Below are 140,912 nucleotides of genomic sequence, written 5' to 3'. Positions count from 1 at the left end.
TGACCTGTTTTATAAGTAATACTACAAATAGTAATGGTTACTGAGAATTGAGCATTTCCTGTGTTCCAGGTCCTGTGCTACACATACATTCTTTAATTCACTACTCCTCCAGATCACACGTGATAGATATTGTTAGGAAGAATGTCCAGTTTGCAGATGAGAAAGTTAAGGCACAGACAAGTTATACCATTTGCCCCAAATCACAGAAAGGTGCAGACACAGGTAATACGGCTGATTCCAGAGTATGAGTCCTTAAATGTTAACTGGCCCCAATAGGGTAACTGACCAAAGAAGAAAAGCTGTCCTGTCTGCTATGCTTGAAACAGGTCCCTCCCTGCTTTGCTACCACCCTGGTCCAGCTCCCATCTTCTCTCACCTGAATCATTAAGCAGCTTCTCTGTGGGTCTCTGGACTTACCTTGGGCTCCCTCCAGTCCATTTTGCATCCAGCCGCCAGAGTGATCATTGTAAAACCTAAGTCCAGATCCTGTTCTTCCTCTGCTCAAATCCTCCTGGGCTCCCCACTTTGTGCAGAGTGAAAACCCCAAACCTCCGCTTGGCCCTGTGTTGTCCAACCCCAGCCAATCTGTCCACAATCATTTCTTACACTCTCCCCTCAGCTCTCTCCTCTGCCCCAGAGACTTCTTCTTGCTCTGCTCCTTTCCTATGCCTGGAACACCCACCCCAAGATGTCCACACAACTCCCCCTCACTCTGTTCAGCCCTCTGCCCACGTGCCCACCCCTCACAGAGACTGCCCTGACCGCCTTATCTTGAAGGACTACACTCTCACCCATTTCACTTTTTCCCTAGGGCTTACCAATATCTTGACCCATTATATTTTATACTCTGTTATATTTTTATTAAATATTATGTTTATATTAGGTAACTGACTGGAAAAGCTCAGTTTTCATTCCAATCCCAAAGAAAGGCAATGCCAAAGAATGCTCAAACTACTGGAGAATTGCACTCATCTCACATGCTAGTAAAGTAATGCTCAAAATTCTCCAAGCCAGGCTTCAGCAATATGTGAACTGTGAACTTCCAGATGTTCAAGCTGGTTTTAGAAAAGGTAGAGGAACCAGAGATCAAATTGCCAACATCCTCTGGATCATCGAAAAAGCAAGAGAGTTCCAGAAAAATATCTATTTCTGCTTTATTGACTATGCCAAAGCCTTTGACTGTGTGGATCACAATAAACTGTGGAAAATTCTGAAAGAGATGGGAATACCAGACCACCTGACCTGCCTCTTGAGAAACCTATATGCAGGTCAGGAAGCAACAGTTAGAACTGAACATGGAACAACAGATTGGTTCCAAATAGGAAAAAGAGTACATCAAGGCTTTATATTGTCACCCTGCTTATTTAACTTCTATGCAGAGTACATCATGAGAAACGCTGGGCTGGAAGAAGCACAAGCTGGAATCAAGATTGCTGAGAGAAATATCAATAACCTCAGATATGCAGATGACACCACCTTTATGGCAGAAAGTGAAGAAGAATTAAATAGCCTCTTGATGAAAGTGAAAGAGGAGAGTGAAAAAGTTGGCTTAAAGCTCAACATTCAGAAAATGAAGACCATGGCATCTGGTCCCATCACTTCACGGCAAATAGATGGGGAAACAGTGTCAGACTTTATTTTTCTGGGCTCCAAGATCACTGCAGGTGGTGATTGCAGCCATGAAATTAAAAGACGCTTACTCCTTGGAAGAAAAGTTATGACCAACCTAGATAGCATATTGAAAAGCAGAGACATTACTTTGCCAGCAAAGGTCAGTCTAGTCAAGGCTATGGTTTTTTCAGTAGTCATGTATGGATGTGAGAGTTGGACTGTGAAGAAAGCTGAGCGCTAAAGAATTGATGCTTTTGAACTGTGGTGTTGGAGAAGACTTGAGAGTCCCTTGGACTGCAAGGAGATGCAACCAGTCCATTCTGAAGGAGATCAACCCTGGGATTTCTTTGGAAGGAATGATGCTAAAGCTGAAACTCCAGTACTTTGGCCACCTCATGTGAAGAGTTGACTCACTGGAAAAGACTCTGATGCTGGGAGGGATTGGGGGCAGGAGGAGAAGGGGACGACAGAGGATGAGATGGCTGGATGGCATCACTGATTCGATGGACGTGAGTCTGAGTGAACTCTGGGAGATGGTGATGGACAGGGAGGCCTGGCATGCTGCGATTCATGGGGCCGCAAAGAGTCGGACACGACTGTGACTGAACTGAACTGAACTGATTAAGTAATTTATATTATATTATGTTTGTTTATTGGTTTCTCTTACTAGAGTTTTGAGCTCCAAGAAGGCCAAGACTTTGTCTTGTTCACCACTCTATTTCCAGCACTTAGAGCAGTGCCTGGTAGATCGCTGGTACTCCATGTATTTGTGGAATGAATGATTACAGGTTAAATGCACAGCTGCCATGTCCCTGTGGCTTCAGGGGCCTTCTAGGCCCTCTTACCTTCCTGCCCACTCCCAGACCACTTACTCACTGAACAAACCTCTTTCCACAGGGAATAAAGCTCAGGCTGATGGCATGAACCACTGCCAGTGGTTCTGAATACTTAATGATGGGCCAGTTCTTTGCTAAACCCTTGGTGTATTATCTTGTGAGACCTCAAAACAACCCAAGAGGTGACACAATTATGGTCTGTTTATAAAGGATGAAACTCGGGCACAGAGAGATTGTGTCTTGTCAGGATCACATATATAATGTGGTACAGTCATGATTTGAATTGAGCACATTTGAATCCAGAGTTCATGCTCTTAACCATTATGTGAAGAATAGAGTTTCCCAGAGGGGAAACGCAGAGCCTGGTTTTCACACCAGGGAAGTCACTAATTCATTTCCAAACTTTTCTTGAGTGCAGAGCTTGTGAGGAGGCAGAGGGAGAAATACTGGGGCCTAAACATAGAGGAGGTGTTAGAGGGAGGGCCTTCAATGTCCAGTTTGCCTCCTTCCTTCTTCTCCCTCCTGTTTGGGGTCCCCAGATCCTGACAGCCTGAGAGGAATCCCATGCCAGATCATCTCCCACTAATTGGCTTAACAAACCATGCTTATCTGGGCAAAGCTGGGGCCCAGTGAGTTTAAGATTAGGGAAAGCAGGATTCATGGCTTACTGCTCTGCTGCCCACGGGGTCAGAGTGGACAGGGTTAGGACTTTAATTGGCTTAACAGTGCTGAGTGGCTTAACAGCTCAGAGGGTTGTGCGGGGTGGGGAGGAATGCTGGGCAGAAAAGGATGAATACACAGGTTGGTGTCCAACCCACAGCCAGCTTCGTGTCCGACCAGAGGATCTGTGTGTTCTCTCAGGGATCAATCTGATTCTGTGCTGGGCCATTGCTCTGGAATCTTCTAATGCAGCCAGTGTGATGGTACCGGGGATAGAGCTTGGGCTTGGGAACTGGACAAAGGTAGGTGGACATCTCACCTCTCCCCTACTACCTCGATGGGTAACCTTGGGCAAGTTACTTGACTTCTCCAAGTCTCACTTTCCTGTCTTATAAATGGGTAAATCAACTGCCACCAGGGGGAAGGTTTCAGGGCAAAAAAAGGATCACATTCCTTGAGCACCTCACATGGGGCCTGCTGAGGCATGGAGGGTAAACTGTGTCTGTGAATTCCTTCCTTTCCTCTCCCACCTCAGAGCCCCATTTTGCATTTAAAATAATAATACCCATTGTTTGAGAACAGAAAAACAACGGACTTCAATCAACTGCGAGGAGCTGGCCAGAAGTTACAAGGAGGATGGGGCCCACATTTATTTCATGTAGTTGATATTATTTTTAAAAACCTTAATTAGTAGTTAAATACTGGCAGAATTCAGCTCCCCACCCCCCCAAAAAACACCCCCGGTTTCTGATTTCTCAAGAGAAATCAAGACAACACCTGGTCCATGATTTCACGTGGGACCATGAGCTGGAGCTGGGCAGTAGCTTCATCTTTTCTAGGCTTGCCTCATACTGTCCCCTTGACTGAAACCCATGTACTGACACAGGTCTATGTTATCTAGCTCCTTAAAGTATTCAAATTTTGATTGAGCGTTGTGTCATACAAGCATGAGGAGTTGAAAATTATCTTTAGGTTTCTAAGTAATTTATTTGGATTAATTTATTCAAAATTTCAGGAAGTAAATGACTGACCAATCCCCCAGCTTTGATTCTGCAGGTCACACACACATCTCCTTCCTCATTACCCCAGGTTTCACCCTTGAGAACATCTGCACCAAGTCCCACTGAACAGTGAAGCTGTTCTTTGCGGGAACCTTTCACATGGTAAGCAAACACATTGTGCCCACATTGCTTAGTTTCTAGGAATACCAACCCTGGTGGCTTCTCGTCTGGATTTGCCTCCATTTAGCCATATCCTCAGTCATTTTAGAATCCAAAGCTTTGGGGACAGGGACCCAGAGGCTTCGGCCCTGATAACTAGACCCAGAGTCAGAATTCCAGAAAAGGGAAGGCTCTTAAGGTCATCAAATCTATTATTCTCATTTTACATACTGGGAAACTGAGGCCCAGAGGTGGGAAGAGCCCTCGCCCAAGGTCACCTAGCAAGCTAGTTACAAACCCGCATAAAGTCTCCTGATCCCCACACTACCCCCAATCCAGCACTTTACTGACAATATGCACTGTCTCCCCATCCTTATCCACATAGTTCAACTCCCTCCCCCTCCTTTCCCATTCTTATCTCAGTCTAGCAGAAGCCCTGACTTTCTATCATCCTGGAATCTTGGGATCTCAGACTCATAATTCTTTGAGCTTGGGGGACACTTTAGTGGCAGAATTGCAGGGTAAATAAATTGAACTTGGGTTTTGAAGGCAGAGAGTCTTGAGTCCCAACGCTTCTACTCTCTAGTTGTGTGACCTTGGGCAAGGATGTCCCCTTTCTGAGCCTCCATTCCCTCATCTGTTAAGTAGGAATGATAATACAACCATGTTACAGGATTCCTAGGAGGGATACAGGAGATGAAGCAGGTAAAAAGGCAACCAATAAGCTGGTGCAAAGTGAGTGCTTAATTAAACAATTGTTACAGACCTGTAAATTAGGGGTCTCATGTCCAGATGTGATCAAAGAGAATGGAACTGGACAAACTGAAGCACAAATATCCTGTCTAAATTGTTCCAGGCCTGGAACTGCTCGATGCTTTTTTTTCCCATGGGAGAGTGAGGACTCTAAATTTTTGAAATACTATACAAGCTAGACAAAACACTACTGTAGCCCAGGTTCAATCCAAGAGCTATTAGTTTGTCATCTCTGCAAAATCACCTCATCCCAACCCCCTCACTTTACAAATAGGGTTGAGTAGAAATTGCTAGCCCTTTTATCTAAGAAACCATGGAGTTCAATGGACTCTCAGCCATCTGCGGCCACTCTCCTGAGACCCCACCCCCACCCCGTTGTCATTTTTTGCTCTGTTTGAGGGAAATTCAGTTTTATGTTCAAGAAAAAAAAGTATTCATTCCTTGTAAGTAGATTCTGAGCATAGGGAGAAGGAGGTTTTGAGGTAGCCAGTGAGTCCAAGGGGCAGTTGGCCCACTTTAGGCTGAAGGGAAAGGGGGATGAAGCTTTGGCTACCAAGAATAGGAAGTTACCATTTCAGAATCTAAAAATATCTTTCACCATCTGTCCACTCGGGCACAGAATGATAAATGCAGATTAGTTCCTGGATGTAGACATGAATATTTTTATGTGTCAAGCTAATAATAATAACACCACCTTGTGTGGATAGTGTTCCACCCACCTCTTCCCCCAGGGCAAGCTAAATGGAATACACAGAACATCTAGGCAAAGCATAGATGGGGAAACCAAGGCAGAAAGAGATTTGGCAACATAATAAGGGTGACACAGCAAGTGAGCAGCTGGGACAAACCCTGGGAGTCCTGTTTCCAACCCTCAGCCCAGAATTGAATCTACTGAGTTAAGCAGAATATGTTAACAAGTAGCAGAATAAACTTAACAACGGCAATAATCACCCTTTACTCCCAGTAGCATTGACTTTTTCCATGTTTTCCCCACATCTGTGATAATCATGATAATCTGTTGTATTCCTAAAACATGTTACAGTCTGCAGGGCTTTTACAAAGACCTTTCCTCACCTGACCAACCCAAAGAGGTAACAAAGTGTGATGGTAAGTCAATGAGATGAGAAAAAGAGGGAATCTCCCTCATTTCACAGGTAAGGAAACAGGCTTGGAGGGAGGATGGGTTTGCCTAAGTTCAAATAGTAGGCAAGTTCATTCTGTCAGTACACAGTAGAGCCCAACTTACTAGAGAATTACAGACTCAAGGGAAACCCTAGGTTCAGAATTCCCCCCGTCTCCAATTAATTCAGCTCAGCTCAGCAGGCACCCTCAGTCCTGGCAAAGGAAGAAGCCTAGAATTAGGCTGCTGTACAAAGCCTCAGTTTTGTCTTACTGTCCTGAGATGAAAGAACAGCTAGTGGCTATCTAACCTCAGATTTAAGATCCCATATCCCCATGGCCCTGTTTCTTTTGAGGGTAAGGGTAGAGACACTGAAGAAATCTTAGGAAACAGAAAGAGCTAGACTCATTCTCACCTGGGTCCAGCACACCCTTTCCCCAAAGTCCAAAAAGTTTGGGGAGGATATTCATTTAGTTGCCTCAAATTCTGTTTCTCATGGGAGGTTGGGAATGGACTGCAATTCCAAACTGAGAATCTTTGAGAGCAGGGAAGGACTTCTGAGATCTTTCCTAAGCCCAGGCTCAGACTCAGCACTCAGGTACACTGGAGTAGGACAGGGCTGAATGGAATCCTGGGGCCCTGTTCCAAGCTTCATATTCATCTCCGTTGGCCCTGGGGCCTCATTCACACACCCCTGATGATCTCTTTCTCTTTCTTCTTGCCCCATTCCCTATCTTTAGTAGCCAGATCAGAGAGGACGGAACTGAAGCTGGTCAGAGCTAGAGGGCAGAGGTCAGTGAAGAGCCGGCAGAGAAGGAATCAGAACTGTAATAGGGCGGGGCGGGGCGGAGGTCAAGACATAAGGGGGCGTGGAGGGTCATACAAGGACTGGGGCGGCGGTCAGCCCCTTACCACCCCCACTCCTCCAACTCGGTTCTCTCCACCTGAGCTTCTCCTACCTCCAGACCTGGCCGAGCTGCAGGAGGTGGACGAGGGTCTGCAGCAGCCAGACGCAGAGGCGGCAGCAACGGCGGCGGTAGGTGCTGGCCGAGGAGGGCGCGGGTCGGGAGCCCAGCTCAGGACTGCCTTCTTTGGTCCGGAAGGCGACGGCGCTGTCCTTGGTGCTGATGACCGGCCCGCCGGCACCGCTGTCCTTGGTGCTGACGGCGGGTCCCGGGGCCCCCGCGGGATCCGTATAGTCGTAGACGAACCAGCGAAAGCTGAGCAGTTGCACGACAAGCGAGGGCAGGAGCACAAACAGCAACGTGAGGCCGAAGTAGGTGTGCTGACCCTCCAGGTAATAGGAGGCCGCCAGCCACAGGTCCGTGGCGCCGTCGGAGAAGAACACGAGCAGCGCGCACAGCACCCAGCAGCAGTCCCGCAGCTCGTAGCGCGGCCCCGGGCCCCCCGCCCCCGTCACCCCGGGCCCCTCGGCTATCTCTGCCGCCTCCCCGCGCCCTCCTGCACTGCCCCGGGCTCCTCCGGCAGCCTCCTCCGGCCCCGGGCCGGCCGCGGCCACCGCTCCATCCGACTTCGCGGCCATGTTGGCGGAGCAGGAGGCGGGGAGCGACTTCCGGGCGGCGGAGGGGGTGGGGTGCGGATTGGGGAGGACCCTGTGCAGGCGGCTCCCGCCTCCTCTTCTTCTTCCTCTTCTTCCTCCTCCCTAATACTTCAATTATTCATTCCCCTCGGCGCCGCCCCTGCTTTCCCCAACCCCGCCTGGGCTGTAGCTGGATGGGGGCAAACCTCCGGGGAATGAAGAGGGGGAAGGGTGGGGAGAGCATCCCAGGTCACCCTCTCCTTCCTTCCTCAGAGGCGTGAGGCTCCAGCCACATGCTTTCTGCCTCTCAGCCCTCCTCCCCACTCCACTTCCTTCTTTCCTCTTTTCTTCACCGGTCCTTTCTCCATCCTTTCCTCTTCATCTTCTCTGTTTACCTTTGGTCGTCAGGGTCTGAAGAGGGTAGGGGACCAGGGACTTTGAAAACAAGGGGCTTTTTAGGCGGGGACCCTGATAACCCACTAGTAATCACTCCGTGCTCACACACCATTTCCTAGTTTCCAAAGGGTTCCCATATTGTTCCATCCCTTTCTTTGATCGTGAGAGGTCTCTTTTCTTATTGTCTTTTTCTTATGGCTTTGAAGCTGAGTAAACTGCAGCTCTGAGAGTTGCTGTCTCTTCCCACTCTCCCCTGTCCCTCCCTCAGGGACTGCCTTCATCTGGCCACAGCCTTAGCTGAATAGAGGCTGGGAAGGGGGCAAAATCAGAGGGTAATGGATGGGAGGAAACGCCAGGTGGAGGAAAGAGCAAATGCAAAGGCCTAGAGGCATGAGACTGGAGGGCATGTTTTCAAGGAAGTCTGGATCACAGATCCAAGGAGGTGGAAAGCTAAGAAAGATGGGACTAGAGCGTTCCAAGGGATGCAATCCTAAAAGGCCAGAAGCAATGGGCAACCATTGCAGAATTTGAGCAGGGAAGTAATATGATCAAATCAGTATTTGGAAAAAAACATTTTGCACCCAGAGGAGAGAATTGCTTAGAGGGAAGCAGCCTGGGGATGGAGAGACCGGAGACAGAGAGAGAGAGGTAACAGTAATCCAGGAGAGAAGTAGGGTCCCTTATATGTCCTGGGTATCCCTAGCTCACCACCCCATCTCACCCTGCTTTGCTCAGATTGGATGTACCAAGGTATCTATGATACAAAGACTCATGTAGCAGTTTCTCTTTGCTCAGGACCATTCCAAACACTGTACATTTACTAACTCTTTAACCTTACAATTTGTGAGGCAGTGTCTGTTTTCCTCCCATTTTACAGATGAAGAAACTGACTCACAGAGAAGGTTGTTTGTGTGTGTGGAATCACACAAAGTGCTTACAGTTACACCAAGTCAAATTCAAAGCCATCAACCAGTTCCAGAATAAGAACCTTTCTACCTTCCAAGGGGAGGATAAGAATTAGGTGAGAAGGGGAGAAGAGAGGAGGGGAGGAAAGGAGGTTTGAGGATCACCCTGCTTCAGAGTGGCAAGAAAGGGAAGATGAAGGGAAGACAGCTGCCTTGGGCTGGGAAGCCCCAGCCATCTGCAGCCCTTCAGCCCAGCATCCCTTTCACGTCCAGGGACTGTTTAGGTCCCAGTGATGTTCAGGAGGTTGGAGTGGCAGCTGTTGTCCAAGGCTGAATGTGGAGGAGGAAGAGTTAGGGATTAAGGGAGTTTTCCAAGCTGGATACAAAGCTGACAATCTCCCCATGGGCCTGTGTAGACTGGTGGGAGTTTTGATAGGTTGGGCTGGAGGGGAGTCAGAATCCCAATGTGATTAAACAAGAACGGTGTCTCTTCCTTCCTTTCTCCTCTACGACCCTAGGTAGGGAGATTCATGGGGCGCACAGAACCAAGAGCAGGGGGAAGATCTGACCCCAGACCCACCTGAGGCCCTGGGCCAGTTCTACATGTGTCTGATAGGGCCTGACAGAGTCAGGTTCTTGGCCCCACCCAATGAAGACAGCCCCTCTACCTCCCATGCTTCTCCACATCCCAGGATCAGCCTGTTAAAACAGGCGGTAGAAGACACACTTTTGCATCTGAGACTCTAGAGTCAGGAAACCTTGGTTCCAAACCTTCTCACTCCTTCCTGGTTCTGTGACCTTGGGACAGTCACTCAATTTCTCTTAGCTTCAGAAAAGAAAGTAACATGATAGGCATGGGGGATAACCAATGCCTTCCTCCTAGGGCTGTGGTGAAGATAATTAATGCTAGTCATTAGTTGGGGTGTTGCCTCCCTCTGGAAGCCCTCCTGGATCTCCCACCCACCCTGGTCCCTATCCCTCAGAGAAATATCCCTGACCCTCCCTTGTTATGAGCTTCCATGACACTTTAGTCTTTTCCTTCTTAACATCAGTACACTGGAAATTTATCTTTTTATGTCTGTCTGTTTGGAATTGCCTGGGAGTCCCACCAGAGTTGGAATAATTCATCTATTTTCTTCACTAACAAATCACTGTTCCTGGCATTCAACAGATATTTTGTAAAAATCATTGAATGAAAGAATGAATGATCAGCCCTATGAAACAGGTTCTGCTAGTCTCTCTATTTTATAAACAGAGTAACTGATTCAGAAAAGGGCAGTGGCCTGTGCGACTATAAACCCTTCTGCATGTCAGAAGCTGGGTTAAGAAATCTACCGAAATTACCACGTTATCTTCAGACCATCCATTTTGGAGGGGGTGAGGAAACTGGGAGTCAGGGAGGTCCTGTCATTTACCCAAGACCATTAATTAGGAAGTAGCAGAGTTGGATTCAAGAACTCTAGTTCAGGTACCTGGAGTGGCATAGGGAAAGGAACAGGTGGGGAGCCTAGAGTGTGGGTCAGATGGGAGAGACTCACCTGTCGGTGGCGCTACAGAGAGGACTCTGCCCTGAATGAGTTTGGACCCGTGTGGTCTGAGTGGCCTGAGATCAGAGATCAGGAATTCAACTGAGACCAATAAGGAACTACAGGGGTGGTGTTCCACTGGGGACTGAGGCAGAACAGCTTAGGCAAAGGCTCTGCAATGGGACTGAGCCAGGCTCATTCATGGGCTACAATGAGGCTGGGCCTGGCTGATGTGGAGGCAGAAGGTAGACCAGAGCTCCTCAGAAGTGGGTAGGTCCTTTGACATCTCATCCAGTTTCCTAAGTTCTTTCATTTTACAGGGACACTGTAAACACAGAGAGAAGTACATATAACAAGTGGCAGAAGCAAATTTGAGAACTTTTCCTTTGTGCCCAAGGACATAGACTCTGGGTTTTGTTGGGAATCACTCTTGGGAACAGCTTTTATCACATTTCCTCAATTAGCCAAGAGCTCAGTTCGTGCCAACCACACCCTCCGCTTGGACCAGTTTCTAATACCATTCCTTAGTTCCTGTGCAAATTATGCATGATATAATTGACACAGCATTGTTCATAACAAGAAAAATTGGGAATGACCCACTTGCCCATCAGTAGGTGACTGACTAAATAAATTGTGGACTTCCTGACAACGGAATGGCATATGGCAGTAAAGGGGCTTTTTAAGCACCCTGTCTCCTAGTATAGAGAGGTGTTCATAAGGAAAAGCAATGGACAGAACAGGTGAAAAGTGGGACTAATAATTTATATTTGTAATTGTTTGCATATGCATAAGGAAACTTTGGAAGTCTGCGTAAGGAAATGAGATAACTGGGGAGGGAAACAAGGATGGGAGGGAGACTTTATTATATAACTATTTATAATTTCTTGAATCATGTGAATGTATTTACCTATTAATAAAATGAAATAATAATGGGGACAGCTGCTAGTCAGCTACTGCTGAGTGCTGTCATATGGGAATAGGCGCCCAGTATGGTCACATTTTCCAGTTATTCAAGAGAAGCCAAAAATCCAGATTTTATTGTGAAATCTCTTGATTTTTAAACCTTGGCTCCATTTTTTTCTCAAACACTTTTCAGGCCAAATAAATAGGTCAGTGGGTCAGACACTGCCTGAAAGCCACCAGTTTTTAGCCTCAGCTCTAATGGCTTCCGGCTCCCAGAGCTGGGAGTTCTCAGCACCCGAGGTCCCTGCCCCCACATGGGTAACTAAAGACAGAAACAGGAAAGCGTCTTGTCCTTCCCCTTTTCTGGCACCCTCCAACCTTTGTCCCTTGGGGTTGTGACATTTGGGGCTTTTAACTCAAGATCTGGAAGGCAGAGAGGGGTTATGAAAGCTCAGATAAATCCCTCCCCTGGGGCCCTGCAGGCCTCGAGGCCCAGCTGCCTCCTGCTGCCCACCCATCTGTCCCTGGGAGGTGGGGATAAGAGTGGGACTGGCAGTGATGGGGGCAGGCAGGAGTCTCTTCTCTGAGCCTCAGATCACCGGGCTCTGTCTAGACTCAGCATCCAAGAGATTGCAAGAAAAGAAAAACAGGGGCTTCCCTGCACCTAGTCAGTGTATGCTGAGGTAATTCAACCAAATTACAAAATGTCAGCCCTGGAAAGGCTCTAAGGAGACCATCTCATCCAACCTGCTCATGCAGCTGCAAAGACTGCCTTCTGCTCCCCAACACCCCACCCCAGACTTCTTAGCCTTGTCACCTCTCTCCTGGACACCTGGACCACACCAGCCTTCGCTGGGTACCCCACAGCCCTTCTTCTTCCACCTATTGATCAATTTTCACCATTAGCCAGAGGGGCCTTTTTGTTTTATTTTTTAACAGATGTATACATGTCATTGGAGAAGGAAATGGCAACCCACTCCAGTGTTCTTGCCTGGAGAATCCCTGGGACAGGGGAGCCTGGTGGGCTGCCGTCTATGGGGTCGCACAGAGTCGGACACGACTGAAGCGACTTAGCAGCAGCAGCATACATGTGTGTGTATATATATATATATTTATTTATTTGACTGTGCCGGGTCTTAGTTGTGACAAGCAGGATCTAGTTCCCTGACCAGGGATCAAACTCTAGTCCCTTCCATTGAGAGGGTGGAATCCTAACAACCTGACCATCAGGAAAGTCTCCGGTGAGGGGTGGGGGGAAGGGGGCTTTAGTAAAGGGAAATTTCATCAGACCCCATTCTGCTTAGAACTTTCTGACTACTTCCTACCTCGCTTTGAGTCTGAGTCCTCAGCCCTGCCTACAGCCCTTCTTCGACTCGCCTTCCTGACCTCACCTCTTTCCAAGTTTCCCTCTCACATTCAGTTCCAGCCACACTCTTTGCTATTCCTTTAACATCTACCCTCTCATTCCCACCCAGCTTTTGTTCCTGCTGTACCCCTAGGTGTTCACAAGTCTCTATGTCTCTCTTTCCTAAAATGCTGCCTCTTCAGAGGGGTTTTCCTCATCATTTCCCCCAACACTCTGTCCCCTCGCCTGCCTTATTTTTCATTCACAGCATTTATCACTACACAACACGTATTTGCTTCTTGTCTAGAGTATAAGACCTGTGGAGGCAGCAGTCACACCCGCATTGTTCACCTCTATATCCTCAGCACTTAGCAGAGTTTGGCACATAAATGCTTAGTGATCCTGAACCAGCTGTGACATGAAAGGGCACAGTCTAACAATTCAGGTGACAGCCCATCCTGGTTCTGCCATTACCTGCTTCATGACCTTAAGCAACTCATCGCGCTTCTCTGGGCCTCAGTTTCCGCATTCAGTCACTAAAAGACACCGTCCATTCAACAGTCTGTCCCAACATCACTTTCTCCTCCAAAGGAATCTGGAAGTCCTTTAAACAAATGTAATTGTGTTTATCTATTTATCAAATAGTTAATACATTCACATGACTCAACATCCAAAGGTACAAAGGAATACATGTCTCTTACCTTGTGCTCCAAGGCTCTTCCTGGGTGCACACAAGTTTCCCCTTCTTTCCTTCTTTCCTTGGTCCACCCCCCCCCCACCACCACTTTGTTTATCTTTATATTGTCCTTCACCATTTTGAAGCAAATCATAGCTTAATTATACACAGTTCTGTATTACGCCTTTTTTTCACAAGACAGTAATTTGGGAGGCTGGTTTATTTCAGTGCATAGAGAGCACTCCTGTTCTTGGCATCCCAGTGTTCCATTGCTTTGATGTACCATAATCCACTTCACCAATCCCCTACGTGGTGGGCAATTAGGTTATCACCAGCTTGTAGCCATACGTCAGTGAATGACTTTGTGGACACACCATTTTGGATATCTGTAGAATAAATGGCCTTGCTGATTGAGTGGTAGGTGTGTTTGTAATTTTGATAGATGCCCCCTGTAGGGACTATACCAATTTATCCCACACACATCAGCATTGAGTAAAAGTGCTCATAAAAGGCCTTTTAAAATGGGCTTCAATAAGTCCTCAAGACTCCTTGTAGATGGATAAATTGTTCAGACTTGATAAACCTGTTTCCTCATCAATAAAATGTGGTGGTGAAGATCAATGAGGTAGTGCAGGGAAAGTCCTTAGCACAGCTCTTGGCACATAGTAGGGCCTCTCTGAAAGTTAGCATTCCTCCTCTGCTGGATGCTATCTGCCCCTAGTCTGTGAGCTCTGTGGGAACAAGGGCCTTGTTGGTTTTGTTTGCTGTTATAGCACATCCCTGGCAAATGGAAGCTGTCCAAATAATTATTAATTAAGTGACTAAGTCCAATTTCCAACTTTGCTTTGCCCACTAGGCCCTGTATTATGACCTAGCTCCTGCCTATCTATTCAGACTCATTCCCTATCCCTTTCTCCCCTTACCCTTGGGCTCCATCCACATTGCCTCCTCTAGGTTCCCTCCTGACACAGTGCCTTTGCACTTGCTGTTTCCCCTGCTTCAATTTATCTATCCTGCCCCCCGCCCCACCACAGTCTCTCCGTTTGCTTAGTTTATTTCTACTCATCCTTAGGCCCAGGTCAAATGTCACTTTTTAAAGAAAGCTTCCTCTACCTCTATTCCCTGATTTAGGTTGAGAGACTCTCTATACAATCTCACTGAGCTTTTCATTTGAGTCTCATCACAATTAAGAATGGTACCTGAATGAATGTCAATCTTATCTTTGTGAGTGAAAGTCCATGAGACCCAGGACTAGGCCTGTCCTCTTAAGAGTTGTATCCATAGGGCCTTGCACAGTGTAGGCACTCAAAAACCATGAACTTGAGGGAAACAGTGAGTGCCAACACCCATTTTACAGAGGGGTTGAGCCACGCATCCCCATGCAAGACAGGGGAAGTCTGGATTCCAAGTTCCACTCTCTTTCCAGTGGAAAGAGCCACTTTCATAAGGTTCTGGTTGGTAAAGAAGAGGGAGATTAGACCTTTAATTACCCCCAAAGCATGATTAAATCATGATCTCACTCATTCAGCAGACCTCTCCTGAGGTATCCTCTGAGGATCCTGGCCAGGCGAAGCCCAGAGAGCCCCTAACCTCAGTAAGAAGAGGAGGACCAGAGTCTTTCTAGAAGACCTGAGAGAGAGCCACCCTCCTGTGGCATCAGGTCAGGGATGGGATGGGGTCTTCTAGGAAGAAGGGCCTGAAGAGAAGAGTAAGCCTCAACAAGTGGAGAAAGAAAGCAGAGGATATTCCAGGCAGAAAGCACAGCCTGAGCAAAGGCTGTGGGCAAGTCAGGAAGTATTTGGAAACTTGGGTTCAAGGAGAGTAGAGGAAGATGAGACAGAAATTGAACTCACAGACAAGTTTACCAGGAGATGTGTCTCTGAAGGGTCATTGCAGCCCTTCTTCTTTTTTTTATTTGAAAATGTCTTTAGTTTTTATGCTTTTTTCTAGTTTCCTTTTTCTTTCAATTGAAGGTTAATTGCTTTACAGTATTGTGTTGGTTTCTGCCATACAACAACATGAATCAGCCTTAAGTATACATATGTCCCCTCCCTCTCGAACCTCCCTCCCGCCTCCAACCGCATCCCACCCCTCTAGGTTGTCACAGAGGACCATGTTCAGCTTCCTGGGTTATACCGCAACTTCCCATTTTACATATGGTAATATACACGGTTCAACGCTACTCTCTCAATCTGGCCCACCCTCTCTTGCACCCACTGTGTCCAAATTCTGTTCTCTGTGTCTGTGTCTCTATTACTGCCCTGCAAATAGATTCATCAGTACCATTTTTCCAGATTCCATATATATGTGTTAATATATGGTGTTTTGTTTTTCTCTTTCTGACTTACTTTGCTCTGTATAATAAGCTCTAGGTTCATCCACCTCACTAGAAGTGACTCAAATGTGTTCCTTTTTATGACTAATATTCTATTGTATATATGTACCACACTTCTTTATCCATTCATTTGTTGATGAATGGTTCCATATCTTAGCTATTGTAAAATAGTGCTGTAGTGAATATTGGGGTGCGTGCATGTGCTAAGTCACTTCAGTCGTGTTCGACTCTTTGTGACCCCAGGGACCATAGCCCACCAGATTCCTCTGTCCACGAGATTTCCCAGGCAAGAATACTGGAGTGGGTTGCCATGCCCTCCTCCAGGGCATCTTCTCAACTGAAGGACCGAATCAGTGTCTCCTGCCTCTCCTGCACTGCAGGCAGATTCTTTACTGCTGAGCCACCAGGGAAGCCTGAATAGTGGGGTACATGTGTCTTTGCCAGTTATGGCTTCCTCAGGGTATATGCCCAGTAGCAGGATTGCTGGGTCATGTGGTAGTTTTATGCCTAGTTTTTTTTAAGGAATCTCCATACTGTTCTCCACAGTGGCTGTATCAATTTACATTCCCAGCAACAGTGCATCACTTCTTCTAAACCCCAAAGATGGAAAGCAACTAAGTGCTGATCCAAAAAAGAAAGGCTCAATAAACGTGATACAGCCGCCACACTAGCAAGCCTTAAGAAGTTATTTAGTCCCTAATGTTTGGGAAGGGTGTGCATCACTGGTAAGAGGGTAAATGGGCACAGCTATTCTGGAAGAGAATGTGGCATTGTTTAGGAAAAAGAAGTGTGTGCACGCTCTCCGTCAAGGCAAGAGCACACGAGGGTGTTTGTTGTGGGACTGTGTGGCTGGTGCAGAGGAAAAGGGAACTCAAGCACCCACAGCCAAGGGAGAAGACATATGAAGTGTCATGGAAGAAGTCTGGGGTTCTCAGGAACGACAGATGCACAGAGGATGTGGACAGATGGACGGAACATTGAGATGAGAAAAAAAAAAAGTGGAAAATTAACACAACAGCACAATGATATTATGTGGATTATCTGTGTCTACTATCTATTGAAACTAAACATACCCAGCAACCCAATCCTCGGTATTCATGCCACAGGAATGATACATACGTGCATGTACCCAAAGGCATACACACAACTGTTCATACCTGCACTCTTTGTAACAGCCCCACGCTGCAAACCACTGCAGGTCCGAAAGCAGAATGGTTTAATTGCTATGTAGTAATTAAATTAATGAATTAATGTACACCATACACAACTACACTCAACGACAGAGATAAATCCATGAGCAAAATGGTGAGTGAAAGAAGTCAGGCACAAAAGAGCACATCCAGTGTGATACCATTTGTAGAAAGCCCAAATCCCAGCAAAACCGATGTGCCGTGTTAGAAGTCCAGGTGGCGGTGTTACCTTTGGCGGTGGATGGGAGGGCTTGGAGGATCTCCCTGGGAGGAGGCTGCTGAAGTTCTGTTGCTTGATCTGAGTGCTGGGTACAACGGTGTGTTCAGTTTTTGAACATTCATAAACTATAAAATACTTAAGATTTGTATGCTCCTGTATGGGTTATACCTTAATAAGAATGTTTAAAACACATAAATGTTTAACAAAACTACTGTGTATTTTTCAAGAAATCACAAAGATTTTAGGCCATATATCAAACACAGTAGAGAGGGTGGGCTCAGAATTGAGTGGGGGTGGGGAGGAAAAGAGAAAATTATATAAACAAGACAGGGTCTTTGAAGACTAACTCAGGACCATGTGCTAAGAGCTGAGCGGTGAGATTAAGTCAACCATCTGCGCTTTAGTGTGTGAAAAGTAAATGTAAAATTTAATTTAGAAAACCAGATAAACAAACGAACTCTGGTGCTTATACGCTGTAGAGTACTCTGCAGCTGTCAGGGAATAGGAGAGATCTAAATATACCCATCAAAGATGTCCAAGAGCACACGGGCTGCAGAGTGATCATTTGGGTGTGACGCCCTCCTTCCCACCTTCCTACCCTGCCACGCATGTGATAGTTTTACATATGCTCTCTGGGTTCCTCACTATGTCTTCAAATGAACATCATCACACACCCAAGCTGGGACTCCAGAGGGAACTGAGGTGGCGGGGCCGGGGGATGTCAAGGTCTTCTTTGTCATGTTTTCCTTTTCAATAAAAAGAATCTATTCATGGAATTTTAAATGAATGGATTTCGTATTAAAGGTAGTAGGAAAGACCAGCTCAGGGAGGCCTGGAATGTTCTGGGCTTGTATTCTCTTTGAGGTCATTTAAGATTTTTCAAGTCAAGCCTTGGGACCATCTGTTGCCTGATGAAATCAGGGCGTGTGGATTTAGGACGCAGGTCCCCACCTGGCGTCCCCATCTGGCTGCATGACCTTGGGAGGGTCCCATGCCCTTTTCGGGCCTCAGTGTCCTCAACTGCCCAATGGGAGTCAGATTTCTTCATTCCCTGGGGACATGGGAGGATGGAGTGAGGGCAGGAGGAGAATCACATGAATATAAGGGATTATTCTCTGGGTCAGAGGAGAGGGAGTGGCGGCCTCCCCTCCACCTGCCAAGCCCACAAGGCACAAAGGAAGTGGAGGGAGGAGCTGGGGACCACCCCGAAGAACAAACAACACTTCTGTGGGACAGGGGCACATTGTCAGCAGCTGGGAGGCTGGGCCTGGACCACTCACAGACCAGAGCTTGTGGGCCAACCACCCAGGCTGCCTGAAAAATTGGGATATTGAGCCAACTTCCTGCTGCTCCTAACACCAGTACAGTCACAGCCCAGTCACCTCTCCAAGCCCCATCATTATCCTCCCATGCCCAACACACATACACACACACACACACACACACACACACAGGACCGCACCATACTCACCATTTTAATCCCATCCTATCGCTACAGCCAGAGAGGTTTCACAAAGGAAACCCAATCATGTCCCATGCTTGCTCAAAACCCTCCAGTAGCTTCATACTGATCTGAGAACAAAAGCCAATCCCCTTGCCTTAGTGACAGGCCTGGTGTGACCTGCCGCTCCCATTCCACCACCTCCAGCATAAGGGTTAAGAGCCTGGCCTCAGTGAGAATCTGCCTTGCTTAGAATTCTGGCTCTTTTCCTCATTCATTCATTCAGAAATGTTTATTGAGCACCTACTGTGGGCCAGGTAATGTTCCAGATATTGGGGATCCCTCAGTAGCAAATGAGACAAAGATTCCTGCCCTCACAGAACTTCCTTTCTAACAGAGAGAGATTAACAATAAACATAAGTACATTCAGTAGCATGCTGGAAAGTGACAAATGCTGTGGGGAAAAGAAACAGAGCAGGGGAGGCTGATTGAGAGTACGGGGGGAGGGGGCATTTTCAGATAGAATGTTCAGGATAGGCCTTGTTGAGAAGGTGAAATTTAAGCGTAGACTTACAGGAGCTGAGGGAGGAGATAAGAGGACTCAGAGGGAAAATGCAGAGGGAGCAGCCAATTCACAGGCCCTGAGGTGGGACCGCACATGGCTGGTTTCAGGAGCAGCAAGGTGGGGAGAGAGACGGGAGATGCTCAGAGGGGTAAGGTGGGTCAGGGAGGGCCTGGTGGGCCTCAGGGAGAAGTTTAGCTTTTACTGGTGAGATGGCAGTGCTGAAGGTTCCTACCATAAAGGAGTGGGGGCAGGAGAAGCAGGACAGAGAAGAAGAGGAAGCCTGGGAGGGCTTGTGGACATCCTGTGGGCGGCTGCTTCAGCCTGATCCTAAGGGAGATCTCCGGAGCGTTAAGCTATACCTCAGAGTTATCCATGCCCACTCCTGTCGGCATTCCATGCAAGGAAGGTGGGTTTCCATATTCCTGAAATGATGAGCCACAGCTTAAAGGGAAGGTAAGACCCTCCCAGGAGGCCCCAGCAGCCTGAGAGTGGTCCTCCCACAGGAGAGAAGTGGGTGCTGGTCACTGAACCCTTAGCCAAGACGAGCACACAGAAACAGTAAAAGGTCTCCAAGGGGAAGGAGTGTAGCGTCGTTCTTCTTGCCTCCAAACACCAAAGCCCCAGTTGTTACAGTCTTTTTGGCCTGGAAGGAAGGGCTTGCTAAAGATGAGGCACACCCCACTGTGACCAGGTAGACTTTTCTGGTTAAGAAAGACTTAGGGATCACTCCTACATGAATTGCAGAGGGATTCATGGTCTGTAATATCCTGACCATATGGCAGCCCAGCCTGATACAACTTTCGGCATGGGAAGCTAGTTACAATTGGGTTAGTTCTGTTCACCTTTGGATACTTTGGGTTTTAGAAAGTTCTGCCTCATGTTGAGTCCATGACTGAGTGCATACTGTATGCCAGGCAATATCCTGGGTTCTGGAACCCAGCAGTAAACAAAAGAGACAAGATCCCTGCCACAAGGAGCTCTTAGCTGGGGCGGGAGATAATTACAGAAAAAGATAGTGTCGTAAATAGAGAGAGGGGTATCCCAGGAAGCTCTGGGGCTCAGGGAGAACTCTTGATTTTTAGGAGAAGTTGCCAAGCTGATAAGTGGGGGTTGTGTAGTAGTTATACACTTAGAGGTGTGGGAGAAAATGAATCCAGGTTGATGGAAAAGGAAAGTGAAGTCACTCAGTTGTGTCCGACTCTTTGCGACCCCATGGACTGTAGCCTACCAGGCGCCTCTGTCCATGGGATTTTCCAGGCAATAGTACTGGAGTGGATTGCCATTTCCTTCTCCAGGGGAATCTTCCCGATCCAGGGATCGAACCCAGGTCTCCCTCATTGTGGACAGACGCTTTACCGCCTGAGCCACCAGGGAAGTCAGGGTGTGTGCAAAGGCTGTGAGGATTCTACGAGTGCTATCACTGTGGCTACCCTCTGTCCAGCAACTATCCTCTCCTACGTGGATGACTGTAATGGCCTCTTCATGGGTCTCCCACAGAAGGACAGGAAGCTGGGGTACGCAGCCACTAGCTCTTTTCTCTTCTTGGCTGAGGGCCACTCCTATCTGAACTAACTCACCCACATTCCACGCTCAATCTGTATCCATGAGCAGAGAGAAGCTGGAAGCCACAGGCCCCTGCTGCAGTACCTGCCAGCCACCTCAAGGGAGGGCCTTGCCGTGTGAGCAGGGCACCTATAGCCCCTCCTATGAGAGTGAAAAAGTTGGTTTAAAGCTCAACATTCAGAAAACGAAGACCATGGCATCTGGTCCCATCACTTCATGGGAAATAGATGGGAAAACAGTGGAAACAGTGTCAGACTTTATTTTGGGGGGCTACAAAATCACTGCAGATGGTGACTGCAGCCATGAAATTAAAACGCTTACTCCTTGGAAGAAAAGTTATGACTAACCTAGATAGCATATTCAAAAGCAGAGACATTACTTTGCCAACAAAGGTCCATCTAGTCAAGGCTATGGTTTTTCCAGTGGTCATGTATGGATGTGAGAGTTGGACTGTGAAGAAAGCTGAGTGCCGAAGAATTGATGCTTTTGAACTGTGGTGTTGGAGAAGACTCTTGAGAGTCCCTTGGACTGCAAGGAGATCCAACCAGTCCATTCTGAAGGAGATCAACCCTGGGATTTCTTTGGAAGGAATGATGCTAAAGCTGAAACTCCAGTACTTTGGCCACCTCATGTGAAGAGTTGACTCATTGGAAAAGACTCTGATGCTGGGAGGGATTGGGGGCAGGAGGAGAAGGGGATGACAGAGGATGAGATGGCTGGATGGCATCACTGATTCGATGGACGTGAGTCTGAGTGAACTCTGGGAATTGGTGATGGACAGGGAGGCCTGGTGTGCTGCGTTTCATGGGGTTGCAAAGAGTCGGACATGACTGAGCAACTGAACTGAACTGAACTGATAGCTCCATAGTTTCAACGCCTCCTTCCCCTTATCGTCCTCACTTCCTGTTTTTCCCTCCTTGCTCATTCTGTTCCACCTACACTGGCCTTGCAACTCGCCAAAATGAAGGCTCATCTCTCTGCCTTTGTTCCCCCTGGGTAGAATGCTTGTCCCCTAGATATCTATATGGCTCAGCCTCTCATCTCCTCCACATCTCTGCATAAATGCCACCTTTTCAGAGAAGCCATCCTCTGCCCCTGACCACCTTATCTCAAATCACCCTTCATTCATTTCTCTCTACCTTGACATGGACATGAGTAAGAGCAAACTCCAGGAGTTAGTGAAGGACAGGAAAGTCTGATGTACTGCAGCCCATGGCACAGCATGGGGTTGCAAAGAGTCAGACACAATTTAGCAGCTATAAAACAACCTTGCCCTGTTCTTTTCTCCATAGTGCTTACCACCCATCACCTGACATAAGATGTATTTTATTGTTCATGCATTTATTATGTGTCTCTCCCACTAGACTGAAAGCTTTGGGCAAGGACCAAATCTGGTTTTGCTCATGGTGAATTCTTATAACAGGGCCAAGGCAGTCAATAAATATTTGTGAAATTGATGGTTCTGAAACATAAGTGGTTCTAAAATAGGAGTCCTTCCAGGTATGACTGTCTCAAAGGCTTATGTCCCTCCCTTACAATGCCAGTGGCCAAGGGTGCCCTCTGAGGGCCAGTCACAGCCAATAAGCTGCCAATTTGGGAGTCTCCTTCAACCCTTTCCCATCCAGGCCCATCTGGCAGGGGTCAGGGGTCAGCCTGGCCCAGGCCCCTTTAAGCCCCAAGGTGGAGGGGAGATAATCCTAGGGTCCAGGCCTCAAGGATGCCTGGTGAGCCCTGTTTCTCCTTTGGCAAATGTTCCTCCTTCCTTCACAAGGCCTGTGTCTGCGTTTCTGAACCAGAAGGTATTTACACAAAACATCCTGGGTTTGGCGACAAATTCGCCCTTAATGAGGAATCCTTAATGAATCTCCTTCTTTCCCCATGCCAGGTGGCTGCAGGGAAGACTAACTGCCTCATCAGTTGAAGGAAGCCAAAGGCCAGGCAAAGACAGGGTGCTTCGAGGACTTTTGGGGCCACAACTTGGTGGAGGGCCTTTTTTCTTTCAGGATCCAGAAACAGCTGTGGTCTAGAAGCTTGAGCACTCCTGGACCATGTTTGCTCCTGACTTGCTGTGGGACAAGGAACAAGCCTCAGCATGCAGCTGCGAGATGTGTAATAACCCACCCATACAAAGATGGTTGTGAAATTCAAGGAAGGCAAGGGGTGTGAAAGGGCTTGGTTACAGTGGCCAAAAGGAGAGCAATACAAGCTGGACTCAGGGAGACAAGAGGTCAGAGCTCTAGTACTGGGTCTGCTGTTGACTTTTTAAAACCCTCACCACCCTCTGAACCTTGGCTTTTCCAGCTGTACAGTGAGGGGTTTGGGTGTGAAGATCTCTAGGGAATCTTCTGATTCGGAAGGGCAGCCACTTTCCACCTGCCTACTTCTTCCTGGAAATCTTCCCAGCTCCTACAGCCCACAGTGATTCACTTTCCAGCATTTATACAACTCTTCTGAGCTGGCACTTCATCACTCACCGCCCTTCCTAGGGTCTAGGTCAGCTATTCTTGACACTGGGTCCAACACAGGGGCTCAATGAAAGTAGAGGTCAAACTGAATTTTAAGACTCCTGCCTCCTTCCAATCCTGCGGAAACACAATGAGAAGGATTTTTATTCACTCTCATTTTATAAATCAGAAACTGCTACACTTGCTTCCTTGGTGCTCCTCAGGCAGGGGAAGAATGGCTTGATTTCTCCAAAGCCCTATCACTGCCTCCCATAGTATATAATTATTTGTTTTGTGATTAATTGTTTATGTTACCCACTAGATGAAGTTGCGCGAGGGGCAGGGACTTCGTTTTGTTCACTTCCGCATCCTCAGCGCCTAAGAACTATCCTAAGCGAGGGCGAGGTTAAGAGGTTTGGACCTGCAGGGGGCGCTCCAGCCCCGCCCCCAAGCTAGGCCCCGCCTCTCGCGTCCGCTTTCGCGAGAGCTTTGGAGCCTGCGCGCCTCCGTTCTTCTTTTAACTGCGCATGCGTGCCGGAAGCCCTGTGAGAGCGGCGCGTGCGCGGACGGAGCTGCAGTGCGGCAGAGCCGGAGGTGAGCTCGATAGGATCGCGGCGTAGTGGAGTCGTGACTGGTAGGCATCATGCTGTCGCCCGAGGCGGAGCGGGTGCTGCGGTACCTGGTGGAGGTGGAGGAGCTCGCCGAGGAGGTGCTGGCGGACAAACGGCAGGTAGGAGGCCTGTCCGCGGGGCTGGGGCCCGGGTTTTGCGGTTGGGCCTGCGAGCTCCTAGGGCAGCGCGCAGGGTCCGGAATCCGGCTCCAGCTTGGGCTCGCTGTGAATTGACCTACTCTTGTGGGCCAAGGGCTGTGACGACAGACCGGGCGGTTGTGAGATCATGTGGGCCAAATGTCGAGTGCGTGGCACAGCGCCGCGCTTGACTCCTGTATTTGGCACATATTAAGCCCGTCTGTGCCAGGCCTTTTCTCTCTCGCCATCCTTCCTCTGCCCTTTGCCCAGCTTTCCGGATCCCGACCCATTACCTCTTGGGGCCTTTGGTTTACCTGAACCGCTTTTTCAAAATGCAGTTTCTGGGCCCCCACACTGACCTGGGCTGCACCGCTCCAGTCCAGGCCAGAAGAGGAACAGGAAAGAAGTCTGAGTGGTCTAGTAATCGCGCAGGAATCGGGACGTGGGAGAAGTGTGGGGCCCAGGCCACGGGAGGGCCGTGGAGACCTGCACAGGGAGTTTAAGGGAGCTTGTGGTGGGAAGAGGGAATGATATAATGGATTGAGGCTTTGAAAGATCCCTCTGGCTGCTCTGCAGAGCACAGACTATAAGGGGGGAAGGGGTAAATGAGGGGCCAGGTAGGGGATGGGTTTGGGCCTAGGTGGTGATGATGGGTCATCTCCCTTTGGAGATGGCCTCCATGATGCTGAGGTATAGGGGTGAGGGAGTAGGAGGGATCAAGAATGATTCAGACTCCTCATCTCCAGTTAGAATGATTGGATGCTTGGTCAGCTGGGTATTAAGGGAGAGCCTAGTAAACACTGCATCAAGGTGTGCTGGCTGACAAATAGCAGTTAAAGTTGATTGAGTACTTACTGTGTATCAAGTACTGTGCTGACTTAGTTCCTAGGTTAATAACCTAGGTGGTGGGTCCTCTTCCTGTCCCTGTTTTTCAGAGAGGTGAAGTCACACCGCTCATAGCAAGCTGCAGGATTCAAACCTGGGTGTTCCGCCCCAGAGCCTCCACTGCCAAGCAGTAGTACTGCACTGCCTCCTCACTTTCTTAGTAGCCTTTTTGCTGTGACCACTGTCTCAGTGTCTCAGTGCCTTTCTGATATAATATTGTTGTTTTTCTCAGGATACTCGGTCAGAATCAGCTGGAGGAGCTTGTTCAGGAAGTGGTTTCCACTCCCCTGGTGATTCTGAAATGCCTTGAAGCTTGAGAACTAGTGCTCCCGTGGATGATAGTAAAAATTACCCATTTAGTCATTAGACATTTCCCCAGCTCCTCCTCTGGGGGGAAAGACACGTGGATGAAGCATCGTCTTTAAGGAGCTGGAAGCTGAGTGGGGGAGGAAGTACCTTCACACCTCTGTCCATTTTAGGCAGGATGTTAGAATTAACCGGGAATGATGCCTTGTCGTCTTCGTTAGGTTTTAACAGCCCTGGTCTGTTGAGAGTACAGACCCAGGTAGGAGGTAACTGAGTTCCCTCCTGCCCCTGTGCTTTTCAGATTGTGGACCTGGATACCAAAAGGAATCGGAACCGGGAGGGCCTGAGGGCCCTGCAGAAGGATCTCAGCCTCACTGGTAAGCCTAGCTTCGTTGTTGCAGCCCAGGAGGCCTGTTCAGTTTACCTTCTAATGCCTTTGACTTATTCCTGTTAGAGACCAGGCAGGAGGCCACAGGTGTGTGGCACAGCCCGTGGAGATGGGAGAGATGGCATTGCAGGTCTGACATAGACTGTGACTCAGGATTTCAGTTTCTTACCTCAGTGACAGGTTGTTAGCTGCTAGCTTATCAATTGATGACACTGGGAAAGTGCTGGGGGTATAAAAACAGTGCAGTTCCTGCCCTTGTGCTCTACAGGTGAGTCAACAGCATAAATACAGAACTGAAAATTGTAAGAAAGTTGCAGAAGGAAGTGAACACAGGGTTGGTCTTGGATAATGGGATGGTGGCTCTTTAGATGAGGCTAAGTGGTAGTGATAGAGGAAGCAATAGGGGAGGGGCATGTGATCATGCTAGAGAGATGGGCAGAGGCCAGGCCATGATGAAGGGCCTCAGGAACCAAGCACTTAAAGTGCACTGGAAAGCCTGAACCCTTCCAGTTTCTTGTCTCCCCAGAGTAAAATCCAGAGTCCTGCAGGGCTCCGTGTAATTTCCCTGAACTCTCCCACCTTGTCTCCTCTGCTCTTGCGCTTGCTCATCAGCTGCACCCTCACCATTCTCCTTGCTGTTCCTGACACACCGGCACGTTACTGATCCTTGCTGTTCCTGGTTCCTCTGCCTGGCTCGCTCTTTCCCTAGATGTGTGTCTGCAGGGCTTGCACACTCCTCACTTTTGTCAGGTCTCTGCCAGAATGGCACATAATCTGTAAGACCTTCCAAGACTGCCTGGTATAAATGACAAGCTCCTCTTTTTGGCATTCCCCATCTCTCTTTCCCTGCTTTAGTTTTCTCTAAGATACCTTTCAGGGTCTGATGAATCATATCTTTATTATCTTGACGTTGTTGTATATTCTCTCTCCTCCACTCTAACAAGCTAGGAAGGCAGGAATTTCGCCCTGTTTTGCTGTGTTTTCAACATCTAAAGCAATGCCTGACATCAAAATATTTGTTGAAGGAATGACTGTTTGCCATTTCAGAAGACGTGATGGTTTGCTTTGGGAACATGTTTATCAGGATGCCTCACCCTGAGACAAAGGAAATGATTGAGAAAGGTAAGCCTCCTGGGCAGGGGTCAGGGACAGCACACTGCCCCCATGCCACAGCCTCCCCTGCCCCACCCTGGCTTCTGGCAGCTTGATGAGAGGCGGCTGGTGGCCGTGTGCATTTTAATCTTTGCTGTGCCACTGAGTTGTTTCTTCATCTCTGAAAGGGGATACGTCTACATAGCACAGTTGTTGTAAAGTTCAGATAAAATAATATTTATCTAGCATAGTGCTTGTTTGTCATTGAGGAATGAGTTGGATTACAAATAACAGAAATCTAGCAGTTAGGAGGACTTAGGGAAATACAGTTCTGTTCATCCCATGTAAGAAGTTTTCCAGAGATGGGCAGTCCAGGACTGGCACAGCTGCTTAGCAGAGTCAGTGTATTCTCTTGGTTGTTGTGTCATGATCGCAGGCCTTGTGTCTGAGAGCCAGGCTAGAGGAAAGGTAGGAGGGCTTTCTCCATATATGGCCTTGTCTTCTGGTTTGGAAATAAGACTGTACTCCTCAGGGACTTCTGCTGATACCTCATTGGTCAGATCTAAGGCATGTGCTCATATTTTCACGTCCCCTGTAGTAGCATCAGGGTTGAAGATAGAGGTTTAAGGAGGCTGAAGCTCTCGAGTTTGCCACACTAAGGTACACAACGGATCTCACAACCATGATCCTAGAGGCTCTTTGGAGAAAAGTCATGAAAGCAAAAGGTCAGGCTGCAGATGGGTCCTTGGCTGGGATAAGGGCAGGTTAAGCATGTTTTCTCTTCCTCACCCCTGAAAACATGTGGGCCAAGAGAACCAGCATCACGGTTGCCTCTGCCGCTGAAAACAGGGTAACTCTATCCCTGTTGAAACTGAAATTCTATCAAAGGAAAGTAAGTCAGCTTTGAGGAGAAACTTCTGTGGAAAAACATCCACTAGAGACTTCCTTGGTGGTCCAGTGGTTGAGAGTCTACATTCCAGTGCAGGGGACTCAGGTTTGGTCCCTGGTGGGGACCTAGGGTCCCACATGCCAAAGGACAGCTAAGCTTATGCATTGCAGCTAAGACCTGACGCAGTTAAATAAATAAACATTAAAAAAAAAAAAGAAAAGAAAGTAGAACATACACTATCATCATGGTTATAAAATTGAATTGTCATTGCACTTGCAGAGGGGCTGGAGGCTGCTCAGAGTAAGCTTCCAGAGAGCCTCGCCTGCCTGGGCTGAGGGTCAGGCCCCCGGCTCTCTTGGCCCACGAGTGTGGTATTGTCACTGACCTAGAGGGGTTCCAGTGCAGCATGTCTGTTTCCCAGGGATGGATACAGGCTAAACAAAGGTCATGCGAGATGGTGGTTACTCATTTACAATGAGAACCAGAGCGACTGCCCAGGCCAGAATGCTTAGCTGGTCCTGGGTTACCACCATCAAAAAGAATGAAGGTCTGTAGGAAAGGCAAAAATGTCACTCACGAGTGGGTGAAAACAGCAGATGGAATTGGTTGGGTGTCGTCAGTTGGGTGCACTTCTCACGCTGCATCTGCCTTTGGGCACAGTCCATTCTGTAAGACAGCCTACTCTCCGCTGCCATGACCTTGGCTAAGAGTGAGCATGAGACAGAATGCTGACTGTTCAGCTCACAGTTCCCACAGTCCTGCTGTTGCGAAAACTCCTCACCTGGATGGATGTGGGTTTGTAAACTTCGTCAACCACCTATTTTCCATCCACCTTCGAAGAGCCTGGGTCTGTTTATTCTTAAATCTGAATTTTCCATTATTTCATTGTGAAAGGGTGACTTAAAATCCTGGTATTGCCTTCCCCATCCACTGCCCAGGGTACTTTGCATAATGGAAACAGGTTGATAAACTGCAAGTTGGGAAAAAGTGTGCTCAACCCTGTTCTGGGCTCACTCAGTGGTCAGGGTAGGCCATGTCCGTTCTTTAGCCTTTAGTTTCTTCGTCAGCTGGTCTCCCAAGTCCCATTTTCATCCCCACATGCTCAGACCCCTGCCTTCAGTGGGGCTGGGCAGAGGCTGGTATCCTTGGGTCTGTCTGTAGTGTAACCTCATCTTGTTTGCCTGTCTCTTTTTTTCAGATCAGGAACATCTGGATAAAGAAATAGAAAGACTCCGGAAAGAACTTAAAGTGAAGGTCAATCGCCTCTTTGAGGCCCAAGGTATTGGCCTGGGGACTAAGCGTGGGGCTGGAAACAAGGCGGGGAGACAGTATGAGCACAGACTTTGCAGGCTGGGGTGGGCAGCTGGTAAGTGGCACTAAAGCTGTGGAAAGTGGGCAGGGTTGTCTTGAGCCGACAAGAGATGGAACGGACAGGAAGTTTGTGGGATCTTATTCCCGTTACAAGTTCTTTTCAGGCACAAGAATGGCATGGAGTGTCTCACATTTTATGCCAAGGTGTGACTGTGGGGGCCAAGATACCTCTGACTAAGGGTCAGAAGGCCTCAGTCAGGTGGTCCAGGTTAGAGCTGAATTTCTAGGTAAACCTAACCACTCCAGATTGGCCAGTCTGGCACAAATTAGGAGGGTTCTGCACAGCCGTCATGACTCCGCAGGTTCTTGGTAACTCAGGAGCAGGTGTTGATATTCCTCGCTCTGTGCTTTGCAGAATTTGAGGCCCTTCTCTGTCAGACTTCGAGGCCAAGTTTTTGGCATCATGAATGCAGTGTGAGTCCCTTTGCCAGGCTAGACTCCAGGGCCAGTAGGTTGCACAGCAGGAGCCCTGACTCACTGATGAATTCTTCCCCTAGGCAAACCGGAGCTGAAGGGCTTTAACCTGACCCCCCTCAACCAGGATGAGCTTAAAGCTCTCAAGGTCATCTTGAAAGGATGAAACCTAAGAACCCAGGTGGGGGACCTAAGACCAGCATCCTCCCCTGGGGTCATGGAGGACCCAGAACTCTCCAGCCTTGAAACCTGCAAGGACAGGATCTACCTGCAAGGGGACAGGTGTGAGAAATGCAGCAATAGCCATGTACGAAGCTTCTTTGTCTCTAGCACTTGGCTACTTTTTGACAGCAGGAGGGAACCCTCAGCCTACACCAGTATCTGCCGGCCTGACCACTGGGGCTGGATGGACACAAGGCCCATTGACAGGCCCTGGCAGCCACCAGGAGGTGGGTGGGGGCAGCGCCAGTGGGGGTGTGAGAAGGACTGCAGCAGGCACTTCTCAACAATGGCCCGCTGTTGAAATGGGCCCTGGAGGGAGAAGAGTGGGAGCTTCATTCCAGCATTCCTCTCAGAAAGAGAGACGTATTTTCAAGCAGTGTGTGTAACGGAATTGGAATAAGGCAGGAGGCTTACAGGAGGCTCCTGTGCTGGAGGAAGGACAGAATGTTAGTGCTTTGTGGTTCAGCACAGGCAGACACATAGTCCCCCCGCACTGCCACTGGGGCCCGTTTTCCTGCTCACCTCTGGGATGGAGTCCGGAGTGGGTGCTGCTTATCCTGCCTCGGCTGCTCTGGAGTCAGGAAGGCCTTGCAGAGTCCTGCACCAGCAATGGATGAGGGCCTGCGTCCTGCTGTGTTGTGCAGGATGCGACTCCATGGGCTCTGAAAGCAGAACCCGGGCAGCGCTGCTTAGAGTTCCTGTCTGCCTTCAGGGTCTGCGACCCTAATGTGAACGTGCTGTGAGGGATTTCCTCGGTGTGCCTCAAGGGCTCAATACGTGTTACCTAAATGAATGGATAGTAGCTTCTAGTCTTTACCTCATTTGGTCCTTAATGGAAGGTACGCCACTCCCTTTGGAGTACCGTCTATGAAGGGGCAGTGGTTCCTCCTTGAAATGACGTCAGGGCAGGGTGGAGAGGGCACTCCATTTGGTTCTGGCCAATAGTTAAATGCGGGGACACAGGCTGCCATGGCCAGACCTTGTGTTTTCTTCAAAAACCTAGAAATTCAGATTTTTTAAGTTGAATCCTCTGCTTTTTAAATACTGCTGATTAATTCAGAAAATTTTAAAAAGCTTGAATGTTGGCCAAACAAAACACTTTATATAAGCCACATTTGGCCCAAACCTCTGGTTTTGCATCCTTTTGAGTTTTTTTTTTTTTTTAAGTAGGAATTGCTGCGGTTTCTCCAAGATGGCCCTAGGAAGTAGGGAGGTGGAATCGGAAACTAAATGTCCAGAGTAGATGAAAGGATTTGATAAATCTAAATAGTGGAATATTATACAGCTGTAATCAAGAATAAAGAAGCTGAACACTGATTTGGAACAAGCTTCAAGATACATTAAAGTGAGAAGCAAAGACAGGTGTCTAATAAGCTCATAATTTGTGTGCAAACAGTTATATGGTTCCCTCAGAATAGAAACTGTATGGTTAGGGTGCAAGGGAAGGACATGTTGCTGTTGTATTTTTTAAAATAAAAATGTAAGAAAACGGGGAATTGTGGCATTCACTGGCAGTTTACTGTCTGGATGACTCCTTGGCTCAGAGTTCTCTCTGAATGTTGACCCTGCCTGTCTGGCCAGATGGATGCTAGGCCAAGGAAGAACCAGTCAGATTCTTTCTCCTGGAGACGTGGACCCTGTTCCTAGGGTTGTCTGGGCTTTACCCAGTCACAGGGATGAGGGAGGCCCCCACATTCTGGAGCAGGAGCCCCAGAATGGCCTGGCTTCTGGCCTTCCCAAGGCTGGCTGATCTACTTAGATTTGTCAGTATTTTTCTTTGAAAAGCCCTTCCCTTCCCCCCGCAGTCAGATTCTGCTGTTGGCAGTTAAAAGAACTGTCCTGAAGCAGGCGGAGTGATAGAGGAGCTGCCTGGGGTCCCTTGAAAGGTTGTCCTGAAGCAGTTAGCCACTAGCCCACTCTTGGTTCAACTCCTCTTCAACCAAGAGGCGTTGGAATGTGGAAAATGCAGACATTCTTACTTGTGCCCAACTCCCCAAGCCATCTCTGCCTGACAGCCCAGGGCTTTCTAATCTAAAAAGCTCAGCTCCCAACCTCAAATAGGAAGACCCAGAGAGGCACCTAGGTCACCTAGCTGACTTAATAAGTGCACCTTCGTGGGAACTCTCACTAGCAGCTCTGCCTTCCTGATCCTTGCCTCCTCTACTTGAGGAATGGGGATGCTGTGGCCCACTGGTTTTCAAATGGTCAGGGAGCTCCATTGGTCCCCTGACAGGCAGTCAGGGTATTGTAAGGAGGGCAAGATGTATTTAAGGCTCAGCCCTTACTCAGACCCCCAATAAACACACAATCTTAACAAATGATTGTTTTGCAAACATAACTGAACCCTTGCTCTTGGAGGAGCCTATCAACATATCCCCTGAGAGACATCAAAGGGTCAAAACCAGGAAGATGTGGTTGTGGCAACAGTATTCCCTGAGCCAAGCCTGGAGCCCAAAGACTCTCCAAATAAGGGCCGTAATCCTTTATTAGATGTGATCTCTCTCGGGTATAACTTGCTGCATTTCTCCTCTTCACCAAGCAAACCAATTCACCAAGGTTAAAATCTATCCAGTCCCAGAGATTGGCTCTCTCCTGGTGCAAAGATGTCCAGGGTAGGGTGGGGTACTGTGCCAGCAAAGCAGCTGCCAGGCCGGAAAGAGGGAGGGAGGGTGACTGAGTGCTCTGAGTGCTGCTGTGCTGAAAAACGGGGAGCAGAGAGAGGACCGGTGTGGTACCAGTGGTTCTCCATGCTGGGGATTAGTTGGGAGTTTTCTTCTGTCCTTGAAGGGAGCGGAACAGCTGCCTCAGCTGTTTCTTCCGATCATTGACGCAGCCTGGAAGGGAAGTGGAGAGTTGACTGGGATGGCCTGTCCTTGGCAGAGGGGTCTTAGGGGAGTAGAAGGGGCCAATGCTCCTACTACCTGCAGAAGGAGGGGCCAGCAGAAGCCATGCAACCACAAATGGTTTCCCAGGTGGCGCTAGTGGTAAAGAACCCACCTGCCAATGCAGGAGATGTAAGAGATATGGGTTCGATCCCTGGGTCAGGAAGATTCCCTGGAGGAGGGCAAGGCAACCCACTCCAGTACTCGTGCCTGAAGAATCCCTTGGACAGAGGAGCCTGGTGTGTTATAGTCCATAAGGGTTGCAGAGTTGGGCATGACTGACGCAACCTAGAACGCATCCCTTCCCAATTGCCATGACTATTAGGTCACTTAACTCTTTGAGCATCAGCTTTCTTGTCTGTACATCAGGATACCTGCTTTATGGGGTAAATGCAAGGATCAGGTAATATTCGCAGGGGGCTTACCCCAAATCGGGGGCTACTTCAGGTGAGGATGTAGATTTGACTTGAGCTTTCACAGGAATAATGTGTGCAAGAGAAGAGGAGGCTCAGAGAGGTTGAATAGTTTGCTCCAAATCGCAGTTAGTAGCAGGACTGAGGCTTGAACCCAGGCTGCCTAGCTCCAGAGGCCAAGCTTTTAACCACTTCCCCATACTGCCCTGCCTTCTGGCTTTGCTCCGTGAAAATGCGCTTAAAGCTGGCACAGTGCCTGGTACCTAAATCTCGTGTGTCAGGCACATTCAGCTAAGAGGTGGATCTCCCCCACAGGTGGCTCCTACTCTTGTGGGAGAGTGTCCCAGGCAGTTCAGGCTGACTTCACATCCTCTCTTAGTGCATTCAGTGTTTCCTGTCTTTTGTGCTCAGAGCTAATCCTTGAGGCAACTCCATGGTCATTTAATCTTGTGCCAGGCACACTGATGGCATCTCATAAACAGTGGTTGAATGACTGAATCCCCATGGGCACAACTACTGACCTGGAGGTGTCTGCCATGTTTCTCAGCTCCCCAGAGCCCCACCCCTGCCTCCTAGGCACTCACAGCAATCAACGCTTCCCTGAGCTGAAAGTCCACTAAATGCCAATCCCCGGGGTTTTCCGAAGTGAGTTCTGTGGAACTAGCCTTAACTAAGGTTCATAATTCATTCATAGTTCACAAACCTTCGTGTCCAATGCAAATCTCTTGGCATTCTAGGCTCATCTCTGAGTTATCTGTTGATCTTTTCACCAGATCACCAACACATCCCTAATTCATTTCATCAATACTCTTTTCACCCCCAGCCAGCTCCTCTTATATTCAAAACCACCCACCCACATACTCAATTGGAGAACCACTGTTCTGAGTCTTTGCTGCTTAAATATGGTGCAGGAACCATTGGCACTGATATCTGAGGTGGATTGTTAGCAAAGGTGGCTGTGACAATCCTCTTGGTCCGCTATGGACCTCTCTGCAAAGTAACTGTGCCGCTCCTCCCATCAAGAGGTGGTGTCTATTTCCTTGCCCCCTGAATCTGGGCTGGACAGGCTTTGGCTAATGGACTGTGGCAGAATGACACATGGGATTTCTGAGCCTAGGCCTCAAGAGGCTTCACTGTCTTCTCTCGCCTTCTTGGAACCCTGAGACTACTCTGTGAACGAGTGGCCGCCTGGGAAAAAAGGCAGCTGACAGCCTGTCTCAACCCGCACATGTGAATGAAGGTGTCCTAGGCTACCATGTCTCAGCAAATCTGCTAGGTGCCTGCACCCCTGTGAGAGACCCCCAAGCCACATCTAAAGAATCATAAGCAAATAAGATAGTCGTTTCAAGCTGCAAAGCTTCAAGAGAATTTGTTACACAATAGTTTACTATTCGGGGGCTTTTAGGTGTGCAGACTCTTAGTCCTCTTCTTCCAGACCTACTGAATCAGAACAGCATTTTAACAAGATTCCCAGGTGATTGTTTGTACAGCTTGAAAGCTTTGTATAGTCATCCTCCAACAACGCCATGTGGCAGGCACTAGGGGTCTGCCGTGGGAGAACCATCACGAACCGCCTCTCCTTTGCCTTCCTCAAAGCAAACTACTTAGTACTTGACTTCCCTGGCTTCCTTGCAGCTGAGGTGCCATGTGACCCAGCTCTAGTGGGTGAGATGTCAGCAGAGTTACCTGCTTTCCTTTTGGAATAGCCAAAGCTTGAAGGAAAGGCTTTGGCCCTTGGGCCTGCCTGGGATGAGGACACAGTGTCTGGAGTTGGAGCAGCCATGAGGCAACAAGCCTCAGCATCAGGGCTAACAGGCTGAGTGTGGTAAAGAAAGGAAAGATCTGGGTCCTTGGTGGCACCGTGCAGCTGTCACTATGGCCTGCCCCATGACTTCTGGCGACTCAAGACAAATCAGTTCCTCTCTGGATAACTATTTGTTAGTTGTTTGCACCCCAACCCAATCCTAAATCATACCAAACCCTAAAAGATACTCAAAACTTTTCATCAAAAAAGAAGGAAGAAAAATGCCACAAACAAAAAGGAAAATGACAAACTCATTTTGTTTGAATGGAAATATTCGAACAAAAGGAAAATATTTATAGTAAGTTTGACAGAGGGAAAATATCCTTAATATATTAATATCTAAGGCCTTTACAAATTTGGAAAAATAGGAGCCCACTTGGGGGGTGGGGAATAAGTACGGACAGCTTACAAAAGAACAACTGCAAATTTTAAATCTAAAGCCTCACACATAATCAATGGAATGCACAGAAAACAAGTAAATATTTTTACCTATGAAGTTGGCAAAGGTTTTTTTGTTGTTGCTGCTGCTGTCATTTTAAATTCAGAGCTTGCAAATTTGTGTAATCTTTCTAAGAAAGCAATTTGACTATAATAAGTCTATCTTTTTAACCCAGTAGTTCTATTCCTAACAATCTGTCCTAAAAAAATAGCCAGTTTCAGTTGAACTTTCTTTGAGAGGATGTCCTCACAGCATTATTTATAAAAGTGAAAAACTGGAGTCATGCCAAATGCTCAATTATGTGAGATTGGTTTCATAAATTTGGGGATGTTTTGCAGCTGTATGGTAATTTTGTTTCTAATTTTGCCAAGGGACAAGTGCTAGCAGCCTAGCTTTCGGGTTTTGAAGTTGGACAGATTGGGTTCAAGGCCTCTCTCACCACTTGTGACTGAGACCATTGGCATGTGATCTAACATCTGGAGACTCTTTCCACATCTGTAAAATAATCAAGGCTGCCTAAAAGCGAAATGAGTTAATGTATGTAAAGTAGTCTGGACCTGGCCATAGTGTGTTTCCAAAAGAGAGTGAGTGAAGGTTGCTGTCATGTCTGACTTTAGTCCATGGGGTCTTCAGGCCAGAATACTGGAGTGGGTAGCCTTTCCCTTCTCCAGGGGATCTTCCCAACCGAGGGATCGAACCCAGGTCTCCCACATTGCAGGTGAATTCTTTACCAGCTGAGCCACCAGAGAAGCCCCAAAGAGAGGCTCTTACTAATGTTATTGAATGAGCTGGAAAATGCTATGTGGAAAAATTAGACTCAAAGCTTCAGCCCAATGCCAATTTTGTAAGAAAAAAATATGAATATATGCATTTTTGTAAAATTGGAAGGAAATACACCAGATTGTTAAAGATGGTTATGTTTGGATGATTTTTTTCATTTCTTTCTTTAGTTTTCAAATATTCTACAATGAGTGTGAATGATTTTTATAGTAAGGGAAATTTTTCACTTTTTAAAAGCCAAGTTTAAGGTCAAGCCCTGAAGTCCTTAATTTCTCTTAGCAACATATCGTGTTTTTTGTTTATGTGCCACCTAAGCTTTTTGAAATCTGCCTCATAACAGATTAATAATATCTTTCACCACATGCCGTACAGTATTCTAGGCATATATTGAGATGGAAACTATCGAATCTGTTTTACAGATGAGGAACAGGTTAAGTCCCTTGCTCAAGGTCACACAGCTGGTAAATTTTAGACCAAATTAAAACATTCTGGGCTTCCCTGCTGGCTCAGATGGTAAAGAATCCACCTGCAATGTGGGAAATCTAGGTTCAATCCTTGAGTTGGGACGATCCCCTGGAGGAGGGCATGGCAAGCCACTCCAGTATTCTTGTCTGGAGAATCCCCCTGGACAGAGGAGCCTGGCAGGCTACAGTTCATGGGATCACAAAGAGTTGGACATGACTGAGTGACTAAGCACAGCACAGCACATTAAATCAATAAAAGTGTACACAGAGAAAAAATACAACACAATAGAAATCTAGTAAAACATTCTAATCTCCATGACAAGTTGCCTCTCAGACTACTTGCTACCTCCCATGTACCCACTCCCCACCTGGCCCCACATACCGAGATGTGTGTTGGTCACAAAGTTCCCCATCCCCGATAGGTCAGGACCCCCCTCTTCTCTGCTGACAGGGCCATCGTTCCACATGAGGTCAAAGCCTCCTACTCGCTTCTCCCTTCCTGTGAGCCTGGACAAGCAGGAGATACAAAGGGTTAATGAAGGTTCACCTGGTGGGGCCCTCAAGCCAGGGCCCTGAACCCTCCCAGCACTCCACTGGTGCCCACCCTGTCAGAGTACCTTCTTTTGTCCATCCAAAGTGGGGGATGACCTCGGGGTCATCCCCCATTTGTCCCCAGGCTTTCATACTTGGCCCCAGTAACGTGCTTTCTGGTTTAAAGTCTGCTGTCCTTCCCAGACTAGACTCCAGGAAGGTGGGGATTAGACCTGTCATGTCCTTTATTTACTGTGTTCCCAGTGTTTAGCACAAGGGCTGGCACATAGGAGGGCCTCAAGTGTGTGGTGAAGGAATAAGTGATGGTGGATAAGGGTGGTGGACACCTGAGGTTCTGCCTGCTCAGCATCCATTTCACTTTTTTTAGCCTTTGGATACCTGAGTTTTCCTTTTTGAAAACCAGGCCTCACTCTCTCACTCTCATGGTTCAAGTGGGGTTGACCCCAACCCCTGGGAGTGGGCACAAGACCTAGGCTTGGTCAATCAGAGTCCCAGTGATTGATTCAGGGATGGGCATGTGACTCAATCCCACCAGGGAGCAATGAGAGTCAGCCCTCAATCTTTTGCTGGAATAACTGGGGAGAAACTAACACAGAGAAAAGAGATGAGAGAGGAAAGTGAGAACAGACAAACCAACCCACACTGTCTGAGTCATTCCTGAAGTCAAACCCTGGATCTTTCTATTATATGTACATCATTATATCAATAAATAGCCTCTTACTGAGCACTTACTGTGAGTTAGACATGTTAAAATAAATTACCTTTGTAAATTAACAACCCTGAGAGTTAGATATGAAATCTCCCACTTTACAGATGAGGACACTGAGGTTCAGAAAGGAGAAGTGACTGGGTCAGGGTCCCATAGTCAGGAAAGGCTGAGGAAATCCTGCGGGACTGAATCTCAGAAAGCTGTAGTTGGCCCTGCTCTGCTGGGTCAGGGCTGGGTCCTTAGGCCAGGACCTGATCCTGTGTGAACATCTCAGTTTCCCCACCTGTGAAATGGTGGGGCGGGGGAGGGTGGAGGGGCCAGAGACATCTCTGAGGTCCTCTCAAGTTCCAGGGTTCCAAGTTCTCTCTCCTCGGTGGGAGCCCTGATGGTGAGGTACAGGGGTGTATGAGTGAGGCCGCCCTCTCTCACCTGGCCTCCATGTCCACAATGTGCAGGGTGTCTTCCAGGAGGCAGGTCTTGAGCTCATAGTCCTCCTGGCTGCTGGCTGTCAGTGATGGGGATGCATTGACCTCCAGGAGCCACCTGGGGAAGGAAGGGGATGGAAAATCTTAAGGCTGCCTGGTCCCTGGAATTTCACGAGAGACTAGATGAGGTGCCTGGGCCCCACCCTCAATTCAACCAGCGCTGCTGTCTCTACGTTTCGATCTGAAGAAAGGTTTCAGGGACTAAAACTTCTGAAAACTGTCACACACTTGAAACCCCCACAGGGTCCAGGGGGTAACAAATGAAACAAGCTGGTGGGGGTAAGAACAATTTTATGACCTCGTGACTATTACTCCTTTGGCTTCTTTCGAAAGAGCTGGAGTATGAGAGAAACTTTCCTAGTGAACATTTGTCTATAAATGGTAACCAGGGGACTTCCCTCGTAGTCCAGTGGTTAAGAATCCACCTTCTAATGCAAGGGACATGGGTTCAATCCCTAGTGGGGGAATTAAGATCCCACATGCATTCTTAATACCTTTTTTCAAACACTGATATTTGGACTTTTCAAATTTGGGAATTTTTTTGTCTAGTACTAAAAGTTTAAAAATGTGTATTATCTGTGAAAACTTGATGTTGAAAAATATGTTAAAATGTTACTGGCCAATTAAAAAAAACAAGATCCCACATGCATAGGGGCCACTAGCCCGTATGCTGCAATGAAGCGCAGATGCAGCCAAATAAATCAATAAAAGTATTAAATAAAAGATGGTTTTTAAAAGATGGTAACCAGCCTGCCAAGTCAGGAGGGTCGGGAGTGGCAAGGAGGGGTAGGCCTGTGGTGGCCTGGGAAGAGCGTTCCACCTCTGAAGGGGTGGCTCTGGCAGCTCAAGCAGAGTGTTGCCCTGTGCGCATATGAACCCAGAATTCTAAGACCCTCTGACTCTTCCAAAACATCCCTATGTTTGTGCAAACATCTTCCAGTTTTGGGAGATGGTCGATGAAAATCAACCCAATGAAAAAAAACATTCTGAAGGTCAAACTCAAAGTGTCTGCAGCCCAAGGGGTTCCAGCCTGTGACCTCTGGTTTTCTGCAGCGCTGTTAGTTGACAGACAGGAATCTGGGGCACAGAGGGAGGAGGGCTCACCCAGCAGGTCAGTGAGAGACTGGGGGCCCCTTTTCCTATCTACTGTCTCCTCCTAAGCTCATTTCCCCCATCGGTGTCCACGTTAATGCCTGTAGCACAGCTTGTATCCCAGAAGGCAAAGGAGAGAGACCCACTGGTGCCTGGCCCTGGTTTCTCTTGAACTTGGGCCTGACTTAGGTCTTGCTCTAGGGCTTCTACTCCTGGCTCAGAAAAGCCCCCAAGAGCGATACAGTGACCCTGGGGAGAGGGCTGGGTCCAGGAGCCATAGTGCTGGTGGAAGCTGCTCAGTCCAGGAACATGGACTCTGGGCCCAGCTCAGCCCTGGACTTACTGCATGACCTCAAGCTGCCTGGACAACCCCACTGGGCTTCTGTGCCCTGTTGTATCACCCAAAGGCCATCAGTGTGTTCCCTGACAGCTCAGGTGTGTTCAACCTCCTCGTGAGCACTGTAGGAAGGCACAAAATTCTGGGAATTGACATGGTAACAATTCTGGGAATTGACATGGTAACTCCCTTGCCCAGCCCTTTGTATCCTCAAAGCACCAGGATTCACAGAGGGGAAGTTTCTTGCCTGATGGGAGGGGAGGATCGCTGACTCAGCAGATGCTTGGGGAAAGGCCACAATGTCGAGCATGGGGCTCATTTCTTCCTCATAACATTCCTCTCTGCACAGTGACCATTTTACAGACAGGCAAGCCAAGGCTCAGAGAAGGGAAGCATGCCCAGCTAGGAAGTTGCAGAGCTGAGCTTAAAGCCAGGCAGTCTAGGTGCAGAGTGTGTAAAACATCCCCCCTCCCCCGCAACCCCCACGCTCTCCGGGCCACCAGCCCATCCACTTACGGCTTGAGGTCCTGATCTATGAGGATGTCATAGCCATACAGCTCAAAGCAGTGCTTGTCGCTGATAATCACCTTCTGCACGCTCTGCAGGCTTCTGATGAAGATGTTGTCCATGTCGCTGAAAAGCCTCTCTACTGCCTCAGGCCCGTGCTTGGACGCCAGGTACTGCCGGAAGCGTTGCAGCATCCACTTGCAGCCCTGGGCCCCACCACCAGGTTGAGAGAGGAAACTTTAATCAGCCAAGACCTGGCCAGCCCGGACGGCCATTCACCATTAGCACAGACCTTAGTCTTGGACAAGGGGAGCCAGCCCTGAGTCCTGTGATGAGCAGAACCCTTACAGGGCAGAGAATTTGGACTCCCAAGGAGGTGTGGCCCACCCAGAGCCTGGGCCTCTCTTTCTAGAGCACCGCCTGCTATCCGCCACCCCAGAAGTCTCTGCCCAAATGCCCTGCACTGGCCTCTTCCCTGGGCCTGCCCTTGGAGGACAGATTGCACTGACCACATGGGTACCCCAAGACCCAGGGAGTCACCCACAGCTTGCTGTTTTGGGTGTGTGCATGTTTGCAGGAGGCCCCCACAGGGTGATGGAGAGCTGGGGACCAGCTCCTCCTGTATTCGTCTGTTCTGGCTCTTAACTCTGAGAAGTCTGAGTATGCTAAATATGAACCTGGTCTTCTGGCAGGTTATTAGGTAGGTAGTAGATAGATAGATGATATATCTGTCAAGGTAGGACGACACAACACAAATCGTTAAAGGGTGTACTGGTTTGATGTGTAACTCTTAAACATTTAAACATGGGATCTGTGGGCCTCCATGTATACGCTTACCCTGGGCCCTGAAAACAGGCAGTGACCTGACCTCTCTGGAGAACTCTCCTGGGCTCTCCCTCCTCACCACCCCACCCCACCCCAGTCCCAGAGGCCACATCCGAGGGCAGAAGCCCAGCTTCCTCACCTTCTTCGGGTGGTAGTCGGGAGACGTCTTTTGCACAGCGACATTGGTGAGGTGAACGTCTGGCAGAGGTCAGTGGTCAAGGGCCAGTGTGGATAAGAAGGGCAGCCCCCAGGGACCAAACTGAGACCCTTGCTTGGGAATCTCTGAGGGAAGGCTACCAAACAGCCCAGAGCTCAGGTGTGTGGGTTTTGAAGTCAGATGGACTCAGGTCCAAATCATGCCTGCATCTATCTTTACTGGTTGTGGGCTCCTGAGCAAGCCACTTAACCTCTCTGAGCCTGTTTCCCCCCTTATTAAATGCCGTTGCCTAGTAGTATGTTGACCTCCCAGGGTTATCTGAAGGATCAGATGAGATGCTGTGTACAGTGCTGGCATGGCTGATATTATTAGATTAGTTAGGATTGTCCCACTCTAGAGGAGAGAACCCTTTCTAACAAGTAGAGACACCAAATACAGAACAGCCTTCTTAGGATTCTGAGCTCTCTGTCACTAGAGAGGCTCAGACTGGGTGGCTGCTTTGTGGGAATATTGGAGAAATGACCCAGCTTTGGGATGGGGTCAAGATGGCTGCCTTTGAAGTCCCAAACCTGAGAGTCTGCCTTTTGGTGTCGTCACCATCACCGGTATTGTCACCTCCGGTAACGTCAGCAACATTTCAAAGCTTATAGAGCATATTCACACGCATCATCTCCTTTCCCCAAATCACTCCCATCTCATAGAAAGGCTCAGAGAGACAGCCATTCAGCATACCCCATCCTCCCCCACATAACTAAGTAGGATGGAACCCAAAACCTCACGAAGAGGTAAAACATAACTTTCTCCTGGACTTGGTAAAACAGGCGGGGTCCTAGGACCAGGACCCTTTGCTGCAGTGCTTTCACCTGGACAAACATCTCCTCCTCAAGCAAAAATACAAAGAAACTATAAGGGACTAAAAAGAACTGCGTGCATGTGCAACTGGGGAAAATTATGGACAACAAGACACAAAGAGACCAAAGAGCCCTACTTCCACTTCTGAAGGGTGGGGAGCAAAAGCAGGAAGTCAGGAGCAAAAGCAGAGTACTGCACACAGCACCACCAAAAGGGTGGGCAAACCACCTATGCCAAGCTTCCAGCTTGACCCCTGGACACACCCCTACCCTCACCCCATAGCAATAACCAACTCCTCACACCTCGGTGAGCCCAGCTAGCAAGGGAACCTGTTATTTGTTCTTGTTCCCCTCTGCTGCAGCAGGGACCCCAATAAAACCTTCCTGTGTTTCTTGCCTCTGATCAATTTCTATTGATAGAGGTGGCCGACAACCTTGGTCGGTAACATTGGACCATTCACAGATGGGGAGGTAGAGCCTCCAGGTCACTGATCCAAGTCTGACTCCCCTAACACGTATGTTTCTCCTCGTTTGTGGCACATCCGGCAGGATTGTAGCCTCTCCAGAGGAGGTGGGTATCCCCTCTAGCACCTTCTTTATAACTCTTCAGAGACTTTTTGGTCACACTTGTCTGAGAGTTTTTCTGCCTTAATTTCAAAAGAATAAGCACATAACAAACCACTAAATAAGAAGAGAACCCTTACATTTTTGGTCAATTGATTTTTGAAAAGGGCGCCAAGGCAATTAAGTGAGGGCAAGCATCATCTTGGGCTTCCCTAGTAGCTCAGTTGGTAAAGAATCCTCCTGCATTGCAGGAGACTCCGGTTCGATTCCTGGGTTGGGAAGATCCCCTGGAGAAGGGATAGGCTACCCACTCCAGTATTCTTGGGCTTCCCTTGTGGCTCAGCTGGTAAAGAATCTGCCTGCAATGTGGGAGACCTGGGTTCGGTCCCTGGGTTGGGACAATCCCCTGGAGAAGGAAAAGGCTACCCACTTCAGTATTCTGGCCTGGAAGATTCCATGGACTGTATAGTCCATGGGGTTGCAAAGAGTCAGACATGACTGAGCAACTTTCACTTCACTTCACTTCAACCATCATCTTTCCAACAAATGGGGTGAGGATGCCTGGATATCAGTGTGTGAAAGAATGAAGTTACCATACCACAGGCAAAAATTCACTCCAAACAGACCACAGACCTAAATATAAGAGCCAAAATTATAAAACTCTTAGAATAAAATTTAAGAATAAGTCACTGTGACTTGGGGTTAGGCAGAGCTTCTTAGATGGGACAGCAAAAACACAGATGACAAAAAGTAGATAAATTGGACTTGATCAAAATTAGAAAATTTTATGTTTCAAAGGACACTATAAAGAAAATGAAGAGGAAGTGCACAGAGGATTTTTAGGGCAGTGAAAATACTCTGTATGATACAGTAATGATGGACACATGCCATTATACATTTGTCTAAACCCAAAGAATGTACAACTTTAATATAAACTATGGATATGGGGTCATTGTGATGTGTCAACCCAGGGTCATCAACTGTAGCAAATGTAGCACTCTGGTGAGTGGTGTTGATAATGGGGGAGTCCGTGCACAGGTTGGGGCAGGCGGTCTATGGGGAATCTCTACCTTCCTCTCAATTTTGCTGTGAACCTAAAACTGCTCTAAAAAATAGTCCTTAAAAGAAAAATGACAACCCACAGAATGGGGGAAAATATTTGTAAATCATGTATCTGATAAGGGAGCAGTATTGAAAATACATCTAGAAACTTACACCTCAACAATAACAGAGACAATCCAATGAGAAGCTGCGCAAAGACTCTGAGTAGAAATCTCTGCAAAGATTTGCAAATGGCCCAGAAGCTCTTGAATAACAATTATTAGTCATCAAAGAAATGCACATCAAAACCACTTCACATCCACTAGGGTGGTTGTAATTTAAAAGGACAGATAATAACAAGTGTTGGCGAGGATGTGGAGCAATTGGAACCCTCCTACCATGTTGGTGGGAATGTAAAATTGTGCAATGCTTTGGAAAATAGTCTAATAATTGTTCAAAAGGTTAAATACAGAATTACCATGTGACTAGCAACTCAACACCTAGTATATACGCAAGAGAAATAAAAACATATGTCCAAACAAAAACTTGTGCAGAAATGTTCACAGAAGTATTATTAATAATAGCCAAAAAGTGGAGACAAAAAAGATGAAAAAAGCTACTGCTACATGGTACAACATGATGAACATTGAAAACATTGAGCTTAATACAAGAAGTTAAGAGGACTTCCGTTGAGGTCCAGCAGTTAGGACTCCATGCTTCCACTGCCTGGGGCTCGGTTCGATCCCTGGTCAGGGAAGTAGGATCTCACAAGTCATGCAACACAGCCAAAAAAAAGTAAGATACAAAAGGCCACGTATTTTATGAATCTGTTTACATGAAAGGTCTGAAAAAGACAAATGCGTAGAGATGAACGTGGTTGCATAGGGCTGGGAAGAGGGGTTGTAGGGAAGTGGGAAATGACAGATAATGAGTACTGGGTTTCTTTTGGAGTGAGTGAAAGTCACTCAGTCGTGTCCAACTCTTTGGGATCCATGGCCTGTATAGGACAGAATAATGGAATGGGTAGCCTTTCCCTTCTCCAGGGGATCTTCCCAACCCAGGAATTGAACCCAGGCCTCCCGCATTGCAGGCAGATTCTTTACCAGCTAAGCCACAAGGGAAGCCCAAGAATACTGGACTGGGTAGCCTATCCCTTCTCTAGGGGATCTTCCCAACCCAGGAATCAAACCAGGGTCTCCTTCATTGCAGGCAGATTCTTTACCAGCTGAGCTATCAGGGAAGCCCTAGAAAAGCTGATTTGGGGGATGGTGAAACTGTTCTAAAATCGACAGTGGTGATGCTTGTGTGAAGATGCTAAGAAGTACTGAGTTGTATGATTTAACTGGGTGACCTGTGTGGTATGTGAACATACCGCAATAAAGTTATTATTTAAAAAGTGGAAAAAGAGGATGTTCAGGCAAAGTGAGTTACTGGTTTTAAGGGGTGGGGGGGCGGAATTGCTCTCTTTTGTTGGAAGAAGCACTCACGTTTCTCGGCACACTGCTCCTACCCTCAGGAAGGAGAAACCAGGGACTTTCCTAGTTTCCCAGAGCAGAGGCTACAGGAGGAGTATGGGTCAGCTGATTCCCCAGCCTCCTCTCTCCAATGCACCTGAAACCAGGTTCTAATGAACCAACGAGCTAAATGGTGAAGAGCAAGCAAACAACTGAAGCAATCCATAAAGAAACAGAGCTGAGTGAGTAGCTGTGAAATCTTTCAAGGGGAAGATCTTTTCTTAGCTTAGCAACAATAGAAATCACAGAGGATATCAGTGAATATAGTCAACTATGTGAAACGGAAATCAATCAGACTGAAAAGGCAAAAATCACGGGCAAGCACGGCTAGAGAAAAGATTTGTAACAAAGATGACAGGCTAATGTTTTTCTGCGTGAAAATCACACATAAATTGTTAACAAAAAAATTTTATGACCCTCATAGATAAATAGATAAAGGATATTAAAACAAACAAACAAACAAAAAACTGGTAAAGGGCCATCTGGGAAAGTGCCCAAAGTTTCTAGTAGTAAACGATACACAATTTTAAAGGAATGTAAATGGGGGGAAATGCAAATTGGAAGAGATGCAAATTCTAACGCAAAAATCTGCTTCCCCAGCAAATCAGTTATATTTTTTAAAAAACCTTTTTATTTGGAAAGAAAAACTCAAAACTTACAGAATACTCGCAAGAATGGTATAATGAATGCCCATATACGCTTCACTTAGATGTGACAATTGTTTAGGAAATGTGTTTTGTAATCAGTTTAATTGTCCCCAGTGCTGGGGAGCTGGGGCTAAATGGGCCCTGTCAATGGGAGGGTAAAAATATGAGGAAATCTGGAAAACAATCTGGCTGATTCCCTTGACCCAGTAGTTACACCTCTGTGAGGCCATATAAAGGAAAAAATTTTAATATAGTAAAAGATTTATGAAAAAAAATGTTTCTTTACAGCATTGTCTGTCATTATAGGAAAAAACTGCTGCTGCTGCTGCTAAGTTGCTTCAGTCGTGTCTGACTCTGTGTGACCCCATAGATGGCAGCCCACCAGGCTCCCCTGTCCCTGGGACTCTCCAGGCAAGAACACTAGAGTGGGTTGCCATTCCTTCTCCAATGCATGAAAGTGAAAAGTGAAAGTGAAGTCACTCAGTCGTGTCCAATTTAGCGACCCCATGGACTGCAGCCTACCAGGCTCCTCCGTCCGTGGGATTTTCCAGGCAAGAGTACTGGAGTGGGTTGCCATTGCCTTCTCTGGTAAGAAACTGACAATTTCCCAAATGTCTGCAGCAAGTACAATAGGATTAGTAAACCAGTGAGTCTACTCAGTGGAATATTTTGTAACTAATAAAAAATGTCTATAAGGAAAATACTTAAATAATGTTCAATGAAAAAAAGGTTATACTTATCTAGTGGGATTGTTGCAGGAAGGAGGACCCCTTCCAGGGCCCAACACTGAGCTCTTGTCTAACACTTGGAAATGAATTGTCCAAGGAGACACGTGCTAACAAGGCAAGAGATTTTATTGGGAAAGGGCACCGGGGAAGAGAGCAGTAGGGTAAGGGAACCCAGGAGAACTGCTCTGCCACGTGGCTCCCAGTCTCGGGTTTTATGGTGATGGGTCGTCTTTAGCCAATCATTCTGACTCAGAGTCCTTCCTGGTGGTGAACACCTTGTTCAGCTAAGATGGGTGCCAGTGAGGATTCGGGGAGGTGGTTGGACATGTGGGGTCTCCTTGTGATCTTTCCTGAACTCTTCCGGTTGGGTGTGGCTTATAAGTTCTGTGTTCCTCACCAGGACCTCCAAATGGTTACTATAGCGCCAAGCCAGGGTGGGTGGTTTCAGTCAGTGACCTTCCCCTTACAGGATCAGTCATATATAAAAGGGTAAGCAACAACAAAAATTTCAGAGGTGATACATCAAAAAGGTTATTTCTAGTGTGACTAGAAAAGGTTTCTCTTCCTCCCTCCTCCTTTTTGTACATTTCTCCTGGATTTTCTGATTTGTCTTCAAAGAGCTATACTTTTATTATGAAGACTATATCCTTTAAATGTTTTATTATCTTTATTATTAAATTAATGCATATCAGTTGCAAGAATAGTTCATAATATAAAGAAATGTTAAAGTTAAAAATACATGTTTCTTGACCTGAATCCCAGGGACGGGGGAGCCTGGTGGGCTGCCGTCTATGGGGTCACACAGAGTCGGACACGACTGAAGTGACTTAGCAGCAGCAGCAGCAGCAGCAGACCTGATTTTAATCTTCTAAATTTTTTAAAGTTAATAGATTTGCGAACCTCCTTTCATATTTTCTTCTAAATGGAAAAGTAAAAGCAAAAAATGGGATTGTAAACAGAGCCCAGTTCTACACGCACATGTTGTTTCCACCTCACATTCTATCATAGACACCTTTTTTTTTTCACCTGGCCTCACTGCATGGCTTGTGGGATGCTTGTGGGATATTAGTTCCCCTATCAGGGATCGAACTCCGGTCATCAGCAGTGAAAGCACTGAGTCTTAAACACTGGACCACTAGGGAATTCCTGTAGTTACCTTTCCATAATATTTCAGTCACCTCACTGTATTCAGCAGCTACACAGGATCATGGAAATGCTTTATCATTCATTTCACCATCCCTCTATGGTGGATTAAGCTGTTTCTGCTTGTTTACTATTAGTGTTGAGGTGAATATTTTTTCATTTTGAGTATGTGTAACTGATTTATGTATTTGAATAATTGTGTGTAAGTTATATATATAAAATATGTATATTTATTTACAGTCAGCTAAATAATTTTATATATTAATATTATTATTTTGCAATCCATAGTTGCTTTATTATTTTAAAAGTTGGTGTGTAATATCTGAAGCAAATAAGGTAAAATATTAATAACTGCTAAATCTGGATGGTAGATGCATAGATTTCTGTTACAGCCTTTCCTGCAGTTTTCTATGTAATTTAAATATTTCAATATTTAAAAATTAAAAACAATCAAACAAAGGGATGAAAATTATGTGTATTCACTCACTGTGAAAACAGCAAAGGCTTGTTAAACAGAAACTAGCCGTGGGAGAGTCCTCAATTTAATAAGGCTCTATGGTGCCTAAAGATAAACATTTTAAAATGAGGGCAGGAGGACCAATAATGTGTACTGAGTAGTCACTCTGGGTTAGGCACTGTCTAAATGCTTTACATGTATCGTTTAACTTTATTCATTTTTAGGTTATTTTTCCTTGGCCACATGGCATGTGCGATCTTAGTTCCCTGGAATCAAACCTGCGCCCTCCACAGTGGAAGCATGGAGTCTTAACCACTGGATGACCCAGGGAAGTCCCTCATCTAACCTTCGTAAGAAATGAGGTGGCAAAAAAAGAAACTAAAATAAATGCAATGAGTTGCATATGACAAATTCTTGTTAGAATCACAAAATAAGACCTACTGGAAATGCTGAAGTTGGCTAAACAGAAAGAAACAAATTGTAGATAATACTCAGGGAGGCCTAAGCCCTTCTGACATTCAGGGAATGCAAATGTATTACCTTGGACAGACACTTAATTGAATGATGAGATTAAGGCAGAGCAATGTGAATTGGCTAAAAGCATTAGCTGGATCGCCCAAGCCAGAAGCTTGGCAGCATCACTTGCTACTTCCACCTCTCCCACATGAAGGTAATCTAGTTCTGCTGGTTTATCTCCTAAATATTTATTTCTAGATCATTTACCCCTTTTCCTCTGATGCTCATGTCTAAAAACAATGTTTGCTCTTTTTATTTTGACCAGATAATACACTCACATAGTTCAAAAGTCAAAAGTATAGTATATAAGGAATATCTCCTTCCCCTAACCCCAAACCTGTCCCCTCCCATTCATTTTTCCTCCAAGTCAAATTCTGTTTCTAGTTTCTTGTCTATCCTTCCAGAGATGTCTATGCACAGATAAATATATATACAGAGATATACGTTTTAACATGAATGGGAGCATCCTTTCCACAGAGTTCTACACTTAGTTTTTTTCCAATGAATAATACATCTTGGAGATTATTTCATCAGTACCTAAGGCACCTCCCCCGGTTCCTTTTTACTAGCTGGATAGTATTCTGTTGTGTAAATGAGCCATTCATTCAGTTATTTCCTATTATTATTTTTTGCTCTCACAACAAGGCTATGCCGTGGAAAATGTTTAAAGCTCTCTTTTCCTGTCCTATATAGTGAGTGTACCTGGAGGATAAACTCCCAGAAGGGAATTGCTGGGTCTGTGCATTTGTTTTTGATCGAGATTTGCCAGATTGCAGCCTAAGCAGTTGTACAGTTGACACTCCACCAGCAATGCAAATACTCCCCTAGCCTCGCCAATACAGCATGTTATCAAACTTTTCGTATCTGCCAATTTGGTGGAAAAGGCACTGTATTCAAGCGAATGAGTGAGTTAGTGACTAGGCACATAAAGGGATGTGAACATTTTCCAAAGGGGCTCAACAAGTCCAATCCTATGAATCAAATCAATGTGAAATGACGATCAAGCAAGGATGCTTGGGGTGAGTTGCTATGAGCATAGCAGGACTGTTTCCCTCAGGTCACTGGGGGATCCCCCACCCCCTCAAGACTGTAAGTTCCCTGAGGGAAGGGACCAGGGCTGTTTTGTTCACTGCTGTGAACAAAATGCCCTGATTGGAGTTTGACATCTATGGAATGAATAAGTTATCTCAGGACCAGCCAGAAGACGGGAAGGGCAGGGTGCCTGGAGGATGCTGGGGGCGGGTCGGGGAATCCTAGGATACACTGGTCATCAATGCTGTTCAGTGTGAAGCGGGTGTTGGAGAATCGGGCGAAGCCATCCCGGTACAGCCAGGCCCGCAGTGGGATGTACTATGGGGGAGGTGGGAATGGAGAGAGAGAAAAGGGAAGGAGGATCAGTTCCAGCACTTTCACACCTCCTGGCTTTTGCATCTGCTGTTTCCTCCACCTGAAATGCTCTGCCCATCCTGCAAGAATCTGCTCAAACATCAGCCTTCTCTGATTCGATCCCTGCCTTCCTGGGGGTAAGAGTGGGTATGGAGAGATGCAGAAGGGAACAAAATTAATGGGCCTTTCCTCTGCTCCACCACCACATGTGACACCCACCAGACGGTGAGCTCCAGGAGGGCAGGTCCAGGCTGAGCCTGTCTTAGACACTCTGATATCCTGTGCCCAGCATATTGTACCATGAAGGTTTAAGTGTTTGTTGAGTGCATGGCTGGAAGGAGTACAGCAGCTGTTTGGTTAAGAGAGTCGGTTGTCAGGATCCGAATCCCTGCTCTGCCACTCACAGCTGTGTGACCTTGAGCAAGTTGCTCAACCTGTCTGATCTATCTCCTTATCTGTAAAATGAAGCAAACAAAAGAACCTACCTCCCTGGTTAATTAGAAGGACTGAAAGAAAGAAAATCTGCTAAATACTGGGCCTGGTACTTAGTAGGTGTTCAATAAATGTTGGCTGTGGTTACCACGGATGACTGAATGAACAGAGAAGGAAGGCAGAGATGATCCAGATCCTGGGACCTCTGAGATGGCGAAGCTCGGATCTGTTGACCAGCCCCTGGGGTCTCCCAGGCAGGTAAAACCAGACAGCTCACATGGATGCCCCCAGAATGGCTGCTCTGTCCCCTGGGCCAGCTGCCCTGCCCCTACCCCTGGAGGAGAGCACCTGTCTTGGTCACTCACCGACATCACCAGCACGTAGACACGCAGGTCAAACTTGCGGCCTGTCAAGCAAGGGGAGAATTAATTGGCATAACAAATACCGATGGTGTATCCAGCACTGAGCTAGGTTTGGGGGAGATGGCAGTGGACAGGCCGATGTGAATCCCCTTAAAACCACAGGAGGTGCCACGTGCCTGCCTAGCCCAGAGTGGGCCGGGCCTTCAGGCAGGAGGCGCTGCCTGAACAGAGTTTCAGAGGGGACAAAGGGGGCTTGGTCCAAGGGCAGAGTGCCATGAGATGAGGTCAATGAGGTCAGCAGGGCCCAGGTCATGTGCAGTTTTGGGGTCTTGTTCCAGCAACCATGGGAAGCCACTGAGGGGTGTCTGACCCCTCTGGTGACTGTTTGGAACAGAGCAAAGGGGACCAGAGCCGTGGGCATCAGTAAGGAAGGAGAGGTCAGCGGCCAGAACTGGGTTTGGACTTGGCCAGCCAGGTTCAAGAGCTGCATGGAGGCTTGATGAAGAACCAGATGTGGGAAGAGAAGAGAGGGATGTTTCCAGAATAGTCTCCACCTTCTGGCTTGGTCGGGGGAGGACAGTTCTGTCCCCAGGTAGGGAGGCTGAGGGGTGAGCCAGATGGTAAGGGGAGGACAAGGCTGGATTTTAGTCTTGTTGGGTTCGAGCTGCAGAGAGATGTTTGCAAGGGGATGTCACAGACTGTGGGACATCAGGGTCTGTGGTGTGGGGCAAGGTCTTAGCTGGAGACAGAAATCTGGGAGTCACGGGATCTGGGTGGTGATTAAAGTCATGAAGAGGATGGGGGTCACTGGGGGAGGGAGGGGCAGAGGAGAGACCCACAGAAGTCCCCAAGGAAGGACAATGCCTGAGGAAGTGAGAGGAGGCAAGTGATATTAATGCTATTCCATGGGGCCCCTTCAGAGCACTGGCCCCTCTTGGTCAAGACCCTGCAGGATGGGGCTCCATCTTTGCATCCCATCATGCCTGGCGGCAAGCTGAGCCCATGACTGGCTGCTGATCCAGGCTTGTTGACTGACTAATTGACCAACCATCCTGTAGAAGGGCAGGGAGCAGAGACGGCCATCTCACCTCCTATCAAGTAGGGATTTTCGATGTAACGCTGAGCTACATAGTTCTCCACAGGAATTTCATCTTTCTGGTCTTCAGAACTTCTTGTGTCCTAGTTGTAACAATAATTGTTATTAACATTTTTTGGGGGGAGCATTTCCTGTGTAAGAGGCATTGTGTTAGGCACTCTACTTTGGGTATATTGTCTGATCCTTAAATCAACCCTGTCAGGAAAGTACTAATGTTATCACCATTTTACAGATGAGAAACTGAAGCACAGAGGGGGGAGTGACTTGCCCAAGGTCACACAGCTGATGGGTGGTACAGCTGGGAAGTGGTCTCACACAGGCTGGGCCCAGAGCCTGGGCATTTAACATCCAAATCTGTGCTGTCCAATAAAGCAGCTACCAGTCACATGTGGCTATGTACACTTATATTTAAATTGATTAAAAGGAAATGATATTACATGTGACAGTATGGATGAAACTTGGAGGCATCATGCTAAGTGAAATAAGCCAGACCTAAAAGGACAAATCTTGTCTGATTCCACTTATACGAGGTGAGAGTAGTGAAATTCTTAGAGATAGAAAGTAAGAAGGTGGCTCTCAGGGGTTGGGGGCGGTGGTGCAGAAGGGAGTTAGTGTTTAATGGGTACAAGTTTCAGCTGGGGGAAGATGAAAAAGTTCCAGAAATGGAACACAGTTTGCACAAACCTATGAATGAACTTAATGCCATTGAATTGCACACTTAAATAAGGTTAAACTGAAAACTTTTATGTGTATTTTACCATAGTCAAAGAGGAAACAAGTTAAAAGTCCAGCCTTTCAAGTTGCCCTAGCCTCATTTCCATTGTCTGGATATTAACATGTCACTAGTGGTCAGGACATCAGAGAGCACAAGTGTGCACCATTACCCCCCCTGGAGAAAGTCCCATTGATGGTGCTGCTGGAATACCACCCGGGCCTCCAAGGACACTCCTCTCCCTTCTCTTCCTGCTGATTCTTTGCAGCCAACCCAATTCAGGCCTTTTTACCTCACCATCTACAAAGCCCTTTCCCATCCATCGTCTCCCCATCACTGTAACCTTGTGAAAAAACCGAGGCCCCAGGGCAAATGTCACATGCTTGGTGAGGTCATCTGGGCCCAAGGGCAGAATTGTCTACACCTACCATTACCCCCACCCTGAAGATTTGCTTCTCCATCAAAGCAGCCAGTTCTCTTTCTGGGGTCCTGGGCCACCCCCACCTATACTCACATGGCTGCCAGAGGGGTTGACAGTGTTTCGGGCCGGCTGGGCCTCCAGGCTGGTGAGCTTCTTCCCAGCGGTGCCCTGACAGTTTCATGAGAGGAACAGGGACACACAGTGAGGAGAGGCAATTCATTTATTGTGCCCCTGCTGCGAGCCTGCCGGCACAGTAGATGCGGGTTGTGACCTCCTGCTCCTGTCACCCAGCCTGCACCATTACCATCTTTCAGGTTCAGAGGGGTTCAGCACTTTCCCCAAGACCACAGAGCTGCTGAACGCTGGAGACAGGGTTGGGGCCAGCATTTCTATTATACAGATTCCTGCACCAAGACAGGCTTGGGTTGGGGGGCAGGGAGAGGGCTGCTTCAGGTTTAGTCCAGGAGCCGGAGGAAGAATTAGCCAAGCTCCCCCAGCCAGGTGAGTCAGAGGCCCAGGAAAAGAGCATACTGTTCTCTTAGACACACTAACTCATCGTATCTTCAGCGGGTACTATTACTATCCTGATTTACTGGGGGCACCAAGAAGTGAAATAATTTGCCCAAGCTCACACAGCTAGGAAGTGGTAAGGTCAGGATTTGAACCCAGGCAATTTGGCTCCAGAGACCCTGCACCTATGGGCAGGCCTGTGGGCAGAGCTCCTTTGCCAGCCTTCTGAGCATTGAGGGTGAGGAGGAGGGGCCCCTGATCCCTGCAGGGGGGAAAAGGAGGGTGTGGGGAGGAAGAGGGAGAGGCAAGCTCACCTTCTTCCAGTCCATGATGTCCTTCAGCCTCCGGAAGAGGAAGATGCCCTTCCCCTGTGACCGGGCTACCTGAGGTGGGGGGTGAGGGCAGAAAGATTGGCTCTTAGCTCCATGTGGTTCCCTGTGGGCCCCTGGACCTGGGGCCCTTCCCCAGCACTTCTCTGTCTTCAACTCCCTTGTGGGCCTCCCAGCTGTCCCCAAAGATTGGCCCAGCGCAGCCTTGAAGGGGTTGGGACAGAGAAGGTGTTAAGCCTGGCGGGAGGGAGGGAGGAAAGTAGGGAGGAAAGTGAGAGACTTGGTTCACAAAGGCACACACTTGCATGAATAATACAAAGGAGCAGACAATTAAAAAGCCATTTCTAACAGTCCTGGGAACATATCATCCAATTCTTTTTTTGGAAATCAATTTGCCTTCCTAATTAGATTTTGCTTCAGCTAATACTGAAGTCAGTCTGCCTTTACTGAATCCCAGCATAGATAATTCAAAGCTTCAGAGTCTCAGGGTTGGGAGCATCTTTAATATCATGCAGAGCAGGAGGCACCAAAGACATTGCCCTCTCTGTGACATCCCTCCACAGGTCACCTGCCGGACCTTGCACATTCACAAGGCCAGGGAGCTCACTACCCTCCCCCACCCCTAGATAGCCCATTCCATGGCAGGATAGCTCTATTAAGCAGTCATCCAAAAGGTACGGACTGGGTGTGCTTGGCTTTATGCTATAGCCATAACCTAGACCTCATGGACTTTCACAGCTTAATTTGTGTTGGGCTAAAGTCTGTCTGCCTGGTACTGGCCTCAAGGGCCTCCTAGAACAAATCTGACTCCTAGACCCCAGAACAGCCCCTTTTAATTATTTGCAGCCACTGAGCAGGTGACCCAGAGTCATTTTTCTCCAGCATAAATGCACCCAGCCTGTGCAGATTCTCATTTCGCTCTCATCTTCTTGGAGCATGGCCCAGCTGGTTGAAGAGAAGCTCTTTATACAATGTGAGATGGACAGAGCTGTCACTGACATGCCTATTCCAGAAGATGTCCTCCTAAGGGAAGAATCCTAAAGAGTGGAGAATAAACTTCCTGCATGGTGATTTATCAGGGTGGTTGAGACTGGAAATCATCTAATATCTAGCCTGCCGGACTGTCATTTTCAAAAGCAATCATGATATTCCCAGTCCCATATGTCTTCCACAACTTTATTACCCTCCACCTTCCGTCAAGAGCAGAAATAGCTGTCCCTTCTCCTTGAATCTCTGTGAGCCTATAGGACTGTTTCAGCTGTTTTTGTGTACAGCAGAAGCAATCCTGTGTGAGTTCCAATACTGGGTCATAAAACGCAGCACAACTTCCACACGCTTTCTCTTGGAGGATGGTCACCCTGGGAACCCAGCCACCATGCTGTGAGGAAGCTCAGGGCAAATGGAGAGGCCCATGTGAAGGGCAACTGAGTCTTCCAGCCCTCAGCCCTGGCTGAGCTCCCGCCCAGCAGCCAGTACCAACTTGCCAGCTGAGTTAGTGAGCCAGCTTGGCAGTAAATTCTCCAGCCCTCAGTAAAGCTGCCTTGATAAATGCTGGAGCAGCCACAAGCCCAGCTTGAAGACTCGTGAGCTACATCAGAGATGACTGTTGTTTCAAGCCTCTGAGTTTTGGAATGAAGCAACGGAAACCGAAATTTAGGGGAACAGTTCCCAACAGTGATAATGTTAGCAGCTAATATTTCTCAGCGATGAAACAGGCACACAGATTTCACACTCATGTCCTCATTAAAGGGTTTCAAAAAACTTGTATGTAGGCAATATCCCCATTTTGCAGCCAAGGAAACCAAGGAACAGAGAGGCCAAGCCCTCTGCTCAAAGTTGCCTAGCTTGTAGGTGACAAATCCAGGCTGGTTAAACCTGTGTTTCACAAGCCTAGGGCTCACTCAGCTCCTGCAAAATGTGAGGGAGTATGCAGAATTCTAGTCAAGGCTATGATTTTCCCTGTGGTCATGTATGGATGTGAGAGTTTGACTGTGAAGAAGGCTGAGTGCCGAAGAATTGATGCTTTTGAACTGTGGTGTTGGAGAAGACTTGAGAGTCCCTTGGACTTAGGGGAGATCCAACCCAGTCCGTTCTGAAGGAGATCAGCCCTGGGATTTCTTTGGAGGGAATGATGCTAAAGCTGAAGCTCCAGTACTTTGGCCACCTCATGCGAAGAGTTGACTCATTGGAAAAGACTCTGATGTTGGGAGAGATTGGGGGCAGGAGGAGAAGGGGACGACCCAGGATGAAATGGCTGGATGGCATCACGGACTCGATGGACGTGAGTCTGGGTGAACTCCGGGAGATGGTGATGGACAGGGAGGCCTGGCATGCTGCGATTCATGGGGTCGCAAAGAGTCAGACACGACTGAGCGACTGAACTGAACTGAACTGATGCAGAATTAGGCGATAAACACGGTGTCACTTCTGGGAGCATCAGTGTTACCTGATGAATTGGGAAGAAAATATTTTTATAGTATTTTTATTTAAATATATGTTATTGATTGGGCTTCCCTTGTGGTTCAGTTCGTAAAAAATCCACCTGCAATGTGGGAGACCTGGGTTCAACCCCTAGGTTGGGAAGATCCCCTGGAGAAGGGAAAGGCTACCCACTCCAGTATTCTGGCCTGGAGAATCCCATGAACTCTACAGTCCATGGGGGTCACAAAGAGTTGGACATGACTGAATGACTTTCACTTTCACTTTCATGTTATTGACTGGAAAACAGTACAAGTGGAATATTAAAATGAACCCAGTTTGATTTTGTATCACCTGCAGCCACTCATAGCCCTTCACCCCCTCCCTCCCCCTGCCATGCCCCTGGGGGCCATTCATCAGGGGTCATATTCAGTGAGTGTTGCAGATGTGGTTGGTGGTCTCCCCAGCAACCATTCTCTTTCCTTGCCAATGGAACCCCATTTGGGTCTCCTCTTCCCTGTGGCCCCGCCCTATGGGGATGTCTGAGCTCTCAGAGTGGTTCTACGCCCCTGCCATGTGATTGCTTCAGATGTGAGCTGGCAGGATGCCAGGGGAAGTCTGCTGTGGTGACTTCTGGGAATTTGTGTCTTCCTCTAAAGGCCTCAAAACCAGGGTATTCCCTTATTCCCGTGGCAGGTGGAGATGTGAGGGGGTGAGTTAGGGCTGCAGCAGCCTTGTTGTGACTGAGAGGAGCAGTCAGCCCACTGAACTGGGAGTAGATGATAACGTAGAACAGCCTAATGAACCACCCCTGGATTCGACCTTCCATCATCAAAGGAAATTCCCTGGGGTGTGTAAATTTGAATGAGGAAAAGGTTTCATCTTTATTTTCATTAACCCATGACCAGATTTTCATGTTACCTTCCGCTATAAATGCAGGCATGAAATCCTAACGGTGTTAGCCAGGCCTGTGACTTGGGTCTCAAAAGAAATCACAGTTATTTTCATATCGCATTACAACCGTCTCCAAATACTGTTTATACTCGTTACAATTTTGAAATTACTGTAACGATTGGGCCTGCTGCTAGACTCTCTTTAATTGTTAATGGACAGCACATAAACTCCTGCAGCATGAGGAATGTGTTAATAGTTTGTGGCTGCCCAGTGAGAAGTGCCTACAGGACTCTGACTGCAGTGCTGTGGTGAAGACCAGCCCTGCTGGCCAGGCCAGCGATGAGGATGCAGGGACACGAAGGCTGGCCCACTCCTGGGACACAGGGGACTTCTGACAACAAATTGGGCTTGAGGCCTCGCTGAGCTCCCCTCAGGCCACCCTTCCTTCACTCTCTCCCTCACTGGGGTCAGACGTGGTGGTGTATCAGCACCCCTAGCCTCTCCTGGCTCCCTCCGCCTTGTCCCACAGGCCACACTCTGGCCTGTTGAATCTTGTCTTGGCGTCTATTTCTCAGAGGACCCAGACTAACACAGTTGGTAGCTGTTTTACAACATAGTTGCTTTCTTTTACAGTCAGACACACACTCTATGCCAGGCTTCTAAAAACCCTGTTCTGTGATGGGGTCCACACATTTCACCAGATGCCAAAGAGACACAAGGCGTGAGAACAGTTCAGAACCCTTGCTTCCTGTCTGAGCTTCTGTGAGTTGGTGTTTTCTGTTACCTGCCATCCCAAACAACCCAACTCTTGGGAGAGTTCAGTGAAAAAGTGTGAGAAGCACTGGCTGGGGTAAACCCACATAAGAAAATGTTAAAACTCGATTTTTACCATCCCGTAGTTTGGACAGAGGCCCCCAAAGCCCAGAAGAGCCCAGTGGTTGCCCCAGATGCTCACAGCCCTTAGTGAAGTGTCAGACCACTAAGGCTCTCTGTGGACACACTGACAGACAGGGCCCTGAGTGCTAGCATCTGCCCTCCCAGCCACACAAGGGAGGCTGAAAGAGCAAGCATGGTTCCCATGAGCTGGGTCCTGTTTATTTCCTTGTTAATCCAGAGGGCCTGGGCTGGTGGGAGAGAGAGAATGCCTAGGTGGAAAAAAGTTTGGATTGAGGTGATTTATACACTAGACTGATGGGATGGGAAGACAGATCCCTGTATGTGTGCACTGAGTCATGCCCAATTCTTTGTGACTCCATGGACTGTAGCCCACCAGCCTCCTTTGTCCATGGGATTCTCCAGGCAAGAATACTGGAGTGGGTTGCCATGCGCTCCTCCAGGGGATCTTCCCGACCCAGGGATCGAACCCACATCTCTTGTGTCTTCTGCATTGGCAGGTGGATGTGGTAGGGTGACATGAAGGGGATGACACTGTCTGCTCCCTTTTGACTCAGTTCAACCTTCTCCTTCCAAGCCTGCGCTGCCCCCACTGAAGAGGAAGATGAAGGCTCGCAGGCCCCAGGGAACCATGCACAGGAGACACTGGAGGGAAAGGCAGGCTGGTCACTGCCCCAACTGGCCTGGCCACAGCAACGATGTGAAAAATCTGGTATATGAGTGGATGACAACTGGCTGGGTCACAAAGGCAGGCCTTGTGAGAATAGAGGGATTCAAGGGGCTTTCTCCCTCTAATTTCCAAATTTAGGGCAGTGTCCTATTTTTTAACATTTCTCCACACCAAAGGGATCCAAACAACAGGATCCCAGAACTAATGATCCGGCCCACTGGTTCTCAGAGTGTGGCACTCAGACCAGTAGCACCCTTGTAACCCAGTGTGATGGTTAATTTCATGTGTCAACTTGGCTGGGCAATGCTGCCCAGTTGTTCGGTCAGACGTTTGTCTAGATGCTGCTAAGAAGACATTTTTTAGATGCGATTAATATCTACAATCAGTAGACTTTAAGTACGGAATATCATTCTGGATTATGTGGGTGAGCTTCACTCATTCAGATGAGAACTTAAGAGCAAAACCCGAGGGTTCTGGAAAAAGAACAATTTTGCTGCAAGACTGTAACAGAGAAATCCTGCCTGAGCTTTCTGTCACCACAGTTTAAACTTACCAGCCCCCACAATATTGCATGAACTAATTCCTTATACACACACACACACACACACACACACACACCCTAATAGTTCTATTTCCTTGGCAAGTCCTAACTGCCCCATTTGGGAATTTGTTAGGAATGCAGATTCTCAGGCCCCACACCAGGCCTAACTGAATCCAGTAGAGTGGGTGCTTCAATCAACTCTCCAGAGGATCCTCACGTGTGAGAATTACTTCTCTACAGTCTCATTACTCAAAGTGTTGTCTGTGAACCAGCCCCAGTGGCATCACCATGAGTGGTTAACAATGCAGATTCTGAAGTCTTATCCAGACCTGCTGAGAGGGGCTCTGCACTTTAACCAGATCCCCAAGGATTTGTGAGCACATCCAAATTTGGGAAGCATGGACCCAATGCTCCCCAGGGGCAGGGGGAAGAAATGGTGTTGCCTGGACCTGTGAAATAGCAATAAAAATGGTTAATCATTGGGCACCTAAGTGTGAAACACTTTATACAGCTTATACAATTCATGTTTACAACCCATGTAACTTCAATGAATTATCTCATAACCCTGTAAGGCAGGTGTGTCCATTAAGGCCATTTTACAGATGAGGAAATGGACTGAGAGGGGTTGGGTCACCTGCTCAGGGTCACACAGCTCGTAAGTGGTAGCTCAGAATTAGAACCCAGGCTTCTAACTAGAAGCACCCACTCTCCACGCCCCACACCCTAGACAGGGAGCCTCAGCGATTCAGGAGAGAGGACACACACACACACACACACACACACACACGCACACACACACAAACATAAGCCAAGATTCCTCCTCTTAATTACAGCTGTCGTTGTGTCTGCTGCTAACAAAGGCCGGGGGCTGGGAAAGGAATCAACTTAATGTGCAGTCGCTTGTTCCCAATTAGCACAAATTACCATGTGTCTGAGAAGATAATATTGGGAACTGGGATCCGCCCCAGTGGGTTGCAGTGTTCTTCTGCTTAACACCCTTCCAAGCCCTTCTCGCTGGCCTTCCCTTCTCCCAGGGAGGGGGATGAGCCTTCCAGCCACATATCAAGAGGCCTGAGTAAATCCTGGCTCAGTTCCCTTTGGGAGCATCCATTGTTTTTTGTCAGTTTCCCCCTCTATTCACGTGTGTGTACCTGTGTCGCTTCAGCCATATCCGGCTCTTTGTGACCCCATAGGCTGTAGCCCTCCAGGCTCCTCTGTCCATGGGATTCTCCAGGCAAGAGTACTGGTGTGAGTTGCCATGCCCTCCTCCAGGGGACCTTCCCAACCCAGGAATGGAACCTGTGTCTCCTGCACTGGCATGCGGGTTCTTTACCACTAGTGCTGTGTACCTGTGATATTAGCTAAATCTGTGTCAGCCAACACTAGCCTGTCCTCAGCCACAAGAAAGACTGCCCCCTCCCTGCCCTACCCCCAGCTCCTTTCCTGGGGCCCAGCATGTTCCCAAATCCAGAAAATATTGAGGGGCTCTGATAATGCCATTCAAGGCTATGGTGGCATCGTTTTGAGAGCCCAGCCCTGGCACGACGAAGGGCTGAAGGGTTGACAGGAGCTCTGGCGCACTTGCCCTCCCCTCAATTTCTTGATTCCCCCAAGGACTCCCTCCAGATGCAAGGCCTTTGTGCTTGCAGTTCCCTCCTCTTGCACTGCTCCTACCGCCGCCCTTCTCCAGGCTGACTCCTCTGTATGCTTCAGATCAAAGCTCAATTCTTTTCCTTTAAATTTGTTTCCTTTTGTTTTTGAATACTAATTCTTACAACAACAACTATCATTCAGTGAGGACCTAAGATATGCTGTAGTTTTGTTAACCCATTTAGTCACACCACAACGTTATGCAATCGATAGGTGCTATAGTGATTCTCACTTTCCAGATGGGGAAACCAGGACACGGAGAAGTTAAGTAATCTGCCTGAGGTCACATAGCTAGCAGGTGGCACAGCTAATATTTGAACTAAAGGGTTTGGCCTCAGAGCCCAATCTCTCACTTCTTCAGAGAAGCCTGCTGAAGGGCTGGAGGCTGGCTCCATTCTCCTGATCAACACTTGCCACAGCTGTAACCACACATGTGTCCTCTACCTGAGAGCTATCTCCCCACCACCCAGTTCTGTGCCTGGTACATAGCAGGTGCTCAAAGAGCATGTGTGGGATGCCTGAATAAACAGATCTCAGGCTCCTCATCTTTAAAACAGGGCAGGTAATACCTCCTCCCAAGGACCATTATGAGAACCCGGACAATGCAAGCAAAGCCCTTCTCATGGCCTGGCCGTTGTTTCCATTCAAATCAGAAGGCGATTTCTCTGGGTTCCCTGCCTTGGGCTCCTAAGGCTCACTTGTTTATCCAGTGAGCATTTGCTGAGCATCTACTATGCATTTACTGAGTGTATACTGTGTACCGGCAGTCACAGGTGCTGAGTCCACAGACTGCAGAGAGGAGATGTAGTCAGCCCTTTAGGGAGAATCAGATGGCGCATCTAAGGCTGAATTCCCAGGCAGAGTCCTGTCCAGACGTGTGCCAATGAAGGAGCCCTGCTCGAGTGCCTAGGATGCCCCGACCCCCAGGCCTCAGCACTGGGCACTCACAGGCTTCATGATCCAGGTGATGCCTGGGTTTTTGCGAAACTCCTCCACAAACAGGTGATACTCGCAGGGCATCTCAAAGGTTTTGGGGAAGAAGTCGCACTTGGCTGCCTCCAGCTTTCCTGCCTCACGCTCCAGTTGTTTCCGGAACCGCTTCAGGTTCTTCACCATGTAGTTCTTGCGGGTGAGCTGGGCAGCAAGATTGGCAAGCAGGTCACTGGCGCTCATGCTCACTGCCCTGTCCACCTCCCAACCCCAGCATCCCACCAACTGCGGCCCTCAGCAGACCCATTCTCTGCAAGGCAAGAAGAACAATAAGAGCAGCTTTGACTGAGAGTCTGCCAGTCTATAATGATCCTGACTAAGCAGTCAGGGAAACTGAAGGTCAGAAAGGCTGGATAGCTCAGAGCTATCCAGATAACAGGCAGCACAGGCAGGGTTTGACCTGCGCCTGACTCCAAAGTTCTTGTTCTAACTGCTAAGCTAAACTAACCTTTTCAAATCTCCCACCTTTGTTCCCCCGCTCCCGCCCATCCTATCTTTGTGGTCTTGTTCCTCCCATTTCTTCCTTCCCATCTCTAGACTCCAAACAGCTCAACATGCCTCATCCTGAAATCACATAATCCCTCAAGCATCCTGCTTGCTCCTCCCTTGCACCGGAGGCCAACTAGCCCATGACCCCAAGCCCCTCCCCAAGGCAGTCTGTTCCTCAGGTGTGAGATCCCTGCTGCCTCACACTAGCTCATCATGGATCGAGTGCACATTCCCCACACCTGGCATGTAGCCCCAATTCCCTTATACTTCTCCATGCTCGTCCCTGTGTCCCCAGCCAGCCGCTGCTCACTGCCATGCCCAGTCTCCAAGCCCACTCGGCTCACCTCGTAGTGGTTCCGGAAGTGACTGATCCGCACGTGCTCGCCCATGTAGGTATGGTCAAAGTTCTCCCGAAGCCAGCTGACATCACACCAGTAGAAATCCCACTCCCCTTCGCTGGAGGCGGGGGTGGGACAGAAGTTAGGACTGAGGACCTCAGCACTGCAGGGGGGTCTGGGGCGGGATCTGGGACCGGTGGAGGCGCAGCTGAGGAGTGAGCTGCTGTGTGCCCTTCGGGAGTCTCAAGGAGGTGGCTTTGGGCCGCCGCTGCCCACCATGTACTTGGTGAGGCCTGTGAAAACTATAGGCCTGTGAGAGTGAAAACTACAGAAATGTTCCTACAAAAATCCAGGCTGCTGGCTTCCTTTGAACAATCAGCAGATCTCAGATCTGGCCATACTGAGCCCAGATGCCTCTCTCCCCCAGCACTCATCACCACAGAGAGGGCACACCCTCTCCAGATCACAGTCCCCACTACGCAACATGGTCCACGACAACCTGACAACTTCACCTGCTCGTGTTAACTGCTGGGGTCCTAGAAGCATCCACATAGCCACCTCTGAATCCACATTACCAAGCAGTGGAATTAGATCACATTTGTAAGCCCTTCCCAGTTCAAAAAGCTTTCCTCTCACTGACTCCTCAAAGCAGCCCCCAGAGTGCTGTGATTATGCCCGGAGCCCTAAGATGGGGACAGCCTTGCTCACTGAGGAAACGGCAGCCTCAGGATTCACACCCAAGCCTGCCTGCCTCCAAATTCTGACTCATTCCTCACCACCATGCCAGAGAGGGGGACAGGAAACTAGACAGAGCTACCGAATTCACATAGCAGAGCGGGGTACACAGAGGAGATGCCTGAAAAACGCATGAGTGACAAGAAATAAAACACCACGGTCACTTTCAACTTTTTTAGTGAAAAACTAGATATAACCAGAGCCCCATGTATATCCCTGCTTGACTGTACCTCTTATTCTCTCAAAGGAAGCCATTAGCCTGAACTTGGAATCAATCTATGAGTGTCTTTATAGTTTTACTATGGATATATGTGTGTATTCATACATGGCACATGGCATTGTTGGCACATGCCATGTATGAATACACAAATATATACACAGTAAATGTATATGTACATATTAGGTTCTGTTATTATGTCCATTTTAAAGATGAAGAAACTGAGGCACAGAGAGGTTAAGAAACTAAGCTATTAAGTGGCAGAGCAGGATTGGAACTCAGGGCATCATGCTCCAGAGTCCAAACTCTGGATAGAACCACTCTTGTCTATTTCCTTTGACAACGTGCTTCCCTTTGTTTCTTACCAATCTTTTGGGTGAATGAATCATGGATGAATGAATAAATAATGCATTATTCATTCATTCATCTAACAGACAAGTGTTGAGGTTGTCTTGGTGTCCGAGACAATGTTGGGTGCAAGGATATAGGGAGAACAAAAACACCTGGCCAGGTGGTGCACACAGTCCTGTGGGGAAGATAAATAAACAAGGAGACAAACACGCAACTCTCTAACGAGGAATTATGAGACATGCCACGAGTAATCCAGTTGGAGGCCATGAGGCAGGGCAGTTGAGGAGCCTATGTTAGGTGGAGGCCACCCTGTGGAGTGGATATGTCAACTTATATCTGAAAAGTAAGGAGGGACAGCCAGATCAAGGGCAGTGGGGAGAGGGTTCCAGGATACAGAAGAGCAGGAACTGAGGTCCTGACGTTGGAAAAGGCTCATTCAAGGATATGAAGAAAAGCCAGAGTGGAGGGACAGAGGTCAGGGATGACACTGCAAGTGGAATAGGGCCTAACAAGCAGGGCCTTGTATACCTTGGTGTGGATTTTAGATCCTTTTCTAATCCTAAAAGTTTGTTCATTTTATACCATCTTCATGTTTATCATAGTCAAGTTGTTCTTCCATTCCCTGGGAAGTCATTAAACTGCTCAACAAGGCCAAGAGGGACTGAGGTTCCTTCTACCTCCCCATTCTACCATCCTCAGCATGTCTTCATGCCCATCATTTCAGGGTCACAGGATGGTTGCTGCTGTTCCCGGCATCCTGGCCACTTTCTCTGTGGGAAGCAAGGGAAGGGACAGTTCTGGCCACATTTGTTCCAAACTCTGACCTAACAGGCTTGTGGTCTGAACTGGGGCCTCATTCTGTCCGGAAATACTAGACTCCAGCTTAGGTCCTAAGGACAAGGCCTCACATTCACTGAGCCATGTCTGGTGTAAACACTCTGGCCTCTGGCCCTTGATTTGAGGACTCTTGAGGCTATTCGGGATCAGCCAGGAAACAACCCGTTTCATGCGCTCACACAGCATCAGCACCAGACAAACCCTCAGACCTTTTCCCACTTGACCATGGAACAAGGCTGAGGAGGAACAGGGGGCAGCCTGAGGTCACATGGAAGGTCAGGACAGTGCCTTTTCCTATACCCTTCCCTTGGCTCATTCTCCACTACATCCAGTCCTTCAGGATCCAGGGAAGGAAAGTTCATTCCAAGATAAGTGTGTTACATGAGAGAACCAAGAAGGAAAATCCACAGCCAGAAAATCCCTGTAGCTGCCATCATCACCACCATCATCACCACCATCACTATTATCACCATCACCAATATCACTATCATGACACCATCATCACCACCATCACCATCATCACTATCATAACCACCATCACCATCATCACCACTATCACCATCATCACCACCATCACCATCATCACCACTATCACCATCATCATCACCATCACCATCATCACCACCATCACTATCATGACACCATCATCACCACCATCACCATCATCACTATCATGACACCATCATCACCACCATCACCACCATCACCACCATCACCACCATCACCACCATCACCATCATCACCATCATCACCACCATCACCATCATCACCATCATCACCACCATCACCATCACCATCATCACCACCATCACTATCATGACACCATCATCACCACCATCACTATTATCACCATCACCAATATCACTATCATGACACCATCATCACCACCATCACCATCATCACTATCATAACCACCATCACCATCATCACCACTATCACCATCATCACCACCATCACCATCATCACCACTATCACCATCATCATCACCATCACCATCATCACCACCATCACTATCATGACACCATCATCACCACCATCACCATCATCACTATCATGACACCATCATCACCACCATCACCATCATCACTATCATGACACCATCATCACCACCATCACCACCATCACCACCATCACCATCATCACCACCATCACCATCATCACCACCATCACCATCATCACCATCATCACCACCATCACCATCACCACCACCATCACCATCATCACCACCATCACTATCAGGACACCATCATCACCATCACCACCACCATCACCATCATCACCACCATCACCATCAGGACACCATCATCACCATCACCACCATCATCACCACCATCACCATCATCACCACCATCACCATCATTACCACCATCACTATCATGACACCATCATCACCATCACCACCATCATCACCACCATCACTACCATCACCATCATCACCATGATCACCGCCATCACTATCTGCCAGAGTCCAGCCCTGGTGGATCCAGGGAATTCGAAGCGTGGACGGCATTGCCGAGGAAAGACTTATTTATTTATTGATATAAGATTAGATTAAGAAACAATAGTGTAGTAGGAAAATTAGGCAGAGAAAGAAGGCTGAATAACTTGGATTACGTGGAAGACCAATAAAATTCCAGACAAGGAACTTGCACCATCTACGTTGGGCCACCGGCACTCGCTTGAATATCTAAGCGTGCCTCACCTTAGGCTCCCTTTCGCGCAGGTCTTAACAGCCAGGGCAAGTAAGTAGACTTGGCGAGCCTCCGCGCCCCAGGTGGGAATTCAGCCTGAAGTTAAAGTAAAGAGGAAAAGGAAAAAGAGAGAGAGAGACATGGGGGAAACCAGTCCAGCAACTGGCTCTGGCCCCTATTGTCTAGAAAGGCCTTTTATACCTTTTTTTGATTGTACATAGAGATCAATGGGTAATACAAAATTATGCAGTGTTAGCAGTCTAGATTCTTATCAAAACCAGGCTTTTCTCTCTGCATACGTAATTGTATACACAAGCCTTAGGTAATTTACATCATCTTCCAGCCAAAAGGGCCAATTAACATTTTACAGCCTTTTTTCTGATAAGGGTTTGTCAACCAGAAGACTTATTTGTGTTGATCTTCCCAAAGTCTGGTGCCAATCTCAGAAAGCACTAAATAAAGTTACATTCTTACATAGCAAGGACACAAGAGGAGTGCAGTGATATATAACAAAGAGAAAAGTAATTAACTCAAAAGTCTAGTGTTGCTAACATCAAAACTACTATATATCTTTTTCCATATCCCATTTACATTGATTAACATCCTCCCAGGTGCCTAAAAGATAAAGAATATGGAGGTCTGGCAGCAATCATTGAGTCAACAGTGAAAACCCTCTACCAATATAATTTTTAACTCTTTAGAAAAGGCTCTGTATCTTTAAGATGCTTTTAAGCTTTGTGCCTCTCGCAGTTGGGGGGCTGTAAGCAATTTACAAGCTGTAAGAGGTCCAGGGAGAACCTGTTAGGTAAGCTAGAGAGTTATCAGAGGGGGTTTAACTGAAACATCCCTTTCAAATGCAGAAGACTAAAGCCCTGAGTTGACTTTTTTCCAGAGAATATCAGAAAAGTGGAAAAGCAGAGTACAAAAGCCGGCAGATTCTTATTTTGGGGGCGGGGGGTGGATGCTCAGGAAATTCCAGGGGGAAAACCTAAGGTCTGATTAGCCTTGCCATCAGAGCTCTTGCCGCATGACCTTGTCAGGGGTGGAATTCCTCACCCTGGCTCCCGGCAACTATCATGACACCATCATCACCATCACCACCATCATCACCACCATCACCATCATCACCATCATCACAATGATCATCACCATCACTATCATCACCACCATCATCACCATCACTCTTATCACCATCATCACCACCATCACCATCATGACACCATCATCACCACCATCACCATCATCACCACCATCACTATCATCACCACCATCACCATCATCACCACCATCACTATCATCACCATCATCACCATGATCACCACCATCACTATCATCATCACCATCACTACTATCACCATCATCACCACCATCACTGTCATCACCATCATCACCATCACCACCACCATCATTATCATCACCACCATCATCACCACCATCACTATTATCACCATCATCACCACCATCACTATTATCATCATCATCACCACTATCACCATCATCACCACTATCACTATCATGACACAATTATCACCACCATCACTATCATCACCACCATCATCACCACCATCACTATCATCACCACGATCACTATCATCACCACCATCACTATCATCACCATCATCACCACCATCACTATCATGACACCATCATCACCACCATCACCATTATCACCACCACCACCATCATCACCACCATCACCATCATCAGCACCATCACCACCATCACCATCATCACCACCATCACCATCATCACCATCATCACCACCATCACCATCATCACCACCATCACCATCATCACCACCATCACCATCATCACCACCATCACCATCATCACCACCACCACCATCATCACCACCATCACCATCATCACCACCATCACCATCATCACCACCATCACCATCATCATCACCATCACCATCATCACCACCACCACCATCATCACCACCATCACCATCATCACCACCATCACCATCATCACCATCATCACCACCATCAACATCATCACCACCATCAACATCATCACCACCATCACCATCATCACCACCATCACCATCATCATCACCATCACCATCATCATCACCATCACCATCATCACCACCATCACTATCATCACCACCATCACCATCATCACCATCACTATCATCACCACCACCACCATCATCACCACCATCACCATCATCACCACCATCACCATCATCACCATCATCACCACCATCAACATCATCACCACCATCACCATCATCACCACCATCACCATCATCAGCACCATCACCATCATCAGCACCATCACCATCATCATCACCATCACCATCATCACCACCATCACTATCATCACCACCATCACCATCATCACCATCACTATCATCACCACCACCACCATCATCACCACCATCACCATCATCACCACCATCACCATCATCATCACCATCACTATCATCACCACCATCACCATCATCATCACCATCACTATCATCACCACCATCACCATCATCACCACCACACCATCATCATCAGCAACACCACCATCACCACCATCACCATCATCAGCACCATCACCATCATCAGCACTATCACCACCATCACTATCATGACACCATCATCACCATCACCACCATCATCACCACCATTACTATAATCACCACCATCACCACCATCACCATCATCACCATCATCACCACCATCAATATCATGACACCATCATCACCACTGTAATATTCACCCAAAGCACCAAAAAGAGGACTCTGCCGTCTTGGATTACCCACACCACAGCTTGCCACCAACAGCCAATTTCTAAATTTTTTGTGGGGTGATTTAGTCAAAATCTGTCTCCCCTACTAGACTCCAGCACCAGGAAGTAGGAACCATAGATTCACCTATTCACTCATTTATTTCTTCATTTAATGAGAGGCTGCTAGAATAGGGAGGATGAACCTGGGATTCTACAGACAGTTAGACTAGATGCAAACCTTAGTTAAAGCCCTTACAAGATGAATGACCTCATGTTTTGGGTTTTTTTTAAAACTCTTTTTGTCCAATTTTTCTCAAGAAAATGGGGATAATAATAGCACCTACTGAAAGATTTGCTGGGATTATTCAAAGAGGTCATGCATGTTAAGTGCTGAAGAGTCCAGCAGGCTTTGCTACTGTTATACAACAAATATTTATTGAGGACCCTGGCAAGGCAGCTGATTGCCCTCAGCCCTCATAGGTATTCTCTCCTTTTCCTGCAGTCATAGGATTCTCAACATTTACCTGGGAAAATGTAAGCTTTCATCTTCCAGATTCCCTTGCAGCTAGTTGTGGCCACATGACTAAGTTCTGGCCAGTGAAATGTGAGAAGCTTCTGAGTTGCATCCTTCAAGAGTAGGACATGACTTTTCTTGTCTCCTTCTTACCTCCTGCTGCTTGGAATGTGCAGGAGCCTCACATCAGACCATGAGGCTGAAGGCCTCATTCAAAGAATAGCAGAGTGGCAAGATGGAAGCAGATGGGTCCCACATTTCCATACCATCTCTGAACCTCCTACATCTGGACTTCAGTGGGAGGGGTAAATAAATTCTAGTCAGTCAAAGTCTCTTTTACATTGTGTCTCTGCTATATGCATCCAAACCTTAACCCTCACTAACATTAGCACCTACTAGAAGAAGACAATGGCATCCTACTCCAGTACTCTTGCCTGGAAGATCCCATGGATGGAGGAGCCTGGTAGGCTGCAGTCCATGGGTTTGCGAAGAGTCGGACACGACTGAGCGACTTCACTTTGACTTTTCACTTTCATGCATTGGAGAAGGAAATGGCAACCCACTCCAGTGTTCTTGCCTGGAGAATCCCGGGGACGGGGGAGCCTGGTGGGCTGCCATCTCTGGGGTCGCACAGAGTCGGACACGACTGAAGCGACTTAGCAGCAGCAGCAGCAGCGGGTGCCAGGGGTTGTATGCTTATTCATCTCAGTATCCAGAGGGCTCCATATAGAAGAAGAAATGTAGGTGTAGGGGTAAAAACACTTGTTCAGGGTCACAGGATTAGTAAGAGGCCAGGACCTGCTATCACGGGAGAATTCACCCTGTGGGTCTATGATGGATGCATAGAGATCAATAGGACACTGGCTGTGGAATAGCCAAATTGCACTGGGTTTGAACCCCACACTGGCACTTACTTTCTGTGTGACCTTAATCAACTAGCTTAATATCTCTGAACATAATCTCTTCTTTCTGGATGGTTATGAGGCTTAAATAAGACAGAGACGGCATCAGTAATGCCCTTGACACACTGTGGATGCTAAATAAATATTGGCCCCTGTCATAGCCAAATTGGAACAAATCCCAGAGGCCACCCAGGGGAACTGGGAGAAAAACAAAGGGAGACAAGGACCTGAGAGACAAAGGGAAGGAGAGATGAGGCTGGTGGAGGGGGACGGAATCTTACTCCTTTACTTCCACCCATCCTGGCCTGTGGCGAAGGACGTCCATGAGAGTATTCATAAGAGTGGTCTTGAACCGGATTGAGGCTCTCTGCTCTCTGCAAGAAAAGGCAACAGAATATTTGCTCAGAATCAACTATTTCCCTAGGATGGGCCAGGGATAGCAAAAATGGAAAAGGAAGAAATGTTAATTCCATACCTGGAAATGCCAAAACAGAATTTCCTAATTCCAGAATCTAGCATCATAGCATGAAACACTTTTAAAAATCAAATTGAGAATTACAGAATCTTTGAATCATTGAAAAATAATAGCAGTCACTTGCTTCAGTGCTTACTATGGTTTGGTGACTTTACATATGCCACTGCTAATTCTTATATTGAATGGTGTGTGCTATGTGCGTGCCCAGTCGCTCAGTCATGTCCGACTCTTTGAGACCCATTGACTGTAGTCCGCCAGGCTCCTCTGTCCATGGAATTCTCCAGGCAAGAATACTGGAGTGGGTGGCCATTTCCTTCTCCAAAGGATCTTCCCAGCGCAGGGACTGAACCAGGCCTCCTATGTCTTTTGCATTGGCAGGCGGGTTCTTTGCCACAGTGGCACCTGGGAAGCATATTAAGTGATAAGTATTTGCAAATCCCCCTTTCTGTTACTCATCTGAGAAGACTCCTTTGTCTCTCAGGTCCTTATCTCCCTTTGTTTTTCTCCCAGTTCCCCTGGGTGGCCTCTGGGATTTGTTCCAATTTGCTCCAATTTCCTTTTCCCTCTTCCTCCTACCAGGAAAACTACAACCCCAGCACATCAGATATAAAACAAACATAAGACGACACTGAAAGGGGCACAGAAGAAGGCAGACTGACTGGCTGAGGATCTCAGGACCCAGAGAATTGCATGTGGTAAACTCCCCAGGCTATCTTTTTGCCTCATAGGTCCCCGATGTGGAGAGGAAGAAGCGGGCAAGTCTGAAACACCAATGGGCACAGACAAAAAAGCTCCAATAAAAGCCCCTCTCTCCAACCAGGAAAGGAAGACTTAGACAGTAACTTCTGTACTCTGGCCAACTCTGTGGCTTAGCAAAAGCTGAATGGGGAATCTAGACTTCCCATCAGGTTGTAACAAGGCATCCAACATCCCCCAAGACACCTGGGTAGGTTGGTGTCAGAGGTCAAAGATGGAGCCAGGACTTTCATCACTAGCAGGTGGTAGTAAGATGCCCACACCTGCTGTGACAGTGGAGACCATGTGCCTGGACTTCTGTCCCCACCTGGCAGTAAGGAGGCACCCCTCTCCCTTGGGCTGACTGTCAACAGAGGCCTGGTAAAGAATCAGGACTTTCACTACCACCCGGTGGTAATGAGGCTGCACCTCCTGTGGTGTTCGAGTAGGTCAGGTGGGGAGCAGGTACATGGTGCTCCCAGCCAGGGTGAAATCAGCAGAGGCCTAGTGGAGCCAGAACTCCCACTCCACCCAGCAGTAAGAAGGAGCCCCCTCTACCCTCAAGTGTCAGTGGAGGCCAAGTGGGGAAACTAGACCACCCTATATGACAATAATGAGGTGGTACCATACCCCCTTCCCTGGCCAGAGCAGGGTCAGAAAATGTCACCTAAGACAGGTTTAAACAAGATCCAGAGTTCTACAGCATAATACCCCAAATGTTCAAGATTCAATTGGAACTCACTTGTCACACCAAGAATCAGGAAAATCTCAATGTGGCTATTACCCATGCCAAAGTGGCAGATGTGTTAGAATTATGTGGCAAGTTTTCTAAAGCAACCATCATAAAAATGTCTCAGTGAGTGACTAAGGACACATTTGAAGAACATATGAGGAACCCAGGAAAAAAATCAAAGATGTGTACTTTCACTAATCTTATTCAACATAGCTCCAGAAGTTCTAGACAGTTCAAGAAGGCAAGAAGTGATGTAGATCAGGAAGGAAGAAAGAAAATTGTCCCTTTTTGCAGATGACTATGTAAAACTTCCCAAGGAATCTAAGAAACAATTCATGAACTAATAGGTGAGATCAGTGAGATCACAGGATATAAAATGAATATTCAAAAATCAGTTATATTTCTATATATTATCAGTGAACACATGAACACTGAAATTAAAAATATAATTTACAAGTTCTTTTTAAAAAGGCATATTTAGGTGCAAATCTAACAAAACATGTGTAGAACTTATGTACTGAAAACTACAAAAGCAAAAATTCAAAGATCTAAATAAACAGAGAACTGTGCTATGTACATGGATTGGAAGACTCAGTAGAGGTGTCAGTTCTTCCCAAATTGGTGTGCAGATTTAATATGATTCCTGGGATCAAAATTCTAGTGAGATTTTTTTGCAGGATAATTCTAAAATATATGTGGAAAGGCAAAGATATTAGAAGGGCTTCCCTGGTGGTTCAATGGTAAGGAATTCGCCTGCCAATGCAGGAGACACAAGACATGCAGGTTCGATCCCTAGGTCAGGAAGACCCTTGGAGAAAGAAATGGCAACCCACTCCAGTATTCCTGTCTGAAAAATTCCATGGACAGAGGGGCCTGGCAGGCTACAGTCCATGGGGTTGCAGAGAGTCAGACATGACTAAGCAACTGAGCACACACAAACACACAAAGATATTAGAACTAGAATATCTAAAACAAATTTGAAAAGAAGAATAAAGTGGGGTCATTTCAGTTCAGTTCAGTTGCTCAGTCGTGTCCAACTCTTTGCGACCGCATGGACTGCAGCACGCCAGGCCTCCCTGTCCATCACCAAGTCCTGGAGCTTGCTCAAACTCATGTCCATCAAGTTGGTTATGCCTTCCAACCATCTCATCCTCTGTCGTCCCCTTCTCCTCATGCTTTCAATCTTTCCAGAATCAGGGTCTTTTCCAGTGAGTCAGTTCTTCTCATCAGGTGGCCAAAGTATTGGAGCTTCAGCTCCAGCATCAGTCCTTCCAGTGAATATTCAGGACTGATTTCCTTTAGGATGGACTGGTTTGATCTCCTTGTAGTCCAAGGGACTCTCAAGAGTCTTCACCAACATCATAGTTCAAAAGCATCAATTCTTTGGCACTCAGCTTTCTTTATAGTCCAACTCTCTCATCCATACATGATTACTGGAAAAACCATAGCCTTGACTAGATGGACCTTTGTCGGCAAAGTAATGTCTCTGCTTTTTAATATGCTGTCTAGGTTGGTCATAGCTTTTCTTCCAAGGAGCAAGCATCTTTTAATTTCATGGCTGCAGTCATCACCTACGGTGATTTTGGAACCCAAGAAAATAAAGTCTGTCACTTTTTCCATTGTTTCCCCATCTATTTGCCATGAAGTGATGGGACCAGATGCCATGATCTTAGTTTTTTGAATGTTGAAATTTAAGCCAGCTTTTTCACTCTGCTCTTTCACTTTCATCAGGAGGCTTTTTAGCTCTAATTCACTTTCCCTCATAAGGGTGGCATCATCTGAGTATCTGAGGTTATTGATATTTCTCCCGGCAATCTTGATTCCAGCTTGTGCTTCATCCAGCCCAGCATTTCGAATGATGTATTCTGCATAGAAATTAAACAAGCAGGGTGATAATACACAGCCTTGATGAACTCCTTTCCCGATTTGGAACCAGTCTGTTGTTCCATGTCTGGTTCTAACTGTTGCTTCCTGACCTGCATACAGGTTTCTCAGGAGACAGATCAGGTGGTCTGGTACTCCCATCTCTTTCAGAATTTCTCATAGTTTGTTGTGATCCACACAGTCAAAGACTCTGGCGTAGTCAATAAAGCAGAAGTAGATGTTTTTCTGGAACTCTCTTGCTTTTTCTATGATCCAACGGATGTTGGCAATTTGATCGCTGGTTCCTCTGCCTTTTCTAAATCCAGCTTGAGCATCTGGAAGTTCTCGCTGCACACACTATTGAAGCCCCGCTTGCAGAATTTTGAGCATTGTTTTGCTAGTGTGTGAGATGAGTGCAATTGTGCGGTAGTTAGAACATTCTTTGGAGTTGCCTTTCTTTGGGACAGGAATGAAAACTGACATTTTCTAGTCCTGTGGCCACTGCTGAGATTTCCAAATTTGCTGGCATATTGAGTGCAGCACTTTAACAACATCATATTTTTAGGATTTGAAATAGCTCAGCTGGAATTCCATCACCTCCACTAGCTTTGTTTGTAGTGATGAAAGGCAACCATTTTGCCTTTTTGCAATTCTTTTTCTTGGTCACGGTCTTGATCACTGCCTCCTGAACAATGTCACAAACCTCCATCCATAGTTCTTCAGGCACTCTATCAAATCTAATCCCTTGAATCTATTTGTCACTTCCACTGTATAATCATAAGGGATTTGATTTAGGTCATACCTGAATGATCTAGTGGTTTCCCTACTTTCTTCAATTTAAGTCTGAATTTTGCAATGAGAAGTTCATAATCTGAGCCACAGTCAGCGCCTGGTCTTGTTTTTGCTGACTGTATAGAGCTTCTCCATCTTCGGCTGCAAAGAATATAATCAATCTGTGGGGTAAATCATTATGTAGCTACAATAATCACAGAAATGTAATTCATTTCTGTGGTATTCACAGAATACTGTGTGATATTCACAGAAAAAGAGATACAGAGACCTAGAGAAAAGAAAAAAGAACAAGGAAATAGACCCACACAAATATGCCCAAATAAATTTTGAGAAATGAAAAAATCAATTTGATGGAGGAAGAATAGCCTTTTCTATAAATGGTGCTGGAGCAATTTGATATGCATATGCAAAATATGAACCTAGACTTAAACCTCATACTTTATTGTGTAAACTAATTTTAAAAGTTAATTTTATTTAATTAATTTATTTATTAATTTTCGGCTGTGCTGGGTCTTTGATGCTGTGTGCAGGCTACTCTTCATTGTGGAGCACAGGTTTCTCCTTTCAGAGGCTTCTTTTGTTGTAAAGCTTTGACTTAGTTGCTCCTTGACATACAGGATATTTCTAGACCAGGGATCGAACCTGTGTCCTCTGCACTGGCAGGCAAATTCTTAGCCACTGGATCACCAGAGAAGTCCCTTAGACCTCAGAGTTTATATAAAACTTAAGTATAGCCCCCCTAGGCTCCTCTGTCCATGGCATTTCCCAGGCAAAAATACAGAAGTGGGTTGCCATTTCCTTCTCCAAAGGATTTTCCTGACCCAGAGATAGCACCTGCATCTCCTGCATTGCAGATGGATTCTCTACTGCTGAGCCACCAGGGAAGCCCAAATTAATAGCACAGGAAACTTAAATGACCAACAAGGCATGCTAAAATATACTCAACCTTATCAATAACCAAGAAATGCAAATTATGATAAAAGGACTTCTGCTTTTAGTTAGGATATAAAAGGATGTGAAAGAGTTTCAATACTATAGTAACAATGAGAAAACAATGCATAAGATAAATGTCCCTGTTCGTGGTGGAGAGCAACGGGCAAAGGAAAACTTGACAAATGAATTCCGGAGAGAATGGAGGAGCAGAGAAGATGCAGCATTTTCCAGGTCTGGGTCTGGGTTGGACAAGTGAGGGAGCAATGGCAGCGGTGGAAGATAGACTTTGCGGTGCCAGGAGAAATTAGCTGAGTTTAGACATGTGGGCTTCCCTGGTAGCTCAGCTGGTAAAGAATCTGCCGGCAATGCAGGAGACCCCAGTTCAATCCCTGGGTTGAGAAAATCCCCTGGAGAAGAGATAGGCTACCCACCCCAGTATTCTTGGGTTTCCCTGGTGGCTCAGACAGAATCCACATGCAATGCAGGAGACCTGGGTTCTATCCCTGGGTCAGGAAGATCCCCCTGGAGGAGGGTATGGCAATGCACTCCAGTATTCTTACCTAGAGAATCCCCGTGGACAGAGGAGACTGGCAGGCTACAGTCCATGGGGGTCGCGTAGAGTCAGCCTGAGTGACTAAGCACAGCACAGCACAGACAACAGGTAGGGTGGATAAAAATCTGGAAGAGTCCTTTCCAAAACCAGATGAAATAAAGACGGATTCTGGCAAATTTGCTTAAGAAAGGAGCACTACTATAGAAAACAGTAAAGCTGAGAGAAAACCCAGACTTCTGCACATGGTGCTTGCATTCCAGCAACCCTGCCAGAGTTGAATCCCAAAGTGGACAAAAACAATCAATCCAACAAACAAACAAACAACTGCAGTCCAATCTCCTCCCAGGTCAGATACTGCTGCTGCTGCTTCTAAGTCGCTTCAGTTGTGTCTGACTCTGTGCAACCCCATTGATGGCAGCCCACCAGGCTTCCCCGTCCCTGGGATTCTCTAGGCAAGAATACTGGAGTGGGTTGCCATTTCCTTTTCCAATGCATGAAAGTGAAAAGTCAAAGTGAAGTCGCTCAGTCGTGTCCGACTCTTCGCGACCCCATGGACTGCAGCCTACCAGGCTCATCCATCCATGGGATTTTCCAGGCAAGAGTACTGGAGTGGGGTGCCATTGCCTTCTCCAATATCAGATACTAACAAGCTCAAAATGGCAGTACAGGAGGCTAGGCTCGAGATGAAGTCAGTGTATTAAAGCTTTGATCCAACCCATGCTCCCAGCGCATATAACAAGTTATGTTTATACTGTAGTCTGTTAAGTGTGCAGTAGCATTGTGTCTCTTTAAAAATGGACATAACTTAATTTAAAAACATTTTATTGCTGGGACTTCCCTGGTGGTCCAGTGGTTAAGAATCTGCCTACCAATGCAGGGTACACGATTTCAACCCCTGGTCTCAGAAGATCCCACATGCCTTGGAGCAACTAAGCCCTTGATTCACAACTACTGAGGCCCACGTGCCTAGAGCCTGTGCTCAGCAGCAAGAGAAGGCTGAGCACCACAGCGAAGGGTGGTCCCCAGTGGCCACAACTAGAGAAAGCCCATGTGCAGCAACGAAGACCTAGCACAACAAACAATAAAATGAATAAATATGTAAATTTAAAAATTTAAAAATACTTAATTTAAAAAAAATGCTGTCCTTTGAGTCCTCAGTGTGGTGTAGTAGTAACATCAAAGATCACTGATCATAGATTCTCATAATAAATATAATAATAATGAAAAATTTGAAATGTTGAGAATTACAAAAGTGTGACACAGACACAAAGGCAGAAAATCCTGCTGGAAAACGGCACAAATAGACTTGGTCAATGCAGGGTTGCCACAAACCTTCAATTTGTGAAAAAAAAAAAAAACACATAGTATCTGTAAAGTGCAACAGACCAAAGTATAATGAAAGGATGTATGCTTGCACACAAACACATGTACACAAATATATGAGGGTGTGGAAGTGGGTGTATGTAATTTTTTTGGTCTTCACTATTTTTTATACACAATGTACAGAATGGAATATAAAATACATAAGACATGCAATAATAAAGCAGAAAAATGTAATGCATAATCAAGAGGAAAAACAGCCAATTGAGAAAAACTCATAAATGACCCAATTATTGGAGTTATAAGATTAAGACTTTACACAGATACTATAAATATGTTAAAGAATTTATATGAAAAGATGGATATAATAAGTAAATATATGAGTCATTGCAGAAAAGATATTGAAAGTCTAAAAAGGAACCAAGATGGAAGAATCTAAAACTGAAAATTACAGTTATCTGAAATTAAAAATTCACAGGATAAATTCAATAGGCGATTGGACATTATCGAAGAAAGGACAGTAATGTTAGTCAAAGGGTACAAATTTCCAGTTATAAGAGAAATGAGTTCTGAGGATCTAGTGTGTAGCATGGTAACTATACTGTATGATATGCTTGAAAGTTGTTAAGAGTGGATCTTAAGTGTTCTCACCATAACAACAACAACAAAATGGTAATTCTGTGAGGTGAAGGATGTGTTGACTAACCTTATTGAGGTAAACATTTTACAATATATATGTGTATCAAATCATCACATTATACACTTTAAATTTACACAATACTATAAGCCAATTACATCTCAGTAAAGCTAGAAAACAATTGAAAGATAGTAAGTTTGCAGACAGGACAATAGAAATTATTCAATCTGAATTAGAGAAAGAAAAAATTTAGAAAAAGAGATCTCAGGGCCTTACAGGACAATATCAAACAATATAACATACATGAAATCCATGGCAACATACGTCACCAACGGGAGCTGGTGATAGACAGGGAAGCCTGGCATGCTGCAGCCCGTGGGTCAGAAAGAGTCGGCCACGACTGAGTGACTGAACTGAATAAAACAGATGGATGGGTTCTGTTATCAGAAGTGCTCTTTGTTTTGTTGAGGTGGGAGCAGACGTGTAAATTTGGGGCCAGGATTTGGAACGTAGTGGAATTGCTCTATGTGCAAGAGTGAAAGGTTTAAAATTGGTGGAAAGGAGTCAGTACATATAGACAGAAAGCAAAGAAGATGGGTGCTGCATGAGAGAAAGGTCAGAGACCATGCATGCCCTCCCCAGTAATGGTGTAGTCAGGAAGGACTTTAGAAAAAATAGAAACATCTAAATGAAATAAGAAAATTCTAAAAGAACTGCCATGGTGTGTGCAATGTAACTACCTCCTTAACTCCCCACAAAAATCTTCAGCAAAGTCTGCATTGCTCACTTCTGCTTTGTGCATGTGGATTCTGTTTAAGAAATCCAAAAAGGTGCTGAGTTCTGCACCCAGGTTACTGTTGTAGAGTGGTGCAGAAGTTTAGAATAGATTTGTCATTTGAGTTATTAAGTCCACTTCACATGGCTGTTGAATGAGGCAGGTACAACATGGTCTGTGGAGTCCAACAAGCTCTGTCACTAACAGATCCTTCAGTCTTGACCAAGTAACAGCTTCTCTGAGTTTGTCTCCCCATCTGTAAAATGGACAGAACAGTAGTATCTACTGCAAAGAATTGTGGTCAGGATTCATTGAGATAAGCAAGTGAAGCAACACGCCCAGGGCCTGGCAAGTGCTTGCTGTTTATTATCATTATCCTTATCATTATCAAAGTAAAGAAGGGGGAAGGGAGAGACGGACAAAGGGAAGGAAGGAAGGGAGGCAGCAATTAGTTCTGGGTTTATTGGACTGGGTGGGACCACTCACCGTTCTTTTCCTTTTGGCAATCCATGGCCCTTGTAATTTTGATTCTGCAATGAGAAAATGAAAGTGATATAATTTTACGCATTTGCATTCTGTTTTTCCAGCTCAACTTACTGCAGATATTAAAATGTTCAAACTATCAGACTCAGCACTGCACAGATGCTATGACAAGAAGGTTTAGCCTGCCAAAGTTCTCACTGGTTAGCATGTACTCAGAAACTTGGTCCTTGGAATGAACCCCCAAGGATCCAAGGGTCCACGTCACTCTAGGCTTACTCCAGATATGACCATATAGTGAATACCCAGTTTTAAGTGTTTCAAATGTCCAACCATGATCCCCAGTATGAGGGCTGAACTCAGTGGGATCTGGACCTTCTGTAACATTGAATGTTTGATTAGACCCATGATTCAGGAGGAGCTGGGTTAATGACTCAGAGCAATATTAATTGCTTTGACTCAAAATGGACTTTCCAAATCCTCAAAGGGTATTTGGGGTATTATTCTCCTACAACTATGTCCAAAACAGTTTGATCCTCAGTCCTGGTATGACTGATCCCTAAGGCAGGTGTGAAAGGAGAATCAGAAATTGGTTTTATGCAAGATGACCTATGCACCTTGGACAGATGTGCCATCTGTATTAGTCTTCTATTGCTGCATAACAAATTACCACAAACATAGTAGCTTAACGGAGAAGGCAATAGCAACCCACTCCAGTACTCTTGCCTGGAAAATCCCGTGGACGGAGAAGCCTGGTAGGCTGCAGTCCATGGGGTCGCTAAGAGTTGGACACGACTGAGCGACTTCACTTTCACTTTTCACTTTCATGCATTGGAAAAGGAAATGGCAACCCACTCCAGTATTCTTGCCTAGAGAATCCCAGGGACAGAGGAGCCTGACAGGCTGCCGTCCATGGGGTCGCACAGAGTCGGACACGACTGAAGCAACTTAGCAGTAGCAGCTAGTAGCTTAAAGCAGTGCAGATCTATGTCCCACAGCTTCCTTGGACTAGGAGTCAGTCTGGGCACATCTTAGCTGGATCTTCTGCTCAGGTCTTGCAAGGCTACCATCAAGGTGATGGCTGTGGTTATGTTTCTCCTCTAGGGCTTGGGGTCCTCTTCCAAGATCATCCAGATTGTTGGCAGAATTGTTATTTGGGGTTGTACAACTGAGGTCCCTGTTTATTTGCTAGTCATTGGTTGGGACTGCTCTCAGCTCCTAGAGGCTGCTTGCAGTTCCTTTTGAAGTGGCCCCCTTAGGCAGTTCAAAACATGGATGCTTACTTTCTTCCAGGCCAACAAAAGCATATCCCTCTGATTCCAACCCTTCTCCCACTCCAAGCTGGCTATGATGGAGGCTCATATAACATGGTAATAACTATCCCATCAAAGCCACAGGCTCCATCAACACTCAAGGGGAGGGCATTATACAAAGTGTGTACACCCAAGCTGGGAATTTTGGGGGCCATCTTAGAATTCTGCCTACCACACAATGCTGTGCTGTGCTTAGTTGTGCAGTCGTGTCCGACTCTTTGTGACCCCATGGCCTGTAGCCCACCAGGCTCCTCTGTCCATGGAGATTCTTCAGGAAAGAATACTGGAGTGAGTTGCCATGCCCTCCTCCAGGGGATCTTTCCAACTCAGGGATTGAACCCAGGTTCTGCACTGTAGGCAGATTGTTTACCATATGAGCCACCAGAGAAACCCAAGAATACTGGAGTGGGTAGCTTATCCCTTCTCCAGGGCATCTTCCTGACCCAGGAACTGAACTGGGTCTCTTCCATTGAAGGTGAATTCTTTAAAGCTATCAGGGAAGCCCATACTATACAATGCTGCTGCTGCTGCTAAGTCGCTTCAGTCGTGTCCGACTCTATGCGACCCCATAGACGGCAGCCCATCAGGCTCCCCTGTCCCTGAGATTCTCCAGGCAAGAACACTGGAGTGGGTTGCCATTTCCTTCTCCAATGCATGAAAGTGAAAAGTGAAAGTGAAGTCGCTCAGTCGTGTCCGACTCTTAGCGAGAGCAGCCTACCAGGCTTCTCCTCCATGGGATTTTCCAAGCAGGAGTACTGGAGTGGGGTGCCATCGCCTTCTCCGACTACACAATGCTACCCCTCAAAAAGACAGGAGAAAGGGCTAGAGGTTACTGTTTTACAAAACCTGCAGAAGTAAGCCTCCCACAAAAGCAAGGGTAATTTTATCCTGTTTCAATCAAGCTCCTCTAATTCCCCTAGTCAAGGGTTCTAATCTTTTTTTCATAACATCTTTTATAACCTCACATGTTTATGTATGTTTACACAGTTGCTCCAGAGTCTTTGCTTGAAAAAAATTTCCCATTTCTCACTGAATTGCCTTGCCTCTTTTGTCAAAATTCAATTGGCTATGTATGTGCGGGTCTAACTCTAGACTCTGTTTTGTTCTATTGACTTATTTGTCTACTCTTATGTCCCTACCACACTGCCTTAATTACCATAGTTTTCTAGTAAATCTTGAAATCAAGTAGAGTAAGTCCAATTTTTTCAAGATTGTCTTTACAAGTTGAGGTCCTCTGGACTTCAATATTAATTTTAGGGTCTGCTTGCTAACTTCTGTCAAAAGAGTATATTGGCATTTTTATTGGGATTATAATGAATGTACAGATCATTTTGGGAAGAAGTGACATCAGAAACGATTGAGTGCATTATTCCATGAATATAATCTAGCTCTATTAATCTAAGTTTTCAATTTCTTTCCACTGTTTTCTAGTTTTCAGTATAGAACTCTTGAATATGTTTAATTACATTTATTTTTAGACATTTGATTTTGTGATGCATTGTAAATTTTCACTTTCCAATTATTTGATGGTAAACAGAATAAAGCTCCCTCAAAATGTGTCCATGTCCTAATCCCCAGAACCTGTAAATATGTTAGGTGCCTGTGTGTTCAGTGATGACCAATTCTTTGGGACCCCAGGGACTGTAGCCAGCCAGGCTCCTCTGTCTACGGAACTTAAGGAATCTTCCTGAGCCAAGGATGGAACCCATATCACCAACGTCTCCTCCATTGGCAGGTGAGATTCTTCACCACTGTGCCACTCAGGATTGCATGGCAAAGGGAAATTAAGGTTGAAGGTTTGGAATCAACTGACTTGAAAATAGAGACATTATCCTGGATTATTTGGGTGGGCCCAAGATAATCACTTATTTTTTTGCTCTGAAAGTGAAAGTCGCTCCGTCGTGTCCAACTCTTACAGTCCATGGAATTCTCCAGTCCGTGGGTAGCCATTCCCTTCTCCAGGGCATCTTCCCAACCCAGGGATCGAAATAGAGAAATGGAAGTGCCATTCTTCGGAGGTGGAACACGGGGTAAAAAGCAGGCCGGGGTGGGACAGCTGGATTCTAGAGTAATTCATTCTTTTCCCTGGGTCTAATCTTTCCCAGATTAGAAATCTCTACCACTTTTGAAATGGGGGCGTTGGTCTGTGCACACATAGAGGGCAGGGGCTTGTCCTGTCCTCTAGTATTGGGCTGGCCTCGGAAAAAACACTAATAAGCGTTTGGGGGATGGATGGATGAGAAAGTTGCAAGCGGCCGACGGGGTAAATAGATCTCTAAAGAGCTTTTCCAGATCAGAAAATCTGTAATTCTGAGCTTTCCACGGAGTCACAAAAATCGCTGACTATAGTTTAGAATCCTAGAGTTTCATACATTTCTGGCTGGCAAATCAGGTTTCTTAAACTCGCGCTGAAACTCCGGCGTTGCGCAGGATGCCGGGACTTGTAGTTTTTTCTCTAAACGCGACATTTTCTTCCTTGCTAACGGGAATCCCTCCACAAGGACTCCTCAACTTCTGAACCCCTCTGCGATTTCTCTCCCTCTCTAGGGACGATGAACCATTTGGATCGAGGGGCATGCCTACCTTCGGTCGTGACATGATAGGATTCCCCAGGGCGCGATCCAAACCGCCGCTTTGTCTGGCTACAGCCTTAGCGTCCCGTTGCCAAGGCGACGGAGGGAGGGCTCTGCCGTTCTGATTGGATGAGGTTAGGAAACTCCTTTACGCGGAACTCACAGACCCCAGCTCAGAAGCCATTGCGTGACAAGGTGTCCCAGACTCCTCTAATCCCTAAAACTTTCTCCCCCAGCCCTAAGCCACCGCAACCTAGCCGGAGACTGGCTGCCAACCGAGGGCACTCACTCCTCGTGTCTCCTCCGGCTGCACTTCGGTCGACCTAATAGACCTGCATCTGAAAAGTTGTCAGCTTTTGGTCAATGCGATGGTTCTAGGTTTCCTTACTCGGTCGCTCACAGTCACCTGGTCAGTTGCTCACGTGGCCAATCAGTGGCCAGATCACTCTTGATCTCTCTCAATCACTCTAATTCTTAGGCACCAACTCAGTGCCAGGACTCACCTCAACGTCTGCAGTAGCCTCCTGACCCTCTAGGAGTGCCCACTTTGCCCTATCCATTCCAGTTCATTCTTTGCACTGTTGGCAAAGAGCTCTTTAAAACACAACCCTGATCTTGTCTCTCGCCTGCCTATAACCGGGCCACTTATTCCTCACTGCGCCCTGTACTGGCTCCGTGTCCTTCCCTGCCTTACCTGCCACTGCCCCAGGATCTATGTAAAAAACAAGATGAAGTCGCTCAGTCGTGCCCAGCTCTCTGCGACCCCATGGACACCAGGCTCCTCCATCCATGGGATTTTCTAGGCAAGAATACTGGAGTGGGTTGCCATTTCCTTCTCCAGGGAACTTCCCAACCCAGGGATTGAACCCAGGTCTCCCACATTGTAGACAGACACTTTACTATCTGAGCCACCGGGGACGTCTATATCTATATCGCTGATTAGAAACTATTTTAAAATTTTTGTTGTTGTTATTTTATACCAATAAAAATATGTAGGAATATATCTAACAAAATATATGAAAGACATTTCATCAAACAACAAATTTTTATTAAACATCTACTGTTATGTCCTGGCTCATTCTTGACTCTGAGGATACAACAGTGAACAAAACTAATAAAGACTGTGGAGTTAATATTCTCATAGAGAAAATTACAAAACGTTATTGAAGGACATTAAAGAAGGCCTGAATATGTGGAGGGATATACCATGTTCATGGATGGGAAGACTCAATATCATAAAGACATATATTTTCCCAAATCTAATCAGAATTTTTGAGAGCAATTTTCAAACCCAAACAACAAAGTTTATGTGTTGGAGAAGGGAGATATTTCTCTGCTTATCAAGTCACATATGGTGCAAAAAGGCAAATATTAATGGAATACAATAGGGATCCTAGAAACAGACACAGGTTTTTCTGTACTGATGTACGATAGAGGTAGAATCATAAATCCGTAGGGAAATGGTGGAGAACTCAATAAATGGCACTGAGAAACTGGCTTTCCATAGGAGTAAAAAATTGATGCCTGATTCAAGTAGATTAAAGAATAAATATGGTAAGCAAGTATTTCAGACTACAACTGACCCTTGAATGATGCAGGAGTTAGGGGCACCAACCCCTAAGCAGTTGAAAAACCACCTATAACATGACACTTGGCCCTTCTTGCAGACGGTTCCACAACCTTGGATTCAACCAATCTCTGATTGTATAGTACTGTATTATGCTTTTATTGAAAAATAAGTGGACATGCCCAGTTCAAATTCATGTTATTCAAAGATCAACTGTGGAGTATGATTTTTTTAATAAACCACAACTTATAAGGGAAAAACTGATCTGTGACTTTCTCAAAATTTAAACTGCCATTTAACACTGCTGTTGCTGCAAAGTCACTTCAGTCGTGTCTGACTCTGTGCAACTCCATAGATGGGAGCCCACCAGGCTCCCCCGTCCCTGGGATTCTCCAGGCAAGAACACTGGAGTGGGTTGCCATTTCCTTCTCCAATGCAGGAAAGTGAAAAGTGAAAGTGAAGTCACTCAGTCGTATCTGTCTCTTAGCGACCCCATGGACTGCAGCCTACCAGGCTCCTCCGTCCATGGGATTTTTTCAGGCAAGAGTACTGGAGTACTGGAGTATTGCTTTCTCTGCCATATAACACAAGACATTATAAACCAGACTAAAAGACAAGCTACAGATTAGGAGTAAAAATCTTCAACCTGTATAACAAAGGGATAGTATTCAAAGAACTCTTGCAAACTATTAAGAAAAAGACTCTCTCCCACAACCTGCAAAAGAAAAGTGGATAAAACACACAACTGGGGACTTTCAGTAGAAGAAACTGAAATCACTAATAAGTAATTGAGATATATACATAAAATAATTATAAGATATGGTTTTAACTACATCAACCAGAAAAATATTAAAACATTTATCAATCCCAAGTGTTTGTGAGCATGTTGGGAAACAGGAATCTTTATATGCTGCTGGTACATTCACACTTTGGAAGGCAACTTGGCAATATCTTATAAATTGAATGGGCGCACACCTCACAACCCATCAATTCAACTACTGAACATATGCTCTTTGAATACAGCTGCAAGACCTATGAACTACCTTTCATTTTGCAGCTAATGTGCAAGGTGACAACCTTCCCTAAAGAAGTTGTTACACTTGTGCAAGAGTTGTATGTATACAGATGTTCTTCGCATATAATGTAAAACATTCTTTGTATTAGCAGAAAATATTAGAAATGATTTAAATGTCCACTAGTATGGTGATGGATGAATAAAATGTGATATAGTTTAATAATAAGATACTATATAGTGATAAAAATTAATGACCCGGCTCTATATCAACATAAAAATATCCTCCAAATCTATTTTTGGGTCAATAAAAGAAAGTTGTAGAAGGATAAATATTTTTAAAGGCTATGATTTGTGTTAAATATAAACACATACAAAAGTATATTCTATATACTACAGGTATATAGGTATTACAAATTTAAAACCACAGACTGGAAAGATGTACACCCAATTCATGACAGTATTGCCTGTGGGGAAAGAATTAAAGATGAGGAAAGAGAAGAAGAGATTTCAACTATGTCAAGTTTATTTGGAATTTTTAAAATAACCCAGCTGAAGCAAATATGTCAAAACATTCTTATCTGAATTTGTTTTTCAGTTTTTTTTTTTTAAATGAAAAACAAGCCATAGCAATAACAGAAAATCAGTACTATGAGAGATGACATTTAGGATACTTTGGGAATGCACAATGGTGGGGTCTCACCAACTCTAACTGGAGTCAGTAGAGACTTTCAGGAGGAAATGGGAGTTCATCTGGTAAAGGAAACGGGAAGGGCATTCCAGGAAGCGGGACCAGCATGTACAAAACCAGAAGACAGTGAAACACGTTTGAGGAAGTGAATGCAGATCAGTGACCAGGAAAGAGCGAAGAGAGGAATGATGAGACTGCCAAACCTGTATGTTTTCGTTTGTTTCCTTTTTCACAGATGTGGAAACAGAGCCTTAGAGAGGGCAGTAGAACCCAGGCCTCCTAACACCCTGTCACTTGTTCCGTGATAATAATAATAATAACAACAAGGATGATAATGTGATAATGTGCTGTGTGCAGTCTCTCTAGTAGATACTTCAAATATGTCCTCACTTTTAATCTTGCTACAGACCTAGAGGGGCTTTTTCCCTCCTCGTTTTATAGACAGTAAATCTGAGGCCTGTAGAAGTTAAGAAATTTGCTCCAAGTCACAGTGGCAGAAGGCTGATCCCACAAGGCTTGGTGCGCCCTGCTAAGCAGGTTGGACTTTTCCCCAAGGACATTGAGTGTATTAGGTTCCTACTGCTGCTGTAATTACCGTAAACTGAGTGACTTAAGACAATACAAATGTATTAGCATATAGTTCTTGAGGTCAGAAGTCTGAAATGGGTCTCACTAAGCTAAAATGAAAGTGTTGGCAGGCTTGAGTTCCTTCGGGAAGCTCTGGGAGAGAGGCTATTTCTTTGTCTTCCTTGGCTCATGGCCCCCTTCCATATTTGAAGCCAGAAATCACACCACTGTGACCTCTGCTACTGTTATCACATCCCCTCTGGCTCTTATACTTCTGCCACCCTCTTTCACTTACAAGGATTCACTTACGTGAATCCAAGGTGGCTCCACTGGACCCACCCAAACAATCCAGGCTAATCTCCCCATCTCACAGTCGGCTGATAGCAAGTTCAATTCCATCTGTGGCCTTAATTCCCTCATAACATAACACGTTCCCAATTTTCAGGAATTAGAGAATGGACACTTTTGTCCATTAATTTGCCTACCCTGGTGAACCACTGAATGGTTCTAAGCAAGGAAAGACAAGGTGAGAACTGCATTTCAGCATTTTCACCTTATTATTGGTTTTAGAAAACTGTCACTTCGTGACTCATTTAAGGCAAATTAGGCTGAACAGTACATAGATATTAAATGTGTTAACTCTAATAACTACATTTTCCCAGGGTTTTTAATGTGATAGAGTTCTTTCCTACATGTGCTTTGAAAAAGTCAAGTAGAGGAACAGAGGGCTGTGTGGTAATTGATCCCATATGAATGAGAAAACAGACCCTGGGGCATTTGGTCACCTGCCCAGGTTCACACAACTGTTAAGGCCAGGGACATGAAGAGGAACTGGACTTCAGGCCCTCTTTTAGGCATTTCTTTAAGCTATCTGTGGGGTGGGACATTCTGGGAAACTCAAATCATACATCTTTGGCACAATACTTCATGTGTAACCTAGGGCCCAATAAATAATATTTGTTGAATGGATAAATAGCCATGCTTTTACTTCTGAGGCACAGATAGTGATTTTCAAGGCAGGAAAACTGGGGGTCATCCTAGAATTCCTTCCTGTTCCCCATATCTAGTCTATGTGCAAGTCAGCTAAGCTGCCAAAATACTAATACGTGCTGCATCTGTCCCCTTCTTTCTATTGAGTCTTGCTCCAAGGCCACAGAAACAGAGCCCAGAACCAAGATCACCTCCGAAGCTGACTGAGCCCCTTTGTAACCTTGCCCAAAGCCCCCTGATAGTCACTAACAAGCTTCCTGACTCCCAATTAGGCAAAGATGCCCACTCAGTAAACACCCTATTGCACTTCAACCAATCACCTAACACCAACCGTCCAGCAGGAATTTTCTTTGTCTTGAGACTATAAAAATTGGCTATTAACCCGTGAAAACTGTCGACTTTCCCTGGTCTGTCAGGAGGTCGCCCCACTGAGCTCACAGTGCCCACTTTATCTCTGCTGTTTGTTCTTAATAAACTCACTCCATTCTGAAATGCCCTGTGTCTGAAAATTCTTTTCCAAATTGTGCTTTGACTGCCTCAACACTTTCTAGCTTCTCAGCTCCCGCTTCTCCCACGGTACTGTATCTCTCCTGAAAACCTCCCTTCTCTGCCTCTCTAATCTACACTCCCGTTAGGGGCCAGGATGATCCCTGTAAATCAGATGACATGGGCTCTCAGGTTCAAATGTTACTGTCAGGCTTTCTATCATGCTGAGAAGGAAACTATAAACACCCAATCATGGCCACACATGTTCCTTCACTCTGTCCTCCTTAGCCTCATAGTTACCACCTCCCTCTGGCCTCCTCCCCTCCAGTCCTACTGACTCTTCCCAAAGGCCAAGCTTTCCCACCAAAGAGCCTTTGCTTGTGCTCTTCCTTCTGCTGGAAACCACTCTTTCAACACCCATGTCCTTCTTACACGTCAGGTCTTATCTCAAACGTCACCTGTTTAGAGTTCTTCCTGTCCCCCATTTTGTTTCTTCTACAGCAAATTTCCATTGTTTGCAAATGTTTTGTCTATTTGCTTATTTTGTTTGCCTTCCTTCTTAGCCCTGATGTCCAAAATGGAGCTACCAACCACACATGGCATTAAGCACTTGACATGTGGCTAATCTGAACTGAGATGTGCTCCAAGTGTAAGATACACACTGGATTTTGAAGACTGAATACAATTAAAAGAATGTAAAACATGTCATTAATAATGTTTAACTATTGACTACACATTGAAATAATTATATTTTTTGCTATCCTGGGTCAAATAAAACCATTAGTAACAACCTGCTTCTTTCTACATTTTTAATGTGGCTACTAGAGAATTTATGATAACCCATGTCGCTTGCATTGTATTCATACTGGGCAATGCGGGTCTAGGCCATTAGCCAAAAAGGTAGGAACCACCACCACCTTACCTACCTCTGTGTCACTACCATATAGAGAGTACTAAGTATCTGTTGGATAATTTAGTTTTTATGAGAACCCTGGACTCACTATGTAGGCTGCAAATTTGAGGAAGAAAGAAATACCAACACTTTTATTTTTCTCCAGTCACTGTACTTCAAACAGGTTCTGTGGACTTGGCCCCCACCTTCCTGCTGCAGTCACCTAACTGCTGTAGATGGAGAGGGGCAGGTACTGCTGGGGGAGCAGAGCTGGTTTAGCGGCTACTATTTCAGTCCCCTAGGAGGTGTGTGCGCTCAATTATTTCACGTTCTCCAGCTTTGGTCCTAGTAGTAACACACTGAGACATACAGTCAGTAGCTGGGAGCCCAGGGGGATTTGTCCAGGGTCTCTGCACAGGTCATAGGTGAATGAATAGGGCCTGGAACCTTGGTCTCCATACCCACCTTTCCAGACTCCTGCCTCTAACTACACCCTGTTGCAGTCTCCTTTACCTCAAAGGACCCAGGTGACCATAACGCTCACTCATCTCCCTCTCCTCACATGTACCTCTGATTTATGGGAGCTCCGAAGTAGAGTTATGCCTGGTCCCAGGAAAGCTGACCCAGATGGTACCCTCCTCAGAGGCCAAAGTGTATGAGAGGAAGAGAAGAGGATGACTGGATGAATGGACAGACGACCAGTGAATGGATGGAGTGGAGGATGGGAGGACAGACCAGCTGCAGAGACCGGGAGGAAGATGACGGCGGGTAGGACGCCTGCATGGGGGCAGGGCAGGAGGGTGTACAAAAGGAAGGAATTACCAACTTTCTCGCCTCACACAGAATCTGAAGATCAGAGGACCCCTAGCAATCCAAATCCAGCTCCTGTCACGTTTCTACCAGAAAACCTACGAGGCCGAAGCCCGGCGTTTTGCCCCAGGGCCCCACAGGGAGGGCCGGGCCGAGCCGAGCCGGAACTGGGATCCGAGTCTCTGGGCCCCGCGGCTGGGGGGCTCTCTCCGCCCCCATCCGCCGCCGTCCCCTCCCCGAGCCTGACGGTGCTAGGGCTGGGGGAGCGCCCCCACCCCCCACCTCCGGAGGTGGAGGCCCCACGCGGCCCCAACAAGCTGTCGTTGTCCCGCGGGCCCCGGGCCCGGCACACTGGGGCTTTGTCCAGCCCCCCGCCGCGACCCACGGGTGGTGGGGGGGGGGGCGGCCCACGTGACCTAGGGGTAGGAGGAGCCTGTGGCGGCGGCGGCTCCAGCATTTCCCTCCCTGGCCGGGGGGGCGGCGGGCGGCGGCGGCGGCGGCGGCGGCTGGGCAGAGCTGGGCCGAGCTGCGAACGCCGGGCCCCCCGATCCCCGCCAGGCTGCAGGCGCCGGGCCCGGGCCGTCAGGGCAGCTGTTACTCTTGCGTTCAGCGGGTGGCGAGCTGGGGGTGCTCCCGGAACCCCGTGCCCAGGATCATGGGGAATGGTATGACCAAGGTAGGGGGCCGAGATGGCGCAGCCCGCCCCTGGCCTCCCCCAGCCCCGGCCGGGCGCCGGCCTCTGACCTTCTGGCTCTGGCTGGCTGTGTGTGTGTGTTTCTCCGTCTCGCTGGGACTCAGAGCAGACTTCAATGTCTGTCTCTCTGGGGCTGTATTTCTCTCTCTGTCTCTCCGTGTCTCTGTGACTCTGTATTTCTTGCTGTGGCTCTCTGTCAACCCTAGGCTCCATCTCTCCCTGGGTCCTTTTCTCTATCTCCATGTGTCTCTGTCGGCCTTGTCTCTGTCCCCCTGGACTCTCTAGAGCTGTTTCTCCATCCTTCTGGACCCCGACTCCCACACCCCCATGCCGCTGCCCGACCCGCACCTGTCCCTACTTCCCACCGCCTCCCTGTCAGAATTCTCCACCGTCTACCTGCTACCCGCCAAGTCCACCTCTCCATTCGGCCCTCCCCTGTGCTCCGCCCACTCTTTCCCTAGGTCTTTGTGCCCCCCTCCTTCTTCCTCTCCCCCCACCCAAGCTGGCCTCCCTTGGTGGCCTGCCTCTGCCGCCCTCCTCAGACCGCTCTCACAGAGAGTCCAGGCCCACAAGAGAGAGGACTCTGCTCCTTGAGTCCTGAGCGTCAGACACTCTTCACGAGTCTAAGGGGAGCTGTCATGCACCCCTACCCGGGTGACCCCCTGCCTGTCTCTCCTGTAGGTACTTCCTGGACTCTACCTCGGAAACTTCATTGGTGAGCACTGCCCACTCTGTCCCAAGGTCCTGGCATGCTCCCTGTCCCAGGCCTGTGTCCACCATTCATGCTCTGGCCCACACACCCTGGACGTGTTCAGGAATGGGGCTGGGGGCAGGGAAGTGATGCCAGGCTAGGAGCAGGGAAGAACTCATGAGGTCTAAGGGGGATGAGGGTGGAGGAGCAGCCCCAGTGCAAAGGGCTCAGAACCCTGGCCGCGGGGCAAGTCTGCACCTGCTGGGAGCCTCAGCGTCTGCTTCAGCACAAGGCCTACCCCCGCCTCTAAGGATATTTTCTGTCTTGAGGTTCTGGGCTGAGGTCTGTTTGGAGGTGTTGCTTCTAGCTGGGAAGCTGGGAACACTTCCCTGCACAACCTCCTCCTCAGAGGAGAGGTCTCTAAAGACTGGACTCTACCTCAGAAACTTCACTGGTGAGCACTGCCTGCTCTGTCCCAAGGCCACAGCACTCTGTCCGAGATCTGTGCTAAGACACAGGCTGGTCTGGAGCTCGTGAGACCTGAGGCAGGAGAAGTCACTTCCATCAGTGGAGTCAGAGAAAGCTTCGGGGAGGGAGGGACATCTGCCTGGGGCAGAGCTTTCTCCACCCACTCCTGTCCTCCCTGGGCTTAGGGGCTCCCTTTCTCCTAAACCCTAGTCCCTTCCTCCCTGGGAGCTTCCTCAGCAGTTCACACCACATCAACTTCTGAATATTTGGTAAGTAAGGTCTGAATCCTCTTTAAGTATGTAGGCCCATGAGGGCAGGGGTCATGAACTTGACCCCACAGTGCCATGCTCGGCTAAGGGTGCACATAGTAAACAGTCAATGTGGTGGATGATGAAGTGGGCATGGAGCGGAGATAGAGTGTTATTTACTTTGATGATAAAAGATCTTCATACACTGGGAATCCAGCCCCTAGTGATGGTCACTGAGAACTGGGGGTCGGGGCGGGGGGGCGGCATCTCCCTGGGTCGTGTTTCATTTAACTTTATAGATACAGATACACTATTTAAAACAAACAATGGAAGTCTATTCTGCATGCTATTTTGTAGCCTGTGTTTGGCATTTAGTAATATATTGTGGACTTCCTTGCACATCACCACGTAGAGATCCTTTTAGTAGCTGCAGAGTATTCAAGTATGAATATACCATTATTTATCCAGTCCCTTTTGGGGTTGTTCCCATTTTTAACTATTTCTGATGTGTTCACGGTCATAAGGAGAGAATGGTCTTCTCCCACACAGTTTTCCGTGTGACTTCATTCTTCTGTAGTCAAGATTCCTAAAAGTAGAATTGCCTGGTCAAGAATATGCCGGGAAAGGGTGTTTGCGATGGGAAGAACGGGGGGGGCCAAGGCTGAGGAGATTCTGGGCTGTTACCTGTGGGTACCCCAGTGGTAAGACTGAAGCCTAAGGGTATGACAGGGGTATCCCCTGTCATGCTGGGGGCAAGAGGTGGCGAAGGAGCAGGGCACTGGCGGAGGGTGGGCAAAGGTGGAGAGGGAGAGACCAGGAGGAGAGCAGGGCGGTGAGCTCCTGCCTCACTTGACCATCGGGAACATACAGATCACACCTGCCAGGTTGGCTCAGACATCCTGTTTCTTTCAGATGCCAAAGACACAGATCAGCTAGGCCGGAATAAGATCACACACATCATCTCCATCCACGAGTCACCCCAGCCTCTGTTGCAGGTATGCCTTACCCTCACCCTAGGGCTGTGCATAGTGGGGGAGGGGTGCTTTACACCCCCACAGCACCCATTTATCAAGTACCAACTACGTGCCAGGTCCTATTCTGGCACATGGGCCTTCCTGAGCCATGCTAACTCATTTGGTTAAAAACTGATGTTTCCCATTAGCATCCCTACTTGCTCCCTCTTTGGCAACTGAGGACCAGAGAGGTAAAGTAACCTGCCAAAGGCCACACATCCAGGAAGCTTAGCTCCTTGGCTAAGGAGCTAAGTCCTCACAGGGGCTTCCCACTGTCCAACTGAATAGATGATTCTGGGCTCTGCATCTCACTTGTGACCTGGGGCTATGATTTTACCCATCTGGGCCTCTGATCCCTCAGCCCTGTCTGTCCCCAGGGAGCTGTGAGATGGTGAAGATGTTTTGCACACTGGCCTCCACTGAGAGGGTTGGTGCTGGTATTATCAAGTCCTGGAAAAAACGGAATGAGGGTTATGACCTAGAGTCGGAAAGGCGGAAATCCAGGCCACATGTGCTAGAGCCCAGAGGTCTGAATTCATATCTTTACCACATTCTCTCTGGATGGAACCTTGGGCCCAGGACTTCACCTCTCCAGACCTCAGTTGTCTGAAAAAGGGGGATTTTACAACAGTTCCTACCCCACTGGGTTGTTGAGAGCCACATAATAAGTACTCAATAAATTTTAGCTGATATAATAACAAAGTTAATCATATTCTCAACCTATAAACAGAGCCCCTACCTTCTTATCTGTTAGGGTCTGGGTCAGCCACTGAAGGGAAGTAACATTGGGTGGAAAGGGGCCCTGGAGATCGGAGATCCAGACCAGCTTCTGTCACAGATTTGCTCTGTGATCTTGGGCAGGGTCCTCCCCGTCTCTGGGCCTTAGTTTCCTCTTGTGTCAGATTTGATGGTCTCTATAAGCAACCTCTGATAATCTTTGGTTCTCAGTGTCATTTGAAGAAGAAATTTCCAGGTCAGTGGAGTCTGCTTTTGCTTTATAGGAAAGGCTTATTTTGGACTATTTGGAGAATGTAGTCACTAGAGTGCCTGGGGAAGCTGTCTAGGCATGACTATATTTACTAATGAAATGATAGCTGGCAAAATGAGTCCTTGCTCCCACAGCCCTCCCCTCTCCTCACCAGCATCTCCCTCTCCATCCATCACAGAATTTACCAGTCAGGGTTTGATAATGCCCAGGAAGTTCAAGGCTGGTTGTGTTGCAAACTGAAATTGCAAACCTTGCAAAAGATGCAGGCTCTAGTGACCTTGGGGAAGATGAGTTCTAGAGAAGGGCTGGAATTTCACACAAGCCACTAACAGATGAGGAACCTGGCCAGGGGGTCCCTTAGTCACTGGCTGGAGGTGGGCCAGGCCCTTGAAAAGAGCTGTTTGAATATCAAAGGACGAAGAGAGGTCCTTGAGAAAAGTGCCTCTTGGAATGTGGGCAGAACTCATCTTTAAGATCTTGTGTGAAGGTTGGGTATGATATCAGAGCACGTTTGTTGGAGAAATTACTGACACTTCATACCTTGATTATTTTAATAATTAGTACAGAATTGGGAAGATGCCCTGGAGAAAGGCATGGCAAACCACCCCAAGATTCTTGCCTGGAGAATCGCATGGACAGAGGAGCCTGGTGGGCTACAGTCTATGGGGTCACAAAGAGTCGGACACGACTAAAGCGACTTAGCATGCAGAGAGTTTATACCTACAGTTAATGAACTAAAAGTTTATCTTCATAGTTTTTGTTTCTTTTCAAGATAATAAAATCTACTTTGCTCTTCTTAACTGTGTAATTTTGTAATCTTCACATGGAGGGGAGTCACTTTAAGTGACCCTTTCCCAGCTGTTAAATAAAAGGTCCCTGGGCCCATTTTTGGCAGATGCCCAAGCCACCCATGGGGTTAGGATACTATCTTCTCAGAAGGTTCTGGAACCATAGATGGTCAGAACTGAGAGGCTCTCAGAGAAGATGTCTATCCTCTGGGCAGAGACAACATGGCCCAGAGAGGGGCAGGAACTGGCCTAGGGTCGCGAGGTGCTTGGGAGGCCCAGGCTGGGGTCAGGGGGTACAGGCAAGGGCTGCCCACTGCCCATGTGTGTTTTGTACTTGCAGGACATAACCTACCTTCGCATCTCAGTGGCCGACGCCCCTGAGGTACCCATGTAAGTTCCTCTGGACGGGCTGACAAACAGGACAGCTGCCTCCTGTGGTGGGAAGAGGGAGGGTGGGAGGTGGCCTGAGAGAAGACAGAGAAGAATTCAGGCCCCAGAGCTGTCCTGGGGACCCCAGCACAGGTGGTCTCCCAGACTGCTTTGACTCAGCCACGTCCTTGCCTATGCCGCTAGCCAAGCCTTAACCTTCCAGAAGAGCTCAATGTCCTCAGCTATGAACGGAGAAAGCACCCTGTCCCTCAGGCTCAGATGCCCTCATGGGTTTGAAAGGGTCAGGCTCAGCCTGTTCCTGGCCCCAGAGTTAGGAATCTGGGTTCAGGCCAGGCTTTGCCATTTACTTGCTGTGTGACCTTGGACAAATCACTTCCCCTCTCAGAGAAGAAAAATGGGTGTGTGGGGTGTGGGGGTCTGTCATCATCAAGGAGACTTTTAAGGATCAGATGGTACAGGTTGAGGCTCTAGGACAGGGCCTGGCGTGTAACGGGGGCTCAAAAAGCAAGGATTGTTTGTGTTATTAGTAGTAGGGGCCCCCAGCCTGCGGGGGACGCAGACAGACACTCTTGCCCGTTGGGACTCTTGCTCCCAACCCCACTGCTGACTGTTACTGTCCCCAGGTGCTCTGATTATAGACCCCAGAGGGGTGGGACTCCTCCCGCCCATTTCCTTGAAAGATCAAGATGAATCCTCTATGAAAACAGGACCCCCAGGACCCGTTGAGGAGGTGCTCCTGCCTTTGTGGTGGGATTTCATCCAAGGCCTCTCTCACCGCCTGAAATGCCACCATTATTGCACACACACTTCTCCACCTGTATTGCAGCATCGCCCCCTAGTCACCTCACATGCCAGCTGACCTGAGGACCCAGGGCTCTTTGTCTGTCTCTTGCCATCTTAGAAATGGGGGGGTGGGGACAGCTTCTTGGAGACCTGTGCCCCCACCCCAGCACTCAGTACCTTCTTTCTTTCTTCTCTAGCAAAAAGCACTTCAAGGAGTGTATCAACTTCATCCACTGTTGCCGCCTCAATGGGGGAAACTGCCTTGTACACTGGTGAGTTAGGGGAGGCGTGGGGGGGAGGGGGAAGTGAGTGAGTGTCCTCCATCCTGAACACCCTCATCCTGGGGGGAGTGCAGCCTGTCACCATGCCTGACAGTCCACCATTCATCTGACAGCCTGATGGATGACGCTGTCCCCAGCTGTGGCCAGACAGCTGTTTCTCCCTGAGACTCAATTTTCTCATCTGTGAAATGGGGAACAGACTGTTGACCTGATGGGCTATTCGGAGGAATAGGTGAAGTCATGTGGGTAGTTCAGCATCCTCTAGTAGTTCCGGCTCCTTCTCCTCCCCTCCAGCCTTGGAGGCTATAGTATAGGGCAGTGAGGAGCCCCAGGCTGGGAGATGGAACCTTTGAGTTTTCCCAGGACTCCCTGGCCCTGTAGATGTCATTCATCCCATGACTTCTCACCACGCTTGCTTCAGGGAAGTTTTGCCTGAGCCATAGGGACACCTCCTCTAGCCTGTCTCTCCCCCTCTCTCCTTTCCTTGCTTCAGCTTCACTGGTCATCTCCATTCTTCAAGTCCATCTGGATCCCACTCACATGGTCTTTGTACACTGCCGGAATATTCTTAACAGTCCTTACCCATCTTTCAGAATTCAGCTTGTTTGTCACTTCTTTGGGAACCCCTTCCCTAATCCTCCACATCCCTTCCACTAGATGAATACCTCTTCCTATACCATCTCCTAGTCCCTGGACTCATCTTCCAAGCAGTTATCACCACCTGAAATTGTCTCCGTGGTTAGTGTCTGTCTCTCCCATCTTATAAAGCCCCAGGCTGGCAGAGACCACGTCTGTTTTATTCCCAACTATATCCCCAGTACCTGAAAAATCACCGATGATCAGGAAATAAGTGTTGAATGATTGAGTGAAGTGATGTTTCACTCAGGCCTTTGTTGTGGGTGAATGCCAGGCAGAGGGTACAGCAAGGCCAAGGCTTGGATGTGAGGAGACAGGTTTTGGCAGGTTCCTTGTAGTTGGAGCTCAGGAGGCAAAGGTGGGAGAGCTGAATGTGGATTCGGTCCCTGGGGACACAGAGGAGACTGGGCCTAACCTGAAGTCTTGGGGGTATGGTGTCCCAGCTTTGCAGGCATCTCCCGAAGCACCACCATCGTGACGGCGTATGTGATGACTGTGACGGGGCTAAGCTGGAGGGACGTGCTTGAAGCCATCAAGGCCACCCGGCCCATTGCCAACCCCAACCCAGGCTTTAGGCAGCAGCTTGAGGAGTTTGGCTGGGGCAGTTCCCGGAAGGTAGGGGCTGCGGCTCAGTGGTAAAGAATCCGCCAATGCAGGGGACGCAGGTTCAATCCCTGGGCTGGGAATATACCCTGGAGGAGGATATGGGAACCCACTCCAGTATTCTTGCCTGGGAAACCCCGTGGACAGAGGAGCCTGGCGGGCCACACATGGGGTTGCAAAGAGTTGACACAACTGAGCAACTAAGCAACAGGGGCAGGGGCTGGGGCCGGGGTGCGAGACTTCTTACTTGAGCTGAGCACTGATTGGAAAGAATTTTGCCTGTGCTTCAGACCTGGCAGAAGATTTTTCTGAGGTCTTGAACTTGTGGCTCTTGAGCTAACTTAGCCCCTAGGTGTATTCTGGACAGCCGGAGGTTTTCTTCTTCTTTTTAACTTAGGATGTGTATACCCGCGGGCCAGATTATGGACCCTTCAATTTGGCCAGGTGCCAGCAATGCCCACTCTGCCTGCCTGGAACCTGAAGGCATTTGAGCCTCTGGCTCCTTTGGAGAGACCTGTCCAGTCCCTACTCCACCCCTGGGTCCTTAAGGAGGCCAAAGCAATTCCTTCTGTGCTCACTGGGCAGATGGCACGTGGAGATGTCAGGGACTGAACCAACCCTCCCCCCTCCCCGGAATAAGAGATGAGAAACAGAGAGAGAAGCAGCCAGTGTAGGAAGCCAGGCTGGTTCCGAGTCTTGTCTGCAAGGCTGTATTAGGAAAGAGACAGGCGAGTTTTGCAGGCTGGAGAGGGCTTAGTGTGGTCCCCACTGTGCAGGTGGAGGGGTCACTTCCGTAGGTCTGGAAGTTGGCGTGTCAAAGGGGAAGGAGAGGATTCAGGGAGAGGGGAGGGACTCGGAGGGAGAGGGGGCTCACTGAGGGGGATGGAGACCCCACGGGAAGCTAAGAGGACGTTCAGGAAGGGGAGGGGCTTAGCGAGGTATGGGGAGCTAGTAAAAGAGCGGAAGCTCTGAGGATGGAGAGGGGACTCGGGGCCGGGCACCGACCCCGCCCCTCTTCCCGCCCCAGCTTCGGCGGCAGCTGGAGGAGCGCTTCGGCGAGAGCCCTTTCCGCGACGAGGAGGAGGTGCGCGCGCTGCTGCCGCTGTGCAAGCGTTGCCGGCAGGGCTCAGCGAGCGCGGCCGCTTCCCCGGCGCCCAACTCCACGGCCTCGGAGGGGACCCTGCAGCGCCTGGTGCCGCGCTCGCCCCGGGAGGCCCACCGGCCGCTGCCGCTGTTGGCGCGCGTCAAGCAGACTTTCTCCTGCCTCCCGCGGTGTCTGTCCCGCAAAGGCAGCAAGTGAGGATCCCGTCCCCGCCGTGGCGCCCCTCGTCCTCCCGACTGGTCCCCTTTCTGGGATCGTCCGGGCTTCTCACGGCCTTCAGGAGGGGCCCAGCGCCCGTGGGAGCCGCGCGGCGGCCTGATCCCTGCCCCTGCCCCTCTGCCCGCCTGGCTTGTCTGCGTCCGCAGTCCGTGTGTCCTCCATCTGTGTGTGTGGCTCTGTGTCTGCGCCGGCTTGCTGCAGCCACCTGGTGCCTTAGTCCTTGGGCTGCGGGAGGGTGCACCCGCGCCTCCCCCCGGCCCCGTCCCATTGAAGGCGGCGGGAGTGGGAGTGGGGGAGGGGGAGGGTTGGATGGGCCTGGAGGATATTAAAGAGACACAGAAGCTGCCGGTCTGATCTCGTCTCCCGGTCATTCAGCCACTGAGCTAAGGGGGGGCGCTGTTCCTGACGCCCGCAGGAAAGAATGGGAGGAAGTTTGCATCCCCTTAGGCCCGAGGAGCCTGCCATCTTCCCAGCCCTGCAGTGTGCTGGGCTGAATTCCACTTCCTTTATCCTCCCAGCTATCTCTCCCTGGAGCCCTGGTCTCCTCTTTCTCTTTGAACCCCCTGCCCCCTGGCTGAGCCCCTGCCCTCCCTGAACCCCACCTCTCCCTCCCCATCTCCCTTCCTTTCCCTATCCACAAATCCTAGCTAGTTAAGGTATAGAAGTAGCTACCTCCCTCACGCCAGGTTTTTTACTTGAATGAGCTCACTTAATCCTCAGGGAGGAAACAAGTTCAGAGAAGTCAGGCAGCTTGTCCAAGGACACACAGCCAGAGTAGGGGAAGCTGGATGTGACTCTGGACAGCCTGTGTCCAGCTCCTTCTGGTCTTGAAGATTACTGGCCAGGAGGACCCACCCCCGGCTGGTGGGAATGACCCTTCCCACTTAGAGTTTAAAGGCCAGGGGAGCACTGAGAAGGGAGGGCCTCAGGGCAGCCCAAGAAAGCAGCAGACTGACTGAGGATGAACAATGGTCACCTGAGCTTATGCTTCCTAAACTAAAATTAACTTAGAGTTAAGAGGGATCTGAAATGTCTGTAATCAAATAATCACCTGTACCGGGGTTCTTATGATGCACCAAGACCTGGGGGTGATGGGGGAGGCCCAGATTCCAGGATTTGGGGTGGGAGATGGATGAAATAACCGTCACTTGCTGCCCAACCTCCTCGGCATTCACGCAACAAAAGTTCATTGAGTACCTACTGTGTGCCAGGCCATGAGCTGGGCACTGAAGACACAGCAGTGAGCAAGCTTCTGCACTCATGTTGCTGATATTCTGATGGGAAAGACCCTGGATAAACAGATAAACCAAAGAAAAACTACTTTTGGTAGTGAGGGAGGGAGCTGCTTTGCTGTGTGGGTGGAGGCATTTCAGGCAGAGGGTGCAGTACCTGAAGAGGTCTGAGGTAGGAGGGTGTATGGAGAGCGGGGCGGTAGGACTCACCAGAGTGCAGGAGCCTGTGGTCCTCCTGGCTGGTTAGTGGTGCCACCACCCGCCGGGTTTAAAACATCTTTGTGTTTCTGTTGGTGTCGCTCCCTATTTAAAAGCCCCCATCGCCCTCTGGGCTTCCCTGGTGGCTCAGAGGTGGAGATACAGGTTGGACCTCTGGGTTGGGAACATCCCCTGGAGGACAGCATGACAGCCCACTCCAATATTCTTGCTAGCAAATTCTTGCTAGGAAGAACCTGGTGGGCTGCAGTCCTTGGGGTCACAAAGAGTCGGACACGACTGAAATGACTGAGCACACACAATTATCTCTGTCATCTCTAGGAGACAACAAAACCCCTTGATAGGATATTCCAGGTCCTTCATGATGCTCCCCGACCCCCTCTTCATTACCTTCACCACACTCTGGCTCGACAACCGCAATAATATTATCACTCATTTATTGAGCACTCTCTGTGGGTCAGGCAATGTGCTGGACACTGGACCTGCATCTCATGGAATCTCCAAGTGGCCCTATGAAGTAGGCTTTGCTATTTGATAGATGAAGAAACTGACTATCTTGGTGCTGGAGATAGTCAGCTAGCAAGTTGGGCGGGGGGCGGGGGGGGGGGCCGTTGCTGGGATTGGAATCCAGGCAGTCAGGCTGTGGACCCCATCCTCCTCGTTACTATGACTGCCCCCTGCACTGAAAAAAATGAAGAGATTGCCTGACACAATCAAGACTCCTGTTTAGATGCATGTATTACTCTTGTATTTAACCATCTGAAATTCTCTGTGCCCCTTTGGAGCCCTGCAGTTCCAAGTTTGAATCCTGGCTGTGACTGTAGAAGGGTCAGAACTGGGTGGCAGCTGCCATATGAAGAGAGAGAGTGGGGAGCATGAAGAAAGATCCCTGGCAGGTACACATGAGGGACAGTGCCCAGCCTCTGGTCAGTGCTGGCCCCCATCTTGCTCAGTGCTGGCTGCTCTCCCTCTCAGAGCCTCAGTTTACCCAGGTACACAGCCAGCGTGGAGCAGTCTGAGCTCCTTGACCTTTTTCATATCACAGTCCCCCTTTGACAGTTTAATGAAAGATACGTGCGAGCTAAGTCACTTCAGTCATGTCTGACTCTGCGACCCTGTGGGCTGTAGCCTGCCAAGCTGCTTTGTCAATGGGATTTTACAAGCAAGAGTACTGGAGTGGGTTGCTGTGCCCTCCTCCAGGGGATCTTCCCGACCCAGGGATTGAACCCTTGTCTCTTACGACTCCTACATTGGCAGGTGAATTCTTTACCACTAGTGCCACCCAGAAAAAATACGGAGAGATGAAAAAATTGCATATACTTCTGGTGGGGGGGGGGGGTCAGGGGGGTATCACAGTCCCCACCAGGAATCTATAAACTCTAGGTGCAGCTGTTGGGAGGCAGTGTGGGACACCGTTTAGGCTCTTGGACTCTGGGGGCAGAGTCCCGGATTCAGATACTGGCTCCCCCAGGCACTAACTGGGTGACCTCAGTCTTCTAATGACAAAATCAGTAATTTTACTCATCTCACATGCTGTTGAGATGTGAGCAATTGAGACACTGCAGGAAAGCCAGATCAAGCATCTCGGGGAGTGGTCAGAAGGGGACTCCCAGTATTTAAGGAAATATTTCTCCAAGGGTGGCTCATGGATCACCTGGATCAGAATCCCATGGGGCACTTGTTTAAAATTCACGTTCCCTGACTTCTTGCCCAGAAAATCTGATTCTGCAGGTCTAGGTTGGAGCCTGGAAGTGTGCATTTTAAACCAGTCTCTGCCTCCCAGTTCTGCCAGGAGTTAGTTTGGTAGGTTCTATGTTTTTCCCACCTCTTCAGTCCTGGTCCTGGAAAGAGACCAAGTTTCCCGGAGGCTGAGAAGAAAGGAAAACAGGTGCAGGGATGGAGCAAGGGACACCCTGGGTGCCCGCCACCCCCCGCCCCCAGTACCGCTCTAGAGACGGGTAGAACCCAGGGCTACTCCACCCTTACCCTCCAGTGGGTCTTGGCCTCCCAGGGTACTTCAGGCTGCCCGCTGTGTGAGGACTGATGCCCTTCAGGCCAGGCGACACAGGGTGGGGCGAAAGGGCCTCCAGGGAGCAGAAAGGAAAGCGAAACTTCCTACCCAGACTTTCGCTTTCGCCGCCTCCGCGCTGTCCAGGTGGCCCCGGAGCGCGATCCCCTGTCGCCCTGGGGTTCGGTCACCCGCGCGCCCCAGACCTGGTTCCCGGAGCACTGCGTTCCCCTATGGCCGGCGACCCCTGGCGGAGGGACGAAGGGAAGGTCTCCGACAGCAGGCGACCTATGGCGGGGGCCGGGGGTCCCCTGCGCCTCCGAGAATGGCTGGTGGCGCAGATCGAGAGCGGGCGCTATGCGGGGCTGCGCTGGGAGGACGCAGGCAAGACCCTCTTCCGCATCCCCTGGAAGCACGCAGCCAAGCAGGGTTACCAGGTGCGGCAGGACGCTGCGCTCTTCAGGGTAAGGGAGTGGGGGCGGGGGTCCCAAGTTTGGTTCCCGGAGGGCTCTGTATGCACACGGTCCCAGCGCCTGGGGCGACCTGATGCGCTGTTATCTCGGGCCACTCGCCCAGCCCTTAACCTCGGCTGTCTCTAGGTTGATGATAATGTTTTCTACGTATGGGAGACTCTCCCGTGGGTGCCTGCTATGTCGCTTCAGTTGTGTCCAACTCTTCATCACGCCATGGACTGTAGCCCACCAGGCTCCTCTGTCCATGGGATTCTCCAGGCAAGAATACTGGAGTGGGTTGTCATGTCCTCCTCCAGGGGATCTTCCCAGACCCAGGGATCAATGCAGGAGTCTCTTATGTCTCCTGCATTGACAGGAGGGTTCTTTACCACTAGCACCACCTGGGAAGCCCACCCTCTTAAAAGCGAATTAGCCAAGGGCTGCATGGCTTGCACCGTCCTCACCCGCTAGGGTATTTCACCCTCTTCCTGGGGAAATTAGATACCACTGCCACAGATGGAAATTCCCTCCACTTCCCACCCCTAAACGGTTAACCCCAGCAACTTCGGGACATTTTCTGTGCTTCCCAACACCAGCCCTTCTCAGGGACCTCCTCCAGGAATGCCTTGTCTTTCTTCAGTCACCATTAACTTCCTCTCAAACTGTCTCTTTCCCATCAAGGTTTTAACTCGGGTCTCTTCCATGAGCAATAAGCAACCAGCCACATCCCAGACCACTGCCACCATCCCAAACACCACAGCTGCCTCCAGCTCCTGCTTCTCTGGTAGCTCCCCTCTACTTTCACAGGGTATAAAGCATCTAGAAAGGGCCTTCTGGTCATCAACTCCCTCACTCATAGCCCCTCAGCTCCTGCTCTCCCCACAGTCTGGCTTCTCTTTGTCCTGCTGATGTCACTAATTGTCTCTCAGAATGCCATTGCTATCATCTTCTTAGACACCCCCTCCCCCGCCTCAGCTGGTCTACATCTAGTGGTCCCCTCCTCCTCCTTGAAACAGTCTCACTTGGTTCCCAGGATCTCTGTGTGCCCACTCCACTCCCACCCTGACCTGTTCTCCTCCTGCCTTCCGGGCCCCTGCTTCTCAGCCTCCATCCCCTCTCCTCCTCTTTCCGTGTTTGCAGCACTCCCTCCTGGGCCTCCCTCCCGGTGTCCCACTCTCCTTACACAGCCTCAGCGTGGAGCCCAGTGTTTCCCAGCCTCCCCTCCAAGCCCCAAGCCTGTTAGTCCAGCACTCCCAGACCTCTCAAACTCAGCACCTCCTCAGGACCACACTTGTCAGCTCCCCACTGCAAAATTGTTTTTCAAAATGGGAGATGGCATCACCCGCCACCCAGACTGCAGAACCAGGCACCTGAACCCTGGCTGCTCCTCTCTCTTCCAATCTCATTCTAACCCATTACCAAGGTGTTTGGCTCTTTCTGCAGAACTGCTGTTTCAGCCATCTACTTGGATCCATTCCCACCATCTCTCACCAGGACAACTGAGTGCCCTGCTTTCCCGTCCCTTGGCTCTCCCCTTTGTCCTCCAGAGGGATCACTCTAAATGTAAATCTTGCCTCTGTACTCCCCTCCTCAGATTCCTTCCATGGCTTCCTGTTGCTCCTGTAATTAAGTCCCAACTCCTTACCAGGACCTCAGAGCCCTGCACAAACTGCTCCTCTTTGGCCTCTGTCCACCTCTCCCCACTCCCTCCCCAACTTCAGACCCAGCCAGATAGTTCTTTCACTTTCCAAACGGTTCCTGTGTCTCTCACTGGGAGACCTTTGTACATTCCGTTCCCCCTGCCTGGAACACCCTCTCCTCCTTTACCGGCCAAATCCCATCATGCTCAGCATAAACATCCCCTACTGAAGACAAGCCTCCCCTGATGTATTCATTTGTTTAAAGCATTGAGGAAGCTCTCAGTGCTTCTCCAAGTCAGCCCTGATCCCTTCTGCTTCCTCCATTGAACAACTTTCCCTATGAATTATAAGTGCCTTGTATGACTTTGCCTCCTCCAGCTGCCCATGGGTGGTGACCCGGAGCACAATGCCTGGCCCACGGAAGGAACTCATTAAGTGTCAAACAGGTGGTTACCTGGCCTGTACCTTAAGGCTATGTGCTGTTCAGAAGTGGGAGATTCTGTGGACTGGCCCTCCCTGTCCCTCTTTGGGGGTGCTTTGACCCATCCTTCAACCCACTAGTGACACACACATGTGGCCCCCTGGCTTCATGCCCTCCTGGCACCTCAGAGCCCACAGGATAATGCTTGGCCTTCATAATCCAACTTCAGTCTGTCTTCTTCCTTAATTCCTCTTTTCCTTTCCCCCAACACATGCAGCACATCCTCATTCTTCACAGATTGCATATTGACAGATTCTCTTGCTTGCTCAAATTATGTATAATCCCCCAATTGATATTCAAGGCACTTCTGCAGTCATTCACAGAATGGAAAAAAAAAACAAAACTGGGTCACCAACATGCACACTTCCAGCAGAGGCTGAACAAGGTGACAACCCCAGTTTCAGCTCTTCTACTGTCCTTTCACAGGTATCCTTTCAGAGACAATCTTTAGTGCCACATTTTTGATACTTTTTGTGCTTTCTGTTGGTGCTTTCACTGTCTAAAATGACCCCCAAGCCCACACAGTGCTGAAGCTTTGTTAGGACTCCTGACACAGGAAGGGTGTGATGTGCCTTTTGGAGAAAATACCTGTATAAGGTAAGTTCCTTTCAGATGTGAGTTATAGTGTTGTTGGCCATCAGTTCACTGTAAATTAATCAACAATTTATATTCAATAAGGTGTCCTTCAACAGAAACACACATAAAACAAGGTTATGTATTGACTAGTTGATAAACAGGATGTATTGACCAGTTGATGTACCAGAGGCAGACAAGGACTTAGCCTTGTATTTCCTTTAGGAGCGATAGTTCAGCGTTCCCTTACTCAGTGTATCTGTAAGTTTTATGAAACACAACTACCATGAGTAAGGAGAATCAACTATATACATACTCTCACATACATATGTCAGCTCGTCATACCAGGCTGCTCACTGTCCCCTGAGTGCCTCATGCTGCACTTTTGCTCAAGCTGTTATCCCGCCAAGAATATCACTTCACCTGGCAATTTCCTACTCATCCTTTAAGGCCAAATTCAGTCCATCCCACAAATATTTACTGAACATCTCTTGTGTGCCAAGCGCCACTCTATGTGCTTGGGGGGCACAGCAATGTTCCCAAAGATCTCTCTCTCAGCTTGGTGATAGCAACCTGAGCCTTCAGCCCAGGTTACCTTTGAGTTAGAGCATCATGAATATAATGAACAAGTTCTGCAGTAAACAAGCACGGACTGTGTGCCAGGTGCTGTGCTAAGCATCTTACACAGACCACTCATCTTACACCTGCCACAACCACGTAAGGTTAGGTATTATTAGCACAGTTTACAGACAGCAAAATCAAGCCTTAAAGGTCTCACCCCTGGCAAGAGACACCAACACGGGAAATGTGGCTTTCGTCTGGTGTCCCAGTAAGCCTGCGATCTCCAAAAGCAATAACTGAGTGCCATTTATCAGTTAAATCACCCCCCCCCCCCCGCCCAATCCACCACTGATTCCTGAATGTGATCAATTCAAGCAAGACATCTCTCGTCTTCCCCTTTGACTACTCTGCTGCACACTGGCCTTCCTTGAACTCTAGCTCACCCCCATGACCTTGGCCCTCGCTGTTCTTTGTACCTAGAACAGCCTTCCCCCAGTTCTTCATCAGACTCCTTCCTTCTTTTCAATCAGGCTTCAGCCCAAATGCCACTTCCTCCAAGAAGCCTTTTCTGATAACCCTCTCTAAAGCAGTCCCTCCTATTTTTTATTTATTTAGTCCCTCTACCATAACAGTTGGGCTTCCCAAGTGCCAAGTAGGAGGCAGAGGTTCAGTCCCTGAGTCAGGAAGATCCTCTGGAGAAGGAAATGGCAACCCACTCCAGTATTCTTGCCTGGGGAGTCTCGTAGACAGAGGAGCCTGGCGGGCTACAGTGCATGGGGTCGCAAGAGTCAGACACCACTGAGCCTCTGAACAGCAAACGACAACCATAGCAGTCACTCCAATGTGTTTAATGAGTATCTTTGGTTTATACGTGTTCTTGCAAAGCGGGCATTGCTGTTTCATGTGTGTTCTTATCTTAGGTACATCGTCTTGTGTTGTAGGTCTTTCTGTATCTTACTTTGATTTCACTCAGGGTCAGCTCTGGAGATCTATTCTTGTTCTCTGTCCATCTAATTTGTTTCTAGATGCTGTACAGACTCTATAGTGGGTATCTATTACACACACACACACACACACACTCCCATCTACTTTCCCAGGGATGGACACAAATTTTCTTTCCGGACCACAAATAACTGCAGTGAATCTGGTCCCTTCATGAGCTTCTGTGAGAATGCCTTGGGAACTGAAATTTCTGGTCACTTAACTGGACTAGGCATGCCTAAGTACCCTCCAGAAACTCTGCCCCCATTCCACTAAGTGTCCACATCCCAGCCAGCTGGCTTAGCCAACTGGCTAAATTTTGTGAGCTTACAGGTGATATCTCATACTTTTATCTGCACTTCTGTGGCACTAATGAGTCACAACATCTTCTCCTATGCGCGTGGGCTACTGGTTTCCTCTTCTGTAAACCACCCATTGGTGTCCTTTGATAAGATTTTTTTTTCTTTCGGGGTTGTTCTCTGTTTCTTCTTGATTTGCAGGAGTTCCCATATGTTCTAGATCTTAGCCCCTTGCTGATTTCAGACTTTGCAAATTTTTTGCCTGTGGTTCATGTCCTCAAAATTTTGTTTAAGAAACATTATCTGCCCCCTAGAAGATTTCTTCCTACATCATCTCCTATTAGGTTTATGGTTTCACCTTACTTTTGTTTTTTTTGGTCACCCGGAGTCCACTTTGTATGGTGCAGTAGATGTGGATTTCATTTCCGGCTCTCCAGGTAGCAGGTCCAGAGAAGGCAATGGCACCCCACTCCAGCACTCTTGCCTGGAAAATCCCATGGGCGGAGGGGCCTAGTGGGCTGCAGTCCATGGGGTCGCTAAGAGTCGGGCATGACTGAGCGACTTCACTTTCATGTTTCACTTTCATGCATTGGAGAAGGAAGTGGAAACCCACTCCAGTGTTCTTGCCTGGAGAATCCCAAGGACGGGGGAGCCTGGTGGGCTGCCGTCTATGGGGTCGCACAGAGTTGGACACGACTGAAGCGACTTAGCAGCAGCTAGCAGGTCACTGCCATCATTTTCTGTCCCATTGTATTATTTATTTATTTCTCACAATCCATAATTTGGAATATAATTATTTCTTTTCAGCTGTTGGCGGCTGCCTTCTCCCATTAGACTTGCATTCCTTGAGAACAGGGATGTCTGTCTTGCTCCCCCTTCAGTCTATAACTTGAGCTTGCTCAAGGAGCAGGAGCTCAAGAGATAAGTGTTGGATGGAGGGAGGGAGGAACAGAGGAGCCTAGGGGCAGAGAGAGAGAAAAAAGGGTGGGAGCCAAGGCAGTCCTCATCCCTTTCCCTGGCACCAGCCCTGTCTCCCAGGTCATTCCTCCCCAATTCCCCTGCTTATCCCCAGGCCTGGGCCATATACAAGGGCAAGCACCTAGAGGGCATTGACAAGGAGGATCCCTCTACCTGGAAGACACGGCTCCGCTGTGCCCTCAACAAGAGTGCTGACTTCTGTGAAGTACCTGAGCGCAGCCAGCTGGACATCTCCAACCCCTATAAGGTCTACAGGCTCCTGTCTGATGGTGCCCACGACCCAGGTACCATACTGCCCCGTGGAGGTAGAAGCTTAGAATGGCTCTCTAGGCAATAAGGACTCCACCTTGCCCATCTGTAAAATGGGAAAGAGTGAACTTACTGAGCTTAAAATGATGGGCTGCTAAACATAGAAGGCTGCTTAAAGTTTATCTCCCCATTCCAAAAAGAGGAAACTGAGGCCCAGAGAGAGGTGAGCCTTGCCTGAGATCATGCAGTGAGCTGGGATCATCTCAGACAAGGTTGAAGGGATTCACCTTGGGGCCCATGAAACCACAGACTGTTTCTTGCTCCATCCAGTTACCAGGGCTTGTGCTCCCAGTAAAGAGGAGGGCATTCTTCAGAGCCAGCAGAAGCCCCCTGGAGGAGTGACAGAGCCAGGCTGCAGGACAGAAGAGCAGGTCAGCATGTCCTAGCCCCTGCAGCCTTGCCAACCCAGTCACCTCGCACCCATGCCACCCCCTCTACAATCTCCAGTGCATCACCTCATCCTCTCCACCAGGTCTTGGCCATCATTGTCCCCATCCCTCTATCAGCTTTGCTTCCTACCTCTTCTCCATCTCTGCTATCACTTTCAGCTCCTTCATTCTATTCTCCTTAACTCCACCATCTCTGTCCCATTGTCTCCATCACCTTCACCTCCATCCCTCATGTGCATCAATCCTATTTTCTCCCATTTCACCCCTCTCCCCTGTTATCACTGGGTCTATCAGTGTGTCCCCACTCATGCCACCAAATCCAGTTCCACCATTGTATTCCCTTCACCTTCATCACCTCTAGCTCTCTATCATCTCCCGTCATCTCTGTCTCCATCATTGTCTGCATCGCTCTTACTCCACCCCAACATGTCTCCTCCTTCATCTACAGTCCATTGCTCCATCCCCATCACCCTATTAGCCTGGTTCATTCCACTGTCCCCTGGGTGCCACTCCATCCATCGCTCTGTCCCCCCATTTCTGTCACTCCATCTCCTAATTCACTCCTAGCACTTCTCTCCCTACCACAATGAATTTCATCTCTGACCCCATCATCTCCAAAAACCCCATCAACTCTCTCTTTACCTCTGTGGGGAAAAAGAATCTTCAGCTCTGAAACCTCAAAGTGCCTATTAACCCCAGCTGCCCTCCATTCTGCCCAGACCTCCATCTGCCCCAGTGCAGACTGTCTGGGAACTCCTGTGGCCCACAGGTCTCATCTCCTACCCTTACCACCCTTCATCCCAATGCTCAGGATGTATCCGGATTAGTCACAGAGGATAAAGACAAGGAGCACCCCTCCAGGCTAGCCCAGCAGGACTTCCTGCTCCCAAGCCCTTTGGCTGACCACAGTAAGGACTGGGTCTCCTCACCCAACCCTGCCCCCTCCCTGGCCTCTTCTGTGACCTTGTTGTAAGGGTAAAGGCACCCAGGGTGAGACAATGCCTTATTGCTTTTTCTCCTTCCCCAGGCTACCAGGCACAGAATCCCATTCACCCCTGGAGCCCTTTGCCCTCTGAAGATTTCAGCAACCCTGGTAAAGAACCGGAAGGCCCTCTCCTCTGACCACTGTGCAGAACTGGGGAAGGCCCAGGACTGAGGCCAAATAGCCTCTGTCTCCCACCCAAAGCACCCATGCAGACTCCAGATAACAAGAGCGAACATTTGTTGAGGGCTATGGCAACCCACTCCAGTGTTCTTGCCTGGAGAATCCCAGGGACGGTGGAGCCTGGTGGGCTGCCGTCTATGGGGTCACACAGAGTCGGACACGACTGAAGCGACTTAGCAACAGCAGCAGCAGCAGTAGCTTATGCCAGGCATCCTTCTAAGTCTCCCCACAGCCCTGTGAGATAGATACTGCCATTCCTGTCATTTTACAGATGCAGAAGCCAGACACAGAGATTAAGAACCCTGCCCAAAGCCACACAGTAACCTTGCGAAAGTTACTAAGAGGCCACAGTTCCTAAGTGGCAGTGAGAGATTAGAATCCAAGGGCCTGGCTGCAGAGCCCACAGCCCTAACCACTGAGCATCCTGCTAACTGGAGGCTGCTGTTTTATTGTTGTTGCTATTATTATTATTTCTTCCAGCACTAAAATCCTTGCTGGGAAGACGCTCCTAGAATTCCAGAAACTGGGGCTAGGAGGGCAGCAGTATCACGCCCTCATTGTACTGATGGCTCCAAACTCTGATTTTGAAGCTCAACTACCAGTTCCATCCTGGTAGTTAGAAGTATGTATCCGTTGAAAGTAGTTACACTGGAAGCTGCAATTATATACTACCACCACCACTACTGCTAGAATTATTATCACTTAACGGGAGAGAGTGTCAGAAATTCCTGAGGTGGGGCCCGGGAGGACCGCTGGGTCCCCTGCCCGGTTGTGTGGATGGAGGGGGAGCCGGCGCCGCCAACGCCGGGCGCGCCCGCTCCCTTTCCCGCAGATTGCTGGCTGCACGTGCGGCTCTTCTACCGCGCGGAGCTGGTGCGCGAAGCCACAGCGCTGGCGGCCGAGGGCTGCAGCCTGAGCCCGCGCGCGGCCACCGCGGCCGCCGAGCGACTGCTGGGGCCGCCGCCGAGGGTCGCGCAGGTTCGCTTCCCGGAGCCGCCGGCCAGCGCCCACGTGCTGCGGCGCCTGCTGCCCCACCTGGAGCGCGGCGTGCTGCTGTGGGTGGCGCCCGACGGCGTCTTCGCCAAGCGCCTCTGCCAGGGCCGCGTGTACTGGCGCGGCCCGCTTGCCCCGCACCGCGCGCGGCCCAACAAACTGGAGCGCGAGCGCACCTGCCAGCTGCTCGACACGCGCCGCTTCCTCGCGGGTAAGAGCGCGACAGCCGGGCCACGGGTTTGAGAATTCTGGGCCTGGGATGGACCTGGAGACAAAGGACATGACACGGAAACACCGAGAGTGGGAACGAATACGGACATGGGCCTGCAGGAGGTGGCGGTGTAGGCTTGTGGCAGGCTTGGGGCGCTGGGTGTGGGACAGAAGCCTAGGACTTGGGCACGTGTTGTCTTAGGGCATTAAGCATAAGGTGGGCATTGGGGCACTGGGCACAAGATAGGCATAGGTGAGTGGCAGTGGGCATGATAGTGAGCCTAGGGCACGAGGCACAGGGCCTGAGAATTAGAAGCGAGACATGAGACAGGCATAGGGATGTGGAAGTGGGCCTGGGCACATGGGGGATGTGGATTTACAGGACATGGTCAGGAGATATGAGCACAAGGTGGGCATCAGATGGGATCCCCCACCCCAGACCCCACCATCTCGGTGCCCGTAGAACTGCGAGCCCACCTACAGGATGGTCGCCCGGAGCCCGAATACCAGATCCGGCTGTGCTTTGGCGAGGAGTACCCGGGGCCCCTGGACCAGCCCGAGGATCGGCTCATTATGGCCCATGTGAGTCACTTTCCACACCAGCGGAGAACCACGCCCCCACCCAGCCCCTCTAAATAGCCTCTCACTGCTCCCTCCAGTCCCAGCTCTGCCCCTGACCTGCCATATGACCTCTGATCTGGAAGACCTCCTGTGTGAAAATGCATGTGGAGATGGGTTGTCACTCCCCACCCCTCAACAAAGTGGGTGGGTTAGGAGAAGTTTGGCTCATTCCTCCACCTCACTCCCACCCCGCAGGTGGAGCCAGTCTTCGCCAGGGAACTCCTCCTGCACTCGAAGATCCACGGCCAGGTGCCTGGGTGGCAGGTTCCCAGCCTAGCATCCCCGACAGCATCAATCACCCTCTGATGCAGCTGAGTCAGCCCTAAGCGGCTTCTTCTTCATACCATACCCACTAAAACAACTCCCCACAGGGTATAGATCCCACCCTAGTCCTGCCCCAACTGAGCCAGGGGATTTAAGGTAGGTTGGGACAGTGGAAGCCAGTCACGGCCTTCAACCACTCAGCCACCAAGCTGGAGCCTGGGAACCAGGCGCAGAGATAGACAGCTGGACCTGAGGCATCAGGCTTGGCAATCAAACTCAACCTTGAGGCTCCAGAAATAACAATTAGGACAGAAACAAGGCTTGATCTTTTTATTGAGAGTCGGACATGTCTACACTGGTTTACCTAAAGCAGACTCTAACTGCAGTTGATCCGTTATAAAGTTTGCTTAAAGCTGAGTTTACTGGGAGTTCCCTGGCACTCCAGTGGTTAGGACCCTGCACTTCCACTGCTGGGGGCCCAGGTTGGAGGGATCCCTTGTCGGGGAACTAAGATCCTTCAAGCCCCACAGTCTGGCCAAAGAAAAAAAAGGGGGGGAGGGGTGGCTGAGTTTACTAATAATTAAACCCTTGGTATGGTTTAGACTGAAGCCCAACCAGTAACAGAACTGTCACACTTCTGAGGGGTTCTGAGTTTCCAGACCCTCATTCCACCTGCCACAAGTCTCTCTTCTTTGGCGGGGGTAAGAGGTAGTGGGGGTCGGGGCTCCCAAAACAGAGGACTTGACCTGAACTTGGGGCTTTGAATGCTAACCACTAAACCGCCACCTGTAGATACTGACTTTGGAGAACCTGAGGCAGGCCTAGGATAGGAACCTAAGTGGGAGCCAGGAGTCCATCCCATCCCCAAACCCCACCAATTTTTGCAAAATGTGAGTTGTAGGGAGTCTGTGAGAATTGGGAGGGAACCCCCTCCACCATGAAGGCAGTGACCCTGCCTTGTCAGTAAAGTCACTGTTTTCTACCCCAGATATCAGACCTTTTACCTTTTCTGATTTCTGACTTTATTTATGGGAGTTCTCTTACAGATGGCAATGTAATAAATTTTTCAGTGATACATAAATAAGCCACTTTTACAGAGGAGAAACTGTGTGACTCCACAAAGGACAGAAGTCAGTCAAATCACTATTTTAAAAATTCACTCTACAAATGTTTATTGAGCACCTACTCTGTTTCAGGCAAATGCTGCACACCAGGGATAGAGCAGACCATGGTCCCTATTCTCTTGGGGGTCACAAACCTGTTTTGCAGCGGTGGCCCGGTAACTGTCCTCTACCCCTGCCCCTCACAGAAGGAGTAGCATTAAGGAGGTCCAGACTTCTGAGTTGAAATCACAGCTTTGGTCTCTCACTAGCTGTGCCACCTCAGGCAAGGCACTTAACTTCTCTAAGCCTCAGATTCCTCATCTACTCTGAGGGCCTCTGGAGCAGAGTCAGTCTGAGAAGCAACTGTCGAGAGGGGAGGGGAGCTGGCCTAGCATGTCAGTGGCACGCAGGAGGTGCCGGCTGACTTGGTTTGCTTGGGGCTGGGAGAGCACGGTGGAGGTGGCTTCATCCTTCAGAAGCCTTGACTGTCCTGGGCTTTGCTGTACCCCCAGCCTAAGGCTGCAGCTATTGGAGAAACTCAAGGTGACAGTCCTTGTCATGACCAAACCCTTACTCGGTGCCAGAACTCTAAAAGGGCACTGGATTCCGTGTAAGCTTTACCACAGCCTGGACAACTGCAGAGTCATCAGCTCCATTTTAGAGATGGGAAACTGAGGCTCAGCCGGAGAATTGGTTGAGAGCCTCTGGGAAAGGGGATGTCTCTGGCTTGAGGTCTGTCCTCCCCATACTAGTCACTAGAGGGCGCCAGCGCCCAGCAAGCCAGGTTTGGGCTGGCTCTCATAACCACCCTAGATGCCCCACCTCTTGCAGACCCCAGTGCTAGAAGGGCAGGGAACAGTGTGACCCCGAGTGCTCTGCACTGCGGGGAGGAGAAAGAGAATCACGGGCCTGGGAGGACGAGGAAAGGAGAAAGAGGAAACCAGAGGTGGGGATTCAAGAGGCCCCTGAGGCTCTTCTCACAAAGCTCCCTGTGCTTGAGCCACAGATCCTACCTCTGCTCTCTCCTGAGAGTGTCTGTGTGTGTGTGTGTCTCCCTCGTCCTGTCTTGGTGGATTTCTCTCTCTTGTTCAGTGATTCTCTTTCTGTGCTCTGCGCACGTGCGCCCGTGTATGGGGCTGGCTCTCAGTGTCTCCCCTTTCACGTCCACTTGCTGTCTCTTGTCTCCGCCTGTCTCCTCTGTATGTTCCTGGCTCCCTCTTATTATGTCCCCGCCTCTCTTCCTCTCTGTCCTGCCTTTCTTCATTCTCTCTATCTCTGCCTGGATCTCTTTTGGTTTCTGTCTCTGTCTCGCCCAGGTGCACATCCCGTCCGTCCTCCACCACCACCACCACCACCACCAGCACACGTGGGCTGAAGGTCTCAGTCCCTTCCCTCCCGTGTCTCCTCACCCTGGGCAGCTGCTCACAGCTTCCCAATCCTGGCCTCTCCTGCCCGCCCCTCTTGAGCCTGGGGGGAGGGGAGCGAGGGAGGAAGGGAGGGCAGCCTGGCGGGCCCACCCCTTTTTGCCTTTCCAGGCTGGGAGGCTGGGCCAGTGGGCCTTTTAACCAGCCTGGGCAGGCTGTGCCGGACACCAGCCCTGGACATCGTGCCTGGCCTCTGCGGTTCCGGCAGCCCGGCCAGCCAGGGCAGCATGCAGCAGCCGCCCCCACCCGGGCCCCTGGCCCCTGCGGCCGAGCCAACCAAGCCTCCTTACAGCTACATCGCCCTGATCGCCATGGCCATCCAGAACTCTCCAGGGCAGCGGGCCACACTCAGCGGCATCTACCGCTATATCATGGGCCGGTTCGCCTTCTACCGCCACAACCGGCCGGGATGGCAGAACAGTATCCGCCACAACCTGTCACTCAACGAGTGCTTTGTCAAGGTGCCCCGCGATGACCGCAAGCCAGGCAAGGGCAGCTACTGGACGCTGGACCCTGACTGCCATGACATGTTTGAGCATGGCAGCTTTCTGCGCCGCCGCCGGCGCTTCACCCGACGGGCAGGTGCCGAGGGCGCCAAGGGCCCCACCAAAGCACGCCGTGGACCCCTCCGAGCCACCAGCCAGGACCCAGGAGCCCCCGACGTCGCAGCTAGCAGACAGTGCCCATTCCCACCGGAGCCACTGGAACCCAAGGGCCTAAGCTATGGGGGTCTGATGGGGGCCTTGCCAGCCAGCATGTGCCCGGCCACCACTGATGCCAGACCTCAGACACCCTCAGAGGCCAAGGAGATCCCTGCGCCCAAGGCTGCAGGCCCAGGGGAGCTCCCTGTGGCCACCTCGTCTTCCTCGTGCCCTGCTTTTGGCTTTCCCACCAGCTTCTCTGAGGCTGAGGGGTTTAGCAAGGCCCCTGCACCCCTCTTGACCCCCGAGGCCACCATCGGGAGCAGCTACCAGTGCCGGCTGCAGGCGTTGAATTTCTGCATGGGGACTGACCCAGGACTCGAGCACCTCTTGGCCTCAGCAGCCCCCTCCCCTGTACCATCCACCCCTCCAGCCTCCCTCCGGGCCCCGCTGCCCCTGCCAGCTGACCCCAAGGAACCCTGGGTTGCAGGCAGCTTCCCTGTCCAGGGAAGCTCCAGCTACCCATTGGGGCTGACCCCCTGCCTGTACCGGACGCCAGGAATGTTCTTCTTTGAATGAAGGCCAGCCGGCCTCAGGCCGTCCCTGCATAGCCCCTGCCAACTACGCCCTCCAGGTTGAGCCTGACTCTGGGATCTGGGGAGCTCTCAAAGGACGCGGGCCTGGCAAGCCCATGACATCTGGGACAGAAAGCCAAGATTGCAGCGGTGAACACTCAGCCAGCCCTAGGGCCTCTGGACAGACTTGGGGGTGAGGGGAAGCAGGGCCCCCCGGGGATTTACTCTGTGGCTCTCAGGGCCAATAAAGCCAGTGTGATGATGAGGGTCAGTCTGCTGGATGGTTGGCAGCTGAATACCAGGACGCCTGGTTCCATGTGGAGTGGGTGTGGTTGTGGGGTTGAATGGCAGGGGCAGGGGACCCCAGATAGGTATGTCTTACATGAGGCTCTCTACTGCTGGGGACTTTCTCAGGAGGTTTCCCAGGAAGGCAGAGGAAGGGGACCAGGGAGTGGGAGAGAGAGAGAGGAGGGATCCAATCAGGAGAGATGCCCAGCAGGGTTGGGGCTGGGCGGCACTGAGGGGCTGACCCTCCAGCCCCAAAATCTGTGACTCGGCTCCCTCATGATGAGCAGCCACAATACCTGTGACCATTTGTGGTATTTATCCTGTCCTGGGCTCATATATATCTTCTCATATATATATGTGTGGTACAGAATGTTATCCCCATTTTACAGTGGTAGAAACTGAGGCTCAAAGAATTTGGGGCTCACTAGCTCTGGCTCCAAATGGCAAATGAGTGGCAGAGAAGAAATCCAAACCAGGTCTGTGTGGCTCTACCCGCCCCCACCCCCACCCCCCAACAACCAATCCTAACTTGCAGTTTGAGTGAGTCTGCAGGGTGGCACATAGGGTGACCCCCTCAGAGGGAGGGGGGCATTTTTTGAAGCCTGGCGTGCCAGGGCTAAAAAGCCGCCCCTCACCCCTAACACAGACAGGGAGCCCAAGGCTCAAAAGGCAGGCACACTTCCCTTGTCTGGATTTCCCATGTGACTGGGAGACCTCCCTGAGCCAACAGCTCTCTGAAGTCTCCTGGTGTCTCTTTAAGAAAACATTTCCCTTAAAGTGGGAGGGGGTGGCTATCCAGGGTACAGCTCAGAAGAGGCTGAGCCCTGACCTTTGACCTTCTTCAGCTGCCCCCTTGGGTGGAAGCAGGAGAAGTGGGTATATTCATGTCCCCCATCAGAGGAACAGACTTAGGGACCTGAAACCTCACTGTTCCCACACCTTCCAACACCAGGCTTGCTGAAGCCGATGGCTTTCTTCTGGGACCTCAGTCCCCCATCTGGATCATGGGTGTAGGGAGAGAAGACAGGAGCCAAGGATTCTTTGCTGGAGGCTCTTGGGTCCCACGAGATGATACCCAGGAGGCTAGAGACCCCTTCATCAGTCAGGCAGCCCAGTTCCCTCCAGAAACCCCCCTCTCGGGCAGGCAGCCACGCTGGCTTCAGTCTCTGCGGCTCCCTCCTCCCTCAGCCAGTCCCCTGAGGCCTGGGAGGAAGCGAGCCCGGCTGGACGGCCCCAGCTGTCTGGTTCCCACAGACTCCAGAGCTGGGGTGGAGGGGGGACCTGCAGGGTGGGAGGCTCAGTGCGGCCAGAAGGGGGTGGGGAAATGCCTGGCCAGTTTGGGGACCCTCCCCACCGTGTGTGCTGGGCCACAGCCTGGAACCCATGGAGCAGCGGGGGGACGTCGTGTCCCATTTGGGCGGCCTTGTGGCCGAAAGGGGACAGGATGGAGCCCCATGAGTGCAGGGCAGGGCGAGGAGAGGTTCACACCACAGGGTGTGCCTGTGTGGGTCAGTACGACTCAGGGTGTGTGTGTGAGAGAGAGAGAAAGAGAGATGCTCGGAGACAGAGACAGGGACAGATTCAGGGGGCAGGGGTCCTATCTCAGCTGGATCAGAGAAAGAGGCCGCTGCCGGCGCCGTTCCCTGTGGTGCATTCCTGTGGAGGCCCGGTGACCCCAGTCCCTTCCCAGCCTGTGTCCTGGAGCCAGTAAGAGGATGGGGAGGCCAGCCCAACAGGAGGAGAGCCGAAGCCTCGGCATCCTGCTCCACCCACCCCTGGAGGAGGTTTAGCATCTGACTGGGGCGGGGGCTTGTGGAGAAGAAACTGCACCCCCTGCCCCCGATTTGTGGTAAGGGAACAGGCAAAGGGGTCAGCCATACCCTGAGCTGGGCGAGCCCCCTCCATGTCCCTCTCAGGTCCCCTCAAAGAGTCAAGAAGTGAAGATGGGCCCCTCAGCCCCAGTGCCTAAGCAGGACCCTGGGCTGAGAGCCTGCCTTGGACTTGCCATGTGAGCCTGGACCGGCGCCCATCTCTCTAGGCCCTGATTTCATTCCTTTTGCCCGATGAGGGGGTTGCAGTCAGGAAGGCACAGCCTGACTCTTTGAACCCAAATCCCAGGGTGGGGTTGACCTGGGGGACAAACTGGAAGGGATCCCCTCCCAGAGGCGCTAGACCAGGAAGACCAGACACCATGGTCTCACGTTACCCTCTGCCTGCCTGCTGCCCAGCCCGGGGACCCCACCCACTGGGCCTCCTGCCCTCACATACTTTCCATGACCAACAGACACCCTCCGGCTCCTGCCTAGCCACCCCCACCTGACGGGAAGGACTGTGCTCAGCAGAGACTTGGAATCCCTAAGCTGGGCTGACCCAGAGAAAGCACCTCAGCACAGATGGAGAGACCAAGGCCAGAGAAGGTAAGCGATGTGCCCAAGGCCACACAGCAGGGCAGGAGTACCCCTCTGCTGCCTTAACTGTATAGCTCTTAGGGGATCAGGAGCCTCTCCTGATTCTCCACACTGGAGGCTGGCCTGTCTCCAGGAGGGGCTCCCAACCTTCACTCCTTCTCAGCAGGTCAGAGTGCAAAAGGGTGCTGAGTGGCCTGAGTAGAGTCAGGCTAAATCGAATCTAAAACAGTAAAGCCAGTGGTACTTCAGAATATTCCAGAGTCTTTCATCACAGCGACTCAGATTCTTGGACTATCAGAGCTGAAAGGGCGTCTCCCGCCCCATTTCTGAATCCCCTCCACACCAGGCAGTGCGTATCACGTGGGGTGCCTTCAGAGCTGGCCTCTTCCCACCCAAGTTTGGCAGCTCTGAAGGGCTGTCAGGAAGTTCTTCACCTGCTGGTCCTTTGGTCTCTGCTCTCTCTGCCTCCAGGGAGGCTGCCCCCACCCACAGGGCTGGGCCTTCCTCAGCTGCTTCTCCACCCTCCACATCTTATCTCCCCCTCGCCTCTCCGCCCACCCGCTTCCTTCCCTGGTTTACAGCATTCCACTGCCCAGAGTTCCAGGCTCCTTCCCACACCCCAGACAGAGCCTGGGCCAGGGTGGGGAGACCCTCTCCCTTAGAGCGTGGGCCCTCTGGGGCCACCACAGTGATGAGGAGGACGGGAGAGGCTGTGTCAGCTAGCCTGGCATGTCTACCTACTGGGAATGTACAAACCCAGGAATCTAATCCTCGGCCAAAACATCCCCTCCCATCACTCCTAAGAGGCCAGGCTGCCAGAGGCAGTAGGTACGGCAGCTAAGAGCAAGGGCTCTAGACCCTAGCTGTCTGGCTTCAGGTCCCAGTTGTCCCTTCCCAGCTGTGTGATCTTGAGCAAGTTGCTTCCCCTCTCTGGGTTTCCCTCATCTGAAAAATGTGGATTTACTAACAGTGCCTACCTCCATGGGACTGTTGCTAGGATTACATGAATTAATATTTGCAAAGTGCTTTGAACAGGGTCTGGCCCATGCAAACAGCAATGTGTGTGTTTAAGCAAAATAAATACGTGGGTTCTGGGGGCTTGTCTTCTTAACCTGGTTTACCCCCCAGGGGAGGCTGTAGCTACTGTGGAGGTTGGAGGTGTGTGTGTAGGGAGAGGAGAGATTGTTCTGAGATGAAGCTTTGGATTCAATTCCTGGCATCTTCACTTCCTTGCTGTGTGACCTTGAACAAGTAGATTCACCTCTCAGAGTGCTAGTTTCTTCATCTGTAAAATGGAGCAAGATTACAGTTCTCAAGGACTGGCATATGGGAAAATCTCATCTTGCACAATATGTGTACAATTCAGTCAACATGAATGAAATTGGATGCCTGACACTAATACTACATGGTACGTCAACTCCCGAAACACGAAAGAGCCCCGCTGGAGGGCCTTGTACCCTCAGCCCAGTCCTCTCTGCCCCTTTCATTGGCAAAACTGTCCCTGAGGGTCCAGACCCCGAGGTGCCTAATCCTGCCCTGCTGGTAACTGGGTGGTGACTCAGGGAGGTAGCTGGTGGGGCTAAAGGAAGCGGTTCTGGGCTAAAAACAGACCAGAGGCTCATTTAGTCCCACAGTCAGCCAGAACCCTGCCTTTGACCCCCGGAAAGGCTGCCTCCTCCAGACCGCAGTCCTCAGGGTGCCCTGATCTCTCTGGGAGACCAAGAGGAGGCTGACTCTCCCGAGTGAGTTAAGGCAGCTGAGTCCTCTAAGCCTTTGCACTCGCTGTTTCCTCCCCCTGAAAAGCTCACTCCCCATGGCTGACTTCTTAGCATCCAGAGGCCAAGTTGAATATCACTTCCTGGGAGAAGCCTCCCCTCACCCTTTGATTTGAATGGATGTCTCTAGATTCTTTCCCCATCTCTGCATCCCATGTGTTTCCTCCACCTGGTGCCTACTGTAATGTGGAAATATGCATCTGTGTGTATTCACTTTTTCTTATATCTCTGCCTTAGTGTCATAAGCCTCTGGGGCCAGGGCTTCGGTCTGCCTTATCCACTTTATCCACTTCTCCAACCCACTGACTGGCATGTAACAGGCCCTCAGTAAAGGTGTGCTGGGGGATAAAAGGATAAATCCATTTGCCATGGATTAAATCTCAGAGAATCCTCCAGGGGCTCCTGGTCAGAGCCAGAGGCCAAGCTCTCAAAGGCCTGTGTGATCTGGCTTTGGTTCCTCTTGAACTCTCTCCCACCCTCACTCCAAACAGGCTTTGCACTTGCTCATCCTTCTGCCTGGACCAGTCTTCCACGCACACCCACAGGACTCACTCCCTGACCACCATGTCCCCCACCCACCCCACCAACTCATTCTAAGTTCGTTATTGCCGCCCAGTGTCTGTCTCCCAGGAAGGAAGTTCCATGAGGCCAGGAGTTTTTGTCTATTGGTTGCTTGTCCTCTACACCTGGAATAGTGTCTGGAACAGAGTAGGGACTGGAGAGAGTTGTGGAACACGTGAACTCAGCAGCCTGGCCAGGTGCTTGATCTCTACATCTCAGGTCACTTTTGCTTTGACCCCAGGAGGCAGGTACTATCATCCCATTTTACAGACAGGAAACTGAGGCTCAGAGAGGGTGCACAGGTCCACGTGAACCCCATTCTGCCTGTCTGCAGCCCCCTCTTCCTGTCCCCACAGTCCTTACAGCCCCCTCAAGCAGTCATGCCCCAACCTCCCCCTGGCCTCTCCCTGCCTCCAGTCTCTCTCTCCCATCAGTGATGTCCCAGACTGCAGCGATCCTTATAAATCACAGATCTGATCATGTCCCTCTTTCATTTGAAACCCTTCCATAGTTCCCTATGGCTGGGGTTCAGCCTGGCATTTGAGGCTCCTGCCAACTTCCCCAGACTTATTTCTTGCTTCCTCGTCTGCAAAAGCCCCCTGGGATGCTTCAAGACTAGCTTGTTCTCAGTTCCAAGTCTTTGGAGCTGCCCAGAACAACCCGCCTCACTCTATCTGGAAAAGGCCTGCTCCTTGTTTGCTCTCAGCTTCGCTGTCACTCCCACTGGAAAGGAGAGAATAGAAGCAAGTGTCTTCTTCTACGCCCTTCTAGCTTCACTACAATCCCCAACCTCCCACCCCAGGGGTTCCAGAGATTATGAACTCCCCGAAGACCAAGGCCATGACTAATTCATCTCCAGGCTCTGGCTTAAGACTAGGCCCAGAAAAGGGTCTCAAGAAATAGCAGTGAAGTGATAGGATGTGTCTGAAGTCAGGCCACCTGCTTTGCATCCTCACCCTACTACGTACTGGCTGGGAACCCACGCACTTGTCCGTCAGCTCCTTGTGCCTCAATTTCCTCATCCCTGAACTGCTGAAATACACACTCACCGGGTGGGATGAAGTGAGTGCACACATGGGAATCACTTGGTACGGTGCCTGGTGCTCAGTAAATAACACCTATTAGAGTGAAGGAAGGAACAGGTGTGGGGCAGCTGCAGGAACGGATGCTTGGTCCAGGTGGGCACACCCCTTAGCACAGCCCTGGCCGCTCCACACCCTCGGGGGAAGCGCTGTCACTGGCTGAATCTTTTCCCACAGCTGCCCTGCTGGGTCCAAGGTGGCTGGTGGAATTCAAGGCCACTGGATGCCGACAGGAAAAGGCAGCGTCACCAGCCCTGGAGTAATCCAAACCAGATGTGGCCTCAGACCCATGGGGGTGGTCACTGTGGGCCTGGCGAAGGCCCAGAGGCAGGAAATAGTCTTGGAGAACGCTGCTCTCCGCTCTGCTCTCTGGGACCAGAGGAGCTGTCCTTTTGAGGGTGTTAACCCTTCAGAGCCCAAGGGAGGGGGAGGGGTTTGCCTGCGATGGTGCGCAGGAGCCGCGCTGGTGGCCCTGGCCCCGTGGGGCAACAGAGCTCCTTGCAGAGAAGATCATAGCATCAGCATCGTGACGGGCAGTATGCAGGGGAGCCCACAACACAGGAACGGGGGGTGGGCAGGGCACGCCAAGCAAGGGGCAGGGTCTGCTGCCCGGGACTTGCAGAACGCCAGCCCCAGCCCCGAGCTTTGGGCCTGGCTCTGGCTCCACTCCCTCCATCAGGGCAGCTCCGAGGCTGCTGGGGATGGGAGCGCTAGTGAAGGTCATGGGGCTGGATCCCAGCCTCAGACGGGCAGGATTCAGTCCCACACCAAGGACTGCCACCCCAGCCTTCTCTTGGGTGTGCTCTGTGGCCCTAGGGGAGCAAAATCTCTCTGAACCCCCCACCCTCATTGTTTCCATATTGTCGAGTCCATATCCTTTACCTCCAGGGAGCAGGGGAAACCCGAAGGAGGCACCTGATGAATCAAAAAGAGCTTTGTAAGGTGTGCTCCCTGGAGGGAATAGAGACAGGAGAGGCAGTGGTCAGCCCTGTTCCAGGGCTCTGGGTGGGCTTCCTTCCCAGGACAGGTTCATTCGCTGTGTGGCCTCAGGCAGATCAGTTTCCCTCTCAGAACCTGTTTCCTCACCTGTGAAATATGGTGACTGAGCCCCCCTGTCCTATCTCTCGATTGTCACCATGGCCCTTGGGGTGGCAGAGGACAGTGGTGCTGAGGCTGTCCTCTGAAACTCTGTCCTTTTTGTCCTTTGTTTCATAGAGGGGGAAATGAGGCCTGTGCTGGGAGCTGGGGTCCTGGGTTCTAGTCCCAGCTTCTCCTGTCCCTGCTGAGCAGCCTGCTCATTTTGGCCTTGGTTTCCCCAGCTGGATCCCGGCCCTGGATCTCGGTGCTGGCTGGACCTCATTTCCTCACCCCTCCACTATGGTGGTGACTCATTCCTCATCATCACGCTGTGTGGCCAAGGCTCAGCCTGGGTGGGGGCCAGCACGGCTGAGAGAACGCGGAGGAAACCACAGGCCTGGCCCAGCTAGCAGGTGGTGGGCAGACAGGCAGGCAAGGGATCCACGGCCCTAGGGTCCCTGCCCATAACACATCTCCCACCAAGAGCCTAAACCAGGCTCCCCCAGGCGCCCCACCCCCCTGAGCCCCGAGTGCAAGCCCAGCAGGCTGAGAGCCCAGAGGCCCCGATCCTGTCCCATGTGGCACCTGCAGCAGGGGAACTCCGCACCCATCTGCTGGAACAGGGCAGGGTCGGGTGAGGACCTGGCCTTGCCCTCCTGGCCAGCGTTCATGGAAGGCTGAGCGGTCAAGGTCTCCATCCAAGATTTCGCAGAGGCAGATAGTGCAGTGGTTCAGAGTGGGGGCTCTGGTCCCAGACTGTCTGGGTACAAACCCTGGCTCTGCCATGGGCTAGCCGTGTGACCCTGAGCAAGTGGCATCACCTCCCTGAGGCTTGGCTGCTCCGTCAAGAGAAATGAACGTAATACAGCTGCCCACCATGCGGGGTCGCTGGGACCAGTCACTTGAACACACAAAGCTGGGTCTGGGCCATGCCCCCTTGGAGCTCAGTGCATAGGAGCTGCTGTTATTGCCATTCCTGCTGAAGCCCCGCTTAGGCCTCAATTGACTCAATTGTCCTCACAGCCAGAAAGTCTGTCCTATTAGCATTAAGCTCTCTTGCCGTCTAGGCTGCTCCCTCCAGCAGAGGCTTGGGATGAGGAGGGCTGAGGCCTGTGGGTGAGACTGGAGAACAGCTCGCTCCCTAGGCCTCCCAGAGGACCCCCATCGCTGCAGGCCAGAACTCCTGGCTCCCCTTGGAGACTCTGCTATCTGCTTACACCTTGTTCTGGTGAGAAGCAGGGAGGACTTGTGGGCAGAGACTTGCTGTGGGAGGTGGAATAGTCCATTTCAAGCCCCAGCTTCTGACTTGTTGAAAAGCCTTCAAGTTCTTCTTCTCTCTAAGCCTCAGTATCCTCCCTGTTTATAATATGAATAATATATACCTCGTAACCTCATAAATGAGTAAACAGACATACAAGCCCTTAAATAGAGCCAGACACACAGTGTTGTGCTATGCTTAGTCGTGTCCGGCTCTTTGTGACCCCACGGACTGTAGCCCACCAGGCTCCTCTGTCCATGGGGATTCTCCAGGCAAGAATATTGAAGTGGGTTGCCATGCCCTCCTCCAGGGGATCTTCCTGACTCAGGGATCGAACCCAGGTCTCCCACATTACACGCCGATTCTTTGCTGTCTGAGCCACCAGGAAAGCCCAAGAATATTGGAGTGGGTAGCCTAACCCTTCTCCAGGGGATCTTCCCGACACAGGAATCAAACTGGGGTCTCCTGCATTGCAGGTGGATTCTTTACCAGCTGAGCTACCTGGGAAGCCCAGACACACAGTAGTCTTGTATAAATGTTGGCTGGTGCTGTGGCCTCTCACAGATGAGCACACTAAGGTACCAAGCAGGCAGCCACTTGCCCAGATCAAGCACTAGGTAGTCTGGCTCCTGAGGCTGCATCAGTAAGCACCACACCATACTCGAAGCACTGCTGAAGTGACTGGCCCACGGCAGTGCTCTGTAAACGCTGGCCAGCTGTGACCTCACTCATGTGCACACACATAGAGGGAGGGGGCCACTTCCAACCTGTACATTTATTTACATGGCACAAGCTGAGAGCAGGTTGGGGGCTGCCCGACAGCTTTCCCACTCCTCTGGGCCTGCCGACACCATCCTCTGAGGCCGTGGGTGACCCCTGGAATGGGGGCCGGAGTGGCTGGGTTAGGCTGGCCTGGCCTTCAGGCAAGCTCGGGGGTGGTCTCCCCTGTCCCCCAGGCCTCTCCCCTCCCCCTCCACCCAGGCCTGGGCTGGGCGTCTTCTCTCTCACACAGAGTTCCTGTATGTTGGTGGTCGCAAGGAAGGTGGGCGGGGGCCAGGCCCTGCACCAGATGGTGTGTGCTAAGCCTTATCTGTTGGGAGTGGGGAGACGGGCGGGTGGGGACATGGAGGCCCTCCTTCACAAAGCCTGCTCTGTCTCCCTGGGCAGCTGCGCCTTAGAAACCGGCAGTCTGCCGTCCTGCCCCACCGAGGCCTCCCACCCACAACTGCAGAAGCCCCACATGCCAGGACCCTCAGCCCTCCCACTCTAGCTAGGAGCAAGTCCAGGCCAGGGATGCCCCAGGTGAGGCCAAGCAGGGGTCACCAGAGCAGCAGTTCCAAGAAGGGGAGCCAGGCAGGAACAACAGGGCACGTGGCATCCGGGCTGTGCTGGGGGCCAGAGCCCTGTCTGGGGAGGTGCTAGCAGGATGGAGTCAGGCCACATCTGAGGCGGCTCACGTCGGGGAAGCAGTCACTGCGCGGGGGCGTGGGAGCCCCGAGCCTCCCAGCCTGGCGCAGCCTCGTCCTGGCCAGCTTTGCCCGGCGATCTGGCCCGTCTGCTCTGGCCTTCTGGGCTGTGTGGCCTCAGCCCTGGCCACTGCACAGCTGCGACCAGGCCTCAGCTGCTCCCCGGGGCTCAGACCCCCAGAGCCATGAGTGCCCCCGAGCTGCTGATCTTCTTGAAGCGGTTGGCAGCGCTGACAGCAATGAAGTTTTTCTGAGGGATGAGGGAGAGGGGTCCCGGTCAGCAGCGGGGCAGGGGGAAAGCTGTAGGACAGACTGTGTGTCTCCCAAGGTCCCCTTCATTCCAGGAGGGCCCTTGGCCAGGGAGGCTGCAGTGCCCAAAATGGCCACAGGAGGCGCCGTGACACCACAGCCTCCACGACGCCCTGCCTCACTCAACAGACCAGTCAGCAAACCTGAGTACCGCTCCCCTCATGGCGGTCTGTGTGTGCACGCTAAGTCGCTCAGCCGTGTCCGACTTTGTGTGACTCCAGGGGCTGTAGCCCGCCGGGCTCCTCTGTCCGTGGAATTCTCCAAGCAAGAATACCGGAGTGGGTTTCCATGCCCTCCTCCAGGGGATCTTCCCAACCCAGGGATCGAACCCGCATCTCTTACGTCTCCTGCGTTGGCAGGCAGGTTCTTTCCCACTAGCACTACCCACCTGGGAAGCAGTCCACTGGTTCCTATTTCATTCCAAGAAAAAAAGCCCCTCACCGTGGCTGAGTCTCTCCACGCCCCGCCTCCCCATCCTCTCGGACACCTCCTGCCACTTGCTTATTCCACTCAGAGGAACTGGCCTCCTACCCGTTCCTCACACTCCACAACCATGCTCCTGCCTCAGGGCCTTTGTGCCCACTGTTCCCACTGCCTGGGGCCACTCCCCCTCCATACCAGCCTGACTCAGCCCTCATCTCCTTCAGGTTTTTGTTCACAGGTTCCTTCTCAGTGTGCTCTCCCTAGACACCCTATTTAGAAGCACAGCCTCTCCCCAGCACTCCTGACCATTCTTATTTCTTTCTAGTAAGTGTAAGTGATAGTTGCTCAGTCGTGTCCGACTCTTTGTGACCCCAAGGACTGTAGCCCATCCAGCTCCTCTGTCCATGGAAGACTACTGGAGTGGGTTGCCATTCCCTTCTCCAGGGGACCTTCAGGGATCGAACCTGGGTCTTCTGCATTGCAGGCAGATTCTTCGTCTGAGCCAACAGAGCCCTTCCTTAACTCCTTTTAATAACTCCCCACCCTCTAACAAAAGTAAGTTCACAAAGACTGAAATCCTACTCTCTTCATCCATTGCTGTGTCCCCAGTGCCCAGAGGTGGTAGATGGTTAAGAAATATTTGTGAAATGAAGGGAAGAAGCCTGAGATGGGGTCAGAGACCTTTTCCTAAGCCCAAGCCATAAAAGGATGCCCCTCCCCAGGGTGGAGGGGGTGAGCGGAGGGCCACCACCCAGGGCAGGAGCCAGCCCAGGACAAAGAGAGAAAAGCCAGTTCTGTTTTCCAGACAGAACCGGCCAAGATGGGGCTAGTGGGGCCAGCGCCCTTCCCACCCCATATCCCTCTCTCCTCCCTGCCTCAGTCCAGCGGTACCTTCCAGCGCCTCTTCATGAGGTATTTCTTAAGCAAGATCTGGGACTTGAGGCGGCGGTTACAGCGCTTGGCCTTCTCTGCCAGGTTGTTGAGCCAGGGGTGGGCGAGGCACTGGGCAGCGCTCATCCGGGCCCTGTGGAGAGTGGGTGGTGTGGTGAGAGGAGGTGGCAGGCCTGGGAGGCACCACTCCTGCCAGCATCCCAGCCCAGTTCCCACCTGGCACACACACACACTGGACTTTGCACACATGGGGTTCATGTCCTGGGGGGTGAGCCTCACCGCTGGTCCTTGACGATGAGGTTGGAGACGAAGTCTTTGGCTTCGTCTGACACGGCCTCAAAGGTTTCCTCGTCAAAGTACCAGTTGCTTGATAGAACGTTGTTCAGGGTCTCTGTGTCATCGTCTCCCAGGAAGGGGGAGAGACCACTCAGCCTGGAAGGAGGCGATGGCAGGAGGCAGGGAGGTAAGATTGGGTCGGGGATGTCAGATCCTGAGAAGCAGCACCAGGAGCTGGAAAGACCCCCAGCCTCTCAGGTGGGACAGACCTGGGTTAAAATCTGGCTGACCTCGGGCAAGTCACTTCCCCTCTCTGAGCCTCACTCTTCTCATCTGTAAAATGGCCATAATCATCCCAGCTTCCCAGGGTTAGCGTGAAGAAGAGGAATGATGAGTGCACCCCCAATGCCCAGTAAACCCTGACTGAGGGAGTGGGGAGATGGACGTGATCTTGGCCTCAGCTGCCCACCCATGTGCCCCAACCCCATCAACACTCACAGCATATAGGTGATGACCCCCAGGCTCCACATGTCTGTCTTATCGGAGATTTGGTCGTAATTCACCACCTCAGGGGATAGGAACTCTGGGGTCCCAAAATTCACCTTCAGCTTCTCGTTGGGGTTGTACCTGGAGGTCAGGCCAAGGGCTCAGAGCACAACTCCCAGCCCATTCCCAGACACCTTCCCACCTTCCCCTGGCCCCACCCACCCCGCCCACCCAAGGTGATACCTCCGTGCCAGGCCGAAGTCGATGATCTTCACCAAATGGCCCGTGGTGTTGACGCACAGGATGTTCTCTGGCTGAGGAGAAGGGGGTGGCCTGGACTGACCTCTGACCCAGCTCACCCTCCCTCCCCATCCCAGTCCATCCAAGTCTCAGGCTCCCTGGACCAGAGGCCCAGGCTGCCAGAGTGGATAGCCCCCCATCAGAAACCTTCAGATCTGCCTGTTCCAGACACAGAGGGGGATCTGGAGGCCTGAAAGGGGCTCTTCTCCAGGCGTCCCTGCTCCCCACCCTCAGCGTCTAACAAAGTGCCCAGTAGGTGCTCAGCCAAGACTCCTGGAATCAGGCACCCCAAGCATGGGTGAGCATGCTGAAGGTCTAACTGAAGGGCTAACGCCTCCCGCGCTGGGCCTCCATCTCCTCCTCATGTAACACAAGGACACAGGACTCATCTGAGGTTGTGGGGCAGAAACGTTGTAAGTCATTAATGATGGCTAAAAGGCAGATTTTACACAAGAACCCTGATTTTCAGCACCATCTGAAACACTGGAAGCCCTGGCCATATGGCCACACATGGCTTGGAGGGACTTGGTGCTGACCGCTGAGATGGGCAGGAGTCTTCCAGTTCCCCCAGGGCCTCCACCTCCTGACCCAGCTGGGTTCTGAAGAACAAGGTTCTGTTCTTCATCTGGGCTTTGTGGTATCTGATCTGAGGCCCCAAACAGGAGGCTTTCTGAAGGTCCTTTCACACTGCTGCACTCAGAGCAGAATGCTAGTGACTTCAACAGCCCAACAGTGCTCTACTGAAACACGGGCAGGATGCAAAGGCCCCGAGGAGGGCTTCCCTGGTGGTCCAGTGGACCTCTAGTCCTGGAAGATCCCACGCGCCTCGGAGCAACTGAGCCCATGTATCTCAATTAATGAGCCCATGCTCTGGAGCCCATGAGCCGCAACTACTAAAACCCATGTACCTAGAGCCTGTGTTCCACAACAAGAGAAGCCACCGCAATGAGAAGCCCTCACACCATAACTAGATAGTGACCCCTGATCACTGCAACTAGAGGAAGCCCAAACACAGCAATGAAGACCCAGCATAGCCAAAAACAAATTTTTAAAAAGAGAAAAAATATTATTAAAAAAAAAAAGGCTCCAAGGACACAATTGGCAGGGGAAACCAGACAGATCCATATCTCCTTTTGGAGGACAAGGACAGGGGACTTCCTGAAAAGCCCTGCAGCTGAAACCCTGGGAAGGGGCTTCAGGCTGCGGTTCACCTAGCCTACTCGACCATGAAACCCTTTATTGATGAAAAACTTATTGCTAGGAAAAAAATCACATTTAGGACACACAGATTTAAGGTGAACTTGTTCCCAGGACACTGCATTTTTATCAGAGACCCTGCTCTACCCCAAGAAAAATGGCTTTTACTGGAGAAGGGCAGCCTCCAATGCCATCATGCAGGCTTGAGTTCTGCCCAGAAACTCGGGAGGCACCTGTACTCTTTCCATTCCTTCTGCTCTCCCACATCCAAACCATTAGAAATCCGACTGACTCTACTTTCAGAATGTGTCCATCATCTGACCACTTCCCATTCCTCCCCCACTGCTATGGGTTCCAGCCCCATCATCTCTCCTGGCTTATTATGACCACCTCCTAAATTCCCTGCTGTCAGAATGGCCCCTTTGAAACCCATTCCCTTACTCTCCTTGCTCCCTCACTTGTCAGTGGCAATGATAACAGCACATGTGACCCAAAGGACTGCCACACACTCTAAACACACCTTGAGTGCCTCTGACCCCTAGTAAGCACAGAGGAGGGGTTAGTCCACAATAGCACCAGTAGCATCTCCTGTATCGGACCTTGAATGCTCCGGCCTTTACTTTCTTCTTCAGTTCCACCTTGTATGTCTCCCTGTTACACTCACGCACTTTTCCATAACACTTGGTGGTTTAAATTGATCTAAGGGACTTCCCTGGCAGTCCTATGGTTAAGACTTGGCGCTTCCACTGCAGGGGGTGTGGGCTTGATCCCTGGTGGGGTATCCAAGACCCTGCAGGTTGAGTGACACAGTCAAAAATAAAAATTAAGAAAAATTTTAAGAAAAAATAAAACGATCTATTCATCGAGTTATTACGTCTGATTCTACCATGACCCCACAGGCTCCAGGGGATAGGGTCATGTCCTCACCAGCCAGAGGGCAACAACCACGCCCAGCACTGTGTATAGTGCAGAGAGGCACAGAAGCAGGTGTTCAGTATGTATTTACCAAATGAATGAACAGAAGTACTGTCCACTTTGCCGACGGGCGTTCCCCTGCCTCAGTGTTCAGATTTCATCTTCTCCACTAGCCTTCCCATTGACTCCACAAACATTAACCCCTGCCATAAGGATGGGGCTACCAGGCACTCATGGGGCCCCTGCCCACTCCACACCACGGCCACAGCCAGCTGATCAGACTTGGAGGGATTCATAAAATCTTAGGGAAAAACCCAAACAAACTTTTTTGCCAACCCAGTATTTGCTCTCCCTCACCTGCTATGTGCAAGGTATCGAGCAAGAAGAACATACACGTTCCCTCAGCACACACTTCCGTTAGTGCCTGCCCTGTGCATGCTGCTGCACCAACACTGCACTTTGCTCTGGTTCTAGTCGCCAAGTCGTGTCCCACTCTTTGGCGACCCCAGGATCTGTAACCCGCCAGGCTCCTCTGTCCATGGGATTCTCCAGGCAAGAACACTGGAGTGGGTTGCCATTCCCTTCTCCAGGGGATCTTCCCAACCCAGGGATCGAACCCGAGTCTCCTGCTTGGCAGGCAGATTCTTTACCGCTGAGCCACCAGGGAAGCCCAACACTATACTTACTGACGTGTCTTCCTGATTCCCCTTCTAGAGCGTAAGCTCCATGAGGGCAGGCATTTTTATCTATTTTGTTCACCAGTGGGTCTCCACCGCCAACACTGCCTGGCATCTAGTGGGCCCTCAACACATGTTTGTGGAATAAGTAAATAAACATTAGCAGTGCCCATCAGGGGCCTACACAGAGGCAGATGCTCCTGCAACACTGATCAGCTAGTGTTATATGTGGGGCTCACAGGACTGCAAGAGACCCTTTCAACAAGTACTACAACAACTGCAGACTCGGAGAGGGCTGGGACCAAGTCTTTCTTGCTCTCTGATGTGTCCCCTGTTTTGACTCTTACAGCTGGAAGGACTGGATGGAGGAGGAGAAGGAGTCATGGGGGATGGAGGGATGGCTGGCTGCAGCGGTAATCTCAGGTGGTCCGATGCCACCCCGACCCCTCCCAGGAGGCTGCCCACCCCGAGTACCTTGAGGTCCAGATGCAGAACTCTCATCTTGTGCATGAAGAGGATGCCATCGCAGATCTGCCTGACAAACACCATGGTGTCCACCTCAGTCAGCTGGTAGTCCTCGTCCACAATCCTCTCGAAGAGCTCGCCGCCCTCGATGCTGTGTGCACAGACCCCTCTACAGGCTTGCCTCTGGGCCTGCTGCCTTCTGCTCCCCTCCCACCCCAGGCCCCCACCCTGCCGCCAACACTCACTACTCCATGAAGAGGACTATCTCATGCGGGGTCTCGATGGCCGCGTAGAGCTGGATCAGGTTGCGGTGGTTCAGCTGGTTCATAACTTCAATCTCCAGCAACACCATTTCCTGGGGACCAGGAGCATCAAGGGTACCATCTGAGCATCATGACTCCCTGCCCTCCACCCTCTTCGGGGTGGACCTAACCTGAACTGCTGCCCTCCCGCTCCTCACTGGTCTCCTCGCCTCTTATCTCCCTACCCTCCAGCCTGTGTCCTTACCACACAGTCATTTCTGCTGGGACATCTTTCCTTTTCTTTGCTGGTTCTTTGCCTCCTGCTGGCTGAATCCTGGGCCCCATCCTTCCCGCTCAGCCCTCCCTGCTCTACACTCTCCCAGGGCATTCTCAAGTCCCATGACTGGAAATTCCATCCAGATGTGACTGATTCCCAAATACATATTTCCACCCGCAAGTACTCCTTTGAACTCCAGACACCAGTCCCTCCCCCTTGGATGCCTAATAGGCATGTCAAATCTCTCATGTCCAAAATTAAACCCTTGATACCACCCTTTCCCCACAGTTGAGTTGCCCGCAGCATGTCCATCAGCAAAAGGCCGTCATTTTTAACCCCAGTGTGCAGGATAGAAAGTTAGGAGCTTTCCAGGGTTTCTCTCTTATTCTTGCTTCCTCACACCCCCTCATCCAACCCATCAGTAAATCCTTTGACTCCACATCCCAAGTAGATTACAAATCCAATCATTTCTTAGCTCCCCCACCACTGCCTTCCTAGTTTTGGCTGCCATTATTTGTCACTTTCAGAAAGTCTGCCAGCCAGTGGTCACATCCGTAGCTTGAAATCAACCACAGTAGGAATATTTACACCAAGGAAATTGGCAAATGCTATAGCTCAGGTCTCTCCCTAGACCTGTTGCCCCAGAGCACTGGATCACTGCCTGGACTGTTCCATTTTCCATTATTCCATTCCTTAGAATATCTCACCTTCCATGCCACTTCCTCAGAGAAGCCTAATGTCACCTAACCCTATCTGAGTGGCTGCACACACCCTGTTCCTTCCTGGCTTTTCTTGTCTTCTTAACACTGTCTCGGCTCCGGACTCCACACTTTTTATGTTTTGGATTGGTTTTAGTTGTCTGTTCCCCTTCTCTAGCATGTTAGGACTTGTTCGATGCCATTTCCCTAGCACCTGGCACAGTACACAGCACTGTGAAAAAGTACCCAATAATTAATCAATCAATAGCTGACTCCAATTAATTTACACATCACATTTGAGCATCTCCGCTGAGCCAGGTCCATGATAGAGGCCTGGGACCTGAGCCCCGTTAAGTGGAAGCAACAGAGAAAGAGTCACAAAGAAGATCTTCCCGACCTCCCAGCACTCCTCCGGAGCTGCTTCTCCTGCTCCTTCTGGGCTCCAGGCCTCTGCATGTGCTGTCTCTGCTCCCCTGGTCTCGATCTCGACTCAAGGGTTCCCACCTGCCATTTCTGATCCTCAGGCCTTTCTATCCACAGTCTCCTCTGTCTGAAAATCTCTCCCCTGCCTTTCCCACTGGAAAACAGCTCCTCCTTCTTCAAAGCCTTCATTCAGGAGACTCTTTGCTGACCTGCGGGTGAGTCAGGAGACTCCACTGTGACAACTCCTCTCCCCACCCTCCCGCCCTAGCTTTCCTGAGTTATGTAGCTCTCACCATGCCAGGCTGCTAGGTTGCCATCACCTCCTCACACACCCGACTTCCTCACTCCACATGAGTCTATGCCTCATTCATTCATTCACTCCTTGAACGCACACTGCTCTGAACCAGGCCCCGGGCTGGTGTTGAGGCCTGTTTCTCTTGCTGTTCTCGGGGGGCAGGGACCACCTGGCTTCCCTTAGGGACCTCCAGTGCACAGCATAGCATCTGGCCCAGAGCCTGTGCTCATCAGCCCTTACTGACTTGAACCAGAGGGCTTGAAGGGGAAGTCCCCAAGATAAATTCACCAACTGTGGGGTGAAGTTTATGGTCAGGGGCATCAGGCCCCTATGGCAGGACTGTCCGCCTATCTATCTGTTGATCTGTGTGATATCTTTGGAGCATCAGGCTTCGCACCCCCGGCCCCTGGTGCATACGTGTGGGTGGCAGGAGAAGAGAGGCACCCGCTCCAAGGTTCCCCTCCTCCTCCCCACAGCCAGACTGCACTACCTTGTCTTTGGGTGTCTGTTTCTTGATGACCTTGGCTGCCAACTTGAGGCCTGTGGCCTTCTCTGTGCAGGTACAGACCGCTCCAAACTTGCCGCTGGAGAGAGAAGAGGCTGAGAGTAAGGGAGTTCCAAAGGCCAAGTTGGGAGGCGGGGGGTGCTGTGCTCTGTTCCCTGTGAGATGGGGAAATCCCAGCCAGCTCCAGTACCCTCCCAAAACATGAGCTCTACTGCAGAGACCACGGCTGACCCGCACAAATCACAGGCTCAGGCAGGGTAGGCTCATCAAAGGACAGCCCCTGATGGGCACCTCACAGGCAGGCAAGGGCTCCAGGCCCCAGGGGAGGGAACTTCAGGACTTCTAACAAAACAGAGGATCACCCTCAAGGGGTCAGTGTGGTACTCCAAACTGAGACACACAGGACAGTATTACGTGCTTCCTATGGGACACATCTAATGACCAATGGTGTGTTTGTGTGAGTGACTTACACACCAGCCATGTAATAGCCTGCACACAGACAAGTGAGACCACATGGAAGCAGTTGTGACTGTGTGGCTCACATCTGATCAGAATGTCTGGGCCTTCCATGGGGCAGATGTAAGGCCTGGGGACTTCATGCTCTCCTGCCCTTGGGCCAGGGGCTCGGGGCCCCAGCTCTCACCCGCCCAGTGCCTCCTTGGAGTTCAGGCTGAATTGATTGTTGATGTTCCCGGGCCTCAGCTCCACAATGCGGTGGGGGAAGGGGGCTGGGGGCGGTGGGCAGTCATCTGTGGAGCAGAGCAGAGCCATTTTGGTCAGTGCTGGGGCTGCTAAGGACTCACGCTGGCACCATGCCCTCCGGCCTGGCCTAGGCCCCGTCCAGGGGTGCTCACCAAGTGATACCTGGGAGACAGTTGGCTCCAGGACAGGGGCTAGGGGCCCAGTTTCCAAAGTCAGCTCTGCCACCAACACTCACCCTCCTTGGGAGGCCTTTGTCAGAGGGGGGCTCAGCTTCTCCCGGCACAACAGTGGGTACGGCTGATTGGACTCCTCAGACCCTCCCACATTATAAAGTATTAAGACTCCATCCCAAAGTTTTGCATTTCCATTTTTAAAAAGGGCGGAGCGGGGCGGGGTGGGGGTGGGGAGTTCACAACCGAGAGCTCCCTGGTGGCTCAGAGAATCTGTGTGCAATGCAGGAGACCAGGGTTCAATCTCTGGGTCGGAAAGATCCCTTGGAGAAAGGAATGGCAACGCACTCCAGTATTCTGGCCTGGAGAATTCCGTAGACAGAGGAGCCTTATGGGCTACGGTCCACGGGGTTGAAAAGAGTTGGGCAGCACTGAGCTACTAACTTTCACTTTCAACTATAATGGTGGAGCGCCATGCCAGATAGGCGTTACTGTGTCTGAAGGAGTCGAGGATGGGACCTGCCTACCACCCCCTCTAATAACACCACAAGCTCTCACCACCTGTGGAATGGGTATCCCCCGGCCCTGGCCCAGGAGCAGGGGTGAGCGGGGAGGAGCCGGGGAAGGAGCTGTTTGGTAGGGACTTGCTGCCACCTAGTGACAATACGGGGAACAGCAGGCCCTGCACGCCGACAGGCTGAGTCACCGGGAATGGAAATCTCTTTATAAATAGCCAAGAGGCCGCAGGGGAAGCCGGCTGGTGATAAATCAGACGGCCCTTGGAGGTTGTTCAGGTCCGTCCCTCGAGGATGTGATTGCTGGGCCGAGTGGGCCCTGGAGGTCTGTGCCGCTGCTCAGGGGAGGAGGCAGGGCTCCTGGCTGCCGCCCAGCCGCCAGGCCCTCCCACCCTGTCTGGGTGGCACTATGCCGCTCACCAGGCAGACTGGCAGGTCTCCCAGGGCACCTCGGCCTGGAGGAGGGGGGTTGTCAGGACACTCTGGGCTCTCCTGACCCCATCTCACCCCACCCCCCAGGCCTGCTGCACCCTTTCTCGAGCCCTTTCCCTATTCACCTACTGGCCAAGCTTGCTCACACTCAGTGGCTCCCTTCTGCTCGCTGAATAAACCATCAGCACTTGAGGCCACTCCGGCCCTGCCCATCTCGCGTGCCCAGCTTCCTTGGGCACCGCCTCCCTCCCGCCTCCACACACACACCTGTGCTCCTCAGTTCACAGCCCTCTGTGGCTCCCATGACCCTCCCTACTCGTCCAGGATGCAGTTTAAAAGGGCATTTGAGCCCTTTTACAGGGTAACTTCAAACCCCACCATCCAGAGTACTGGTGGTGCTCCAACATGTCTGATTTTTTTTTTTTTTAACTCCATTTTAGCCAATGTAGAAGAAAGTAAACAAGAGAGCTCTGGAGTCAGGTTCATATCCTGTTCTAGCTGTGGGTTTGGGGTGCTCCCTTTTCTGAGTCCTCATTTCCCCGTCTCTTGAAGGGGACTAGGAACTCAGACTTCCTGGGGTTGGATGACACTTTTATGAATCACCCTGGGTGAGGTGGCTCAGAAGAGTTTAGTGCTCTAAGTGAGGAGAAGGGGGAGACATGGGGAGCCCCTTCCCTCCTCCCTGGGCTCCAGGGCAGCCCCGGCCTACCCAAAATCTGGAAGCAGTCCTCCTCCCTGGCTGTGGGACTGAGGGCCTGCCCCACCTCCGATCTCTCCGAGGGAACGGCCTGGAATTCGACTCCTCTCGAGGTGTCCCCTTGCACCCCAGCCTGGCCAGCCTGGCCTGCAGCCTTCTCTTCCTCCTTCTGGCTGCCTCCCGGGAGGTTCTTCTCTCCTTCTGCTACCGTGGCTGGCTCACTTTCCGTGGGGCCAGGGGTCACAGGCACCCCTTCAAAGATGAGGTCTAATGTCTCATCTAGGGGCTTCTCGGCCAGTGGCTTCTCAAGGCTGAAACGTGAGAACACAGAAGGGTGATACCCTTAGCAGCCACAGCCCCTGCCCCCCGGCAGGCCTCCCAAAACCTTGTCTGCAATCTAGAGCTGATACAGCCTTGCCCCCACCCAAACACGTGGGATGGTTAATCCAAATTCACTTCATATAAAATCCGGGGATGTTAATAATACCATAAATGTCTGTGGTGGTGGTGGTTGTTTCTTCCCAGCTATGCCATGCAACATACAGGATCTTAGTTCCCCGACCAACAACCAACCCACGCCCCGTGCAGTGGAAGTGCAGAGCCCTAACCCCTGGACCACCAGAGAATTCCCATGTCTGTGTTGCTATTTTGAGTATCAATGCACTAAGAGATCATTAACAACTGTTAACAGGATTGCTGCTTTGGTTAATCATTAGGTAGCAACAATTAGGGAGGTTATGTAGCTCTTGATTCATAAAATTGTGATGATATAATTGATAACATATTAATGATACTAATTTATATTACCACATAGTTCAAACTGGTATGGTAAGTGTTATTATTGTGGTTTACAATAAATATATCATTAATAACCTCACTTATATCATTGGCATTCAGGTAAAGCTAATGGATTGCACCTTGAGGCTGGTGCTGTATTATAGCTCTAAGAGTATAGTGGGCTTCCCTGATAGCTCAGTTGGTAAAGAATCTGCCTGCAATGCAGGACACCCCGGTTTGATTCCCGGGTTGGGAAGATCCCATGGAGAAGGGAAAGGCTACCCACTCCAGTATTCTTCGGCTTCCCTTGTGGTTCAGGTGGTAAAGAATCTGTCTGCAATGCAGGAGACCAGGGTTCAACCCCTGGGTTGGAAAGATCCCATGGAGAAGGGAAAGGCTACCCACTCCAGTGTTCTGGCCTGGAGAATTCCATGGGTTGTATAGTCCATGGGGCTGCAGAGTCAGATACAACTGAGTGACTTTCAATTTCACTTCACTTTTCACTTCAAGAGTATTAGTAATGATCTATCAGCCTGATTATTAGTCATATTTTCAGATTATACCAATAACTGTATTAAGAAGATGAGTTATCTCTTCCTCCTGACATCTCAGTCCTGGCCTTGGTGAGACCCAAGTCCATGGGGTAAGGGGCACTCTGGACTCCAGATGCCTGGAGAAGGGGTCTTTGAGGTCCTCTGCTGCATGACACAGCAGAGGCTGTGTCACAGCTCACAGTTCACAGGCTTCTGTGAACTATCACATAGTTCTGATCTCTGCAGGAAGACCAGGTGGTCAGGCCAATGCCTAGGACAGAGAGAGCTGAACATCGGAACTACCCAAGCCAGCACTGAATGTGGTGATGGTGCCCGATCCCTCCCCGCCCCCAGGCAGGGGCCGTTCACCTCGAGATGGCGGCGGGGCAGCTGGGGCTGTGCAGAAAGGCGGGTGTGCCCTTCTTGCTCGCTGCTTGGCCCTCTGCTACCTTCTTGTGCAAATTGCCTTCTCCAGGGTCCTGGGTGCCCGGGGTCTCCTGCTCAGCCTCGGGCTTTTTGACGTCGGCCTTGGCTGTTGCTGTCTCCTGGGGCAGGGCTGCCAGCTGCCCAGCAGAGCCCTCCGCAGGCTCTCCCTGCAGGCCTCCTTCTCCCTCAGGGCCCTGGCTGGTGGTTGAGGGTTGGGCCGAGGCCCCATCCCCTTTCTCTGGGGCCGGGGCTTCAGTATCTTTCGTCGAGTTGAGGGGATCAGGTTCTTTCTTTGGGTCTGGGGGCCCAAGTTCTTTCTCTGGGTTTGGGGAACCAGCATCCTTCTCTGGATCTGGGGGCCCAGGATCCTTCTGTGGATCTGGGGGCCCAGGATCCTTCTGTGGATCTGGGGGCCCAGGGTCTTTCTCTGCAGCTGGGGGTCCTTCGCCTGCTGCACCCTTTGGTGCTGCGTCTGCAAAGGAGGTGAAACACCAGTCAGGATCCACCCTCCTACCCCTCCTGCCCCAGCCAGGCTGGCCAGGGACCGGTTCTGGGCCCAGGTCCCCACCCAGGCCAGTTTACAAGCACTTGTCCCGCTGAACTTCTGGGGCCATTCCATGGGCTCCCAATATGAGCTGTCTGGGCCTCTGAGGCCCTGGGTGCAGGGCTCTGGGCCCCTGGTGGGCCTTGAGCCCACCCCTCAACCTTCACTCTGAGTGTTCAGGCCTCATCCACGGGGACTTCACATTTTCCCAGTCTCTCTGGGGAAGGCTTCCTGTGGGCCCTTGACCCAGTCCTACCCTATCCAGAGATAATTCTGGTATTTGGGTCCTCCATGTGCCACACAAAGAAGCCTTGGGCACAGAACTCCCACTTTGAATCCAGAGCACGGCCCAGCTCTGGATTCAAACACCCCTTCCCAAGCTCCTCCCTCCACCTCCGGCCCCCGCTTGGCACCTGTTGATGAGCTTGGGATTTCCAGCTCCACTGCTCCGTTTTCCGTCGCCATGAGGTAGGGAGGCGTGTGCTTCTGCTTGTCTAACTCGAGTCTTTCCAGCTGCAGAAAGAAGAGAAATGTGTGTCGGGCTGCTGGATGCCTCCTCCTGTCTGGCTGAGAGGAGGCAGGGGCCAGCCGGTGGAGGGGACAGAAGCACCTGGAGCGGAGAGGGGTGACCTGGTGTCTGTCTGTCTCGCAGCGGCTGCCCGGGAGCCGTCCTGGGCAGTTGTAAGGCCGGGGCCCGGTGGGCAGAGGCGGAGGCAGGGGTGCAGGCAGAGGAGGCGGGGACGGGGGAGAGGATCTCTTACACCAGGGGCCATGCAACTCGGACTGCCACCACCTGTCACTCTTGGCCCCCATTCAGAGGACACAGCATTCTTCCCGTGGACCGACCCGGGGGAGAGTGGTGTTGGAACAAGCAGGAAGAGAAAGCAGGAGGGGGCACCTGGGGCCCCGGGGGAGCAGCCTTCTCCCAGACCTTGCCTGGTATCTCTGATTTGGGACAAGATAGATGAGAGAGCTCTCAGACAGGGCTGAAGGGCAAGACTATGCTCAGGCCAGGCTCTGGCTCTGCCAACATCTCCTGGGGTTCCCCGGAGTCTGGTTGGAACCACACAGGCCCAGGCGTAGTCACCC

At 49.7% G+C, this 140,912-nt stretch overlaps 7 protein-coding genes across 8 annotated transcripts in view; 4 read left to right on the top strand and 3 right to left on the bottom strand.

The window, feature by feature from the left end:
- The window catches only part of XKR7 (XK related 7), a 25,081-nt gene extending 17,398 nt beyond the window's left edge, over positions 1-7,683 (bottom strand). Inside the window, exon 1 of the mRNA XM_068987923.1 lies at positions 7,100-7,683. Coding sequence (XP_068844024.1) covers positions 7,100-7,683 — 584 coding nt within the window. The remainder of the gene's footprint in view (positions 1-7,099) is intronic.
- Positions 7,684-23,767: 16,084 nt separating this feature from the next.
- Positions 23,768-30,981, top strand: PDRG1 (p53 and DNA damage regulated 1). 2 transcript variants are annotated; one of them, XM_068987231.1, is made up of 5 exons: positions 23,768-23,919; positions 25,430-25,505; positions 26,567-26,638; positions 28,696-28,776; positions 29,366-30,981. In XM_068987231.1, the coding sequence occupies exons 1-5, from the start codon at positions 23,833-23,835 to the stop codon at positions 29,446-29,448; spliced, it is 399 nt and encodes a 132-aa protein (XP_068843332.1). In that variant the 5' UTR covers positions 23,768-23,832; the 3' UTR covers positions 29,449-30,981. The 2 variants fall into 2 exon arrangements, with proteins under 2 accessions (XP_068843332.1, XP_068843331.1); XM_068987230.1 differs by having other exon boundaries at positions 26,564-26,638.
- A 1,280-nt stretch (positions 30,982-32,261) lies between these two features.
- Positions 32,262-90,933, bottom strand: TTLL9 (tubulin tyrosine ligase like 9). Its single transcript, XM_068986805.1, has 15 exons — positions 90,817-90,933; positions 79,820-79,863; positions 70,799-70,891; positions 62,550-62,661; positions 61,675-61,860; positions 53,645-53,713; positions 52,914-52,988; positions 51,680-51,770; positions 50,595-50,635; positions 49,674-49,761; positions 40,933-40,991; positions 39,978-40,174; positions 37,977-38,090; positions 36,669-36,793; positions 32,262-32,338 (listed from the first exon to the last, which is right to left on the bottom strand). Exons 1-15 carry the CDS (start codon positions 90,931-90,933, stop codon positions 32,262-32,264), a joined length of 1,488 nt encoding a protein of 495 aa, XP_068842906.1.
- A 310-nt stretch (positions 90,934-91,243) lies between these two features.
- Positions 91,244-99,597, top strand: DUSP15 (dual specificity phosphatase 15). Its single transcript, XM_068986687.1, has 7 exons — positions 91,244-91,390; positions 92,090-92,123; positions 93,728-93,810; positions 95,945-95,994; positions 96,975-97,049; positions 98,138-98,309; positions 99,325-99,597. Exons 1-7 carry the CDS (start codon positions 91,370-91,372, stop codon positions 99,595-99,597), a joined length of 708 nt encoding a protein of 235 aa, XP_068842788.1. The 5' UTR covers positions 91,244-91,369.
- A 3,713-nt stretch (positions 99,598-103,310) lies between these two features.
- On the top strand, positions 103,311-113,042 carry LOC138091041 (interferon regulatory factor 4-like). Its single transcript, XM_068986685.1, has 8 exons — positions 103,311-103,538; positions 109,134-109,323; positions 109,619-109,719; positions 110,549-110,645; positions 110,765-110,830; positions 111,735-112,106; positions 112,569-112,687; positions 112,922-113,042. Exons 1-8 carry the CDS (start codon positions 103,365-103,367, stop codon positions 113,030-113,032), a joined length of 1,230 nt encoding a protein of 409 aa, XP_068842786.1. The 5' UTR covers positions 103,311-103,364; the 3' UTR covers positions 113,033-113,042.
- Positions 113,043-114,503: 1,461 nt separating this feature from the next.
- Positions 114,504-116,969, top strand: FOXS1 (forkhead box S1). The gene has a single exon (XM_068986686.1). It carries the CDS (start codon positions 115,745-115,747, stop codon positions 116,735-116,737), a length of 993 nt encoding a protein of 330 aa, XP_068842787.1. The 5' UTR covers positions 114,504-115,744; the 3' UTR covers positions 116,738-116,969.
- Positions 116,970-126,510: 9,541 nt separating this feature from the next.
- On the bottom strand, positions 126,511-140,288 carry MYLK2 (myosin light chain kinase 2). The gene is made up of 13 exons (XM_068987671.1): positions 140,237-140,288; positions 139,697-139,751; positions 139,223-139,588; positions 137,556-137,854; positions 135,671-135,776; positions 135,013-135,106; positions 132,833-132,942; positions 132,597-132,738; positions 129,277-129,347; positions 129,046-129,174; positions 128,551-128,703; positions 128,272-128,404; positions 126,511-126,898 (listed from the first exon to the last, which is right to left on the bottom strand). The coding sequence occupies exons 1-13, from the start codon at positions 140,286-140,288 to the stop codon at positions 126,818-126,820; spliced, it is 1,791 nt and encodes a 596-aa protein (XP_068843772.1). The 3' UTR covers positions 126,511-126,817.
- Between the last annotated feature and the right edge of the window lie 624 nt (positions 140,289-140,912).

This window comes from Capricornis sumatraensis, chromosome 15 (assembly GCF_032405125.1).
Source record: "Capricornis sumatraensis isolate serow.1 chromosome 15, serow.2, whole genome shotgun sequence".
In the NCBI taxonomy this organism is placed as follows: domain Eukaryota; kingdom Metazoa; phylum Chordata; class Mammalia; order Artiodactyla; family Bovidae; genus Capricornis; species Capricornis sumatraensis.
The sequence above is the reverse complement of the archived record's forward strand: the minus strand, read 5'-3'. Positions and strand labels throughout refer to the sequence as shown.

Bases quoted from the DNA above. Each gene is read 5' to 3' on its own strand.
- PDRG1 (XM_068987230.1), top strand. From the start codon at position 23,833: ATGCTGTCGCCCGAGGCGGAGCGGGTGCTGCGGTACCTGGTGGAGGTG. The intron at 23,920-25,429 runs GTAGGAGGCCTG...TGTGCTTTTCAG, and splicing joins TGCTGGCGGACAAACGGCAG to ATTGTGGACCTGGATACCAA. The intron at 26,639-28,695 runs GTAAGCCTCCTG...TCTTTTTTTCAG, and splicing joins AAAGGAAATGATTGAGAAAG to ATCAGGAACATCTGGATAAA.
- TTLL9 (XM_068986805.1), bottom strand. From the start codon at position 90,933: ATGGGGGCGGAGAGAGCCCCCCAGCCGCGGGGCCCAGAGACTCGGATC. The intron at 79,864-90,816 runs GTAGGTTTTCTG...TTCTCATTGCAG, and splicing joins AAACGCCGGGCTTCGGCCTC to AATCAAAATTACAAGGGCCA. The intron at 50,636-51,679 runs GTGAGATGGCCG...CTTGCTTGACAG, and splicing joins AAATCCCTACTTGATAGGAG to GCCGCAAGTTTGACCTGCGT.
- DUSP15 (XM_068986687.1), top strand. From the start codon at position 91,370: ATGGGGAATGGTATGACCAAG. The intron at 91,391-92,089 runs GTAGGGGGCCGA...TCTCTCCTGTAG, and splicing joins TGGGGAATGGTATGACCAAG to GTACTTCCTGGACTCTACCT. The intron at 97,050-98,137 runs GTGAGTTAGGGG...ATGGTGTCCCAG, and splicing joins GGAAACTGCCTTGTACACTG to CTTTGCAGGCATCTCCCGAA.
- LOC138091041 (XM_068986685.1), top strand. From the start codon at position 103,365: ATGGCGGGGGCCGGGGGTCCCCTGCGCCTCCGAGAATGGCTGGTGGCG. The intron at 109,720-110,548 runs GTCAGCATGTCC...CCCAATGCTCAG, and splicing joins GCTGCAGGACAGAAGAGCAG to GATGTATCCGGATTAGTCAC. The intron at 110,646-110,764 runs GTAAGGACTGGG...CTCCTTCCCCAG, and splicing joins AAGCCCTTTGGCTGACCACA to GCTACCAGGCACAGAATCCC.
- FOXS1 (XM_068986686.1), top strand. From the start codon at position 115,745: ATGCAGCAGCCGCCCCCACCCGGGCCCCTGGCCCCTGCGGCCGAGCCA.
- MYLK2 (XM_068987671.1), bottom strand. From the start codon at position 140,288: ATGGCGACGGAAAACGGAGCAGTGGAGCTGGAAATCCCAAGCTCATCA. The intron at 139,752-140,236 runs GTGCCAAGCGGG...CCTCCTTTGCAG, and splicing joins AATCCCAAGCTCATCAACAG to ACGCAGCACCAAAGGGTGCA. The intron at 128,405-128,550 runs GTGAGGCTCACC...CACTCTCCACAG, and splicing joins CTCATCGTCAAGGACCAGCG to GGCCCGGATGAGCGCTGCCC.